This window comes from Erpetoichthys calabaricus, chromosome 1, assembly GCF_900747795.2.
Source record: "Erpetoichthys calabaricus chromosome 1, fErpCal1.3, whole genome shotgun sequence".
NCBI lineage: Eukaryota > Metazoa > Chordata > Cladistia > Polypteriformes > Polypteridae > Erpetoichthys > Erpetoichthys calabaricus.
In genome coordinates, this window is record NC_041394.2 from 30,017,465 (window position 1) to 30,161,643 (window position 144,179).

Below are 144,179 nucleotides of genomic sequence, written 5' to 3' on the forward strand. Positions count from 1 at the left end.
AGGAACTGACCACAAGCTTTGTGATTGTAAACTCATAAAAAGGTAAAAGAATTTCTCTCACAACTTTAAACAAACATGTTGTCTGCTTGTTTCTATGTAATTGCAGCTTATCTTGGTAGAAGCTCACCTGCTAACAGCTGTTCCCAGAGGGGAAAAGAAAAAAAAGACCCACAAATACCTGTAGGCAGAAGAGGGAATGAGAGGTATGGAAGCCCACAGCTGTCCAGGAGGATGGATGTCCCAGAATGGCTTGAGCTTGACACCAAATGCAAGTAAAAGGGGTACAATTTAAAGATGGCTTTCGTTTTGCTTTGTTACCCTTCCACTTGGGCTGTTTCTTTCCCTTGATTTCCATTTCTTGTTTTACTTTGCTTCTCTCTTTCTTGTAACAATTGCTCAGTATTGAAACCTGTGTTGCTTAAACCCAATGGTCTGTACTTTTTGACATTTCCTTGTTTGTCAGTTTTATGGCTAAGCGTTTCTTTTCCAACTCAGTTACCAGTCTAAATTGATTTATTTATTTTGAGGTGGTGGTGGTGGGTGTGTGTGTTTTGAGGGGGCGGAGGTCGCCACACTATATTAATCACCCTTAACACTGGGAGCAAGCTGCAGAGAAGCTGTAACTTGCAAAGACAGAAACGGCCCTTTCATTTCCTGGGCGGGCACTCGAAAAAGAGAAAGAGAAAAGCGCAAACCTGAGGCCTGGGAGAGGAAGAAAAAAAAAGTGCTATCTTATGCCGTTGTGTTGCAAGCTGAAACCGGCAGAGAGAGAGAGAGAGAGAGAGAGAGTAAGGAAGTTCAGCATGCAGCTCGTGTCTTACTGACACAAAACGGGGAACCTGGTGTCGAGCTCTGGGGCCGTCTTACCATCTTGGAGGCTTGTCTATCTTTTATTGTAGTGGAATCTGCTGAACATACAAGGAAAGTGTCTTCTCCTTTTTTTTAACAAGTAATTTTAAACTATCAGCAAAGAAAATTGAGAAGGTGGATGGAAACTGAACTGTTTAGCCTTGCAAGTAACACATATCTGGACTGAAGGCTCCAGTTTAACTCAGAAAAGGTTCATTTTGCTTTTGCTGTATTTTGAAATGATTTAAAGGAAGACAAGCTGAAAAAATAGGGTATGATGAGGTCTTAAAAGGTAAAAGTTATGTTTTTATCTGCATCAGAAGGAACAAAACCTACATGCTTTTTGATTGACTTTTGAGGAACTTTCAGTCATCTGATTAGTACTTTCTTTACATTAAAGAAAGGCACAAAAGTCAGACAATTGGCAGAAAGACGATTAAAAGGAAGAATCATCCTTTATGCCAGGACAACTGAGTGCAGACACCTGGCTCACCTTTTAGAATCATTCTTCAGAACCGCGTTTGCATGTTAGTGTTCCTACGTGGAGTGACTCTCTTGTGAAACCATGAAGTTGCTAGGATTGTTACAGCTGACGGCTCTCTTGTTGGACTCCTGGTCTTGGACACAAGGCATGTCTACCTGCAAGACCCTGGACATGGAGCTTGTCCGTAAAAAGCGCATAGAAGCTATTCGTGGCCAAATTCTGAGTAAGCTTAAAATGTCTCAGGAGCCGACCACTGAGAGCGATGGGGTCACTGTACCCCTGGAGGTGATGTCCCTCTACAACAGCACCCGTGATATGGTACAGGACATGTCAAATCAGGTTGTCGAAGGCCCCTACTGGGAGACTGCAGAGGAAGATTACTTCGCTAAGGAAGTGCACAAGTTCAAAATGATTAAAAGTAAGTGAACAAGGGGACTGATTGGAAAAGTAAATGGGCTGGCTGGGTTGTGAGCTAGGAATGTTAAATTCATTTTGATCGAGGTATGATACAATGGGGCTTCTGTCATCCTTACTCTGAATGTTAGGCAGCAAGCTGGCATCTTGGCCACCATGACAATTTCACAATGCCGTGTTCACTTTTGAAAGACTATGCAGTTATGCCATAGTTGGGGGATTTATCTTGGCTTGTATTTGGGTATGGCATCCCTGCAGTGACCTGCACGTTTTAAACGGTAGGTAATGAATTAGCTTTCGAGCGCTATCATCTTGGCTAATATTTCAGAATATCTACACAGCAGTGGCCTTAAATTAGTACGTGGTAAGCCTTGAGCTAGAAGTTGATGGGGATGGGGGGGATTAACTTCAGGCTAACATTTGCCTATGGCTATGCAACACTGGCCGACATTTAATAAATGTTAGTTAAATTGTGGGTGAAGGGTATCATCTCCTCCTAGTATCTCACAATAGCTACACTAGATGTTTTGGACAATCTCTTTGCTAACATACTAACACCACATGCAGTTTTGAAAAAGTAGCCCTGTGTGGAATACAATTTTAGATAGACTGCACATTGGTGTCTCTCACTTTTTTTGTTAGGCAAAAAGTCAGAAATTGGTGAATTTATCTTAACCTATGTGTACCACAGCTAGGCTCCTGTCATCTACACTTTTTAAAAGCTAACCAGTGAGCTAGCGGTTGTGGGACTACTCTCAGCTAACACTTCATTAAGGCTACAGTGACCTGCACATTTTAGATGGAAGGGGATAAACTAGGTGCTGGGAGTGTTGTCATCCCTAACAACAGGGTAAGGTTAGTCACGATCCCTACTTTTTAAATGGTAACCACTTGTCAGAAGGTAATTTATGGTTGTATCTGTGTGTGTGTGTGTGTGTGTGTGTGTGAAGAAATGGGGGTCTTGAGTTCCAGCAATTTCAAGCACACTTTCAGTTAGGAGAAAGTAGTTGATAATTGAATACATGTGACTCACAAATGTGAGTTTCGGGGCCATGTTTATTGTAAAATATGCAGCTGTTGCATTTAACAGTGTAGATCAGGTACTTTGAATTGGTCTTTGGACACTGTGCGCAATCAGTGTAGCCTACTCTAAAGAGATGATGGGGGCATCAGAGATACAGGAGCACAAATGGCCACTAGTGGGAACTCTAGCCTGGTGTCCCTGTTATAATAGTAGGGCATCCAAAGACCATGCTAGCAAAACTGAGACTTCTCTGAACCCCAAGAACAAGTTTAAAGCTGCTGAAAGCCCATAGACTGACCAAGCTTGGAGTCAGGAGATGAGTCGGGGAAAAGGCTTGACTGATGGGAAGAAGAAAAAGGCCAGTTTATAGACTGACAGAGAAAAAAAGAGAGAGAGAGTTGAGAGATGTGATCAGGGGTGTTTGTGGCACACTGTGGTGGGTAAGTTGAGCTAACTCATTTGGTAGACATAGTTATATACCCATAAATGTAAGAAGAGGGAAGCTGCAGGTTTTGTCATTTTATACTTTATATGCTACTTCATGTTCTCCTGAATGGTTAAGTTATTTAACTAACTGTGCAGACAGGCAGGCAGTATGGTGCAGATGTTTAGGTTTTAGATGTCAAACCCTGCGCTTGTGGGTTCAAATCCCAACACTTACACTGTGTGACCCTGAGCAAGTCCCTTCACTCACCTGTGATCCAATTGGAAAAAGAAAAGAAACATAACCAATTGTATCTCAAATGTTTCAAATCGGTTTGGATAAAGGCATTGATCAAATTTAAGAAATGTAAATATTGCTGGGTGTTGCCCCAGTGTTAATTCAAAATGTTACTACGTTAATTCTACATTCCCACAAATATTCTGGGGCCATGCCAATAATAGTGAGGGAAATCCACGACTAAAGAAAAAGTAGTCTGACTGGGAATTGATCTTGTGACAAATATTTGAAAGACAACTACATTTACCATTTCACCACCATTACAACTTTTGTGGCTTTGTTTCTCTGGCCTGTTTGATACTGTACTATTTCACGACCATTTTTCTAACCCCCCAACCACTCAAACTGCTCCTTGATCTTGCTTCAAGGCACTGTATAGCCTATATTCTAAATTGGACTATCACCTAATTACCCTTACAATTTTCATGAAAATCTATCACTTTTGCATAATGTTGGAACATACATGCAATCAGGTACATACTCAATTTTGACAAATTTACGTACTCTATATATTTATGCAGTATACAGTATGTATATACATTTTCTCTCTTTGTGTATCTTCACCTCATTGGTTCCTTCAGAAGCAAACAAGCATTCAATTGAAAGTGGCAGGACATAACGTGCCAGACTTCTGCCAAGCATTCTTTCCTCCGGATATATGTGCATGTGTATCCAAATGATATTCTTTCCGCTTTGAATTCTGTTTTCCCTAGAAATATTAGCAATTGTTTTGGATCACCATTAAGTAAGGCAGCATTTTATTCCCATGTGTTTCATTATTGTGCTCCTCCCTCCAGCTGAAGCCAAGGTTTTCATGCAGCATCAGTAGTTACGCCTGCAATGCTGAAATTCGCCAACCCCAATCCCCCCTAAACTCCCTGATTTATTTAATAACAGACTTTTTTTTTATAAAGCTACAACACAAGTCAATCAAGGTCTTTCCTTCAGTGTTTAAATCAAAGCATAAATGGAAAGGAAAGCAGTCAAGGCCACGGTCTAAAAAACTGGTGGTGGGAATAAAATTAATCTTTATGGTAAATATCAACAGTAACCATAATGAGAAAACTTCTGCTGGAGTCAAAAGTAAAAAGGGGAAATGCTACTGGGGAACATTAATTTATTTTTAGATGGTATTTAGGGGAAAGTCCGCCAGATCTCTGTTTTGCAGGGAACATTAAGAAATGCTTTCTTGAGAAAGGTATGATTGTCAGATACAAAAAAATTGTGGGTTTCCGCTAATTTCTATCCACACATTGTTTGGTCATATAAGCCATGACCATGTTAACAAGTTAATATTTACAACCAGAATATGATTTATCATTCTTAAAATATCATATATTTTATATACAGTATATATCTTGAAAATAAATAAACAAACTAAGGTTCCTGGTCAAAACTGAATTACGTTTCTTACAAAGTCAAATACTGAAACGTTCCCTCACATAAAATTATAAGTAACTGAAGGTCTTTGCTCAAAAATAACAAACTTCATTAAGAAAGACATCGCTATTTATTGCTAACATTATTCCTTCCGTTTTCTGAATCTGCTTTTCATAGTACAGGGCATTGGGGAATAAGAACCAAAGTAAGACCAATCCCAAGGAGGAATGTCGCTCCATTACAGGACCTGCTCATACTAGCCTTTTTGGTGCTGTCAGTTAAATAGACAGGCAGTACATCTGTCTTGGAAGTAGAGAAGAGAGGACTGAGTGCATATCCCTCGGACTGAAAGGTGGCAGTGCTAACCACTACACCATTTTTTAGTTGAGTTGAAGGGCTCAGGGTCACAGTAGTCTTGAGGGGTATGGGTGTGCCAGAGCAATAATAATGTGTGCCAGACACTCATTTTGAGAACCCACTTATTACATTATAGAGTTTCAGTGGCCAGAGTGTATTACATTAACATTGGATGAAAGATATGAACCAACCCTGGATGGAAAAACTGCCAATCATAGGGGGACACTGATGCACAAACTGTGAATGTCAGATCAGAATGTGGGATATGTATAGAAACTGCATGTGTAGAAACAAGTACTCTGGGAGAGTGAACAAACTCCACATAAACACCGAACAGATGGGATTTTAGCAAAGAACTGATTCTTGCGCTACCATGCCACCCATTTCCCTTCAAAGACCTCAGATTCAAAATTAGAGTTTACTTTGACCTCATTTTGGGGAAAAACTTTGTTAATTTATTGTACACTCTATTTATATTCAATGTTTTTGTAATTAAAAAGAATAAATAATGAATAGATAATTTACTTGCTCCTATACCAATTTAAAGCTGGGTTATGTGAAAAACATTTAATTTACTCTTATAATATGCCCCTTCATTTACAACACAAAAAATCACCACACAGTATGTATACAGAATATAAAATTGTCTGGACCAAAAATGGAAACTGTGTTATCTCTATACATCATATTTTATTACAATAATCATGAACCACACAAGTGCCAGTTAACTAGTTTTTTCTCTGGGTACACTGGTTTTCCACCAAGGTGCCCATTATGAAGCTAGTTCAAGTTCAGATTTATTGTCATGTTTACCTAGAACAGTGAAATTCTACATTCGTGTCTCACCAGTTTGCAACATGTCGCCACTCTCCAGTATCATGTTTGTGTGACCTCTGCTAAACTGACATCTTCTAGCAAAGGATGTGGATACCCAAGACACTGAACTGGATCAAACAGGTTCAGAAAATGGATGGGCAGAATGTTGCTTTAGAACCATTACTCAATGTAAAGTTTAATTTGAGTCAATGTTTATTGTAAAGTTACTTCTTTACTGATCACTGCCAGAACTGAGCAATCAAAAATCTTCTTATATAATACGCTACCATGGCTGTCCATTTGTCTGTCCAGGATTGTAAATCACCTGTAGCTCACAAACTGTTTCACCTATTGACCTGAAATTTGGTACACATATACTACACGATGTCTACTATCCACTTTCAGGGTGACGATTAACCTCCAAGGTTGACCTTCGCTGTCACTTCCCCTACCTCTTCATATATTAAATCATTTTTGAGGCAGATTGAAGAATTCTTGCCAGCTTAAGTGGAAAATTAAAGAAAACGTACCAAGTAACGCAACACAAAAACTGACTTAATCAGTTTTAACGTGAAAAGATGCCGATGGAAGAAGAGAAGAAGCGGGCCATTAGGATGGAGAAAAGAAGAGCTGCTTAGGAAGCAACAAGCACATCAACCTCTGAGCAAATGAATGCTAAAGTTACAGAGAAAGAGTATGAAAACTGTAAGTCAATTGTATTCACTGCACGTTATCTTGAAGTCTGCCTTTACTGGTGGTATATAAAGAAAGAGGAATGTTTTAAATTGATTTGAATTGGTAGTTTCAGAGCAAGGAAGGACCACCTCCCACCACCACTAGCACCAAATCCAGTTAAATCTACCAACAGTGTGCTGGTTTACAAGCACCAATTCACTGAACAGCATTCCTTTGGACTTTGTAGGGGCTGGAACTCCATAGAGTAGACAATCCTGCCAAGTAATAGAACTAAGTTACAGGCCCAAGGTGGTGAAAATGTGTCCTTCTGTGCTGGTTTCAAGCCCTGTTTAAAAGTAAGAAAATGTATATGGGGTGATGTGATGGCTACTGCCTCACAATTCCAGCATCCTAGGTTCAAATGATATACCCAGTTACTGTTTGTATAGAGTTTGAACGTTGTCCTCATGTCTGCCTAAGTTTTTTTCTTGCAGCTCTCCAGTTTCTTTTACACATCCCAAACACAAGTGTGTTTGGTTAATGAGCCACTTTGAAATCGTACAGTATGAATGATGGTCTCTATGTGTCCTGCAATGAAATAGCACCATATAGGGATGGATGGATGAAATAAATATACAAATATATAAAAAGAGTCAAAATTCCATCCATCCATCCATTTTCCAACCCGCTGAATCCGAATACAGGGTCACGGGGGTCTGCTGTAGCCAATCCCAGCCAACACAGGGCACAAGACAGGGAACCAATCCCGGGCAGGGTGCCAACCCACCACAGGACACACACAAACACACCAAGCACACACTAGGGCCAATTTAGAATCGCAAATCCACCTAACCTGCATGTCTTTGGACTGTAGGAGGAAACCCACGCAGACACGGGGAGAACATGTAAACTCCACGCAGGGAGGACCCGGGAAGCAAACCTAGGTCTCCTAACTGCGAGGCAGCAGCGCTACCACTGCGCCACCGTGCCGCCCAGAGTCAAAATTGAGTTAAAGTATTTAATGTGTTTTAATGTTTTAAATAATCTCACATATGTAAAAAGTCTGCAGGAATGTTTGGGTGAAGAGGAGAATAAAGAATTACAGGTGAGACTGTTATGTGTTGTCAGCAATGGACAAGAGTTGGCCCTTTTAACTTGAAAGGCACAATATGATAGTTGATAGCTGTTGAAGGCACAGACTATCATTGTTTGTAGGAGCAAGTCAACATAGCAAGCAGCACTCTGACATCCATTTGGGAATAAAAAGATTAAACTGATGTAATGACAGACAAGGAACATTGTTTTTATTCATAGTGCCTATCACATTTTATTGCTACACAACTCTGAATCACAGTGGATTTAATTTGGATTTTTTTTTAACACTGATCAACAGAAAAATAATCTTAAATGTCAAAGTGAAGTCTGCAAAGTGGTCTGAAGTAATTACAAATATGAAACAGAAAATAATAGATCACTTAAGTATTCACACCCTGAAAGTCAGTATTTAGTAAATGACACCCTTAAATCTGTGTGGTCAGGACAGCTGGACAATGCGATTTTTTTCCAATTGTTCTTTGCAAAAAATTACCCAGTTGCATGCCCAATCATAAATTCTTAATTAGATTGAGATCTGGACTCTGACTCTGTCACACCAAGAAATTCACAATGTTGTTTTTTAAGTCATTCCTGCATAGCTTTGGCTTTATGTTTGGGGGTCATTGTCTTGCTGGAAAACAAATCTTCTCCTAACGTGAAGGTTTCTTGCAAAGTACATCAGGTTTGTTTCCAGAATTTCCCTTATTTTGTTGCATCTCCACAGCATAACGCTACAATCACCATGTTTTTTGTTTTTGTCAGTTTGGCTTATGCCAAACTTGGCATTTAGTCTACAGTGATCCCTCGCTATATCGCGCTTCGCCTTTCGCAGCTTCACTCTATCGCGGATTTTATATGTAAGCGTATTTAAATATATATCGCGGATTTTTTGCTGGTTCGCGGATTTCTGCGGACAATGGGTCTTTTAATTTCTGGTACATGCTTCCTCAGTTTGTTTGCCCAGTTGATTTCATACAAGGGACGCTATTGGCAGATGGCTGAGAAGAAACCCAACTTACTTTTCTCTCTCTCTCGCGCTGACTTTCTCTGATCCTGACGTAGGGGGATTGAGCAGGGGGGCTGTTCGCACACCTAGACGATACGGACGCTCGTCTAAAAATGCTGAAAGATTATCTTCACGTTGCTACCTTCTGTGCAGCTGCTTCCTGAAGCGACATGCTGCACGGTGCTTCGCATACTTAAAAGCTCGAAGGGCACATATTGATTTTTGATTGTTTGTTTTTCTCTGTCTCTCTCTCTCTTTAGATAGATAGATAGATAGATAGATAGATAGATAGATAGATAGATAGATAGATAGATAGATAGATAGATAGATAGATAGATAGATAGATAGATAGATAGATAGATAGATAGATAGATAGATAGATACTTTATTAATCCCAATGGGAAATTCACATTCTTCAGCAGCAGCATACTGATACAATAAATAATATTAAATTAAAGAATGATAATAATACAGGTGAAAAAAACAGACAATAACTATGTATAATGTTAAATATTAACGTTTACCCCCCCTGGTGGAATTAAAGAGTCGCATAGTTTGGGGGAGGAACGATCTCCTCAATTTGTCTGTGGAGCAGGACAGTGACAGCAGTCTGTCCCTGAAGCTGCTCTTCTGTCTGGAGATGATACTATTAAGTGGATGCAGTGGATTCTCCATAATTGATAGGAGCCTTCTGAGCGCCCTTCGCTCTGCAACAGATGTTAAACTGTCCAGCTCCATGCCAACAATAGAGCCTGCCTTCCTCACCAGTTTGTCCAGGCGTGAGGCGTCTTTCCTCTTAATGCTGCCTCCCCAGCACACCACTGCGTAGAAGAGGGCGCTCGCCACAACTGTTTGATAGAACATCTGCAGCATCTTATTGCAGATGTTGAAGGAAGCCAGCCTTCTAAGGAAGTATAACCGGCTTTGTCCTTTCTTGCACAGCGCATCAGTATTGGCAGTATTGTCTGCTCCTGACGGAGGGGGTGTGAGCTGCCGCCTTCAACAGCTTTGTGCCGCAGTGCTTCGCATACTTAAAAGCCAAACAGCCCTATTGATTTGTTTGCTTTCCTCTGTCTTTCTGACATTCTGTGCTCCTGACACGCACTCCTTTGAAGAGGAAGATATGTTTGCATTCTTTTAATTGTGAGACGGAACTGTCATCTCTGTCTTGTCATGGAGCACAGTTTAAACTTTTGAAAAAGAGACAAATGTTTGTTTGCAGTGTTTGAATAACGTTCCTGTCTCTCTACAACCTCCTGTGTTTCTGCGCAAATCTGTGACCCAAGCATGACAATATAAAAATAACCATATAAACATATGGTTTCTACTTCGCGGATTTTCTTATTTTGCGGGTGGCTCTGGAACGCAACCCCCGCGATGGAGGAGGGATTACTGTAATTGTCAAAAGCTTAATAATGGTCTCATCTCACCATAGAACCATCTTCCAGCTTCTCCCAGGTGCCTCCTGGCAAACTTTAACCAATATATCCTTCTCAGTTTTCAGAGGTCTCTTTGTGACCTCCTTGACTAGTCTTCTTCTTGCATAATCACTATCACTATTTATCTGGACTATAGTGATATTCAGTGGCTTGGATGCTTTCTTGTCTCCATCCCCTGACTTGAACTTTTTAGTCACCATTACATAAGTGTTGCTAGGAGAATTTGTTTGTCTTCATTGTGTAGTGTAAGGCCATACTGACCCATGACAAGCGGGCCTTTACAGATTCAAGGATATTTAGACTTCAATCAATTGAACCATTCAGACAGGTCCTCTCCATTGGACTAATGATGTACTGTAACTTCTAAAACTGATCAGTTGCTTCAGTAATGATAAAAGGGTGAATACTTATGTGATCAATTGCTTTGTGTTTTATATTTAATTTTGTCACTTTACAGAAATTTGTTTTCACTTTGAAAAATAGTCTTTTTTGTTGACCAGTGTCAAAAATGATAAATCCACTTTAGTTCGATGTGGATAAAATGTTAAAACTTCCAAGAGGGTGATTTTTTTATATAGGCATTGTCTAAAATGATCATTCATGTACCATATAGTCATTGCAGCCAAAGTTTGCAAAATGTAATTGAATTACCAAACTGTTAGTGGTGCTGAAGTAAAATAAGAAGTGCTAAATCAAATCTGTAATGTAAAAGGAAATGCAAGCACTAAACAGTCACCCATGTTAGTGCAAACATTTCTAAAACTAAAATTAAGAGTAAAGTTCACAAAATGTATCAGTGTCAGTTTCGTTAAAGAGAAAATTTGTAAAGTCCATTCATTTTCAAACTCACTTATCCTGAGCAGGGTTGCGGAGAAGGTGTCGCCTATGCCAACAAGTATCGGGTACGAGGCAGGAACAACTCCTAGATAGGGTGCTAGTCCATTGCAGGGTGAACACACACACACCAACGCAAACTAGGGCCAATTTAACAATCCTTATTCTCCTTGCTCTCATGTCTTTGGACTGTTTGAGGAAACCTACATGGATACGGAGATGAGATGTAAACTCCACATAGAGAAAACCTGGGAACACTTGTTGCAAAGCAATAGCACTACCACTGTGCTGTCCAAAATTTGTAAAGTGAGAATTCAGAGCCTAAAGAGTGAAAGTGCTAACATTAAAATTCATGAGATGATAATTTTAGAATGAAAAGGTAAGCCATGTGGGAACAAGAAATGAATGAAATGAGGATTATACTACAACACATCAATTAAGAGAGAGTTCAAGTACTAAACAGTAAATGGTGTAAACGTGGAAATAAGGAGAGTAATCAGTTACTGTAAAATCAGTAAATTCACAAACTAAACAGTAAGTAGCATTAAAATGTAAACACATAAATGAGAAATAAAAACTGACAAATTTGTAAAGGTGAATATTTAGGCACCAAGTAATCAATGGTTTTACAACACAATTAAATAAATTTTAGAAATGAGCGAGTGGCCTGAAGGCCATGCTGCTGCCTCATTATTACTGTTATTAGTTATCTGACATTCTTTATTTAAGGTGACTGACAAATTTGAGATACATTTATTTTTTGTTTGTGGCACAGGCAAGTGAATTGACTTGCTCATGGTCACAAAGTGTCAGTAGTGGGATTTAAACCCAATGAATTAACCACTGTGCTACACTGACTGCTTTATGTATCCAGAATTCTGGGGCTGAATCACCCCCTGGTCATTCTCTATATGAAATCTGTAAGTTTTTTCCCCCAATGTCTTGGTGGCATTTTTCTTTAGGAGGACAGATTTTCTCAGACTGGCTGTTTCAAATTGGCCTTGTAATCGACTGACACTGCCATGACAGGCTCCGGCCCCACTGTCAGTCTGAACTGGATTAAGTGGGATTAAAAATGTTATCTCTGGTTAGCAGTTAATGCTGTTCAAATGAAACATCAGAAAATGAGGAATGGACGAATGGTTATAAAAAGTGAGACAATGTACTGTACCTAATAAACAGTATAGGTCACTAATGAAAAGTCAAAATTCTAAAATTTAATCCAGTGCACATTCACATTGATTTTAAAACAAGGATCAGTTACCGGATTTAAACTAAAAGCAGAAAAAAAAAAGATGAACAGCCTTTAGAAGCTCTTCATGGATGAAAAATGTGAAACAGAAAAGATAGTAACAGGAATTGTTTTTCAGATAATCTTCTCTTTATGCAATTTTCCTTTTGTTCTCTTTTTTTTTTTTTTATTCTTCCGTTCTTATTCAGAAGTCCCTTTTTCTGACAAAGTCACGGAAAACAATAATTCCAACAATAGGTCAGTTTTTCAAGAAGTTATAATACACAGGAAATCCCTAGTGTATGTGTGCGTGTATGTGGACTTTTTTTGGCCTGTTTGTTTAGCTTATCTGTAATAACCTGCCATTCCCTTCTCTTTGGAAAGCACAGTCCCCATTTACTCTTTTTCATGTCTTTTATATCTTTTTTTTTTATCCAGCATTTTTAATGTTAGACATACACTGAAGTTAAAACTGCCACTGCCCTCTGTCTATTAAAAACACACGCACACACACACAGAAGACCTTCTAATGTAGCCTAGCCTGCCATTTCGTTTCCTCCTTTCTGGCGCTATGTAGATTTTCAGAATACTTCCCCCTTGTGCTTTCATTTTCAAAATTAACACATTGGGATGCTTCTCAAATATGATGGCCTTCCTTTTTTCCTGTCTTTAAAGTTTTATTTTCCTCAAATATTAATGAGCCGTGAAGAAACTTCAAAATCCAGCCCGCAAGCACTTGCAGGCAATCTGAATATCTTTGTTTTTATTATTTATTTTCCTACTGACTCAAACACTCAGCTGTTTTCCTCGCTTAAAAATGAATTTGTAGCCCGCTATAACTTGCACAGTCTTATGCAAGAACTTGTTAAAAACACAAATGTTTCAGGTGAGACAGCGTAACAGATAAGGCGTTCAATTTCACCACACTGCCTGGGAACACCCTGTAGATCCTCCTGGATATGGAGCTGCCAAGTAAGCAAAGATCACCCCATAGACAAAGCCTCGGTTTGACTTGTTTTTCTAACTACTAGCCCTTCATCCTTCTGTGACAAATCACAGTGTAGAGTGGAGTTGTGAACAGATTTTCAATTTTAACCTCATCAGTCACAGTTGGCACTCCACAGTGTTATAGGACCGCATCAAGGCAAGTTAAGCCAATGTCACATTATGAGACATCTAGTCATGCGGTATGTCAGACTTGTTGACAGCAATTACCGTTCTCATTGCCAGACCATTTCAGTTTAAACAACTGAAAAGTGCTGTCAAATTTAGTGATTGTGTCACGTCTTTCTAGCACAGTGATGCTAATTAATTTTCTGACAGCCAATACAGTACTGCCTGACAGAGCCTGCAGCGTATGAATGGTTAACAGGTGAGTTCAGCCACAGTCTTGGCTTTTTCTTTTTTTTTTTGTTCCATTCTGTCATGGTATGACAAAGATCAAATGAGCTTCTCTTCTTTTTGTGAGGTCTAAAGCCCCTGTGTTCCTTATTCCTCGTCACTACATTATATATGTTGTATTTCTGGATGATTATTCATTGGTTGTCAGCTTTTATGTGCACAGCCCGTCCCTACAATCAAACCTGTTTTTGGATTTTGTCGGATCAAATCACAGACAACTACAATATATACTCGCAGATAAGTTCTCCTGCGGATAAGTCTGGACTTGATTTTACTGTATAATTTCTGGTATTTTATAATGTCGGTCGTATAAGTCGAATATGGAAAGCTCACGCTATTGCTCCAAGAGATTATGATATGCTAACGCCCACCTGACAGAGTAACCACGGAGCACCCTGCCTTTTTTTTCTATGTATTGTTCCTACGTCACCACATGGTAATACCTGAACTATTCCAAAGCAAATAGTTTGCACTGTTTTGTGTTTTTTGTATCTCACACCTTACACCATACACGTTTATCGTAAGAGCATCCCTTATCTACGATGGAGAGTTCAACAAGAAGAAAATATGAAGCTGGTTTTAATTAAACATCGTTGAAGTAGCGAAAGAAATTGGTAACTGCGCTGCTGCAACAAAATTTGATGCATCTGAGAAACTGGTGCGAGAATGGAGGATTAAGTGTTGCATTTTTGAACGGGTGTATAAGTCAGGGTCTGATTTTATGATCGATTTTTCGGGTTTCAAGAACAGGCTTATACGTGAGTATATATACAGTAGTTAGAGTTAGTCGTGGTGTATGTGACATTACACAACCGGCTTCAATGGGTCACGCCACATTCTGCCTCCAGCTCGCTACAATTATGTAAATGAAGGGAACAACTGAAAATCGCTGGAAAAGTTGCTTAATGTGACACAGCCTTTAGTATTTTTACGTGGATAGAAAATCAATAATGGTGACGTTACTATGTAAGGGAAAGACAACCAATGGATAGGTTTTCAAATCTCAAAAGATTCTGTTGTTCAAGTTCTTCATATTGATATAGTGCTAACCTAGATGATGCATTGCATCCTGGGTTATAATCTATTTTGCAACAGTGTGGTAGGACCCATAGGAATGGCCCAGTGGGGGAATGAGGTGATAATTTTGATCAGGGTCACCACAGATGCTAACATAGTAAGACATTGAATTATTGGGGCACAGATCTGGGTGCTTTTCATTAACATGTGAGTTTATTTATTTAAGTCACCCTTTTTGTCAAACAGATAATAAGTGTACAGTAATTTACAGTAGCTGGCACATTTACCTGTACAGTCAGTCACTGGTGGAAATTGAACAAATACCCTTGTGGTTTATAGTCCAGTCCTGTATCCTCTTGGGGCTACACTGTTTGCTCATTGTAAAATAATTTGAATATTTTGGTATTATATTCACTGGAAATCACTCCGGGTAATGCTCCCATTTTTTTCTCTAGTTATCCTCCCTGAGGCAGCCGAGGTGAGATGCAAGCTCAATAGGGGTCACTGGAAGGGTCAGTAAGAACTGTCAACTTTATACTATACAGTACAGGGGCCTCCTGTATAACGCCGTGTGTAGAACTAAAACTATAACATGGCGTAAGCACAAAAGCGGGAATGTGCGTACGCACAGAAAAATCCAGATGCAGGAATCTGTGCATTCACCAACTTCCACATTCTTCCGCTACATAAATCCCGATCAGCGTGAAAAGTAACGCACGTGCACGCGCCTTCTATCCCGCCCCAACTCCTCCCAGAATTACACCTCTTTGAATATGCAAATCAATATAAATAGCCTTCTGTGAAAAGACAATTGGAAAAGCACGGGGGAAAATATAAGAATTTCAGCAAATACCAAGTGGAGGCAAAGGAAAAACGTTCTATTTGTTAGTTTAAACGGTGGTATAATCAACAAAAGGAAGTTGACCGAGTGACAGAGTGTCGAAGAAACTCGAAAGCTCAAGTTCACAAAGTCGCACAGTGCCCGAAAATAAAAAAAGAAGTCACATATCAAAGTCGCCATGAAAAGGCGAGTCGTAGCCCACCATCTGAGTGTCATATGAAAGCTTATTAGGGTACAGACAAAAAAAATAGGCACACAATGGGGAAAAAAGCACAAAATGTCAACTTTAATCTCGAAATTTCCACTTTAATCACGTAGTTTATTTTGCCATTAAAGTAGAACATCATAAACTTCATCTTAAAATCGTTTAATTTACTAGTTTCTCAAATCCCATTGTAACTAAAGTAGCACGTTAAATGCTTTGTTCTGTATTTGATCTTCTATGTGCTCTGTGTGTGAATCACTACCTGCTTCTTAAATGGGCTTTCTCTTTCTCCGACAGGACACATAATCCATTACATTCGTGATATTACAGCTTTCTGAATAATTTAAACACTGAGATGTATACGTGATATCTTTTTCATGATGATAGGAATGAAAGCATGTTATTAAACATGGGAACACGGTGGCGCAGTGCTTGTTCATGTCTCACGCAAGAGGCTTGCTGCGCCATGCGTGACCTTCGATGAAATAATTAATTACAGAAGTACTGTCTCTTTCAAACGTACTAACCTCCAATTCCTGTCCTTACTTTTCTTTCTCCAAATACCCAATTGCCACACAATCAGCTCTGTAATAGACGTGAAGCCATTTGTAAGCTTAGAATGCCGATTCTTCAAAACTTTTAAGGAACATTGAAATATCTTCATAGTACATGTTTAATTATTCTATCCATCTATCCTTCCAGTGTCGCGTCAGCACCAGCAATAATACAACACAATGCAGGAGCTATCCGTGAACTAGCTAGCACTGCAGCACCGTGTCCTCACATGTTTAATTATTAACAATACAGATTATTTAAATGAAGTTAAAGTTTTATCTGTATAGTATAATCAACATATTTTGCTGCATTTCATCTTAAAAATGATATTGTCATCATATGTTAATACACGCTTTATAAAGTGGCGCAGGTTGTGCGATATTATAACTGTAGTGCAAGTTTACAGTGAGGGAATTGTACTTATAAGTACAAACAGTTCTACAAGGAGCACTTGATGGACTGATTGAGTGCGTTTATAGTTCTTGGGATGAAACTGTTTCTAAACCGCGAAGTCCGTACAGGAAAGTCTCTGAAACGTTTTGCCGTGGCTCAGGCAGCGTCTGCTTCATGCTGTATACCAATACTTTTCTTTCCAATCAGCTGCTGCTGTGATTCCCCACTCAGATACAGTGATATAAATACTCCGAGTGGTGCAGTGAGAGTAATATGGAAAAAGATGATCTGCTGTGGCAACCCTTAACGGGAGCAGCTGACAGAAGAAGAAGATGCATTGAGAGTAACAATGCTAAAGCAGTTATGGTATTTGGAATACTATGGCTATTCCCTGGACCATTATATTGCTGCAGGTTAACTACAATCAGATGCATTACACTAATAAACAATATGCAGTTAGTTTCAGTGTATTTATAAAGCCGCATCAGGAATGTGGATCTAAGAAAGAAAGGGTGACCACACAGGAACAGTAGCACTGCTTTGATGCTGGGTGCCGCCAGTCTGCAAAACCGAGCGGAGAAATTGCGTACGCCAGGGTATGAGGTACCGTGGAAATGTGCGTGGCTTTACGCCAAGTTTAGGTTTTATACATCGCAATTTGAGCGTGGAAACGTTCGTACGCAACATTTCTGTGCGTATGCACTGTTTATACATGAGGCCCCAAGTGTTGAGAGGTCAAATTAGTTGTATGTGGAGTGAGCCCACTGCAAAGGTCCAACTAGTAACTTATGCCAGAGGAGTTTTCCTTTGGCTCGACTGACTTAGAAGGTTGCTTTCCACACTCTGCCAGGTGCAGACACGAGTTTATGTTCTGGGATCCTAGTGGGGTCAACCTATTAAGGGAGCACTGCCTGAGCAAAGAGGATCTGGTTACACATCAACAAAATTTGGAAACACTTAGACTATGGTCGCAGTGGCCGGGGTACTGAATCAGACGATTAACTTCAGGGTTATTGTCATATGTAGTCAGAACACAGTGATACACAAAATGATTTGTGAATAATTGAATTTGCAGTGATACTGTTTGTTTCACTTCTCAAACAAGTTTGCAGCATGAATAAGGTTTCGCTTTCAGCAAACTTTATACCATTGACACAAGAAAAAAGGTATTTATATCCTGCTTTAGAAGTATTTAAATGCATTAATGCCATATGTGTATGCCTGTCATTTAGTATTTAAACAAAGACCTCTCATGGAAGAAAAAAAAAATACCGAACTTGTTTCCTGTCACATGTAGACATTTTCTTGAGCTACCAGACATGTTCTGGTAGTGTGATCCCCACTTTTCCATTTATGATGAAAATCTTGGTGTTTGCATTCATAAACATGCATCAGAGATGGAAAAGAAACTTGAAGCTCCATGGTACTTGTACTGAAACAATTCTGCAGGAATCAAGAAGAGGAAAGGGCCACTGCTAGGTAATGGTTGTGGAGGTAAGCCTACTGTGTAGTGAAATTTATCTGTGGAGAAACCACAGTAACAAGCACAGTGGTGCGTTTTAGTGTGTCTTCATGTGGAAAATATGCAGCATATCACATTTATAAAAAATGCACAGCAATCTTTTGTGGTGATGTAAACGAGAAGCATAAATAGAATTGAATGTACTCGTGTGTGACAGAATACATGCAATTCAGCTACAGAAAAGAACCCAGGTAAGCACAGCAGTGTGAATGAGGTTTTAGGTATCAGTATGTCTTATTGCTTAGTCACAAAAAAAAAAAAACCTTTAAAACCTCCAAAAAACACTTGTGATATTATTGTCAGTTTTGTGAAGCTGTATCAAAATCAAAACTCAATTTCGCTCCTCACTAACAGTACACTGTAATTCTTACTTGCATGTCTTCCACAGACTAGTACCAGAGGTAGAAGAAGAACAAAAGACAATGAATACAACATCATACATTAAGTTTCAACATTAGATGATAGGAATATGGAATACTCATGCATGGGTTATGACCTGTGGGTTTAAAAATCCCTAAATCTTGTGGTGTTAGTGCTAATGGACGTGTACAGAAGAGGGTGAAGAGTGCAGGATGACTGAGGTCTTCAATGATACTATTTGATTTTCTAGCACAAGTGTGTGTGTGTGTGTGTGTGTGTGTGTGTGTGTGTGTGTGTGTGTGTGTGTGTGTGTGTGTGTGTGTGTGTGTGTTTTATATATGTTCTGGTGTGTACCAGTGATATTCTGAGCAGAATTTACCTTCGTCTTTACTGCTTTGTGTTTCCTAAGATGAGTAAATGCATTAATAGGAAGTTATACAGCAAGTGAGGATTGATACCATCAGTGGAAGTATTGTTATTTATAGTCCATTGTCTTAATAACTAGGGGACTATCCACTCAGCACAGAGCACAACCTTTCCAATAGTTCATCCTTCAAAGGTGTCATGACTTGCTCTTGGAGACACAAAAGGGAATTACACCGGGCCAAACGAACACATTACTGATATACAGTGTAATGTCTTAGCCACTGGGTGGTCACACTGCTTACACATAGTTAATCTGTTTCCATTTTTAACAAAATTAAATAATTTAATTAGTTAAGTTTCTGTAGTACTTTTCTAGCTTACTCTAAGCACCTTACTTAGACCATAGGGAATCACTTCAACCACCGCCAATGTGCAGGAACCACCTGGATGATGCAACGGAAGCCTTTCTTGCACCGGTATGTTCACATTTGCTATTAGGTGGTGAAGGGGTGAGAGACAGTTAGAGACAGGTAATGATTAGGGAGCCAGAATGATCAGGCAGTGGTGGGCAATTTAGCCAGGGCATCTAGAAATACAATACTGTTTTCAAAACTGGCGCAGGGATCTTTTATGACCACAGAGAGTAAGGACCTAATTTTTACAACACCTCTAAAGGGTGGCACCATTTTCTCAGCATGGTGTACCCATCAGTGCACTGGGATCCACACACAGACCATGGGGTAAGCGCCCCCTGATGGCCTCAGCATCAACTCTGCCTGCAGCAATCTTAGCTTTTCCTAGACGGTCTTCCATCCAAGTGCTTGCTGGGCCCAAATATGCTTAGCTTCAGGTGGATTACGCATTCTGAAGTGATGTTGGTATGGTTGCTGGCTTGTCATCCATAGTAATACTGGAAGGGTCACTCAATAAGCCAGTGGTCTTTGAAATTATATACAGTCTTCTTCTTCTTCTTCTTCTTTAGGCTGCTCCTGTTAGGGGTTGCCACAGCGGATCATCTTCTTTCATATCTTTCTGTCCTCTGCATCTTGTTCTGTTATACCCATCACCTGCATGTCCTCTCTCATAACATCCATATACCTTCTCTTAAGCCTTCCTCTATTCCTCTTCCCTGGCAGCTCTATCCTTAGCATCCTTCTCCCAATATACCCAGTATCTCTCCTCTGCACATGTTCAAACCAACGCAATCTCGCCTCTCTGACTTTGTCTCCCAACTGTCCAACTTGAGCTGACACTCTAATGTACTCATTTCTAATCCTATCCATTCTTGTCACACCCAGTGCAAATCTTAGCATCTTTAACTCTGCTACCTCCAGCTCTGTCTCCTGCTTTCTGGTCAATGTCACTGTCTCCAACCCATATAACGTAGCTGGTCTCACTACCGTCCTGTAGACTTTCCCTTTCACTCTTGCTGATACCCGTCTGTCACAAATTACTCCTGACACTCTTCTCCATCCATTCCACCCTGCCTGCACTCTCTTTTTCACCTCTCTTCCCCAATCCCCATTACTCTGTACTGTTGATCCCAAGTATTTAAACTCATCCACCTTCGCCGACTCTACACCCTGCATCCTCACCATTCCACTGACCTCCCTCTCATTTACACACATGTATTCTGTCTTCTTCCTACTGACCTTCATTCTTCTCCTCTCTAGAGCATATCTCCACCTCTCCAGGGTCTCCTCAACCTGCTCCCTACTATCGCTACAGATCACAATATCATCAGCAAACATCATAGTCCATGGGGACTCCTGTCTAATCTCGTCTGTCAACCTGTCCATCACCATTGCAAATAAGAAAGGGATCAGAGCTAAGCCCTGATGTAATCCCACCTCCAGCTTGAATGCATCTGTCACTCCTACCGCAGACCTCACAACTGTCACAATTCCCTTGTACATATCATGTACAACTCTTATGTACTTCTCTGCCACTCCCGATTTCCTCATACAATACCACAGCTCCTCTCGAGGCACCCTGTCATATGCTTTCTCCAGGTCCACAAACACGCAATGCAACTCCTTCTGGCCTTCTCTAAACTTCTCTATCAACATCCTCAAAGCAAACATCGCATCTGTGTTGCTCTTTCTTGGCATGAAACCATGCTGCTGCTCACTAATCATCATCTCACTTCTTAACCTAGCTTCCATTACTCTTTCCCATAACTTCATGCTGTGGCTCATCAATTTTATTCCCCTGTAGTTACTACAGTCCTGCACATCCCCCTTATTCTTAAATATCGGCATCAGTACACTTCTTCTCCACTCCTCAGGCATCCTCTCACTTTCCAAGATTCCATTAAACAATCTGGTTAAAAACTCCACTGCCATCTCTCCTAAACACCTCCATGCTTCCATAGGTATGTCATCTGGACCAACGGCCTTTCCATTTTTCATCCTGTTCATAGCTGTCCTTACTTCCTCCTTGCTAATCCGTTGCACTTCCTGATTCACTATCTCCACATCATCCAACCTCTTCTCTCTCTCGTTCTCTTCATTCATCTGCCTCTCAAGTACTCTTTCCATCTGCTCAACACACTCTCCTCGCTTGTGAGTACGTTTCCATCTTTATCCTTTATCACCCTAGCCAGCTGCACATCTTTCCCAGTTCGGCCCCTCTGTCTAACCAATCGGTACAGGTCCTTTTCTCCCTCCTTAGCGTCCAACCTCTCATACAACTCATCATATGCCTTTTCTTTAGCCTTCACCACCTCTCTCTTCACCTTGTGCCTTATGTCCTTGTACTCTTGTCTGCTTTCTAGATCTCTCTGACTATTCCACTTCTTCTTTGCCATCCTCTTCCTCTGTATACTCTCCTGTCTTTCCTCATTCCACCACCAGGTTTCCTTTTCCTCCTTCCTCTTTCCAGATGTCACGCCAAGCACCCTTCTTGCTGTCACCCTTGCTACATCTGCTGTAGTTTCCCAGCTGTCTGGTAACTCTTCACTGCCACCCAGTGCCTGTCTCACCTTCTCCCTAAACTCAACCTTGCAGTCTTCCTTTTTCAACTTCCACCATTTGATCCTTGGCTCTGCCCTCACTCTCTTCCTCTTCTTGATCTCCAACGTCATCCTACAGACCACCATCCTATGCTGCTTAACTACACTTTCCCCTGCCACCACTTTGCAGTTTTCAATCTCCTTCAGATCAACTCTTCTGCATAGGATGTAATCTGCCTGTGTGCATCTTCCTCCACTCTTGTACGTAACCCTATGTTCCTCCCTCTTCTTAAAATACGTATTCACCACAGCCATGTCCATCCTTTTGGGAAAATCCACTATCCTCTGACCTTCTTCATTCCTCTCCTTGACACCATACCTACCCATCACCTCCTCGTCTCCACTGTTTCCTTCACCAACATGCCCATTGAAATCCGCTCCAATCAATACTTTCTGTCATCTTGAGTTCACTGTTCATCACTTCATCCAACTCACTCCAAAAATCTTCTTTCTCAACCATCGCACACCCAACTTGCGGTGCATATACACTAACAACATTCATCATCACACCTCCAATTTCCAGCTTCATAATCATTACTCTGCCTGACACTCTTTTCACCTTCAGAACACTCTTGACATACTGTTCCTTCAGAATAACTCCTGCCGCATTTCTCCTCCCATCCACACCATGATAGAACAATTTGAATCCACCTCCAATCCACCTAGCCTTACTCCCCTTCCATTTAGTCTCTTGCACGCAGAATATATCAACCTTCCTTCTCTCCATCATATCTGCTAACTCTCTCCCCTTACCAGCCATACTGCCAACATTCAAAGTTCCTACCCTCAGTTCCACTCTCTTTACTTTCCTCCTCTCCTCCTGCCCCCGGACACGTCTCCCTCCTGTTCTTCTCCTTCGGCCAACAGTAGCCCAATTTCCGCCAGCACCCTGTTGGCTAACAGTACTGGTGATGGTCGTTGTTAACCCAGGGCCCGACCAATATAGTATGGAAATTTGTATTGTTGTCCACATATTGATTTGGCAAAATTTTACACCGGATGCCCTTCCTGACGTAACCCTCCCCATTTATCAGGCTTGGGACCAACATGAAGAAACACACTGGTTTGTGTATCCCCTGTGGCTGGGTTAAATTATATACAGTGCCTTTTGAGAAAGTGCCATTGTAAGGCATTTTATAGATATGGTATATCACAACAGTTCCATTTTTTTTTCTTTTGTAAAACTAGCAAGTTAATTGACACCTGCAGGGTGACACCAGTTTTATATAGTGCCTTCCATAGTAAATTTCATCACCAAGCATTTTTTACAGAGAAGGTCAAACACGATTTACTACTTCCCAGCAATCAAGAGTGCTGGTGTGAAATTGGTCACTGTTAGACAATGAGCCAGTGGTTCACAGGCTAATGCTTTGACCATGGTGTGAGTGAGGGAGGGAGGGAGGCTGTTACACTGTATGCCTGTGATACACTTGCTTTTATATTTTGACATTTGGAAGAGTGGCAGGTAAAGTAAATGACATGGGGCAGACAGCGGAAAAGGTGACATAACTTCGGCTTGCAATGAGTCACTGATGACTCAATTATATGTACTAATTCTGTATTTGGTAATTATTGTAAGTTATAAGTACATTTTACCAGAGAATTATTCAGTAATTAGTACAATCTATGTATGTTTTTTACCTGAGCCTGTGTTCACGGGACTCTGTGCCTGCACTTGGTGAAGAGAACTATACGAAATAGATTGTATTGTATCGCACTGTGCAGATGATGATTGAATTATCATCTTTCTGGATTACAGTTGTGGGCAGTAGTGGAACATTTGAACAGTATAAAACTCAGACAATACCAAATAACAAAAATGGGTTTATGAAAAGAAAAAGAATAATATGTGGGGTGCAAAAAATTAAAAAAGGGCCCTGGCTAGACCCTTGACTGTTCCTTGGCTGGTACACAACACACAACACAATTACTTCACACCTTGCTTATCTGGAGAGCTGAGCCCTTTTCCTGTGGTACTTTTAATTCCAAGTTCATAGAGAGAAAGGCTTTTATTGCCAAATCCAGGTAAAGCTAAGGAACTACTTTTAGAGTTTCAGGCCATGTCATAAAGCCCAGGGTGTCACCAGTGGCACCAGGTGTTCCTGCACTTCACCTCAGCATAGAGTTGTACTGGAGAGATCTGGACTGTACCGTTGTGAGACTAAAGCGTACTGTCCTCTATCAGTATGGAGAACTTCAAAAACTACTATTGAATTCCTCCAGTTTACACCAGGGACTTGAAAGACCTAAGTTTATAATGGTAGTGCCCATTTCTGGTCACAGATTTTCTCAGTATTTACGTCCCTTTCACACAGTCATGAAAGGAACTACACTGCTTGCAAATTATTTCCATATTTTAACTTTGGAAAGCCACTGGGTAATTTGACTCACTCAGCATTACATAGTGAGGCAGGTGACATGACGTGTTCTTAGACCAGCAGTAAAGGGGTTGAACAGACATCCTAGTGGTGTATAGTCCAATGAATTATCTGTCAGAAAGTTACAAAGCTTGCACACAGTACATCTTTTTCCTTTCTCTGATAATTGTAGCAAAGACACTGCTGCTGAATGAGTGTGTGGTGAGACTGAATCAATAATGTTGTTGCTTGTCATCCAGTACCCAACCACATTTCTCACACATACCACAACAATTTCAATATTTCAGTACCAGATGAAAGAATCACTTAGTGAGTCACTTGTAGAGAGAGAATAAGGTGCCTTCTAATCACTAATGGACCACTGGACTATTGCACCCCAAATATGTAGCGGGGTGGTGTGGAAAACTTGGGTCAAGCCAAGCTTGCTCAGACTACAGCAGTTCATCTGTAGGTCATTTCTCTTTCTAGCATGTATTTCAATCCCACATTAAGTCTTTCATCTCTCTTCTTTTTCTTGCACTATGAGATGCTGTTCTTTTTATGTGTACTGTACTTTCTATTTTAAGTATTTATAGCCACAGCTATTCTTCTTCACATTCGGTGATCTGTCAACACGATCTTTAGAACATGTCCTGGCTAACATGGTGCCAAAAAAAAGAGCTCTAAGTATTACTTTAAAAGCTGGTAATAAAGGAAGCTGGCAGTAAGGACTCTCGGGGGCCACTTTTGCTTCTGTGAAGAGCTATATATTTCACAGCCGTTTTCTATATGATGAGGGGGTGGGATTGGATTATCCTAGAGAAAAGAGTGGACAAGGGCAGGAATACCAAGGCCAAAAAAATTGATAAAAGAAATGTGGAATACTCCTAATACATGTTTGTCATGTGTACTGCATGCATTGTGAGCTTCAGTCTAGACAGTATGTCATATTTCATAGCATTTTTAAATCAATCATATTATATTATATGTGAAGTCCAAAGTAAATAAGGCCCTTTGTTGATTAGGACAATTAGATCCCATAAACTGAAGTTTCATCAAGTAGGAACAAGTTAGACAAAATACACATCAAAGACTGATATATCATGTTTGTTTATTAAATATTTTAATAATGAGTCATATTCCAAAATAACAGAGATAAAAGAATATAGCTAAAAGCATTAGTAAAGTACAGAAAGTACATGTTGTTTAAAACATTTGCGATATATATTTAAAATCTGAGCCCAGATAGGCTTTTAATGCTGAAATATCTTTCATGGACACCAAATTTCAACTCAAAACTGCATAAATCGATGTGCTATTGTTAGTTGTTGGCTGTGTTGTGGAGAGTCTATTGCTAACTGTAGTTCATATTTCTAAAATATATTTGTTTTTAAAGAAGCATCTGATAAAGAATTAAAGGGCATGTTCTCTATTTTTCAAGTCAGTTATTTCTTTAAAATCATGATGAAGCCTATTTTTTACATTTTAAAAAATAACTAGAATGCTCTTCATTTTGTAATGGAGATAATGGGTTTTGGGGTCCCAGTGTTATAAAAAAAAAAAGGTTTCAAACTTAATAAAGACATACACTTTGCAGTGGCAAACATGCCTTCCTCATTTCTGAAGCATGCTTATGACCAGCAAAGTAAACTGGAAATGATACATTTCATCACAGATTCTTGGTACTATTTTTATCAAGATAATGATGCTGTTCTTGCTCACTTATCTTCTCAGAGTGGGTGCCATGGGTGGAGTTATGAGAACCCCCCCTTTTCTAAATTATATTCTGATAAATTATCCTACTTTTAGTTTTGTAATTCTGATTCTTCAGCTGGTGTGTTGTGCCATGACTTGTAACAAGAGACAGACACATGCTCAAATCATATAATTATTTTTTCTAAAACAGTACCAGCTTTTTGCCAAATACATTTTGTGTTATTTTCTTACATAGTCTATGGAGATTCACATGGAACAGCAGTGTCATGGTGAACAGTGCAAGTAAGAGATTCATTGCACTTTATACACATAACAATAAATCTGAACTAAACCAATTACACTGCATTGTATTTTTAGTAAAAGCGTTAGATTTGTGAAAGAACCAAGTCACCAGCAAGTTGCACTTTTTGTGATGTGTCTTACACATAATAAAAAAAACACTCAGAAAAGGGAAAAGAGCGTGCAATAGAGCAGACTGAAGTGCCACAAACCAACTGTTGAATTGTGTAAAGCATGATGTGAATGCTCTTGCAGAAAATATGGAAGTACAATAACTTAGGACAATGTTTTTGAGCGAGCATACTCACTGACACTCACTAATCCTAATCAGTCTATAAATGTATGGTGAGAATCCATGTAATATCTGGCACCATAAGGCTGAAATGATAGCTCTGCATTACCAACTCTGCCTATGCTAAAACATCTGTACAAAACTTACTAAACTTTAAACGGGTTAAAACCAGACGAACAGTATGTCTTTCACATCTGTTTAGATATTGCCACATGACTGCAATCTTTCTCTCACTAGTCCACAGAAGCACGTGTGCCTTATCATTTCAGCGGCAGCAGACAATATCTTTGCAAAATGACAAAATAAGCTTCCTTATAATAAAAGAATATAAGCAATCCTAAGTGTGGCTTTTTTCTGCAATTATTGTCTAGTCTACAGAACAGAGAAAGCAAATTACATGCGGATATTGACATTCAATAATGACCATAATGGTGCTTGACGGTGACTTTCTGAAGTGAATCCGCGCCCTTGTCTCTGAAAGGTTGTGGTGGAGGAAGGCAAGCAGCAAAGTGAAGTGCACAGCCACTCTCCTTTTAAAATGGCCAAATCTCACAAAAATGTTTTGCTTTTTTTCCTTTCTTAAAATGATATAGACAGCTGTTTTACAATATTTGTTCAATCTCAAGATTCGGATCAATGCTGAATATTTTTTTGCTTGAAAAATGAATATATTCTGTAAGTTTTAATGCTTATTTTCATTGTTGGGACCCCGACACCCATTATGTCTGTTATAAAATTCAGGACCAGTCTAGTTTTTTTTCAAATTTATAATACAGTAATCCCTCGCTATATCGTGCTTCGCCTTTCGCAGCTTCACTCCATCGCGGATTTTATATGTAAGCATATTTAAATATATATCGCGGATTTTCTGGTGGTTCACGGATTTCTGCGGACAATGGGTCTTTTAATTTCTGGTACATGCTTCCTCAGTTGGTTTGCCCAGTTGATTTCATACAAGGGACGCTATTGGCAGATGGCTGAGAAGCTACCCGGCTTACTTTTCTGTCTCTCTTGCGCTGACTTTCTCTGATCCTGACGTAGGGGGATTGAGCAGGGGGGCTGTTCGCACACCTAGACGATACGGACGCTCGTCTGAAAATGCTGAAAGATTATCTTCACGTTGGCTACCTTCTGTGCAGCTGCTTCGTGAAGTGACATGCTGCACAGTGCTTCGCATACTTAAAAGCACGAAGGGCACGTATTGATTTTTTTTTATCTGTCTCTGTCTCTCTCTCTCTCTCTGCTCCTGACGGAGGGGGTGTGAGCTGCCGCCTTCAACAGCTTTGTGCCGCGGTGCTTCGCATACTTAAAAGCAAACAGCCCTATTGATTTGTTTGCTTTCCTCTGTCTTTCTGACAGACTCTGCTCCTGACGCGCACTCCTTTGAAGAGGAAAATATGTTTGCATTCTTTTAATTGTGAGACGGAACTGTCATCTCTGTCTTGTCATGGAGCACAGTTTAAACTTTTGAAAAAGAGACAAATGTTTGTTTGCAGTGTTTGAATAACGTTCCTGTCTCTCTACAACCTCCTGTGTTTCTGCGCAAATCTGTGACCCAAGCATGACAATATAAAAATAACCATATAAACATATGGTTTCTACTTCGCGGATTTTCTTATTTCGCGGGTGGCTCTGGAACGCAACCCCCGCAATGGAGGAGGGATTCTCGCTATATCGCGCTTCGCCCTTCGCGGCTTCACTCCATCGCGGATTTTATATGTAAGCATATTTAAATATATATCGCGGATTTTTCGCTGCTTCGCGGGTTTTTGAGGACAATGGGTCTTTTAATTTCTGGTACATGCTTCCTCAGTTGGTTTGCCCAGTTGATTTCATACAAGGGACGCTATTGGCAGATGGCTGAGAAGCTACCCAACTTACTTTTCTTTCTCTCTCTCTTGCGCTGACTATCTGTGATCCTGACGTAGGGGATGTAAGCAGGGGGGCTGTTCGCACACCTAGACGATACGGACGCTCGTCTAAAAATGCTGAAAGATTATCTTCACTTTGCTACCTTCTGTGTGCAGCTTTTAAGTATGCTGCACGGTGCTTCGCATACTTAAAAGCTCAAAGGGCACGTATTGATTTTTTTATCTGTCTCCTCTCTCTCTGTCTCTTCCTGCTCCTGACGGAGGGGGTGTGAGCTGCAGCCTTCAACAGCTTTGTGCCGCGGTGCTTTGCATACTTAAAAGCAAACAGCCCTATTGATTTATTTGCTCCTTTGAAGAGGAAGATATGTTTGCATTCTTTTAATTGTGAGACTGAACTGTCATCTCTGTCTTGTCATGGAGCACAGTTTAAACTTTTGAAAAAGAGACAAATGTTTGTTTGCAGTGTTTGAATAACGTTCCTGTCTCTCTACAACCTCCTGTGTTTCTGCGCAAATCTGTGACCCAAGCATGACATTCTAAAAATAACCATATAAACATATGGTTTCTACTTCGCGGATTTTCTTATTTTGCGGGTGGCTCTGGAACGCAACCCCCGCGATGGAGGAGGGATTACTGTATACTCATTACTTTAGAATGCAATTTCACATAGCAGATTTATATATACTATGATTGTGAAGATATAACTGACTTGAAAAATACTTTACTTATCCTTTAAAATCTACAGAATGCTAAATCCACCTGTACGTAACCAGCAGACAATGACAGCATGTGCCCCGCCATACACAAACAACTCTTTTGGCTTCCAAGTAATTTATTTTGCTGTGAGGAGCTGCTGCTGAATGTGTAGAGGAGAAATTAAATAAATAAATTTCTCAAATATGTTCTGTATATTCTATTTGAGATATCCTAATGAAATTTCTCAGTAAATTAAATTTGAAGAGTAACTGCCAAATTTCAGCAAAAAGTGTTTACCGGAGACCAGAGTTGTTTCATACAGATAGATGGACAGACAAGACAATGGCAGTAAGTGCTTTCATATTTTTTGTGAACACACCTTAAGAATGATAATATTTTAAATGCAGTTAGGACAGCCATTGGAAAGCCTTTACATTTAGCATCAGTGGCAGTGCCCAGTCCGGGCATAGAGTTAAATAAAAGGTGTTTTTTTTTTTCAAATTTCTGCTAAGCTATTCCTATACCGTTCAACAGAATATGACCACGTTGTAAAATATGGGTCATCTGAGGGGCCCAAGTCTTCCCAATTAACCTCATGGAATCCCCTGAAATTAATTGAAATTGTGTGTGGGGGCTGGGGTCCTTGGGGGGGAGGGGGGAGGTAGTGTGTGGGAAGTAAAACGTGTTATTGTGTTAGAAATCACTTCCTGCCCATTACTGAGTTTGTGAGAAAATATTGCAGCAAAGTGCTTCTTCACAAGCAGGACTGCAAGGCAGCTGTCTGTAAGTGCTTCATGGCCTGAATGGAGATAAGCAGCTTGAGTGGCAAGGAAAGAGGGCATATCCTTTAAATTGAGAGAATTCAAGAAAGAGAGAGGAAACTTTAATAGGAAATGAACATTGTAGCTCATCATGAGAGCTAATGTTGATAAAAAGTATGTCAGCATTTATCGATACTATGGTACTGACAGTATTCAAGTTTGGAACAGTAACAGGCTAGCTGCATCTTGTTCCCAGTTAGTATTAGTTGCGCAGTTGTTTTCTGAAAACAGGCTCAGGTTTTGTTGTTTATTACTTTTGAATAAACAAGCCTATTATTGGGATGAACCTGTGACCATTCTACCAAGAAGACTTTAGTTCTTCATAGTCTTCAGGAGTGTGCAGGGGTGAAACCGGAGGTGGCCTTGATATTCATGGATCAGAATGGAGCTGCAGCTGTTTATTCACATACAGCACTGGAGTGCATATATGTCTCTTCTGTGTGATCCTGGTCTGAAGTTGTTGTGGATTTTGTTTGGGGATTACATAAGCATTCATGATGCAGTTTGGATGTTTAAGAGAGGCATATCTTAAGTGGTAGTATTCTACATAGGTAATTTATTGTATATATATATATATAAAACCAGAGTAAGAGTTCAGTGTTTAGCCAGCACTGGAGTTAGTGAGTACTAACAGGACCCTCCTGATTACCACGGGGTATTTCAGACTCAATGTGTCTGCTGGTTGAATTAATTTTCCTCTGCTCTTCTCAAGAAGGCAACATGTTTAAAGCATTAGATGGGTGATGGGCTTTTGAAATCCAACAGCACCCAGTAAAATCCAGGTGGGGCCTATACTCATCCAGCATGTGAATCTCATGGACCATGTGCTGTCTTTTGCGATGACAGTGACATAGCAACTGGACAGGCAAACAGACACATAGCTTTTATTAAGGTGGATAAGAAGACTAACAAGTGAAGACCATTCAGTCCATTAAGACTGCTTGGTTAAGCCTATGTCAAATTAGATGGATTTTCCAGTGATTTTCACTCAAAGCCTTCATTTACATAAGTGAGTCAGAGGCAGTTTGTGGAGTGCTCCCATGAAGCTGATCACCTCAGCTTTGTGACAACAAGGGAGCGCAAGGGAGCCCCAAACCACAGACACAGTATACCATCACACGTTATATGAATACCATAAACGAAATTTATTCCACAAAGCAACTTTGCAGACCTTTTTCTAGTAATGTTCCAGAATTATACAATAAATCAGTACAATAAAGCACCACTTTTTCCTCCTTCCATCCTCCAGTTGATTGTTGCCCACTGCCACACATGCATACAATTTTGCCAGACCCGGGAAACGCTTCTGGTGCCATTCTGTCTCCTCTAGGAAGCACATAGACAAAGTAGGGTGGTTCTCCCCTGACAGCACCCTCTACCGATCCCAAGGTACCTCTATGTTGTTGCTGTTCCAGATTTAATCTCCCTAGCATTCTTGCAGGTGTCCCAACTAGGTTCTTATACGAGGACCACTGCCACTTAGCACATGGGGGATGCAACTACTCCCAAGTTTCAGCTTCCATTGGTCCATCCATTATTTTATCCCAGCTAGGCACAAAATTATCTTTTCATGCAGTCGGCCAGTCCCTCGGTTGTTCCTCTTGGGCGCTCCCCTCCAGGTAATAACTCATGCTCCTTCCTGGTAGGGATGCCCATTCTTATCCCACATGTGACATGGCCAACGATTCACTCCAATAAAAGGTTTCATTTCCTCTTTAGTTGGAGGGATGGGGCTGTGTGCGGAGGAGTGCAGACAACCAATGAATTTTCATGTGGAAGTACAATGCATAGACAGCAGCAATGAGGAATAAGGATAATGCATATTTTAAACCTCGCAAACAAAAGAGAAGCTCATCTTTCTGATGTTTCATGATTTATAAATTAAAGCAGAATGGCAAAAAAATGGCCAAGACTGCGGTAAATGTGTCATACCTATTAACCCTTCGTACAACGCTGACTCTGTCAGGCAGCATGGCGGCTTTGGACTTCACAAACAGAAGTGAGGCTCATCTGTCTGATGTCCTGTGTTTTATGTAGTAGTAAAGAATGGAAAAAAAGAAATAAAGGGGCAGTGATTGCTGCTGAATTTGCTGCAGTTATTAATTCTTTGTGCTAAACTGGCTCTGTCAAGCGACACACAATTGACTATCCAAAACAGAGGCAAGCAAGACCATGCTGGACGTTTGACACTTGATCACTAAATGTGATAAGACCAGCAATTTTCCGGTCATTTAAATCAACATGGTTTCGATTATTAGATCAGCGACTGCTGTCAGATAATCTGACATAGCACATGACTAGAAGTCATGTAACATGACACCAGCTTTAGCTAATAGCTGGACTCTTCAAATAATTCATCCAGATACATTATAAAAATGTCATAGTTTTTCCTTCAGTTCCTTGACTTGGTATGTTGTTGCAAATTCCCATGATCCTTTGTATAAGGAAGTGATTCCTATGAGCCAGTCTTAATTGCACTTGCCCTTACTATCCACCTGGATCAACTGTACTCTGAAGACCTGAATTAGGTCCAAATGCTTTCTGTACTTAATACTCAAAAAGGTTTCATTCCCTTAGCATAACAGAGTAGGAAATGGATACTTTAGTCCAGGATGATCTTGGTTGCTCTCCTCTGTTCAACCCCCTAGTGCTCCTTTTTTTTTTTGTAGTGTGGTGGCCAGAACATCCTACATAATACCAGGAGCAGTCTCCCTAATGGATTATACTGAGCATAACATCCCTTGGTTTATATCCAACAATTTGTACAATACAATTTTTATAATGGCTTCTGCACGTAATTTAAATGTTGAGAATCAATTTAAATGTAAATGCACTTTTCAGTGGGATAATTCCTGTAGGTCAGTATATTTATAATTGATTATTTTTTTCATGCATGTAGCATCTCACGTAATTTATTGCATTTTTCAAAATGCTTGTTAATTGTCCATATCTTTTTAAATTGTTTTTCTGCTTTCTTTATATCTGTTACCTCTCCAGTGTTGGTGTCATCTGTAAATTTTAGAAATTCATTAACTATGCTTGAATCAATGTCATCAATATAAAATACAAACAATGGTTGTCCAAACACAAACCCTTCAGGTATTCCACTGATGAACTTGCCACAAGTGTTACACTTTTAGGGCTTTTAAGTTGTTGTATGAGCAGATAAACTCATGTCCCCTCATGTATGTGTGACTGTGACCACTAGCAGCATCACCCAACTCTTACTTGCACGGCCAAATGTTTTCCTATTTCTTTCATTTTTGGAATGTTACCTCAATTAGCCCCTGTCACCCATAGTAGGTTTTAGAAGAATCATCTTCCCCTTAGCTTTGCCTTTTACTAAAAATGGTCTGGAATGCAAGTTGCCCTTCTTTATATGGCTTTGTTGCCCACTGGTGGGCCACTCCCTGTTTCTGGCCATAATGTATAACATGAGCCTTGCCACTGCAACTAATCTCTTAATCAGTAATTCCTGTGTCTTGCTGAGCTGTTTGCTTGATTACACTTCTCGTCTTCCTGTTTTCTACATGTACGCTGACAATAACCCTCACGATATGAAGTTTAACAAGAATGCATGTGACAGAAGTGTTTTTACTCTGACGCCCGCTTCTTAATTTTGGGCTGATGCAAATGGAAATATGTTAGTGGCGAGCATGCCGACATTTACTCTGGGGTCCAATTACTGTTGATGGATCAGTATGTGTTTATCGGGGAGGGGCAAATAACCCCAGAGTACAAGGCATGAGGTATAAAGGAGAATTTTATTTTATAAGAATTGTACACATTGTGTCATTCATGTTCTAAACATAACTCCTTATATTCCACTGACCGCTGACTCTGTTCTCATGCAACTTTAATTGAATTGATCTTTGAATCAGACTCACCCTGTCATGCCAAAATGAATTCAATGTGTGGCAGACCTTATACCCCAGTGGGGCAATGTGCCAAGCTTTGAAATACTAGCTGTATACACCCTATTTGGGAAACCAGTTAAACGTTTCTGTGTCATAGCATAGCTGATCAATTATGATCTAAATTACATGCTTGAGTGCAATAATCAAATAATTAAAAAGAAATTCAACAGGTTTCAATAATAATTCAGCTGGCTCTTGTGGTCACCATACAAAGATGTCCATAAATGCACCCAGCATCCATAATCAAACCTACTTAGAGGAAATGCTCCACCCAAAAATGCTATATTTCTTTTTATGTATTACTTACCCCCCCTGTAGTCTGTAATGATGGTCGAGAACAAATTGTAATCTTGTGTTTTCAGGCCGAATGGAGAGAAAAGGTTCATGATATAGTAGAAGCTAAAACTGGCCAATGATGTACTGCAAACAATGTGAAAAATATCCTCGGAGGAAAAAATCTCATGTTACACATGTCCCATAATCTACATGTCGGGCATCTAATTGTATGCACAATATATGCAAAACACAATTGTTTTTTTTTTTGTTTTTTGTTTTTTTTTGCTAAAATGTTACTAATGAATAATCTTTTGCCATTGTACAGCATTGGTCACTATTAGCTTGTTTTATACTATCATGAGAACATGAAATTACAATTTTTTCTCAGCCTCTCACCCCCTACAATGTACATGGGTTAAGCAACATATAAAAAATATCATTTTTGGGTGAAATATTCCATTAATACAATTTTGACCTGTGGGAGGAGGACCTGTTCCAGCAGCATCGGGTACAAGGCTGAAACCAGTCTTGTTCAGGGCACAATTCTTTTGCAGGCATTGCAATGCATATTGCATATAAATTATGAAACATTCATTATATATAGCTCCTTTCTACTGTGCTTGCAATGTTAACATACAAGTCCAATAATTTAGTCCATTTTTTCCATCTGTTTAGCAGGCAGTCTAAATGGCTTGGGCAGGTGGACATTGAACCTGCAACCTCTATGGTCCATGCTTTAACTGGCAGAACCACACTTCCTTTCACCCACATGCAGACCATACAGTTAGATCTTGAACCCAGACGTCTGAGGCAACATGGCTGAATATGCCATAACCCCCAACCCCCCACCCAAAAGCTGACACCTTCTACTGGATGCTTCAACTAGATGACCTGGAATTTAGTTAGTTATTCTTCTTCTCTCTGGTCAAAGCATAGGGTCTTCAATGTAAGTTTCCATCTCTCCCTATCATGGGCTTATCTGCTTCACCTCTCCCCAACATAGACCAAGCCTGCGGGTGAACTCCACCTAGAAAGCTCCACTCACCATCAATGAACAGGCCGTTGAAGATGTTGAGTGGTTCACATACTGGGCCAGTTTATTTAGCAAACAGGAGGGACAGACAAAGCTGTGAACGTCTGGATCACAAAAGCACACCAGGCCTTTGTTGCCCTGAAACCAGTGTTGAGTCTTCATTCCAAGGTGAGGGTGTTTAACACAAATGTAAAGTCCATGTTGCTGTATAGGGTAAAGCACCTGACACATTCCAAGCACCTTGACCACAAGCTATGTTTTTATTAACACCTGCCAATGACAGATCCTGTTCATTAGGTGGATGGCAGAGAACCCAGCAGCGGCCCATCATCAATATCACCCAGACGAAGAAATGGACATCCATGTAGGGATCAGACAAGAATTCCACGCCATGCCTCAGAATGGAACTCCCAGGGAAAAAGGAAAAGAGGAAGAGTAGTCCTGACCTAGAAAAGAACCCTACTGTAAGAACTCAAGACCATTAATTGACCTGGAATTTACCTCCTACCATGACATAGCATATCTTCAAGGGCCAGGAGCCCAGGTTACATCGCTTTCTGGTAGCCCCTGTTGTACTTGCATCTCAACACATGCTAATCCCTTAAAGTGCCTGCAACAAAGTAATGATAACGGATTGCTAGCTTTTGTCGATAGACAACAAATGACACATAATTTAAGGAAACCCTATGACAACCTTAAGTGGCTACTGGCCCTTAGTGGCAATCTAGTCAAGTCAAATTCCAAAACCATTTTTTTTTTCCCAGACAGACGCAGTACATTTGGAGGTGCACACTGTGGTGACACTTCGTAAGTCAGATCAGATAATCTCTTCTATCCACAAGAGCAGCTTTCACATCCTGCTCCTTATAATTTTGTGACTTGTATTATGATAAATTGCTACTTTCTCAGGCTTCTTTAGTTAAAATGATGTATGGTATATTTTATTGCCTGTGCTACTTTATATAGCAATTTACATTAAAGTACACATGAAACACCTATAGCAATTTACATTAAAGTACACATAAAACACAGTTTTACTTGTTGGTGCATACTTGGGAACAGAGACAGTGAAGCGAACAAGACGGCACAGGCACAGAACTGTGCCAGATTGAGACATTTTGGCAAGACTACCAACCAGGCTGGGTTAGGTTTTGTGAACTAACATTTTTGTGTACAATTAGAATTGCAAACTGCTATTCACATACTGTAGGTAGTACATGGTGGATTCAGAAAGTATTTAGACCACTTCTTCACATTTTCTATGTTGCAGTGTTGTGATAAGTTCATTTTTTCCTCACAACACTCAATATACCAGAATGATTAAGCAAAAAACAAAATTTTAGACACTGTGCAAATTAAAAACAAGAAACTGAAATACCACATTGATACTGTATATGTGGAAAAAAAGGAAGGGGTCTGAATAGTTCCTGAATTCTATATGTAAAAAAATGAGAGACTCATCTTTATACAGGGTGCATGGCAGTGGGTAGTGCTGCTGCTTCGTGGATCCAGCATTCTGAACTCAAATCCAGTTCCCGATTGGTGTTTGTGTGACATTTTGCACCCTTTCCCTATGTCTGCTCTGGTTTTCCTCTCATATTAGGAAAGACTTGTCTGTAATTTTAAAATAAACTGACGTAAGGGTTGGTGTGTGCCTGAGTGGACTAGTGTCACGCCCTGCTGCCGGGATACCTCCAGCCTCACCACCCTGAATTGAATTAAGTAGGTTTGAGAATGACCGACAGCTTTATACAAAACATTTGTAAGAATAAAAGGGAAATTGCAATGAAAAGCTTTAGTCACAAACATTATAATAATGTAGAAATGTTCATTAAAAAATCTGTTCTACACAAATTTGTGCCTGTTGGCGTTCCAACCCTGCCACATCTCTGAGAAGTCTCTTTTCTAGGTGATGACTGGAACTCCACACGATACTCCAAGTGATCTTTCGCTAATATGTTGTAAAGTTTCGCTGACATCATTTGAGCCTTTTTACTTGCATCCCAAAATGATTTACATACTTTTATGTATGTGTTTATTCACACCGACTTGCCTTACTAAGGTGCTAGTCCAGTTTTGAACATTTTCAATGTCGTTCTGAATTGTTATCATAATTTCCTTAACACTTCTATGCTTAAAGTTTTTGTATACTGTGAAAAGTTTCCAAGTCTCCTCACTATAACTCCCTTGTTGTTGATATCTTCCCTGCCGGGACCCCTTTTTTTGAAAACTACCCCCATTCCAGAAGTGAAGGGGCAAGTTGATTTTCACCTTGAAATAGAAAGGTGTTTGAAATGTGACCTTACCCTGCTATTTTGGAGGCATTTTTGATAACTACCTTTGCATTGCCAGGTTCAGACAATGTGCAGAGCTCCTGGTGTCACAGATGCAACAGGATAAGAGTTGGCATTATTAGAATGACATTTCACATTTCATATTTTGTGACTTTCCTTTCATGGTTTTCTCTGCTTTGTTTCACCCAATTAGGGTTCTGAATCATGGGGAATATGTATTTTAATACAGCTTCTCACTTATTATTTATTGTGGTTAAAATAATTTTGCATTGTTTTTGGTTTATCACGGGTGGTGTTAATTAATGAAGAGGATAAAAGGTGAGTGCTGATGTCCTGTCCCTATCCGAGATTGTGAATAAATCTTTATGTCTTAAGCATAGTGAATTTCTTGTTATTGATCTTCTTTGACGTTTTGATTTTTAGTTCACACTTAACATTTGAGAGCAAATCTTTTGAATTTCAGTTTCAATGTTTAACTTGACCTTTGACTTTGTCTATTGACCCGATCCTTGTCCTTGCTCACTGGTATATTTTCTCATGGTAGCAGTATAGGCAAATGGAAGTTTCATTTTCAGTTAGTCTTTGGGTTAAAAATCTCTGCTTTGAAATTTTGACTATGATTTAGATTTGTGTCCTGGTTTGTTACCACATAAGACTCAAGGTTTGATTTTCACCCATATTTTTGACTGCACTTTTTCTCCTGGTCCCGTCACATAATGAAAAATTAAAAGTTTTTCATCTGTGACTGTGTACACGACAAATTGCGAGAAAGTGTGGTGGCTGGGGCCGAGCCCTACATTAATCCTTAGTCAGTTAAACAGGCTTTATTTTATACAATGAGCATGTTACCAATCAAATTATGTTAGAAATTAAATGGCTTCATTGTACAAAACAGAAGTATAGTAAGACAGCAGGAGAAAGCATCAAGGAGGAAAGATGAGAAGATGAGGGAGAATGAGGTGTGAAAGACTTACAAGTGGTGGGTGTGCAGATGAGCAAGATGGAAATGTGATAGGCCCTGATGCATATTTCCTTCCGTTTTGTTCCTTCTGTAAAGTAAAGCACCTTCTGATGACACTTACAGCAAAAACAGCTATGCAATAAAGACTGATTGCTTTATACCGAGTGTATTAGAGAAGGCAGTAAACCTGTTAGCACAGATCATCTAAGAGATGAGAGGGACTCAGATGAGTGTCATAGATTGAACAAATGGATACCAATTTCGGAATGGAATAGAAGAGGTATGTGTCTTCAGTTTCTTATGAGAAAAGGGGCTTTACAGAGAAAAATACAATGAAGTGTTGACACAGCTTGTCAATGGTCATTCACTTAACATCAAGATTTTAAGGCCACTGTGCTTCACCTCTGCTACATTCAATCAGTAGAGAGTAACAGATAGAAGTATCACAAAGCAGAGTTGTTGTGATTTCTAGGCTTAAGTATGCAAGAAGGTTTACAAGAATGATGGATAATGCCTAAAAAATATCCAAAATGGAGCCAAACAATAAGATACAAACAGGGGAAACTAGGCTGCATCACCATAAGCTTTAATAAACTTCAAGGAATATTCCAAACGAAGGAGAGCAAACAGTAAAAACCACTAGTTCAGAAATTTTCCAACAAAGGAAATATATTTTGTAGGAGAATAACAAAAAAATAAATAAAAAGCAAAAGGTTGTGCCAAAAAGACAACCCAAAACAAACAAATTCAGATCGAGAACCAAGAATTAAATCCTATAGAGCTAAAAATATGGAAAAAAAATACTTACAAAACAATATCACCAAACCATTTTCAGTGCCATTTGAAAATATTCACCTTTTTCCAAGAATATATTGGCAAAGAGCAGTACTCCAGCTGACATGGTGGCCCTGCCTCGAAAGGTTTCACTGACAAAACACTAAACTGTATATAAACATAATACTAAATAATTAGCCACAACAATATTCAAAACACAAAGATAAAAAACATAACAACATACAAAATATTATTTAACAAAACATAAAAATAACAATTCAAATAAGAATTGACATGAGCCAAGGACAAAACCCTGGCTAGACGATAAAAAGAATAAGTTGTGTCCCAAGGCATTAAAAAAGATCTGAAGAAAACAAATGGGACATCATCATGGCAGAGTAGCTAGTTAAATACTTTACTGTGAGTAAGATATCCTGAAATGAAATGCCTGGTTTGCCATCAAACATCTTGCCCCCTACTGTGGCAAAGGGTATAGGCTGCCCTCTCCAAAATGTAACTTTTGGGAATGTTGTATTCCTTAAACATTTGTAAATCTTGGAATTCATTAAACTAACTTTTATACAGACTAGGCCATCCTTCAACACAAACTGGAGATGAGAATCATGCCCATACATCCATTTTCTAACCTGCCTGTACAGTTCAAGGTAATGAGGAGCCAGTGCCAATGCTGACAGTGCTGGGCATGAAATGGAAAGAAATTCCACAAATGTAAAGTGGCCTATCCATTACAAAAAGAGAAATTGGGCAGGGAGTCCCTCAAACATGAAAACAAAATGAACAAAAAAATACGACTACACCCAGCCAGCTAGGCGCCTCCCTGCTACCTGAGCAATGAAAACTGAGCCGAATTGGCAAGGAGATGTTTACCACAGCAAATTCATCAAAGCTGCATTAGAGGGGATTAAAACAAAAACCCATTTCAAGCTTTGTTATTTGGTGAAAAGGTGAAATGCTCACTCAGTCACACAGTCTGTTTCAATTGGATACTGAATGAGCACCATAACCACTAGGAGACAACACCTCATGCGTAAAAAAAAAACATGCAGAGATTTATGTTGATAGGTACTTCACAGGAGGTTTATAGCTCCAGGAATATATGAATAATAAAAAATTATGCATTTTACCATTAAATATCAAAAGGTTATAACTAGCAGTCCCTGCCATACTACATTGCTCTTTACTATAATTCTTTGTAATTGCCAGAAAGTTAAGGACTCTTAGGAGGAAATATAACAATGCTTTCATTCCATTGGCTTTCTGAGCCCATTATTTCAGTCTGACGTCAAGAGGAGCTGAAGCCTTTCCCTGCATAAGCAAACATAAGGAGGGAAAAATCAACACTGGATAGGGCGCCAGTCCACAGCCAAGCCTGCTCATGCACACACAAATACACAGGTATAATTTTAGTTGGACTGCATGCCAATGGAAGACATGAGTTAGAGATGCACTAAGAGAACAGGTAATGTCAGTCAAGGAATTGACCTGGAAGTCTAAGTCTTCTGCCAGCAAATTTGCTTCACCACTTTGACATTTGAGATTTGCAAGATCACCCGACTTCAGCCGATGCAAATACGTAGTTGGGAATCAAACAAAGTCCAAGATGTAGTAACCCCATGTATGTCACCACAAGTCCTACCTACTGGCTTCAAGCCTATCCTGCTAGGAACCAACCCTTGTTAGAACATTTCTCATCAAACCCTTGTTGGTGGTCTCACAACCACAGGAACGGCTGGTAAATGCCACTCATTTAGAAATCGGATCATTGTTACTTGAAAACTTGCTCAATAAAAGGGCCTTGTGCTGTGGTTTATGCTAAATTTGAACGACATATTATTATTATTATTGCACAATGGTAAAGTGGTTCATATTGCTACCTCACATCTCCAAAGACCAGGATTTAAATACTGACCTGGTCATTGTCTGTGTGGAGGTCTTCTCATGTCTGTGTGGGGTTTTCTTCGGGCATTCCACATTCCAAAAAGGTGCCACTTAGTTCAAATGTTGATGTGATGGACTGGCACTGTATCCCAACTTGATTCCAGAGAAATTCCACAGAAGAGCAGCTAGGCTGATTCTGGAACTAAGAGGGATGAGTTAGGAGAAGAGATTGAAGTCGCACCTTTTCAGTTTGAGATTAAGAGGGAACATAAATGAAGTGTTTAAAATTATGAAAGGAATACAGTTGATTCCAATTGTTACTTAAAAAATGATTCTGCAACAAGAACACGGAGACATGGTTGGAAACTTGTTAAATGTTGATTTTTGCACGCATTTTAGATGGCTTTTCTTCACACAAAGAACTGTAGATGCATGGAAAAAATTACTAAGTACTGTGGTGCAGATTTGGGCTTTCTGGACTTTCATATCTCAGTAATTTTGGACAATCTAGGTGACTAGGATGGACAAGCATCTTGGGCTGAATGGCCTGTTCTTGTTACCATTTGCCAGTGATGTAAGGATAGTCTCCAGCCCCCTCCCATCTTGTAAATAGGAAAAATTAGTATGAACATGGAGAATTATTAATGTCAGGTATGTTTACTTTGAACATAACACGTATAAAAATGTAATTAGTAAAATATATGAAAAGGAGCAGATGTCTGGCCTGAATTTTCATTTTATGAAGTGTTTTTTGTAATAAGCAACATCCCAAAGCACTTTTATAATTTTAGATTTTTTACAGTTGGAGCACAGGAAGTTTAGGTGATTTATCAGAGTCATGCAGTTGGTCAGGGGGCTTTCTGACTTGTAGTCCTTGACTGCTAGACCACCCTGCCTGCGGCATGTTCTTTTATTTGTTACTTAGCAAATAAGAATAATAGGAAAAAAAACATACGGTAGTAAAAAAAAAATGCTGATGACAACAGGCTATAGTCCTGTAAATAAGGAAGGAAGGAGAGAGAGCAGCACTCAGCTTTTTCCATGCGTGAAGCATTCCATTGAGTTGTCCACATCATTTGGGAGTGTTAAGATAGCCGAGAAACACAGGAAGGAGTGCAGTGAGGTAACAATGAGCTGGAACTGTTTTAGGGTTTGTTCTGCACACAATTTTACCTGTAAATTGTGATAATATTATTAAGATATACTTTGTAGGTAAAGTGTGTTGATGAGTCTGGATCATGGATTTAAATTAAATTGAAGGTTCATAAGTGAAAACTGTACCAACTGGGAATATGTGAGATTTCAGGAGATGTATATTATTTTAAAGTTGGCTTACACCTAACATGCTATTCCAAAGCCCATAAGTTCTAAGGGTTACATTTGGTTCTCTTTAGGTTATAAAAAGTGAGAAAACAAGTACGCACGAAAACGGTTGTGTTTCCAGGTAGTAAATCTCTATGTAATTTCAGTTTAAGAAACAGTGACAAAAATAAGCTGCCAATAGTGGTCATGTTCATCCTCTTAATGGCTATTCTCCTCCACTCTAAGGGAAAATCGAAACTGTGCCAGTAATTGTGCAACACCCTATTCTTTCCCCATCTAGTAATTAAATCAGTCCCCATAAGAGACCCCTGCTTGTGACATTGTTTATGACGGTACTACTCTCATATGTGGTTGGTCTCATTGAAGCCAGGGCTCTGCATAGAAAGAATGTAATGGAGTCTGAGAATCATATAAGAGTGAACTTTGGGGTCTTCACCTCAATGCTCCAACATTTTATGTAGGGGGCCCTGAGCCAGTGCCAGTGACAGGGGCTAGATTTTCTGTATTGACCGCATGTTCTAGTTTTATTGGTAACTGGAGATAAGTTAATGGAATTACAAATTACAATTCAGTTCATGTTTACCTCACTTCTGTTACAGGGTGAAGACTGAGAGCACTTGCTCAGATTTACATATATAATATAATAAGACTAAACCACAGAACCTCATAGCTTTTACAAAAACAGATGCACATAAAAATGTTAAAGCAGCAGTAAAACAGAAATCTGTCTCAATGGCTAAATGTAATGAAAATTATGCTCATATCAATTACAGTTAACATAAGAAATCAGATATAGCCTGCTGGTATGGGAAGCTAGGAAACCAAAAAAAACACTTAGCAGCAGTAATGGGAGAAATTAACATCTGAGGTCAACAGTTGTTAATAACGGAGAGGTACTCAGACCTAGGCTAACAGCCTCCAGGCACTTGCAAAAGTCCACAACTTTATAAACTGAAGTAGAAGGAGACAGTTTACCGTTTCATTGGTAAGACCTGAACCCATACTTCACATCACTCCAATGTTTCATTCTTGTGGATAAGAGCATTCACTCAAACTGGCAGTGGTCTCAAGTGCCTGAGGAGAATACTGAGAAGAAAAATTGTATAAAGAAGGGTTAATAATGGATCATACTGATTGTCAAGCTTTTATTTTGAAGCAATTGGCTAACAAATCGAGTTTCAGTCCGAACAGCTAAGCAGTAGCTCTACTCAAGCTGTACTAAATTAACAGAGTGAATCTTCACCCTGGACTGAAATGCTGAGGTAGCTGCGGTATCCATTATGCGGCAGACTGATCTTTCTACAGTTCTGGGGCCGTATAACTAAACACTTAGCCTCCCGGTGTAGTTTTATTAATCCTTAGAGTTTTTACCATGCAAGCATCTTGGCAACTGTACTGTATGCATCTGAAAGTTTTCATTAATAATTTCAGAGAAAGCAGGACCCACACCATTTAAAGTTTTCTATGCTAGTGTTATGTTACAGCCAGCGGATGTTGTCTGGCATATGTTTATTTCACTTTAATTTTTGATGTTTTTGAATTATTATTATTTTTTTTTTTTGGTTTTATGGAATTTTTGTTAATAGTATTTTATGCAAATACTAGTAATACTCGGATCTCTGGTCTTCAAAGAAGTGCCTCAATGAAACACAGCTGCCCCCAGGTCACTCCACCAGTTGCTGCAATCCATTGTTTCTCAGGCTTGTTTCCAGACAGACATACTGTTTGCTTGCATGGCCGTTCTTTTGACCACACCATCACGGAAGCTCAAGAACAACCCAGAGGAAGCCCACACCTTCATCTTCTTGCTGCCATATGTGATAAAACAATCAGTCAGTCTGTGCAATGTGCTTCACGATCAGCAGAGCTCCCCAGGGTTCTTTTATTTTCTGCAATACTGCATTCCATCGTCTCTGTTTTGGGCCCATTGATCTGTTGATTACTTGTCACGCCTCTCTAGAAACAGAACAACCCAGGACACTCTGCTGAAGTTTTTGCATTGTCCTTCACTTTTAAGAGAGTTTCCATGGTTCTTTTTCTGTTTAGAATGTCATGTGCATGTGCAGCTGTTGTTTTCCTGTCATCCACAATGTGTTGCCACTTGCTGTTAGAAAGACCCAAAGCCCAATTTCATGGCCAAAGTAAACCTCATAACTAATTAATGAATCATGTTACTGTACCATGGCATAAGTTCTCGGTTGAGATCAAGATCGAGCTTCAGGGCCCAGTGGTTCACAAGTGTTTGAGTGACAAATAATCCTTAGCATTTCATATATACATTGTATAATTGTTATGTATTGTGTATATGTGATTCAAGGCCATATTCCTTGTATTTAGTAGGTGGAACTGCAAGAAGCAGGGTTATCATGATGCCAGTTGGTGGGACCACCATCAACCTTTATGTTGTGGTTGAGGAGAGCTCCAGCAAAGCGTCATTGTGTATTGTGCAGTGCATTTCTTCTCTAAGTGCTACTCTTAGATTTAATATTTTATTGTGGATTTTTAGTTTGTCTTTGATTCCTGATTCTGGGATTCTTGTTCTCCTTGGCTCACCCTTTTTTAAGGCAAACCTTGTTGCCTCATTTTTTTCTATATCTTGTTTTTCTTTTGTTTATTTAATACATTCTTTGAAATTAAAGCACATGTAGTAAAATGTTTCACTGTTTTCCTCTTCCTTAAAGAGCACTTTGTATGTACTTTTGAGCATTTTCATCTTTTTAAAGGTGGTGCCCCATTTTTGCGCCTAAGCAAGCCTGAAAGCCTGCCTGTTGAGTGTGGGATCTGGCTGCCTGGGTGTTTCTGTGTCTGAGCAATGAAGTTCTGGTTAGATTTTTGCTTATTTTGAGGCCTCTTCGCCATTTTTTATTGGAGCACCATTACATTTAGAAGAAAGTTTCTGAAATCCACTGTGAATTTAACTTTTAAGATTTTTAATTAAAATTTAAGATTTTTGAACAAGGGACACTTCTTTACCCAAGAAGTCATTGCAGTCTGGATGAAACAACTGAGTCAACTTGCTGAAGTGACATACTCCTCCTTCTTTAAAAACACTGCTTGAGATAGTGAAATAACCTAGCTACCGTATATACTCGCAGATAAGTTCTCCTACGGATAAGTCGGGACTTGATTTTACCGTATAATTTCTGGTAATTTATAATGTCGGCTGTATAAGTCGAATGCGGAAAACTCGTGCTATTGGTCCAAGAGATTATGATATGCTAATGCCCACCTGAGAGAGTAACCACGGAGCACACTGTCTTTTTGTTTTCTGTGTATTGTGCCTACATGACCACACGGTAATACCTAAACTATTCCAAAGTGACATTTGCACTGATTTGTGTTTTTTGTATCTTTCACCCTCATACACCTTTATTTTAAGAGCATCTCTTATCTATGATGGAGCGTTTGATCAGAAGAAAATATAAAGCTGGTTTTAAATTAAACGTCGTTAAAGTAGTGAAAGAAATTGGTAACTGCGCTGCTGCAACAAAATTCGATGCGTCTGAGAAACTGATGCAGGATTGGAGGAGGCAAGAAGATGTAAAAAAAAAAATGATGTGTTGCATTTTTGAACAGGAGTACAAGTCAGGGTCTGATTTTATGATCGATTTTTTGGGTTTCAAAACCCAACTTATACGTGAGTATATATGGTACTAAATGACCACATGAGCTGTGCCAATTAAATTGTTACCTTGAGAATTGGAATGACGTGTGAGGAATTTGACTCTTCTGTCTATCTTCTGTTTGAACAAAACACTTAGAATTTATGGAAATGCTTTAGACCCGTGCTTCCCAAAATCGGTCCCGGGGACCCCCTGTGGCTGCAGGTTTTTGTTCCAGCCAGCTTCTGTTTTCAATTAGACTCCTGGGCTAATTAAATGAACTGTTATTTCTCAAGTTCTGTATTTTAGGAACAATATAGAAATTCAAAAACTAAGTTTGATAAAATATATATATATATTAAAATGTCCCAATCATTTATATGGGAATGATGTATTTTTTTTAAAAAATATTTTCTTTATTGTTATTCTACTTTTTCAGGTGTTCTAATTATTTAATTAATCCATTATTTACTACTTGCAGCCTTTGATTATTCAGTGCTGTTTTCCTGGGTGTGTGCACTGCTCGTTTTTAATTATCATTAATAAGATACAATAAAGGGAGAAAACTGCACAGAGAAAGGGCAAAATATAATGAAATCAACAAAAGAGAGTTAAACATTTGCATCTCTAGCAAAAACAGAAATATTTCTAAATGTCTTATACTGTAAATGTAATATTCATGCTGTTGTGCTTTCCTGAAAGTAGAATAAGAGAAAAAAATACCAGCTAATTAAATGAGATCAGTGTTATCAGGTGTTGTCACTGATTAGGAATCTGGTTGAAGCAAAAACCTGCAGCTACAGTGGGTCCCCAGGACCCCTGCTGTAGAATATGAGATACCATAAGGTTGGAAAAATAAACATGCCATCCAAGCAGCAGTGGAAAGGTTTTGGTGCCTCCAAATTCATCAGTTCATTGCAGAAAACTATGACATGACTAGCATGGTGCTAGGAAATAATGCAAAAATATTTTCATCACCCAGCTTTACTCGCTTCCAAGGCCTGTATTGAAATGCTCACCTTCTGTGTGGAGTTTGTATGCTCCCCAGTTCTCTGTGGGTTTTCCTAATCCAATACACAGGATCATGGGGAGCTGGTATCTATCCCAGCAGGAGCACCAGGAGAAAAATTCAAGTGCAAGTTTATTGTCATGTGTACATGCAGCACATAGTGCACATACTACAATGAAATTCTTACTTGCATGTCTCCGCAGAACAGTTTGCACTAATGCAATACCAATCAAAAGACATATGCATAAATAAAATTGAATAGTTTTCAGCGTATACTTATTTATATGTGGGTGGGGCAAAAATTCCTGGAATTGCTAAAAAAAAAAAAAAAAAAAAAAAAAAAATTTATTATAAAACTTACAGCAATTCCCTTTTAGTCACCATCAAAACACTCTCCTTGAGGTGCAATACACTTGTCCCAGCGCGTCTTCTATTCCTGGAAACATTTCCTGTACTCCTCTTTTGTTACCAAGCCTAGTGCCTCCTGTGTTTTTTGCTGAATTTCTTCCATGGTAGCAAACCTTGTTCCGTTCAATCTCAGTTTGAACTTAACAAACAAAAAGAAGTCACAGGGAGTGAAAGCTGGTCAATACAAAAAGTGTGAAGCAACAACCCCATTGTTTTTGGTCAAAAAGTCTTTGACAATGCAGTGTGTGCAGGTGTGCTGTAATGGTGCAAAATCCAGTTTTGCATGTGCCACTGTTCCAGTCTGTTTCTTTCTGGTACTTTCCTGGGAATGCCTCAGCATTTCAATGTAATGTTACTGATTAATAGTCTGTCAATGGGGAACAACCTCTTCCAACAAGTCTGTCACTGTCAAAAAACACGATCGTCATTGTCCCTTGAAAATCTGCCATGGTGGCTTGGGTAAAACAAATTGCCAAAGTGACCTGCTTGATTGGAAAATAAATACCAGAAATGCACACTTGATCAAGTCATCATAAAAATTTCTAAAATATTTAAATGTGCTCCTTAACTGTAATGCTGAGCTCCATAATGAAAGATTATAACTTCATTGACTGACAACAATTCCTGAAAAGGCTTAATAGACAATAGAAAAGGCTTATCAAATTTATTTCTGATTTTTTTTTTTTTTAATTTTAATCACTGGAGTGGTCCATTTTATTTTTTATGGTTTGGATAGTTTTTCTTCAGCAGCCTTCTTGATAACTTCTATAAATCTTTCCCACTCACCCAAATGTTTGGGGATATAATTAATGTCTATTTTAGCTATAAAGACACTTTTTTTCTCAGATCTACTGCACTTTGTTCAAACAGGCAGGGTTAAATTGTCTGCAGATTTGACAGGACATGTGCAATGAACATGGTTGTGGTTCATGGATTAAAGCAGGGGTTCCCAACCTGGGGTGCCCACATTCCCAGGGGGTGTGAGATAGCATTTCAGGGGGTGCGACAAAGAGGAAGGCTATATTTTGTGATTCGCCAAAATTGAGTGAGGTGATTTGTCTGACTTCATGGTGCATTTGGTGTCTGGCAGTGTGTTGTCACTTGTAGATCATTTATTAGTTACTGCTCCTGTTCTATGATATGAAAGGAATCGAGCATTGTGCACACAATTGTCACCAGTGAATGAGCCGTAAAATGCGTGTTCTCACAGGTTCCATTCTGCGGGTGGAGCGTTTGTAAAGGCGAATAACTTTTATAGAGAATGAAATTTGGACCTTACAACTTTTATTTGAAGCATTTCTTCAAATTAAAGAAGTGTTAGGGTCATTTCCAGTAAATGTAACCAAAACTCTATTCCTTAAAAATATGTCCCTGCAAGCCGATTTTATTTGGAGTCAACAATCCAAGAGTGCCAACTTTGATTTGGATAGTTGACCTGGTAATAACTTATGTGTGCCACAGATACACTAGAAATGATCAGAGTGTATCTAGCGGTGGCTAAAACGTATCAATCTGTATAAAATTTAAAGTCAAATTTCAACTGTACTATTAAATACTGAAAATAAAGGCAGAATTAATCTCATCAAGAACAGAGACAATAGTGTCTTGAATATTGGTGTGTGTAAAGCTGCACCCTTTAGGAAAGGGTATTTTATCAGCAAAGGATGGAAACACCTCACAGTCAAACCCACTACAACAACCCAAAACAAGTGAATGAAAGTGATTCATCAAATGAATGGACAGCAGGATTTCCAGGGTTCAAGTACAAGAAATCTATCTTAGTGCAGATGGGGATGTGAGACTATAGTTCCTAACCAGGCTTAGTCCTGCTTTGTGCCTGATGCTCTCTTTCACCACATAATAGAAAATAGCTGGCTTCTAGAAAATTTGGGGGGAATGGAGATTGATCGAGAAGACTAATTTGAACAGCTGGATTGAGAGGAGACATAATTGACATTTTTAAATTTATGAAAGGAAAATATTCCAGTGGATCCAGGTGTTTACTTTAAAATAAGTTCAAGAAGGACACTGAGACACAAGTGGTAGCTAGTTAAGGGTAAATTTTTCATAAACATTAAAAAGAATTATGAATTTAGGCAGTTAAACTTTAAGATGTGTTAACAAGTTGAGGGGACAGATGGGAGAAGATTTTAAATGCTGCAAGACATGTCCTTTAGGGAGTTGCTGAAAAAGTGGAGGAGATATACATATGTAAAAGAATTTGCGCTGGTCTTTTGAACAGAAGACATTTCTAGACATTACAACTTCCTGTTGTAAGAAGTGTGCCCTTGTGTTTCGATTGACAAGGGGTTATTGTGCATCCAAGTAAGTGCTGACCTCATAGGTTTGTAGAGTCTGACCTGAGAAGTGATTCAGTTGCTTGGATGAAAGCAATTCCAAAAGGAGGTTTAACATCATTTGATCCTGAGGTGACTTGGGAAAAGAACAAAGGCCAGAATCTTATACACTGTATGTGAGCGTGAAAAATGGAGATGAAGGTGATGAAAGAAAAGACTTTTGATGGGTGTAATTTCATAGGCTGCCCCAAGGTTTCAATTACTGACCCTGACAAGAAAAGGTGGGGGGATATTGTGAGTGATATGTGGAAGTAAGGGCCATAGGATATGTTTTACCCAGGTCACAATCTCAGTGGCATAGAGCCTGCATTTTTAAAATTAAGAATAGCAGAATTCTTCAACCTGTTTGACATGAGTAGACACTACTTTTATTTATACCCAAGTGTAGGCTGAGAGGAAAGAAGTGAAGACTGATAAAAGATGAATGAAGGAGTTGGATCAAGCAGTGTGGTCTAGTAGTTAATGAAATGGCCTATAAACCACAAGGTTGCTCATTCAATACATGACCCTATGCGAGTCATTTAACCTGAGAGCCTGCCATTTATAATGCCCCCAGAGATGGCATATGACATAGTAATGTGGCATATAAAATATTTTTTGTTTGTGTATCTGCTCAGCCACCACCCTTTTTTTTCAGAATGCAGATTTTAAAAGTGGGATCCTAATTCCAACTGCAATCCTGCAGAGTTGTCACAGACAGTTTTAAACATGCCTATCATCATAACCACAGATTACACACTTAATAGCTGAGCTGGAAACACAAGGCATTTTTTTTCCATGGAGATCATTTACCAAGCAGGCAACACTAAGAATTTTTAAGCTTCTTTCACTGGTTCAATAAGATAGCTACCATTCCTTCCTACATATAATTTACCTCCAACATGAGTTTAAAACTCAAAAAACTAATGAGTGTACCAAGAGCAGACACACGGGAAAAAGTTACCAGAGGCAAGGCTTGTTAAATTTGGTTTTATTCCCACATACAATATTAGCTCACAAAAGCGTATATGTTAGCCGAACAACATGGCTTTAATTATAACTTTGCCTGTAAATATGCAATTTTATTCTTGTTGAAACAAGTGCCGCAGTGCTAGAAGCCAATAAATGGAAGAGAAACGTAGGTGGAAATTATGAGGTGTGCAGCTTAGAAAAAAAATTAAATGAAGATCTATCTTTCAGAGAGTAATGGCTGTCTGGTTCTTCCATTTCAGGTGACTACAGAAAACAATAACAATCTGAATTGAGTAGCCCTTGAGTCCAGTGTCACTTTTAAAAGTTGATTTTAAGGTTACAAAACTTTCCATCATTTTGTGTGAATTTCCTTCTACTTTTAAAATAATTGAATTGTTTTCTCATGCTTGCAATGTTTCTTTGTGTTTTTTTCCACACCCCAAAGGTATGCTGTAATGACAGCTCAGACATAGTGAGAGGGTCAAGAGCAAGGAAGATGATTAATTTATTAGCCAAAACAACAGCTAAGAATCGAAGTCATCTTTCCAAATAGAGTCAAAACCAAGAAATCAAACTAATATAAGACATTTAATAATAATAAAATAATAATAATTCATTACATTTATGTAGCGCTTTTCTCAGTACTCAAAACAAATGAAGGGATTGTGTTCAAAAAATGCTTTAATTGCCTCACATTTTTATGCAATCATTTTGTTCACCCCACTGAATTAAAGCTGAAAGTCTGCACTTCAACTGCATCTGAGTTGTTTCATTTAAAATTCATTGTGGTAATGTACAGAACCAAAATTAGAAAAAAGTTGTCTCTGTCCAAATATTTATGGACCTAACTGTAAGTGATGTTATGCGGGTTGTTACCAAAAATGAGAAAACAACTAATAGTGGTGTCTGTGGGGAATAATAAATTATGATTGAAAGTATTTTACAACACACTTGCCGTGCGCCTTCAATTGGTAAGCCTATCTAAAACATGCACAACAAAAAGTAATATGACCTTGCAGGAGAAAGAATTCCAAAACAATAAAAGGTGTCATTTTGCTTGGCTTTTCTCTAAAAAAAAAGAATGAAATTATTAATTAGCTTAATGATTTTTGAGGCCAAGTAATGGCTACAAAAATGAAAGCATGTCGGATAAAAGAGTGACCATAAATTGACTGTGTAAATATTGACTATATTGGACTTCGGCCTCGTCCAGAATCATTTCCTGCATTGAGCACAAATCCGCCAGGTTAGACTGCAGTCTTTTGAATGAATTTAAAATGACCAAATATTCAATTGCCTATTTGTTCTTTTACATCTTTATTCTATTTGGTGGTACTTACATCAGCCAGACAGATACACATAATCAATAGACGGCTGGGTGATCAATCTTAGATTTCTTCTCCCACTGCCTAGTCCATCCCCATACCACTTTCATATGATATTCCAAATTAACTGATATGTAATAATACCAAATCTGAAGGTGCCAATAATTTGCAGAGCATCTCCTATTTCAACAGTAAAGGTAGAAACCAGGTCCCAGAAGTTCAAATCTCAGATAAGTGCATGTCTGGAACTCCTCCAAGAGACAAGCCCATGGTAACGTCATGTAGCCCTGAGCAGTGCATGTGTTATAAAAAGAAATCTCATAATTTCTCCTTAATTTTCTCCACCTTGAAATTATACTTTGCCAGTTCCAAAAATGTAGTGTTCCTTTGTGGTATAACTGCTGCCGGCATTTGGCATGATTGTGGTGGCTCATGATCTTCTGTGTTCTGGCAGATGCCATATGCCAGTGAAAAGACTTAGAGATGTGTTGGGAATGAGTGGTGGTTGAATCAGGGTTACGTTTAGATTCATGAAGACCCCACAATAAGGAAAAACATTGCCCCCCTATGGATCCTTTCAGTGCTGTCATGGATAGAGAAGAATTGGCTTGCAACAAGACTAAGGCCCACAGTCTTTGAAGTCAGCCTTTTTACCAAAAAGTGCTGGTACCATTACCAAAAGATAGAGTTTATTGTAGTGAGTTGCCTTGTATGAGGGGCTCACATTGTTTAATAGACCAAGGTCAATTAAGGGCAGCTTGGAGCCTGATTGAGTGAAATGATGACTACAGCTTTATCAAGATTATGGATACAGGAAGGCAGAGGGGATGACTGAGAAATATGAAAGTATTGTGAAGGATCTGGATCCAGATTTAATTGAGGGGCTCTGGTACCTATGCCATTCTCTATTACTTTGCTACTTAGAAAGAGGTGCACAATTAATGAAGAGAGGATGGCTTGAGTGTTGTATCAGCCATTCCTTTTGGATCCTCACCAATAGCACACATATGAGGTAGAAGCATATGCTTCCAACACAATAGGAGTTAAATCAGTACATCTAGAGTAGCCAAGATGACAATAACTGTCATTACTGATCTAGGCAAATCATTTTTCACTTAAATTGAATGAATTATGTTTTTGCTTCCAGTGAAATTCATGCCATTCACTTAGGAAAAAAGTTGTTCAGGTCCAGACAGGAAGTATTTACATCCAATAATTCCTCATTTGTCTGCCTGTCATTTAATGTTAAAATAAAGATCTCTAGTGAAAGAAGATAATGGGTTGTGTGCATATCCTCAACTAGGATAAGGTAGTTTCAATGTAACTGTCAGTGGCAACTTTCCATGTGCTTAGTGTGCACAATGGTGCGTTGTAGCATTGCTTCATGTGGAAATTATAGAGCAAATCACATTTTTTAAAAACTGTACTGCACTCCTTCCTGGCGATTTTAATGAGAGGCAGGAATAGAATTGATTTTGCCAATGTGGTAAACATGAAAGTAGGAATTATACTTTAGAAAGCCATATTCCTTGTTTTACACCCGAATCAATTTTAAATTAAAAAGTAAACACTATAGTAAGTTTATATTTTGCAATAGTGAAATTGCCTTTACAATGAATTTTAGTGTCATATTTGTGAAACCTGCCTGTGTAATTCATCACTACTTCTCACTTAAAGATCTAAAATGGTGTATTATTTTTTCATTTTCTTTTTCCTTATAATTATTAATTGCAGTGTAAACTACCTTTTGCAGTACATTGTCCATGTGGCTTTTTCCTCCTTCTGAAGTTTTCAAGACTCCCATTCATGTCATCGGCGATTTTCAATTCTTTGATTTGAGTTGAAACTGTTGTGTTCAAGCATTATTTGTGATTACTATGATAAACAAAAAATGAAAAATAATAAATAATTATGCTTATTACTGTTTAATTTTTACACATCATTTCTAGGGGCATTCTGGTACTAGATGTCAACCAAGAATTTGCCAAATTCCTATGCACTGGTGCACCACTTTGCTTAGAACAAGAGGTTCTTGGAGTGCAAGTTTCTGTAGTTCCTTTGCCAGTTGGCTTTTGTGAAATCAGATATTCTGCTGAAGCCAGTTATCATGGATGTTCCTTTCATCCTTTATTGACAGAACCTAATAACAACAGTTTTTATTTTCTGTATTCTACATCTTACTTTATTTTGTAGTTTCTTTTGATGTTTTTCCGGTAGTCCTTGAGTTACGTTAATGTCTCTCATGATCATCACCTTGATGAGATGTTGTTTTTTTTATTGTTATTATTCTTGCAAAAATCACTATCAAGGCTAGTGTGTGACTTGTATGAATTTTTATAAGCCACATTGTTATCCAGTCACCGGTGTTACCCATTTTCAAACATCTTGCAGCCCTTTTTCAAATATCAGGATAGCTGGCTATCTTGTTATTCACTGGAATCTTTGGCTGGTGTCGCCATTTCACATCCATATGTAAGGTGCATGATGGTTCAAAGAGAGCATTGGGACCAATGGAATAGAACAACTCAAAATAAAAATGATGGTCAGTTCTTCAAAGAATCCAACAGACCACTAATTTAGTATGGCAAAGACATGGACTCATTTAGACTTTACACTTGTTTGTCAACATACTACTTCAAGATGCTGATGGCTTCATCCTTTGTTGTGGTAATATATAATAGTTTTCTATTTGCTTTGGGTCCTGAGATTCATAGCCATACTAGAGTTTTATTTGAATTGATTGAGACATTGCCCACCCATTGTTTTTGCTTTGACATGTTTAGTCTTCCTGTCATCAGTACTCTTTTTCAGCTCATGACCGACACTCCTGGCTACAACATTCTTGTTATATATGATAGTAATGAGAGCACTTCATTTTCTTAGCTTTATGTTACTATGCCATGGCTGTCAACATATCTTTGCTTAACTGGGTGTTGTCTGCATCTAGACTCAAGATCTGTTTTTCACTGAGTGTTGTCTAGTGATTTAGACACTATACCTTTGAACTCCATGGCCTGCTATTGACCTATTGTGTAACTCTGAGTAAGAACGTTAATTTGCCTTTGCTCCAATTATAATAAATACTGTACATATAATCAGCTTTACATTTTTAATAACTTTTAACCATGTTTCTGTATTGTAAAGCTCCTGTTTGTTACTTTAAAAGGGTATTATGTGAAAAATAAACATTCTCAGCCACCTAAACTCGTATACTATGCAATTGGGGAACGTTTCTTTAGATGATGATGTCTATGGCAAATGAATCACTTCCTTTTTAGATTAAGGATCCTTATTTGTTTAGAGATGCATGGCTTCTAACCATATATAGTTACATGTATACAGGTATTTGAAACAAAAAATTTCATGCATTATATAAAACATTATGTTTTCATTTTCCAGCCCCTGAGCTGAGTTCCAGCCTTGTGCCCATTACTGCTGGGTTAGGCATCAGCCCTCTGCAACAATTTAACTGGATAACTGAAATGTAAATTATCCATTATTAGCTGTTATGGACAATGAAAATAATGTTGTCGTGTGGGCTAAGAGTAAAACATACTCCATACTACCAAGTTTTCATTTAAATATGCAGACATTAATCTCCATTTTTGCCTTTTATACACAATATCGTGGTGTTTGCAATCCAAGAAAATTAAGACTTTTGAAAATGTTCTCCAGTGCTGTATACTTCTGAAAAATACAATATCAGCATTGCAATGTGAACAAACTCAGAATCCCTTCCCTGATTGGATTCTACTCATTACAATGTCTCATTCCCACACTAATAACCCTTCATGGAAGAAAAACATATTCCAGTATCATGGTCATAGAAGAGCTGCTTTCCATGGCTCTTGCTGTGTTGTTTACCTGTATATATCCAAATTGTGTTTTGTACAGTTTGATTGCTGCATACTGTCATAAGAATGAGTCATAGTCATCATAAAGGTTTGGGGCAGCCACCCGTATATTGTTTCCTGGCTGTAAAAAGTTGATTTGAAATAAGCACGATGTGCATAGAACCGAGTCCAAAACAGAACTGATCATTGGCGCCGGAACTGATGCCATCAGTGGTGCTGGAATCAAGCAGGATTTACCGGGAATGGTCTGCAAGAGACTGAGAGAGACAGTTAGCACACTCCGCCACCCCCTGGTCTGGCATAGAATTACTATTATTTGGGCCCTTTAGCTGTTTCCCATGCGCACATGTGTGACAATACATACACAAAAGGTAAATAACTGACCGGTCCCTATAGTTTTGTAATAAATCCTGTGGCCAGTGGTGTTATCATCCCTTCAAGGATTTTTTGCTGAAACTCGAATGCCCAGTTTAGGCTAACATCTACATTGCATGCATTTTTTTATTGTTTTAAAGTGGACAGAGATACTTTTGTAAACAATGTAAAAACACTAGTATGGGTGGAGATTGTTTAGTTTAAAAACAGTGTTTTTAAATGAAAACGTAGTAGTCTGGACATAATCTTATTGTCTGAGTTGGTGTGTACTTTCTTGGTTTCCAGCTTAGGTTTTGACACCAAAACACAAGGAAGTTGGTAGGTCAGAAAGGAAAGTATCATGGCATGGGATCCCCAGCAAACCCCTCCAAGCCTTCTACAGCTTTATCTGTCATGAACACAGATCACTGGTTTTCTGCTCTGAGTCCTTGTTCTTCAGAAAAGGTGAAGGCTTACTGCCCCGGTCAGTATGGGTCAGTCTCCAGTGTACTTTCCTTAATTCTTGCCTTAGCTGTCCTGTAGCAGAATGATTCTTTCTCATAAATGAGGGCCTCTCACCCAAAGCCAAATATCTGACAGCAGAAAAATGAGTATTTAAATCGACTCTGACTGACAGCCTTTCTGGATGAGAGCCACATCCTGTGTCGAAGCCCATGTTTGAAAATGTTATTTTTTAAGAGCTTTTTATGCTGTATGCAGGAGGAGAAAGATTTCATCAAATTCCATTTTCAGGTGTTGCTAACAATCCAAGCCTTGTTCAAGTCTAGGTAGTTATTATTTAGAACAAAAGTTGCTGTTGTGGTCTGATGATGTATGCAAAATTTGTTAATTATCAAAAGTTGGCAAGGATAGTGTATGACATAAGGAGGGTTTGTTTTACCATGAAAGACAGCAAAGGAGGAACAACTTGGAATTCATCCTAAGTTCCCCCAGTTTAAGCATTTATATTTTTCCTAGGGAATTTACCTTTTTTTAACTCGGACATGTACAAGCTGTGTTTATTTTCATTTATGATCAACTTGGGGGATTGAAGTACATGGGGGAACAGAGCAGCTGAGCCTTCAGTGCTGCTGCCTCATAGGTCCAGTAGTAGAGGCACTGATCTGTGGTGTTTGTGTGTGCTTCCTTTGTCTGTGTTGGTTTGTTTGTCCCCACAACTTGAAGACACACAGGTTATGTTCATATCTGATTGGTATAGACTCAGCCGAGCCTACAATTTACTTCAGTAGTTTTGGACAATGAATTAATGTGAAAAACCAAAGGTTTGTTTTCCTCTCCATCATGGGTAGTAATGAGCAAAATAATTTGCACAAAACTGAAATCACAACAAAACTCAGTGTTTCACTTCACAAAACAACTCACATTTGTTTTTCCACCATTGGGAGTTCTCTGTGAAATGAAGTGAAACTCAGTGAGCCCCTTTGAAGAAAAACAAATTAAATAAATGGCCTTTGATTCCAGCCAAATGCATGCCAGAAATAAAAAGGCATTTAGTTGCTGTCTTTCTGGAAGCATTTTTATGCATTAATTCTGCATATGTCGCTATGTCTTGTAGTATTTACATTGAAGTCTCTAGCAGGGAAAAAAAATCACCAGATGTGCATATCCTCATCTAGGATAAGGCAGCTAGGGTTAGCAGTAGTGGCTTACTTTGTACTGTGTTTTCCTGTATAAAAACACAATAATGTGCATGATTGTGCATTTTAGATTTTCTTCTTGTGGGAAAAAATGTAGCACGTCACATTTTCAAAAAATGTATTGCACTCCTCTGCAATGAACAAGATACATAAATAGAATCCATGTTGCCAGTGTGGTACAGACTAATATGGATATGTGGAGAATACATTGCGGTTGTTATTCTTGTCATATGTGCTCTGCATTGGCAACATGAGTTTACTTCTACTCTGTGCTTGATAATATCAGGACAGGTGCCAGCCCTGTGACCCTGTGGGTACAGAAAACAGATGTATGGATGGTCTTGTACTTGGAATGATACACTAGAATGGGAAATGTCTAACCACCAGTAATGGTGCACTGCATGAATATACTTGACTTGAGCATTCATAGTTTTCATCCTCTTTCTCTGTAGATTTAGCATTCGTTTGCTCAGAAGTTGATGTGCCTGCTGCTTCCTGAGCAGCTCTTCTTTTCTCCACCCTAGCGGCCCATTTTTTCTCTTCTTCCGTCAGCATCTTTTTGCATTAAAATTGATTAAGTCAGTGTTTGCAGTTACTTAGTACGTTTTCTGTAATTTTTCACTTAAGCTGGCAGTTAAGTCTTCAGTCTGCCTCAAGAATGATTTAAAATATGAAGAGGTAGGGTAGGTGAAGTGACGGCGAAGGTGGTAGGGATGAGAATGGCGCCTGTACGCATTCGCCCCACAGCCACTCTGATGGCCGCTGCCAAGAGCTGATTCTACAATAAAATAAAAATAAAAAGAGCAATAACCGTGGAGGTCAATCATCTCCCCGAAAGCGGATAGTAGGCATCACATTGTATATGTTTACCTAATTTCAGGTCAATAGGTCAAACGGTTTGCGAGCTACAGGTGATTTAAAATCTATCTATCTATCTATCTATCTATCTATCTATCTATCTATCTATCTATCTATCTATCTATCTATCTATCTATCTATCTATCTATCTATCTATCTATCTATCTATCTATCTATCTATCTATCTATCTATCTGGTGTATCCCATTTATAACGGAGTACCATCGCCTCTCTAAAACTCACTTTTTGACTTTAAAGATGAGATAGCATGTTTGTTGAATTTTATTCAAATTTGTTGATTTCTTTTGAGTGAATGTGTAGTCCAGCCAAGCTTTCTTATACTTTACATAACTTCTGCAGACAGTTTAGTGATCAGCCTCTGTTAGTTATCAAAACCAATAATATTGGATTTCAGTAATTCATATATTAAATGAGTGGCCATTAACCACATCACTGAGTATTTTAAGGTGTTACTTGGTTTTGTACTTTCATGCCCCTGTTTTTTATTTCTGTTTGTTTTTTATGCATTTTGAGCCTGTATACTATATAATAATAAATAGTGTCACAAAATCAAAAGAAAGCCACAGAAAGGTTTGGGGCAGCCAACTGTATATTATTCTGTGGCTGCAATATGGTTTAAAGGTTTGTGCTGATGTGTACAGATTAGAGTCCAGAACAGAACTGAGGAGATGGAGGAAACATGGCAGCTTTAAAGGCCAGTATAGGAAGTGACATCAAAGCGGTAGGAATCGGAAGGGTCTTCATCCTTAGGCTTGCACCCGGAACTGATGTTGAAGGGGCTGGAACCAGGAATGATGTCATCAGGGCCAGGTGGAATTTCCCATGAACGGTCTACAGAAAGCAAGAAAAAGAGTCAGTGCACTCTGCTATCTCCCGGTCTGGCTCGTAACTACTTTCATTCAAGCCCTTTAGCTGCCTCCCATGTGAACGTGTGTGACAATAGACTTAAGGTGATTTGTTTTGAACAGAGGTTGCAGGCTGACTCATTACTCAGTTATTAGTGCTGCCACCTTACAGCTCCTAGGTTCAAAAGACTTCCTTAGTCTACTTTATGTCTTTCTTCCAAATCTCCTCTACTCTTAGTCCTAGCTTGAGGCTTAGAAGAAATGCTCTGTTTTAGGCTCACCTGACCAGGATGTGGCCAAGGTATACCCCTGCACATCTATGCCTTCTTTGGCGATGCACACCTCACTTCACCAGTGGGTGTTGCAGTCTTCTTGAAACACTCTTGTCTTTCTTTGAACCCCTGATTGCATAGCACTACCCCAATAACAGCCCAGCCCTGTGGGGATCCTGATGCCATCCTATCACCTGATTGTATTCTCTGGAACAAATCCACAGGTACTGGTGAAATATGAAGCACAGCAACTGTGATTAATTCCACGTGATCAGATTTCATGTGGCCAAAAAAAGATTGCTATTGTGCTGCATAACAAAGGCAGACTTTAAAGAGTCTCTTTGTTTTAATAATAACTGTGTCTGGCAAACACGGTTATTTACAGATTGTCTCTGCTTCGCATCCACAGTCCTGGCGTCTTGATGTCCAAAAATCTCTCTTTGCCTTATTATGGGCTGCACCAGGCAAATAAATCAGAGAGCTTTTAGTTGGCTCCACAATGCGATTCTTACATTCTCCAATATGTGGGTATCAGCATATAATTATGAAGATCTTTTGAGGTTCATAGAATGCCCTGGAAGCATCTGCTGGGCAGCAGGAAAGCATCCAAATACAAATACCGGTACAAAACTCAGATAGCGTACAGGAGTGTTGGTTTGTGCCCACTACTTCCATCAAGAATTGTTTTTTGCTTTGTAGCTGTAGCTTCCATATTAAGTAAGTCCACAGAGAAAAATTACATTTTTGAAAAATGGATGGGCTTAGCTGACATTACTAGTTTTTGTATATTATATTTGTGCTCAGTGTGGCTAGGAAAGGCTTCAGTCCTTCACAACTCTGTACCGGAATACAAGTGAATACTTTTTTTCTCCTTTCTTTTTATGTAAAATAGAAGGATGGTGTCAAAACATTTAGCATTGCTGAACACAATTTGACCATTTCTGGCATGATATTTGTCTGTGGCATGTATCTATTATAAACTATAGCCGTATTTTCCAACATTTTCAAAATTTTTCAGCTACTGAAAAGGTTCTGGCATTGAAAAAACATTCCAAAGTCTCAGTACCTTCATAGTAAAAGTTTTAGTGTAATTCAAAGCAAAATAGTTCAGACAAAAATGAAAAGAAAAGATGATAATACACACACAAAAAAAATAAAATAACTTCTTCCTTATGATGTTTCTGTTTATCTTTCAGATCTTAGTTATACTTCTTTAAGATTCTTTATAGTATGGCATGCTTCATTGTACATTAATATGTGTGTATATGTATATATTTAAGTTTATGTTCACATTCACGTTTACATGTACATGTCTCTGTACTTTTTCATTTTCAAACACATTCTAGTCTTTCTGTGATTTTTACATCAGAAGTAAAGCAGAATATTAAGAATGTTCCATTAACATACTAGGTTATCTTTATATATAATACGCTACTCTAATAAGCTGTTCATTTGTCTGTCCAGAATTTTAGATCACCTGTAGCTCGCAAACCGTTTGACCTATTGACCTGAAATCTGGTACACATATACTACATGACGTCTACTATCCGCTTTCGGGGTGATGATTGACCTCCAAGGTTGACCTTCGCCGTCACTTCTCTTACCTCTTCATATCTTAAATCATTTTTGAGGCAGATTGAAGACTTGTTACCAGCTTAAGTGGAAAATTAAAGAAAACGTACCAAGTAATTGCTACACAAGCACTGACTTAATCAGTTTTAATGTGAAAAGATGCCGACAAAGAAGAGAAGAAGCAGGCCACTAGGGTGGAGAAAAGAAGAGCTGCTCAGGAAGCAGCAAGCGCATCAACCTCTGAGCAAATGAATGCTAAACGTACAGAGAAAGAGGATGAAAACTAGGAATGCTGAAGTCAATTGTATTCACTGCACGTTATTGTGCAGTACCCCGTTACCGGTACGTGTAGGGGATAAAACAGACTTACATGAATTTAAATTAATATTAGCATACTGAGATTGATTCTTAAATAAACTGATCACAGTCCTTTTAGCTGTTTATCAAAAATATATTGCCTTTTCTTGTACTTTACATATTTTAATACTTATTGCTTACATAATATTATGTATCACTGATAAATAGTTTCAGTTGATTTTAATACAAAAAACAATAGCCAAAAAAGTTAACTAGTCAAATTGGGCATTTTGGTTAAAATCTTAAAGTTCTTCACCCCTACTGGTTTTGAGCAACACCATTGCTACAAGTAATCCTCCATCTAGTGGCAGTACAGGTAAGTACCTGGGGTGGTAAATTATTGGGGGGCATGAACTCCCCTGCCTCCCACACAGAGTGCTTGTGTCCAAACTCCACACTTGTTCACTGTCATAACTGGCCATCTTCTTCACCATTCTTCACTCCACCTCTTAGTACCGTTGCTATCTGCTAAATACAACCCTGCTTCCAAAAAGATTGTAATTCTGTGTAAAATGTAAATAAAAACAGAATGCAATGATTTGCAAATCTCATAAACCCATATTTTATTCACAGTTGAACGTAGCAACACATCAAATGTTGAAAGTGAGACATTTTACTGTTATGTGAAAAATATTAGCTCATTTTGAATTTGATGGCAGTAACACATCTCAATAACATTGGGACAGAGGAAAAAAAAGGCTAGAAAAGCAAGTGGTACTAAAAAGAAACAGCTGGAGGAACATTTTACAACTAATGAGGTTAGCTGGCAACAGGTCAGTAACATGATTGGGTATAAAAGAGTATCTTAGAGAGGCAGGGTCTCTCAGAAGTAAAGATGGGCAGAGGTTCACCAATCTGAATAAAGCTGTGGAACAATTTCAAAATAATGTTATTCATTGTAAAATTTCAAAGACTGACTATCTCATCATGTACAGTCCATAATATCATCAAAAGATTCCAAGAATCTGGAGAAATCTCTGTTTGCAAGTGACAGGGCAGAAAATCAGTATTGGGTACCCATGATCTTCAGGCCCTCAGGCGGCACTGCATGATTTTGTCATGGAAATCACTGCATGGGCTCAGGAACACTTCCAGAAATCATTGTCTGTGAACACAGTTTGTCATGCCATCCACAAATGCAGGTTAAAGGTTTATCATGCAAAGAAGAAGCAATATGTGAACATGATCCAGAAACACTACCGTCTTCTCTGAGCCAAAGCTCATTTAAAATGGACTGAGGCAAAGTGGAAAACGGTTCTGCGGTCAGATGAATCCAAATTTTAAAATATTTTTGGAAAACATGGATGCCACATCCTCCAGAGTAAAGAGGAGAGGAACCATCCGGCTTGTAACCAGCACTCTGTTCAAAAGCCTGCATCTCTGGTGGTATGGATGTGCATTAGTGCCTGTGGAATTGGCAGCATCAGCATCTGGAAATGTACCATCAATGCTGAAAGTTTTAGAGCAACATCTGCTCCCATCCAGACGATGTATTTTACAGGGAAGGCCTTGCATATTTCAGTAAGACAATGCTAAACTACATACTGCATCTATTACAACAGCATGGCTTTATAGTAGAAGAGCCCAGGTGCTGAACTTGCCTTCCTGATGTCCAGACCTTTCAATAATTGTAAAAACATTTGGCACATCATAAAACAAAAAATATGACAAAGAAAATCCAGGACTGTTGAACAGCTAGAATCCTATGTCAGACAAGAATGGGACAATATTCTTCTCCCAATGGTCCAGCAACTGGTCTCCTCAGTTCCCAGACGTTTACAGACTGTTGTTAAAAGAAGAAGGGATGCTACACAGTTGTAAACATGGCCCTGTCCCAACTTTTTTAAGACATGTTGCTGCTATCAAATTCAAAATGGCAATATTCTTTTATTAAAAAGGTGCATTATCTCACTTTCAACATTTCATATGTTTTTTCACTGTGAATAAAATATGGGTTTATGAAATTTACAAATCATTGCTTTCTGTCTTTAATTACATTTTGCACAGCGTCACAACTTTTTTGGATTTGGGGTTATACAACAGAACCCAAGAAGGGGGACAGGTGGCCATCAAGGAGTCCTTTTTCAAACTCACACTCTAAAAGTATACGTCAGTATAAAGGCATCTAAGAAAATGCATGGGTGTGCCCCGTGTTCTTTAAATGCACACAAGCATATATGGAGCAGAACTGTAGAAAATAATTTATAGAGCAAAACCCATTAATTTACAATGAATCAATAAATTAAATAAAATAAAGACCATATATACTTGCGGATAAGTTTTCCCGTGGATAAGTCGGGACTTGATTTTATCGTATAATTTCTGGTATTTTATAATGTCGATAGCATAAGTTGAATGCAGAAACCCACGCTATTGGTCCAAGAGATTATGACATGTTAACGCCCACCTGAGAGAGTAACCACAGAGCATACTGCCATTTTTTTCTTTGTGGGTGCGCTTTATCAGTGCGTGCTCCTAACCTCCCTCTCTCTCTCTCTCTGTTGTGCCTATGTAACCACACGGCAATAACTGAACTATTCCTAAGCTACGTTTGCACTGTTTTGTGTGTCTCACACCCTCATACACCTTTATCGTTAGAGCATCCCTTATCTATGATGGAACGTTTGATCAGAAGAAAATATGAAGCTGGTTTTAAATTAAATGTTGTTGAAGTAGTGAAAGAAATCGGTAAATGCACTGCTGTAACAAAATTCGATGAGTCTGAGAAACTTATGCGAGATTGGAGGAGGCAAGAAGATGTAAAGAAAAAAAAAAGTAAGTGTCATATTTTTGAACGTCATATAAATCGGGGTCTGATTTTATGATCGATTTTTCGGGTTTCAAGACCCGACTTATAAGTGAGTATATACGGTAATAAAAACATAATTTGTAGCACAATGAGATGATTTAGTCTTTGGCTGGACATGACCTTTGATGGACGGGGCATACGGATAGACAAACACTGAAGTATGAGGCCTATGTGGTTTATCCATTATAAATGCTGAAAGAAGTTTATTAAACTAAGAATGATATCCTAATCGATCATGAAAATGCACTGAATGGAAAGGAGAGGAGCCAATGATTTTCTCCACAGTGTGTACAATCCACTAGAGGGTCTTGCGATCTCACACATTACAATTTCTGTACCACAGTTGGACAGGATACTCTTTATGGTTGCTCTGTAGGAGGTTGTAAGGATAGAAGGGCAAAGTCTATCCCTCCTTAATTGCCACAGAATGTAGAGATGTTGTTGCAACTTCTTGGCTACAGAGGTGAGGTACAGAGTGCAGTAAATTTCTTACTGAAATGTTAATCAACAATGCAGCACATCGATACTCATCAGTGCCACAGTTATTAAGTATATAGGTCAGGTCACATTACATGATATTTCTACTGATTTTCAGTTGTATACTTCATTAACATAATGTTAGCAAGTCGGGGGCAGTTGTGGCACACTCTCATGACTGTTGGTCATGTAATCTAGTGTCACCAGCAATTCAGTCCATCTGTCTAAGACTCACCCTAACGAAATCAAACAAGTTTTGTCTTAAGTTATTGGGTGGGCATGTGTGTGTGTGTGAGAGAGAGAGAGAGAAAGAGGTGATAATCTATGAGCACTTAGCATTTAATACAGTCACGAGGAATAAGAAGTGGGTTTTTGGATCTCACAAACAGAAGAAAGACTCATCTGTCTGATATTTTGTGTTTTATGAACCACGATAGAATGTTCAGTAGGAGTTCTTTGACTTTTTTTTATTTTATACTATTCTCCTTAGCTGTTATAAAGTAACAGGGGTAGCAGCTTATGCCTCTATGTCAAATGCCGAAAATAAACAATTAAAAGAAGTTGCAATACCCAGTGAGAGGACCAGCTAAATATGCATGTAAGGTGTGTGTGTTATCTTCAATTAAAATCCTTAAACTTTATAAATTTGGTGCGTTCAAGTGGTGAGTTCAAGTCTTTTATTTTTTATTTCACTTTTTATTTTTTCAGAGGAACCCAAAAGCAATTTTCAGAGACAAATTGTCTTCAACGTGACTGAAATGAAAACCGTCATTAGCAACGTGAACCTCCTGTATCGAGCCGAGCTGAGGGTCCTGGTGAAAACCACCATCGCACCAGGGGATGAACAGCAGGTGGAGCTCTACATGGTATGTCTAAGAGATTCTAGCATATTAATGGGATCAGTTCCCTGTCACTGGACACGTTCAGCCAAACGCAGTTCTACAACTAGTCATTCACTGGGTCAAGCTGAACACGTGTCAGATTTCTCATTTAGCTACATCATAATGTCCATTCAGGAAGCCTATCTTGAATCAGCCTGTCTACATACTGTATCTGTTTGATTGCAGTGTATTGTTACCATGGCCTGTGGGAGAGAACCACATTTGGCCAACACCTGTGTGCTTAACCACAATATCTCATTCGCATAACCTGAGGGGAGACGGAAAGTCCAAATTTCTTTGATGAGACATTGTACCTTCAGGACACATCTCATCTCATTGCCATAGCATGCTGTGTCTCAGTCATTATTTGAAAACATTGTTTCCAAGATTTGCATAATTTCTGTGGCTTGTTGTCACGAACGCAGGAAGCACGTTTAATAGAACATTGGCCTTAAATTTCCAGGAATATATAAGTTCCACTCCATGCTCACTCCTTGTCTTTGTGGAGTTGGCATACTCTCACCTAGTCCATGAAAGCTCTTACCCATTTCTAAAATATGTGTAGGCAGGGTTAACTGGCATCTCTAAACTGGTCTGGTAGGTAAGAAATGAGTGCCAAGCAGGGGTTAGCTAGAATCCTGAGGTCAAATCTCAGCCAGGGCACAGTCTGTGTTTAGGTTTCATGGTCTTTGCATGTCTGTATGAAATTTCACTGGGTACTCTGGTTTCCTCCCATCTACCAAAGATGTTCAGGTTAGACTGACCTGGTGTAAATGAGTTAAGTATTTCTTGTGATGATCTAAAACCCTGTCCAAGGTTGTTTTATGCTTTGTGTTCAGTGCTGCTCCTCCTTTGTAAGATGGACATGTGGTTCATTAAGCGTGCTTTGTGATAGTCAGATATCCCATTATGCCTTGTGGGGATACATCTGGAACAGGCTGAAAGTCTTCAGATGCATCCTGGCAGCTTAGGCATGATATGCTCATTTACATTTTCTCCTCATGTTTATGCATTGGACATTCAATTTTGGTTTATTGGTGACTATAAATTGGCCCCGTTTGGGAGTGTGTGAGAGTGGACCCTGTGATAGACTAGTGTCTCATCCTGGGTTGTTTCCTGTCTGATGCTTCTGTGATAGGCTCTGTCCCTTTGTAACTCTAGAGTAGATTAAGGGGTTTAATAAAATGTTTTATTTACTATATATAGCACCTTTCTCATTCTTAAAATGCTTCACAAATATCATTGGACAACAAAGTGTTGCTTCCTGAACACTATTGGGCGTATCTTATGACTTTTTCCCATGTTGATAATAAAACAAATATCTTTAAATATTCTTTCCGCTTACTGTTTTATTGTAGTCTCGTATTTTTGTCATTTCCTCTCATACCTATACATTTACAGTGCAGCAAGTACAACTGGAACATCTGTGGTGATCTAAAAGTTGTGGTGCTTCTACTAGAAATGCAGCCGGATAGACCAAAAACTACAAATTGGACAGTTGTGCTAAAGAGTCTCATTAAAATAACTGGCTGCAGAAAACTGTGACACATAAACCACTTGTCAACCCAACAAGTTATATTTGCTTCCTCTTCATATAAAACTTAGACTGAAGACAAATTTCATGAACATGATGAATAAGGAAGGTGAATAATTTCAATTTTTGAGGCAGATATTTTCACAAATAAATAATACTAAGATTAAACAAGGCATTTTTCTTGGACCATAAATCAGACACGTCATAAATTTCAAGCAGTTTGAAGGTCTGCTAGTGGGACTGGAGGAAATTACATAGGAGACATTTAAGGGTGATGTTGGGATTTTTCCTGGCAACTACAGAGCACCAAACTACATCCATGTGGTTTACAACAAGCCTCAAACATACAAAACCATGAAGTGCAACCTGTCGCTAAAGAGTCCTTTTTTGCATTCACACTTGGACTTCTTCCCTGCTAATCTTTGTGCTGTCAGTGACGATCCTAGGAATTGTTTCAGTAGGACATTGCAATGATGGAAAAAGGAGTATCAGGGCAAGTGGAATCTATAAATGTTGGCCAGCTTTTGTTGGGCACTGAAGTGAGAAGCATCAGATGCTGAGTACAAAAGAAAATCAGCAGCAAAGCATTTTTTAGCTCAGTTGAACTAATGCGATGAGTCAGCATCATTAAACAATTAAGCACGCCAAATTCAATAAAAGTTAATTTCATGTTTCTCCAAACTCCTACGTAATACGCCAATCTGAAATTATACTTGGGTTCAGCTTGAAGCTTTCTGTCATAATTACCAAAACATGTTCAGGAAGCAAAACCTTTGAAAACAGTTCTTTTCCAGAGTGTTTAAAGGGTACTGTAGGAAGAGACAAATCTCAATAAATAACACTGGATTAAACTAGAATCATAGTATTAAAACTCAAATAAAAGATAAATACCACACATGAAACACAAAATTCTGGGCTAGCACAACAAATTAATAAACAGAAGTAAAACAGAATGTACTACAAGACAGCAAACAAATGGCATAGTTTGTGATACAGAATACCATCATGAGGACCTGAACAGAGATAAAGCTGCTGTTTCTTCTTCTTTCGGCTGCTCCTGTTAGGGGTTGCCACAGTGGATCGTCTTCTTCCATATCATCCTGTCTTCTGCATCTTGCTCTGTTACACCCATCACCTGCATGTCCTCTGTCACCACATCCATAAACCTTCTCTTAGGCTTTCCTCTTTTCCTCTAGCCTGGCAGCTCTATCCTTAACATCCTTTTCCCAATATACTCATCGTCTCTCCTCTGCACATGTCCAAACCAATGCAATCTCTCCTCTCTGACTTTGTCTCCCAACCATCCAACTTGAGCTGACCCTCTAATGTATTCATTTCTAATCCTATCCATCCTCGTCACACCCAATGCAAACCTTAACATCTTTAACTCTGCCACTTCCAGCTCTGTTTCCTGCTTTCTGGTCAGTGCCACCGTCTCCAACCCATATAACATAATTGGTCTCACTAACGTCCTGTAGACCTTCCCTTTCACTCTTGCTGATACCCGTCCCTCACAAATCACTCCTGACACTCTTCTCCACCCATTCCACCCTGCCTGCTCTCTCTTTTTCACCTCTCTTTCACAATCCCCAAGTATTTAATCTCATCCACCTTCACCAACTCTACTCCCTGCATCCTCACCATTCCTCTGACGTCTCTCTCATTCACATACATGTATTCTGTCTTGTTCTTACTGACCTTCATTCCTCTCCTCTCAAGAGCAAACTTCCAACTCTCCACAGTCTCCTCGACCTGCTCCCTACTGTCACTACAGATCACAATGTCATCAGCAAACATCATAATCCATGGGGACTCCTGTCTAATCTCATCTGTCAACCTGTCCATCACCATTGCAAATAAGATAGAGCTCAGAGCCGATTCCTGATGTAATCCCACCTCCACTTTGAATGCATCTGTCACTCCTACCGCAGACCTCACCACGGTCACACTTCCCTCGTACATATCCTGTACAACTCTTACATACTTCTCTGCCTCTCCTGACTTCCTCATACACTACCATAAGCAGAGATAAGCCTCAACTATTAATAATGATAGAAATGTCAGTATCAACTACATGCCCTCCTAATGAGATGTGTTTTAAGTTGCCTTTTTAAAGAATGAGTTGAGTCACCAGATCTAAATACTTTAGGGAGGCCATTCCAAAATCTGGGTACAACAGACCTGAAGGCTCTGTCACTGATAGAGCGCAAGTGAGTTTGGGGCACAAGATCAACAGATCAGCCATCAGTGGAATGGAGTGGGCAGACTGGAGTGTAGCCATGCAGGACTCTATTGATTTATGTATGTATAACCTACAGTAAATAATGTCCTCAAACCTGCTTAATCAATTCATTCATTCATTCATTCCTTACATTTATGTAGCACTTTTCTCAGTACTCAAAGCGCTATCCACACAGGGAGGAACCGGGAAGTGAACCCACAATCTTCCACAGTCTCCTTACTGCAAAGCAGCAGCACTACCATTGTGCCACCTGTGAGGATCAAATTGAGGGTCACTTGGGGTTGAAACTATCCCAACAACAATGGGTTCAAAAACATCATTATTATTAACTTCATCCAACCATTTTCCTAACCCATTTATCCAGGGCAGAGTCGTAGGGCAGCTGGATCCTATTCTAGCAAACAAACAGGGTGCCAGTCAATGGCAGGGTGAGCAACACACCAAGGCTATGGCCACTTTAACAATGTCATCTTACCTAAAGTGCATGTCTTTGGACTATGGGAGAAATGCAGAGCACCTGGAGGTAACCCACAGTGGATCTTCGGCAAATTGTTAATTATTGTTATTTATTTAGCAAACAACTTTACTCAAAACAATGTAGATATGTGTATGTGTATTTTGATGACATTGTATTATATACAGTATAGAGCTGCTGAACTTTGGTAATTTTGGGTCTTTTAAGTCCCTGAGTACTGGGACCTATTCTAAACAACAACTGAAATGATTCCACAGACAAAATATCTTCATTTTGAAATGGTTCAGAAACGTTTTGAAGTGATTTGTAACGATTAGAAATGTAACAAGATTTATAAGCTTTGAACAGAACTTCACTTAAAACAAGAACTTTTCTAATTTTTGCTATTTTCTTTTTTGTGTGAACTGTTTTACTTTTAAAAACGAAGATATTTTGTCTGTGGAATCATGTTGTTGAATCCCATTTTGTTATTCTAGAGCTACTGAACTTTTTTTTTTGGGAAAACACAGCTACATTGTTGTTTAGAATAGGTCCCAGTACTCAGGAACTTAAAAGACCCATTTTCAACATAGAAATGGGATAGGCATACAGTTTTCTCACCAACCCCCCAGCCTGCACTATGCGCTAGCCACTTCGCGTCTCTGCCACTTGCGTTGTGAAGAGGGGGGCTGAACGCACCCCAAGGAGATGCGGTCACTCCTCCAAAATCCCCTTGTAAACACAATGGAAAACAAATACAGGTTTGTTTTTTTTTTTAACCTCCTCTTTGCTCGATCAGCTGCTGGCTTCCTGCTATTGCCATGCTGCGTGATCTGCATCTCACACGGCACTTTGAACATTTAAAAACCTGTAGAGCAGCTGTCCTACTCTTTGTCTTTTATTTCCGGCCCCAGGCGTGGTTAACTCTTTTGGCACAAAATATCATTTTGGGGGGCTTGGGTTCCAATTATTATATCAATATAATCTGCACATTTTTTGGTATATGGAAGAAAAATGGTTAATAAATCACATACTATTTAATAAGTAATCACAGTGTTATTTTCCTTTCTGAAACTCATGGAAGAGACAAGTTGAAAAATATTTACTTCATTTGTGTGAATTTATTATCTTGGGTGCATAACTAATTATTACTGTGTCATGACCAGCCCTTAATGTCTTATGTGCATGATGATAGTGTGGCTGGGAAGCAAACACAATTATAATTATACAATTACTGTAGCATTCAATTTGGCACACACAACTTATTATCGTTTAGCCTTGGTTATTATCTTGTGAGCATAAAATAACCATATCTGGAAAAATGTACATAAGCCAGCCTGTTTTTCCCCCAACAGTATTTCTTTTTTCCTGTGTTCCTTCTGGGGCTTTGTAATTTGATAGCTCCTGGCTGGGGATGATTTACATTATGTACATAAGGTTATGATCGTGAAAGTGAGAGTATAACTTGTATTCATGGCAAAGTAGATAATGATAATAAGATGCAGACTATGAGCATACATGTTTCAGCCTGCTGTTTTACTGGGGTTAATAATTACTTAAGCAAAGTCATAAGAATTTTATAAATTATAGGAGACCATTCTGTCCATCAAGCCAGTTTGTTTAGCTAATACCTAAGCTGCCCCCAACATCTCATCTGGATCCTTCTTAAAGTTAGTTAAGGTTTCTGCTTCAGCTACATGCCTTGATAGTTTATTCCAGAGTCCCATAACTCTTTGCATAAAGAAGTGCTTCCTGGCTTCAGTCTTAACTGCACTTCCCCTTAATTTTCACTGATGTCCTCAACTACGGGATTCACCCATAAATCAACTGAATGTCGCTGGATCAGCCTCACACTGATAAATTCAATATTCTTTTGTTATATCCTGTTGTGTCCACTACATGGTTCATGACCAAAATTTAAACTTTGTGCTGTTGTGATTACTTATTATTGAATTTGTGGTACTATTTATCAACTCATTCCCCTGGTCTTGTGCACATCACACATCGCAATATATCACTTCTAAGAGCATTTTGAAATGGTTTTGCCTTCCCATCAGAAGACAGGACAAAAGTGAAATGGACAGATTAAAGATAGCATAGGGAATTTAGAGGAGGATATGATTGTGTCTTCTTTGTTTCTGAAGAAATTAAGGAGTGAAGCAGTGGCAAAGTACAAGTATCTCCTTTCATCTCAGTTATACGATGATTCCTGTGTTTTGAATCATGACACACTGTCACTGAGTTGTTTTTTTTTTTTTACTAAAAATGTGATTATAACAAATCTGATATATTGCCCAATTTTATTCTTATATACTGTATTTATACAGCATATGTATACCAGACCAGCCATGCTGGATACATTCATTTATGTTGTTTTCCAATTCACACACACGCTGTTTAAAGACATCAAGTTTTCTTTGTTCTGATTTGTATTAGAGTAAAACCTTGATTATCCGTCACCCAATTAGCCGTCACTGTCTTTTAAAAAAAAAAAAAAAAGCAGACGCCAGCACCTTATTACTGTACTACTACTACTACCACCATCATGTGGTACGCTGCGAGCTGTGCAGATTGGAACAATTCTCCCTTCTGCTAGCGCATAGTGTTCTTCCCCAGTACCACGTGTCAGGCCACATTTTGAAATCACAGTGTCAGTTACGTACCTTCAGTTTTAATAGTGTTTCGTAGCTTTTCACTTTTATTATAATTAATCTGCTATACATTGTTATGGCTGATAAACGTAAGCAGGTGGTGTTGGAATTGTCACAAAAACTGAAATTATTAAACTTTTACAAAACAGCAAAAGTGTTTCAATTTACAGAGTAGGAAGAACAACAGTGTACAATATAAAGTGTGAAACTGACAAAATTGAAAAACGTGTTGAAAATGGAAAGCACTGATGGTAATGTGAATGTATTGATGTTAACGTTCTCCTGTATTGTAATTTTCTTTTTAAATTCTGTTATATTGTGTTTTGTTAATATATTGTGATGTGCCGGTAGCTTATGATGTGCTGTTGGGGAGCAGAAAGGGTGGAATGAATGCTGTAAGTGATGGGACTGGTGAAGGGCTCCTGTTCTGTAAGGGGTGTACACGTCTGTTAGGAGAAAAGTGACAGGAGAAGTTAGGAGAAAAAGGAAGGTGCGGCAGAAAGAAGTTTTAGGTAGGGAGCCTGGAGACTAAGCAGGAGTGTTTGCAATATAGAGAAAAAAAGGAGCATGAGTGGCAGGAGATGAACTGATTGGTAGGGAAAGCTTTCTTTGATTGTTTGGGAGGTGTGCTAATGGAGTATATGTCGGGCCACATATACATATACAGAACGGAGACTCCATTTAAAACATATAAAACTCCACTGCCTCTGAGTTGTGTTTCCTTATTATGCTGACCGTTACAATATTATACGAATTACTTAATATTGTTGATACAATATTATATTTAATTTTGTAAATGAATATGACTATTTGCTAATCTACAGTATATCATTTTTAAACTTTCTGTTATCCGCCTTTTCTCTTATCTGTCACGGCCTTGGTCCCGACCCCTGATGGATAATCAAGGTTTTACTGTATATTATTCTAGTTAGAGTTAAGACATCCTTGATATCCTTTCTTCTGATCCTCCTTTATATTCATCTATAGTTGGTTTTCATGTTGTAGTTACTAGAAGGGACAGACCTCTAACATTTCTTCTGACTTGAACAGGTTAGGCTGGCTCCTTTTAGGCACATGACTTTCATTTCTTCCTCCTTCATCAGATCCTCACTCCACAAGACAGCATTTTGTTGGCATCGATTACACTAAACGTTCATCCATTTTTGATGTTGCCTAATTCCCTCAAATGTTTTGTAATTTCTTGATTTAGTAAGTCAATTTTTATGTTCATGTTACAGAGCCTCGGAGCGAACAAGAGCAAATATCTGGAGACACGTTTTGTGAGCTCTAAAGACTCGGACAAGTGGATGTACTTCAATGTGACAGAGTCCATCCAAACATGGCTGAGGAGTAATGGTAGGAACTGATTAGATACATTCTTGTTGCTTTACACAGACAAAAAAAATATTAACAGAAAAACAAAATCTTGCCAACTGAGTTGTTCCAAAGGCCACATTTTTACTGCATATTAAAAAGGGAATTTATTGTGTTTTTTTTTTAATTTCCCCAGAATCAACACAGACACTTGATTTCAAGTTGCACTGTAATTGTGGGGGAGAGCAGGGCACCATACAGTTCCAGTTTTCCGGTGAGAAACAATACTATTTTCTCTTTTTGTCTCAGCTTCTTTATGCTACCAGAACCCTGAATTGAATTAAATGTGTCTAATAATGTGTTCACCTTGGATAAGCATTGCATATAATTCTTGTTTATTTGTACAGTAGGCAAGAGCTGACTATCAAAACATTATTTAAGAAACATACTGCTGTTTTACTCTTCGATTTCATTGCTATTTGTTAGTATGTCAGGCCCTTTTTACATTTGTCGATTTTTATACTATGGAAGTGTGCCATACAGAAGTGTCATGCTATATACAGTCGTGGCCAAAAGTTTTAAGAATAACACAAGTGTTGGTTTTCACAAAGTTTGCTGCTTCAGCATTTTTAGATCTTTTTGTCAGATGTTACTATGGTATACTGAAGTAAAGCTATAATTACAAGCAATTCATAAGTTTCAAAGGCTTTTATTGACAATTACATTAAGTTTATGCAGAGAGTCAATATTTGCAGTGTTGGCCCTTCTTTCTTTTTCAAGACCTCTGCAATTCGCCCTGGCATGCTGTCAATCAACTTCTGGGCCAAATTCTGACTGATGGCAGCCCATTCTTGCGTAATCAATACTTGGAGTTTGACAGAATTTGTTTTTCTACCCTACTCTTGAGGATTGACCACAAATTCCCAATGGGATTAAGGTCTGGGGAGTCCTGGGGAGTTTCCAGTCCATTGACCCAAACTTTCTATGTTTTGTTCCCCGAGCCACTTAGTTATCACTTTTGCCTTATGGCCCAGTTCTCCATCATGCTGGAAAAGGCATTGTGTGTCACCAAACTGTTCATGGATGGTTGGGAGACTTTTGGGAGATGTTTTGGTCCCATTCTTTATTCCTGGCTGTGTTCTTAGGTAAAATTGTGAGTGAGCCCACTCCCTTGGCTGAGAAGCAACCCCACACATGGATGGTCTCAGGATGCTTTACTGTTGGCATGACACAGGACTGATGGTAGCGCCGCTCACCTTTTCTTCTCCAAGCAATGTTTTTTCTGGATGCCCCAAACAATCGGGAAGGGGATTTATCAGAGAAAATGACTTTACCTCAGCAGTCCAATCCCTGTCTGTACCTTTTACAGAATATCAGTCTGTCCCTGATGTTTTTCTTGGTTTCTTTGCTGCCCTTCTTGACACCAGGCCATCCTCCAAAAGTCTTCGCCTCATTGTCCGTGCAGATGTACTCATACCTGGATGCTGCCATTCAAGAGCAAGCTCTTATCCTTAAGAATATCTTGACCTCGATTGAAAGTTTATGGCTAACCAGGTGGATGCTGGTGAGCAGAAAAGTTTATTGTAATTAAAGCACGGTCACCACAAGCCCATATATTGTTCATCAACCCAGGACATGGGTCATACGTGTTTAGAATTCATAATCAAGTGTAAGTTCTTACATTTGTAAACAAAGGGCAGAGAGTTTATCTAGCCTTATTGCATTTTATTTTAAGAGCATAGGTCGGTGTGTATTTCTAGAGTTTAATAATTTTCTAAATCCCAGGTTTAAAATGGAAATATACACTGTCAGGGTGAACCCTAGACACACTGGAAGCTACTGTGGAAAACAAGATGGTGGAAAAATTGTATGCCATCATGAGAAATCCCCTTCCTCCCCTCCAGAAGGCACTGTCTTGGAGAACTTTTTGGCACAGGCTCATTCCACCATGGTGTGCTAAGAAGCACCTCTTGGGGTTTTTTTCTGCCCACTGCTATTAAGCAATTCATTACTTCCTTCCAATATACTTGTCAAGATTATTTTGAAATATCTGCACAATATACATTTACCGTATATACTCGTGTATAAGTTCTCCCGTGAATAAGACGGGGCTTGATTTTGACATATAATTTCCGGTATTTTATAATGTAAGTTGTATAAGTCGAATGCGGAAAACTCACGCTATTGATCCAAGAGATTATGATATGCTAACTCCCACCTGAGAGAGTAACCACAGAGCACACTGCCTTTTTTTTTTCTATGTATTGGTCCAACGTGACCACACGGTAATATTCAAACTATTCCGAAGCGACGTTTGCACCGATTTGTGTTTTTTGTATCTCACACCCTCATACCCCTTTATCGTAAGAGAATCCCTTATCTACGATGGAGTGTTCGATCAGAAGAAAATATGAAGCTGGTTTTAAATTAAAAGTCGTTGACATGGCGAAAGATATCGGTAACTGCGCTGCTGCAACAAAATTCGATGTGTCTGAGAAACTGGTGCGAGATTGGAGGAGGCAAGAAGATGTCGTCTTCTTCTTTCGGCTGCTTCCGTTAGGGTTTGCCACAGCGGATCATCTTCTTCCATATCTTTCTGTCCTCTGCATCTTGCTCTGTTATACCCATCACCTGCATGTCCTCTCTCACCACATCCATAAACCTTCGCTTAGGCCTTCCTCTTTTCCTCTTCCCTGGGAGCTCTATCCTTAGTATCCTTCTCCCAATATACTCCAACCCATATAACATAGCTGGTCTCACTACTGTCCTGTAGACCTTCCCTTTCACTCTTGTTGATACCCGTCTGTCACAAATTACTCCTGACACTCTTCTCCACCCATTACACCCTGCCTGCACTCTCTTTTTCACTTCTCTTCCACAATCCCCATTACTCTGTACTGTTGATCCCAAGTTTTTAATCTCATCCACCTTCGCCAATTCTACTCCCTGTATCCTCACCATTCCACTGACCTCCCTCTCATTCACACACATGTTTAATGTCTTGTTCCTACTGACCTTCATTCCTCTCCTCTCTAGAGCATATCTCCACCTCTCCAGGGTCTCCTCAACCTGTTCCCTACTATCGCTACAGATCACAATGTCATCAGTAAACATCATAGTCCATGGGGACTCCTGTCTAATCTCATCTCTCAACCTGTCCATCACCATTGCAAATAAGAAAGGGCTCAGAGCCGATCCTTGATGTAATCCCACCTCCAACTTGAATGCATCCATCACTCCTGCCGCAGACCTCACCACTGTCACACTTCCCTCGTACATATCCTGTACAACTCTTACGTGCTTCTCTGCCACTCCCGACATCCTCATACAATACCACAGCTCCTCTCGAGGCACCCAGATGTAAAAAATAAAATAAAATTAAGTGTCGCATTTTTGAACGGGCGTAAAAGTTGGGTCTGATTTTATGTTTCAAGACCTGACTTATATGAGTATATATGGTATTTATTTTTATTGATTGATTGTTTCACGTATATTTGTTTTTTTATGTTTCTGCTGCTGTATGCATCTGAATTTCCACATGAGATTAATAAAGTTTATCTAATCTAATCGATTCTAATGTATCAAAATTAATTGATCTGAATTAATGTGGGTATGCATCCCTTGGAGATGGGCAAAGATCTGAGCACCTGTGAACCTATAGTGACCAAAGTGGGTGAAGAACATAGATTAATAAACTATATTTCTAAATGTGCACATTACCCTGCATTTGTAAATAGAAATGTGTTATATAAGACATGATTTAAATATGCACTTCAGATTGCCCAGAAAAGGCTCTAGCCTTCAGTGCCTTGGATTGGAATAAACACATTCGTAAAATGAAACAAATAAAATATTATGAACGTTTATTGTCTTTAACAAAAGGGTTGCCACAGAGCACATCACATTATAAAATGTGCAGACTTTATCCTGTACACAACTTTATAGTTGGGTGATGTTATGACAACCTGACTATTAGCCAGCTATTTGAAGTTTATGGGCTGAATGGACTCATCTGGAATGAAGAATATCATATGTTTTTAATAAATAAATACTTTTATTTCACATGCAGGCCTAGACTCAAGTCGGGGAGACTTAGAGAAGATGTCAGAGACGAACCCCATGTCTCCTCATATCATCGCCATGACAATCCCAGAGGAACGCTTCAGCACCATGCACAGCTCTCGCAGGAAACGAGCACTCGACACCAATTACTGCTTCAGGTAATGAAATGTTCAGAACCTGACAACGTTCCCCACAGTACTTCACTATCTTGGTCCAATTCCAGTGTGTACAGCAAGTCTAATAATTTGCCTTCCTCGTAAAGATTTTGTGCTTTTATGGACAGAACACTGTATGCTCAGGGTTGGGGTCAAGGTCAGTAGTTTCATTCCAGAAATGAAGATAAGGAAGCTGTTTGTTCAGGAGAATGCAAAAAGAAACTCTGCCTTTTTCTTTAATATGACATTTATTTTGGATTTGGTTTAACTACAGAATAAGCAAACTTTGCTGCTTTAATTATGTCAAGAGATTTAATCAGAGCAGATAAGAACATTGCTGTAAATTCTTCCCAAGTGGCAGGAAATGGAGAAAACATGTAATAGCAGAATTTAGCTTGATAAATATGTAGCCATAAGTACAACTGCACATTTTAACTATTCTGCAGTTAAACTAATAGCGTTGTGTCAAGGAACACAGTGCATTTACCTAAACACTGTCAGTATAAGCTTGCTGTCCATGTAGCTGTGACTTTTTTAATTTAAATATTAAATATCGAGTGAATACAATCAGCTGTCCTCACCCTCTTTGCTCTACTGCTTATTTCAAATACCAAAGATAATGCAAGTGGTCCTTTCAAATAAATAAATAAACAAATCTCAATGACATCACAACTTCACAGTCATTAAGCTTACAGTTGATTGGCTAGCTGCTTAGTGCTGAACTAATCAATCAGTAATTGTCATCTCAGGCACATCAGTAATCAAGTTCCACATTGAGTGGAAAAACACGCATTAACAGAAACCTACACACACCTACAAATAAAGCACCTAGAAATGAGGTTCACTTTGGAAAGGTGACATATAAAGTATGCCAGTTCAGTGCCTGCCCATGCTACTGTAGCTGTATAATCATAAAGGTGAGAGATGTGAAGAGTTTTATACAACTGAGTTAAGTTCAACATTACTGTGCTTCCTTATTGGACACTCCCAGAACTCCCAAACTAAATGCTTGGTGACACTCAACACAGAGCTGTAGACACACCTAAATTAGCAGTTTGCACCTTTTGTCCTTAAAACAGGAAGGAATGAATTAGACTTTGTTGAACATTTTCTGTACATATTGTTTTGATATTTTTCTTTGTCACTGATTAGTGTGTTTAGAAAGTTTATGTGTACTTTATACAAATAAATTCAAACATTGTTAGAAGAAAGCTGTAGGTGACACCAGCAATGTTGGTTTATGCATGACATATTCATCTTAAACGAAAAAGCAGCATTACAAAGACTGTATGGTCAGTTCTGTCTATCCATCCATCATTTTTCACATCCACTTAATCTCATTAAGAGCACAAAGGCTACAGCTTAACCTGGGAGAAATGGGTACAAGACAGGAGCCAGCTCTTGTTAAGGTGCCAGAATCACACTCACAAGGTGCCCCTTTGAGACCATCAATTAAGCTTACCAGCACATCATTGGGATGTGGAATTAAAACCCATAAAAACATGGTGAGAAATGTGTAGAATCCATGCAGATCATCACCAGTCTAGGATTTGGACCCAGTACTCTAGATCTGTGAGGAGGAAGCACCCCTCTTTTACTTTTTACAAATTGGTATTTTTCACTCTTTTTCATACTAAAAGGTTTTGTTGTTGATTTACCTTATAATTCTTGCAGTTTTGTACAGCCATTATTATATACTAGCTGTGTAAGCCCGTGCTGTAAAAAGCCCAGGGTCCTAGAAACTATTGAAATCATCAGAAAAAAATTGAAATGTAGAGATGTCAGGTAATTGAAAGGAACTACTCTGGACGTCTCTCTCCTAGGAGAATTTGTTTTGCCGACGTACTTGCATCGCTTGTGTATTAGAGGTGGGAGGAAAAGTAAAGGGATACCGTTTTGCCAATGTTAGCGGCTAAGCGACTTTGTCTCTCTTCTGAGGTTTCATTTGGTTGGCGTGCTGGCCTCGCTTGTGTTATTAGCGGCTAAGCGAGTTTTCTGTTTCCTCGGAGGCTTAGACCTTACCCCGACTCCACCTCTCACTTCCGGGCTGGACAGACACACACACACACTTCCAAGCATAGACATTTATATATAAGATTTGGCAGATGTCCTTACCCAAAGCTATTTTCAAGTTTATCAGACAGCACACTTGTTTCCAAGGCTTTTTACTGTTGGTCACAAGCGTGTTAAGTGACTCACTCAGGGTCACACAGTGTGATAGTCTTGGACTTTAAAGTCTGTTACCTCTCTACTCCATCTGACTGTTAGCTTATATTTACCCCTTACATTATTATTGATTCCTTTATCCAAGGTGCCCTAAAAGGTAAGTGTTCATAACAACTGTTCACACATATTTTTTGCAATTGGATCTCAAAGCAGGTTAAGTGACTCTCACAATTATGGTGGGACTTGAAATGAAGGCCTTATGGTATAAAGTCTAGTTCCTTGACCTCTTCATCATACTGTGTTCTTTTTTTCTTTAAAAGCAGGGGAAAAGTGAAGTTTATAGCAGTACATGTAACACATATAGTAGGTACAGTATCTACTGAATGAACATACAGTACATCCCTCCTTTTTCTCAATTTCACTTATTCCATTAATAAACCCAAAGGCACCAAAGCGCAAGGAAGAACCAACCCAGGGTAGGATGCTAGTCCACCATAATGAACTCTTTCACTTATACAATTTATTGTAAAGTAAATTTGCACTTCATTGTAATTTGAATGGAAACTGGTGAATAGCTACTTAGACCCAAACAGAAGGTTTTTCTCTTTTCTCAGCCTTGTCTTCTTTGCTAACGTGACTTCAATTACATTTTAACTCAATTGTTAATGGTTACTTAACTTGATATGTGTGGCTGTCTTTGTAGATGCTGTGAGGTTATGTTTTCTGTTGCTGTATTGTATTCTCTCTGCACCCAAAGCCTGTCTGAAATTAAGAACACTATAAAGAATAAACTGAAATGAAAGGTGGCCCAATATCAAAGTGACTAGTACTGCTGTCTCACACCTCCAAGAGTCTGGGTTCAAGTCCCGGTCTGCACATTCTCTCATTCTCTAAGTGCACTGCAAAAAATGAAATCAAAGCAAGTGAAAAGTATTTATATCATGACATTAAATCTCATTTTCCTTATTGTAAGAATTATTGACTTATCCAAAAATTTGTTTTATGATTATTTAGCTTACTTTAAGAAGTCTTGTGATGTAAATTCTGCTTACCCATTTGGCAGATTTTTTGCTAAATGAAAGAAAAACAACTCCCATCTTTTGTCTAGTATTTGCACATGAATTTTTTGCAGTGTACTTTTGTTTCCACTTTCTCGTTCCAAAGTTGTTCTTGTGTCAGGTAACTTGTGTAGGTATAAACATGCCCTTTGGAGGACATGGCTTTGTAGATAATACTGTTAATGCTTGAAACAGAAATTAATCAAACTGAAAGACCAAGCTCCATATAGGCAGTGTAGGCACACATCCAGGTCCTTAGAACTATGAGGCATGGCAGCAGTACTAACCACTTTACCACCTGTGGATATAAAAACACAAAGAATGGCTACAAAATGAGCACACCTTGTGGGCTCAGATAGCTCATTATTCTAAATATATTAATAAATGAAGCCTCTGCTTTCTGTTTTTATTTCTATGATGGGGTTCCCACCACCTACAGCTTAAACTAAAGCCAAGAATCACATTCCGATATATTAATTGATGTCTGTAGACTTGATGAAAGATTTGAAATCTTAAACACTCACTGCTTCCTTACCATTTCTCACCAGGACATCTCCACCTTTTATCTAAAAGCTGTCTTACAGGTGTCCTCTCTAGTACCCTGTCCTCACTATGTGGCTGCTAAGGCAGCTAAATAATAAATATACGTCTCCATCACTGTCATCTGATGCCCCTGTGATCATAAAAAGCATCAGTCGTCTCCTAAATGGCATATTAAGGTCACTTTTACCATTGAGCAGCTAATCCTATATCACTTTGATGAGCAGTCACTTTAGGTGAAGACCTGTAAATTGTGCTCATGTAAAGACTATTTCAGTACATTTGTTTACAGACGATTTGTACATGCATGCTAGTCCAAACTCAACTCTTTTGTCATGTATGCAATGTACAAAGAAATTCTGACTCGCATGTCTTCCACAGAGTAGAGACAGTAGAACAGTAATAACAACTGGCAATAAATACTATACTAGTTATTAAGTTCAATGTATGAAAACAGGCATATAAGAGCAAAATCAGGAGTGCTCATGCAGTGGATTCCCATCTAAGACATTTTAATGAAACTGGACAGCAAATGATTGACGGACAGGCGGACTTTAGTGTGACAAAAGTCAGTAACTGCTTCTTTGGTTGCCAATGTTAAGCTATAGATAATTTTTTCGAAACCTAGAAACAAAGTTCTTATCCTCTGTCTCATCCCCATTGTCAATCATCACATTAGTGAAGAATCATCATAAAATTTCTGAAAGTGATATGACCAAGTGACATTTTCATATTTTAAGCTTTACCGGACCAAGAGAAAATAAGCAGTACTTTTCCTTGTGTTTCTCCAGTGTACACCTACTGTACCCCTGGTGGAGTGGCACCCCAACCAGGGTTAGTTAATGCCTAATCCAAATAGACCCTAGGGCCTTGGGACTCAGTATCGGACTGAATTTATAGAAAGGATAGGGAGTTGAGTGTTGCTGATCATATAATGGGGACAGTGAAGCCATAAAGCTTTTTGGATCAGACAATGCAGCCTGGCAAACTCATCACTTGTTGGTCATTTTTATTCCCAACTCTGATTCAGTGTGTGTCATTAACCAAAACTGAACCAGAACTCACATCTAGAACTATGAAAATAATTATACTACTGATACATATACAGTAAGTAGACTTGGCAGACAGTGTGTTCCTTAAGTGGCTGAGGTGGTGGCCTGTAAACCACAGGCCTGTTATTTCAGTTCCCACCACTGACTCTCTATGTGAGTCATTTCACCTGCCATTGTTAGCTTGTCAGCTGTGGAAGCCATCGTATATATATATATATATATATATATATATATATATATATCATATCTGTAAATGTTTTATGAAGATGTTCATTTTGAAATATGCTATATATAATTACAAGGTCACAGATTGAAATCCCAACCATTAATGACTAATACAGTCATTTCACCTGCCATGACTCTTATCTTGAGATACAGAAACACTGTGGTATTTATCTACCTGCTTATTGACTATAAGTCAGGTTTGCAAAGATGGTGTCTATCCCAACAGAATTAGTGTAAGGCAGGAATCAAATCTGAAGGGAGTGCAACACTGTTACAGGGCACCCTCATGTGCACACACATCCACTAACACAGGACCAATTTATAATTCAGTTTACTTTACACGTTTAACAGAAAATGGTTAATGGCCCGTTTCCCGTCTCGATTCATGATATGACCCTGAGCAAGTCACCTCACTTGCTGTGTCTCAGTTGTAGAAATATATGAAACCTTTGCTATTTAAAAATCAGTTTGTATGAAACATGTTATCAAAATATGGTTCAAGCTAATGTGTTTCACACTACTGCAGTTCTCATTTCTAACACTACTGATTAGACATTGCTGCAAAACTGCCTTTTTCAGTCACATATAGAGAAATCCAGACAGGAAGGCTCAGTTCCTGTAGTTGACTACAAATTATTTATGTCATATGTGGAAAGGAAAAAGGAAACTGATGAGCCCTGATAGACTACACATGCCATTCATTCCTTCCATAACTCTTCAATGTGGTCAAGGCTTATCTCTGCATTTTTGTTGCATTGCTAATAATAAAGAAGTAAAGAAGTACTTGCTTGGCACCACCCATTAGTTGATAATAAAACCTCATATTTGTGTGCAGTCTAAAATGCTCTATCGGCTGGTACAGGAAAAACATCAGTTTGAGATGGTAAAACCGCCCTCTAATCCTCAGAGATTGCTATTCAGGTCTGATGGTACATCAGTGTTGGTTAATATCTGCTTCAGCTTCTATTCAAGAAATGTGTGTGTGTCCATCCAGTCCTTCTTAATAATCGCATATCCACTTACATTATAAAGATCCAGCACCTGAAACCTGCCAGTAATGTGTGCCAGTCATCTTGATGAGGGAAGGAATCCTACATGAACACAGAGAAATTATGCAAAGTCCACCAGAGCACACATGCCAGGGTTTAAACCAAGACAGAGGAGATAGTAGGCAGCAAAAGAACGACTGTGCCAAAATGACACTACTGTGCAAATATAACTGGTTTTACAAGTCATAAGAACTGAAGAACTGGTGCTTAACATCCCTAGACATACCAGACTTATATTTTTGTGTTGTTTTATATATACAGTATGTGTCTATATATATATATATATATATATATATATATATATATATATATATATATATATATATATATATATATATATATTTATATATTTATATATATATATATAGTGAGAGAGAGAGAGAGGCACTGTATCAAAAGTGCTATGCACAATATTAGATAGACATTAAAGAGATAATGTTACATGGATAAGATAGATAGATAGATAGATAGATAGATAGATAGATAGATAGATAGATAGATAGATAGATAGATAGATAGATAGATAGATAGATAGATAGATAGATAGATAGATAGATAGATAGATAGATACTAAATGTGCTACTTTACATACAGAGATACTAAGTGCACTTTATTAGATATCAAAGGTTCTATGGTACTGTAGATAAGTATGAATAATAATGAATATTAAAAGTGCATGGTTACTGTAGACAGATAGATGTGAAAGGTGCTATAGATAGGTAGACGATATTAGATGGGTAGATACTGTATTTAGTTCATACTGTAAGTACTTAGTAATCCCATAGTGGAATTTCAACAGGTAAATTAGAAGGTTTAGTGATATCAGTACCCCAGCATCCCTCATCAAATCCCAAAATTGTCAGCTTAGTTTAACTGACAACTCTAAACTGGCCCAGTTTAGATGGCTTCAAGACTGGTTCTTACCTTGTACTTTATGATGCCAAGCATTCAGAAGTATTGTAGTAATTATTAGGGTGGCATAGTCGTCAGAGCTGTAGCCTAATCCATATACTGTAGAATCCTCACTTCTTAACTGGCTTTTTTTCTCTGGTTACTTTAGGTTCCTCCAAAATTAAATTCAATTTATTCTCCAAAAGCTCACTCTTACTTATGCCCTTACTGCACTGTAAAGTGTTAAGAAAACATTAAATTAAATTAAAGAAAAAAATACATCAAGCAAAAGCACAAAACACAGACATAATATTGAACATAAAAATGCCATACAGTACACACATACAAATCTGTATAGACAGCATGGCATTTTTTAAAATACTAACAAGTTTAATTTTTGGACATCTTGCTTCCCAGTTTTACTCTGAGGTGCATCATGGACAAGCCACTGATTACAATTCCAGCCGATGTGCAAGTTTAATTGATGGGTAACTCTAAATTGACCCTAAGTGTGTGTGTGTGTGTTTGTGTGGGATGTCCATTATTGTTTCCTGACTTATTCCTGATCGTCCCAGGACAGACTGCCAACCCCCTGTGACCCTCAACTAGAACTAGCAGGCTTGTAAAATAAATGAATGTATGAATGATATTACAGCAACATGATGACAGTTACTTGTGCTGCTGCTTTTCCTTGGGGGTGGGGGGGGGTTACCCACAAGACTTCTGTTTATATCCACTTCTTAAAGATGAACACTTTAGTTTTCCATGTAATCAAACATCAAATTTAGGTATTTCGATTCAGGATCACAGGAGACTGCAGCTTATCCCAGTAGCACTGTGTACAAGCCATAATAGGACACTAATGCATGTGAATCTAAAGTGTTCAGTATCAAAATTTAAGTAATATTGTTACTATTGTTTTTTTGGCAATTGAAGAATAATAATGAAATAAGTGGTTGACTCCTATAAGTGAATGCATGTGAATGAGGGTGTTCCCTATAATGGACTGGTCTTCCTGTTCAGGAATTCAATGCTCCTAGTAAGAGAAACATGGATTCCTCTCTCTGCAAAATAAAAAAGTGTGTTATTAGATTAACGTCATATTTTTGTATACTTAAAGGTAATGAAGGAAAAAAGATTTCAGGTCTGATTTTTTGGCCCAATGGAGGAAGTGTTCACAGAAGGCAGTTGTAATAATATTGACACCCAGGCTGGCAGTGGTGCTTATACATTGCTAAACTGTAAGCCATCAAGCCAAACAGTAAAAACAGGAGGAAATGTTTAGTCTAAAAACATAAAAGAAATCCTACTCCAATTTCTCTTAGTCATAAAGTTAAACTATCAACTACTGTATCCTTTACTACACTATGTCAGTGTTTTTCCTTCTACAAATAATCAAATAACCAGAACCCTATAATTATGGTGACATGGAGCATGAGAAACAACACATCACAGACAGGACAGTTTCATACCTCGTAAATCTAGGGATAGGCCCAACACAGCTTGACTCTGAATTTGATTGTGCTGGTTTGAGAAAGTTGTTATACATAATAATGGTAATGCAATGATTAACACTGCTGCCTCACACCACCCAGCTGACATGCTGCCTTTTTGAAGTTTGCATGTTCCACCCGTGTATGTGTAGGTTCTCCTTCCACCTCCCTAAGACATGCTTGTTACATTAATTGATAACTCTGAACAAAACAGGTACAGATAATAAATTAAGATAGATAGATGAACGAACGAATGAAGGAATAAACAAACAAATGTCATATGTCCCCAGGTGGAAATATACTGTAGATGTTGCTTTCTATTTACTCTAGCCCAACTGGAGTTTTTCTTTTGGTTTTTTTTCTGTCCCCCTGGCCATCTGACCTTGCCTTTTGTATTATGTTACTTATTCTTTAATAGTATTGCCTAATCTTAACTGTTTGTCTTTTTCCATGTCTTGTAAAGCACTTTCAGCTACCTTGTTTGTATGAAAATATGCTATATAAATAAATGTTGGGGTTGTTGAGAACATTGCCTGGTGTTTTTCTGTATTGTTGCAAGTGATTTTATGTTTAATTGTAATTATTTAATATTTGTATATGAAGCTATATATCTATGAAATGAAATGAATATCTGGTGTGATCAACATCATGCTAGATCTCATTTTGTTGTTTTGTTCTTGGTATAGCACTGAGGAGAAGAATTGCTGTGTGCGACCATTGTACATTGATTTCCGCAAAGACCTGGGCTGGAAGTGGATCCACGAGCCCAAAGGCTATTATGCCAATTATTGCATGGGACCATGTGCCTACATCTGGAATACAGATAGCAAGTACACCCAGGTAGGGAGCACATTTAAGGCCATGTGTGAAGGGGTCTGTTATCTATAGAAATAAAATCATAAGCTGTTTGTTTATTTACCAATGCTCAAAAATGGCTTTTGCATGTGCACTTCTGTTGGTCCAACCTTAAATAATAATAATAATAATTCTTTGCATTTATTTTGCGGTTTTCTCGCTACTCAAAGTGCTCAGCAATTGCTGGTTAAGAGTCCCTGTTGGCATTTACGGGATTCGAACCGGCAACCATCAGATTGCCAGTGCAGATCCCTAGCCTCAGAGCCACCACTCCTATAGGCTATATGATATAATGGACGGTGAGGGCACCCAAAATCGAGTGCCAACACAGCGACTACAATTCCCATCTGGCAGTGTACCGGGGTTGATGAGAGGACACCTTCAGTGTGCATAAAGTTTTGTAGTGTCAAATAACACAATCAAATTAAAGACCACAGCTACAGCATTTTCTAATTTGGATAAGGATTTAACAGGATTAGAGCTTTTGTCTAAAACCGTTACTTTTTATCTCATTGTAGGTTGTGTTTAGCCATGTTGAATTTATCAAAGGCAGTTTTTCCTCATTTATTTATACCCATGCAAAACTGAGAACTTTGGCTAGTGTGCAATAAAACCTACAGTACTGTGAATATCCATTCACATCTTGAACCAGAGTTTTAGCAAACCTCTCCTGGCAGTGCCTGGTGTAATGCAGTGTCCAACCTTGAATGAGAGTCCATCCCTGGTCACTTTCAGTCACATTGGGTACATGTGAGAGATGCCAGTTTACATGTCCTGCATGTCCTTGGACCCAAAGATAGACAAAAGTGGAAGTTAAACCTTGGTATTTTTATGACACAGCAAGGGTAACCACTGCACCTTCCAGAAATAAAATGACAGAATCAAGTCAAAGTCAAGGGCCGTTTAAATGGATAATGGAGGTGATTCCCCTGAGCTCTGTTAAGGTTTCAACTCTTGTGCCACTGCTCTGAAGGGTAGCTCGTTTCACTTTGAAGATGTGAGTAGCATCCTTGACTGAGCCTTCTCAGGTTCCTCCAACTCATCTAAAATTTCTGGCTCCACCATTGGCATTGGTTGGGCTTTGCATCCTCTTCATTTAGGAGGAAGCTGTTATTTAGTACCCTGTTCTAGAAGGAAGTGAACTTTCCTTGTGTTTGAATCGATTTGGTTGTCCTCAGAGTAACATTACCCTGCTTAATTGATGGTCTTGGAATTTCCCAGGCACACTTGTGTAGAGCCATTTCATTCCCAAGTTACCCACAAATTTTACCTCTGAATTCCCCCCCACAGTATCCTAGGGGGTTTCCAGTAGAAGCTTTATTTGCAAGAGGGAGTCATTATTATCTTGGGACTTTCCACCAGCTATGTGGGATAAAACTAATTCCATGGCGTATAGTGTCACTTGCCTGATTGTTACTCTCATTATCTGGGGGCCTTCCTTAGTCTTAATAAGTCAGTCTTTATTATATATAACACCTTTAACTGTATACATATTCATAAGGTCCATAAAGTGCATCATCAAATGAATAAACTGAGCAACAAAAAACATCTATCCACCCATTTCCTAAATCACTTATTCATTTTATAGTGCTGTGGAGTCTATGCCTATCCTGGCCTGAGCACAAGGTGGGAACAAGGGCACACTCACACATGGTGCCAGTTAATCTCTCACACATGCCCAGAAGAAAACTCAACCAGACATGGGGTAAAAATGCACTGAATGTGAAAAGGCTGAGGTTTGAACATCTCATAATATAACAATAACATTTTCAAACCCAATTAATTCAATACTGGATCACACGAGGGTGGTAACTATCCTGGGAGGCACTGGGCACAGGCAGGAAGCATATTCTTAGCAGGAACCTATTCACACAGAGAGCCAATGTAGAAGTGACAGTTAAACTAACCTGTATGGAAAGAACACCTATATGGGTACAGGGACAACATTTTAACTTCTCAAGGGAACAGGACTTAAAACCAGGACATGGGATCCATAAAGCATTTTAGGCAAAACAAAAACTGGAGAGAACAGAGTGGATATTTCACATTTTAATAATCAGAAAGGATAATCTTAGTGCCAGTCTACAATGGCAGCAGAAGTGGGCAAATTCCCCTTTTCTGAACCCTTCTTTTTTTAATCGTAATTGGGTTTTTTTTTTGTTCCATATAAAATAATATATACAGAAGAATAATTATGAACAGTCTGTAAGTGGTATAAAAATGAAAACATTATTTATTACTATAAAATGATCTCATCATAGAAAAATATTCTCTCACTCTGTACTAAAAAAATAAGATTTTCACTCCGTTCAGTTGTTATTTCTACTCACTTGTTATGTGCATTTACTTCATATTATTTTATTTTCAGGAATTATAATAACATCTTTAAATTTTGTTTGAATTTTTTGTTGCCTTTTTCTGTAATTTTTAGCTGATTACCTTACAAATATCCCTTAATAGATCAGAACTGCTACTGTCCCTGTCTGTCCTGCATTGTTCTTTATTAGTTTACATGTTTGACTTGCTCCTGCACATTTATTTAGCTAGGAGTTTAAACGTATACAATACAATACAATTTATTTTTGTATAGCACAAAATCACACAAGGAGTGTTTCATTGTGCTTTAACAGGCCCTGCCATTTGATAGCCCCCCAGCCTTGACTCCCTAAGAAGACAAGGGAAAAACTCCCAAAAAAAAACCTTAGTAGGGAAACAAAACTGAAAGAAACCTCGGGAAAGGCAGTTCAAAGAGAGACCCCTTTCCAGGTAGGTTGGGCATGCAGTGGGTGTCAAAAAAGGCGGTAAATACAACACAATACACAGAACAGAGCACAAGTAATCCTCAATACAATATAATAGTGCAATAGAAATATTACAAGTACCGAGCAGAATTGAGCACTAGATGACATCACATAATACAATTTGGATTTGTTCAGAGTCCTGGAGACCTCAATCATCAAGCTGCCTCCCCCTATTGGCCTTTCCACAGCTGAGTCAGTGCTGGGCCAGCCAATCCGTTGAAAGGACCCCTCTACCCACTGATTCCTGCGATCCTCCATCAGAGATGACTTTACCTTTGGCAGGCAAAACAACCTGGCAGGTGGGCAGTGGCACCAAGTGCCACATTTGAGTTCTCTCGAGTTCATAAATGCATTATTAATTATCATGATTCAGTTCACATTAAAGAGCGAAAGGGTAGGAGGCCTGGAGGCTGGAGCCTTCACTGGCTTTCCCGATGATAGGCCTCACCCAAGACCATCTAAGACCAAAATCTACTGGCAGGCCTGTCCAGGCCTCAGAAATGGAAAACAGCCCTTTAAAGTTCATATTACTTTAAATGTTCCAAAATATACCAAAATGCCCCTTAAGGGAAATAAAACCCATTGGCTCGAGAAACAAGTCCACAAAGAATCATTATAAGAAAGGAATTTATTAGAAAGATCAAAAGATGTCCAAAAAATAGCAAAAATAAGGCAGAAATTTAACTTGGCAGCTTTCGAGCTGCTCATAACATAACACAACATCACATACTATTAACAAGTTAAAAGATATACATTATAAACACAATGTGATTATTGATCAACACTGATGAAATATGGTATCATTTTAGTTTTTATTGTTATTGATTTTGTTGAGAGGTGTGCTGGGTTTGAAAAAGTTCAAGAAGGACCGGCCATAAAGACAACAGCATGGTTCTCAATGAGCACTCATGGCCACCTTTATTTCTGCACCTGCCTGGTTTGCAGAGGCTTATCTTGCCACCCATTAAAGAGTGCCACCACTATTTATCACCACCATTTAAAAATAACCCTCTGTGGTTTTTTTTTAACTCATTATTTCCTTTTTGGGCTTTCTTTCAGATACTTTCTCTCTACAATCATCACAACCCTGGAGCATCTGCTCAGCCATGCTGCGTTCCCCAGGTCCTAGAGCCTCTCCCAATACTTTACTTTGTGGGTCGAAACCATAAAGTGGAGCAGCTCTCCAACATGGTGGTGAAGTCCTGCAAGTGTAGCTGAGGCCTTGGTGGCTGCCTGAAGACTTCAGAACTCATCCTCTTCCTTTCCCCATCCCAGACCTTTATTGATGCAGCCCATTATCCTGGACTTGCTGAGTGAGCAGTGACAAGACAGACGAGGCTTACTGACCCTATTTATAGAAGGAAGTGATCTAGGTATCGGCCTAGACTCCACTGCTTGCTCTAGCAGCCTGCTGGAGAGAAACTGACCGGGTTGCAAACTAAACGTTTTATAATAAAATTGTTTTCTTTTGAGAATCAGTATGGTGGCACAAGGAGATGGAAAGGAGTATTCAACAGGCACTTCCTTTATACCCGAGGAGTTAAGTGAATGAGGGCTCAGCTTGGAGTTTGGAAACAACAGCCAATAAAAATGAACCAAACTGATGAGACCTTTTTAGCCCTGAGCTACTAAGGATGTATCCTGCTGCATGTGTGGGCAGGGACCACCTTGCAGAGACTTTGCTTACCCTGAAATGACTTACTGCAGCTTCACGTTTTTAGGTCTTCTGCGAATTGCTGTGCAGAGAGTTCACATCTTGTTACATTGAGGACTGCATCGCTGCAGCCTAACCTACAAAACAAAAAGACTCCATTACTGATGTCTCATGCCATTGTTACATCTATGGACTGCATTGCTGGAATTTTGCACCTGTCTCTTATCTCCAAAGTTCCAGGGTTTGTTTACATCTACAAATATTGTCACTGAGAGCTAATGTCACTGTTACATCTGCAGCATTACAGCCTAGGTTACCAAATACAAATCTGCATTGCACTGGACTTAAAGCTGCCTTTCATCTCATTGCTTCATCACAAAGGCCTGGCACCATGCATCACTGAGGGCGCACATCCAAAGGCAAATTGTTTTTTATGAGGCCTAATATCAGATTTACGTATGTTGACTACGCCATTACGGCATGAAGCCCTGATAGGAGAAATTACATGAATACTAAGCTTGTTGAGTTGAATGGTTCTGTTCCTGTCAACATTGTTTTAGCACTTTGGTATTACTGCAGTTCCGCATGGCATTGGCCTAATCCACGCCTTTCGTTATTGAGTCAATCTGTATATTACATTTACATTTATTTGTTCAGCTGACGCATTTATCCAAAGTGACTTACATAAGAGGTCAACATAATCGAATAAATCTCAAACTGGGTGGTAATTTGCAACACATGTGACAGGAGAAGGGTACAAAAGTGAACACCAAAAGTAAAGAATTCAGAACAACATACAAGTAAGTTACACTTCCTAGGCTATAAAAACACAGCCATTATCAGGTAGACAGAAATTCACTAAGCAAGTCTTTAAATGCTTGTTAAAGACATTGAGCTAGAACTTCAGAACTTTGAATGGAGGTCGGCTGCTCATTTCATCATCTAGGAGCTACATGTGAAGAGTCTGGATTGAGATTTGATACAAGGCAGAGGTGGCATCGCCAGATGTCAGTCATCAGCAGACATGAATGGGCTAGAAGGACCATAGGACCTCACAAATGTCTCCATATATATATGCAAGAACTAAGAGTTTGAACTTAATAGATGCTGTTGTAGAAAGCCAATGTAGGGAGTGGCATGCGCCGGCCTTAGGAAGTTGGACATTGTGAATCATTTGTAGTGGCTTTGTGGCAAAAAGCCTAAAGCCTGTATTACAGTTCTGGGTTGTGTCCCAGAGGTCCAGGTTCTGTTTGTTTATGTGAAAGACACCTAATGTTGACATTACATTCCTCACGTAGCCAAGATTAGATTCACTCTTGGCTCACACCATGGCTCATCCTCCACCTGGGAATGCACTTTGACCTCTTGTAATTATAGACCAATAAAGGGGATACATATGCTACCAAGGGTTAAGGTTCAATGCCAGGCTGAGAAGAAGTGATCCCATCTTGTTTGCAAAAGCTGAAGGCGTTGCAAGCTGTAAACCAAATCTTCATCAGCGTATTCCAGAGTGCATTGCTGAGGCCTAATATTTAAGTGCTGGATGACTGCTGCCTAAAGCCAAGTGGCACATTACATGATTCTTAGTCAGAGGGAACATCAAACTTGTCAAATGCAACTGCTGATCTCAGGAATCTCTGAGGATTACATGATGAGTACTTTCAGAGAGTGTCAAATTAGACGACTCTGTGAAGACTTTCCAGCACAGTTTCACAATTTTAAAATATTGTGATATTATGCCTTTTCTCTGACAGCCAATAACATGTTGCCTGTACTGGTGCTTTACAGGTATAGGGGGTTTAATGAATACCGCTGCCCTTTTTTTTTCCATTCTGTTGTCTCTCTTCGGTTTTCAAGATCCAAAACACCAGTGTTTCTTATTTCTTGCAGCTGAATTCTGTTTATTGTACTTTCAGCTGAGCACTCATTTGTTCTCAATTCTTGTGCATAAAGTCAATCCTGCAGACGTAATGCACTGAGTCACTGGGTACGTGACTGGGGAATGCTGCAACTGCCCCCAACTTGCTAAGGTTATGTAAATTAAGTTTGCAACTGAAGAGTGCTAGAAAACTTAAGCAATGGCACGGGGCCCTAGCTTTAAAATTATAGATAAATAGACATAGGTAAAACTTGGCAAATTTGGCTTTTTACAAAAGCTCAATAAATAAGAACATAAATAAATCCATCCATCCATCTTTTCTACCTTCCTAACCCGCTTATCCAGGGCAGGGTTGCTGGGCAGCTTGAGCCTATCATGGCAATCATAGGACACAAGGCAGGAATACACACACAAACGGGCCATTTTAACAATACACAAATATTATAACAAACCAATAAACATAACAATTCCTAAAAAGAAAAAGAAAACACTTGACTGAAGATTAAACGAGGTTGTACTTTTGAGACCAAACATTAGGCTTCAGTTTCTGTGCTGAGATTTAACGCCTGCGTTTCTCTTCATAAACCCGATCTAAAGCTATCTTCACATGGTATGATTGTTTCCGCAGTTACTGTTTCTCAAGTCACAAATTTTTCTGTTCATATGCATTTGTAGTCAAAATTTTGTGCTACGTTATCATTGATTTCCTCATTAATTTACAAAAAATGAAATTAAAGATTAGTTGAAATTATTCCTTGAAAATAAAAACTAAAGAAAACACATTTCGCAGATATTGCATATAATTGCAAGCTGAACTGATTATTATTTTTTTATTTTATATAATACTAGCTGTGTAAGTCCGTGCTGTAAAAAGCCTGGGGTCCTAGAAAATATTGAAATTGTCAAAAAAAAAAACTGAAATGTAGAGATGTCACGTGATTGATAGGAACTACTCTGGGCATCTCTGTCCTAGGAGGATTCGTTTTTGCCAACTTGCTCACATCGCTTGTGCATTAGCGACAGGAGGAAAAGTTAAAGGGATACCGTTGTTAGCGGCTAAGAGACTTTGTCTTTCTTCTCAGGTTTCGTTTTGCTGACGTGCTGGCCTCGTTTGTGTTATTAGAAGCTAAGCGAGTTTTCTGTTTCCTTTCCTCGACTCCACCTCTCACTTCTGGGCCAGACAGACACACACACTTCCACGAGTTGATGTTTGGGTTTTTGTTTCTTCGAATGTGGAGCCCTTACCTCGACTCCACCTCTCACTTCCAGGCCGGACAGACACACACACTTAAATGCGTAGACGTTTATATATAAGAAGTCAAATTTTCAGAATGTCTCTCCATATCACTTTGTAGTTCAATTCATCAGACGTAAGAAGTGATTCAGCACTGAATGGGCAGCCAATCTGTAGCAGAGGAGACTCCTATGTGAACTGGCAACTTACAATGCTTTGTACCAGAAAAAACAAAAAAAAACCACAGCAGGCACAATTTTGGTTCATCCAAGTGAAGTGAAACTAATCAAACATGGTATTAAAAGTCCCTAAAGGACTCTGTAGCTAGTCTGAAGGAAAGAAGTAAAAAGTGAAATTATTATTGTAGACTGGAGTGCTTGCCTGTACCAGCTAGTTCCTAAAGACCCATAATGATGAAACATGACACAAGCAAGCACAGAGACATACACTCCCAATTTCAAAAAATAAAAAAATTCTGAAAAGTTTACCAGAAAAAGAAACAAACCACGGAAAACAAAGAGGTAAAAAAAATGTAAATTGACAGATTCTGTGCCACTAAACAGAACAGAAAGCTTGACAACGCCTTTATGTTTCAGTGTCCTTTCAATAGGAAAAATGGCCCCAGTGATGTGAGATGTGAATGTTCTTGCCTATGGCTCTTGTAACATACCTGAATGCGCTGATGTCATGATGGGGCAGGCATCTCGAAACACTGAAGACAACAAGAAGATTGTCAGTCACAAAGCAACAAGGTAATATTAGCAAAGGACTTCAAAAAAGTGTGAAAACAATACCCATAAATAAAATACAAATAATCAATGAATCATTAGAATGCAAAGAAACCAGAAAACAAATAGAAACTTCAGCAACAATGGAGCTTGGAGGAACCCTTTTCTTATTAAAGAGGTCTGATTCAACCTCGTCACCAGACTGTCACCACCTTTCCTCAATCCAGACTGCAAATCTTTGTTACAGTTGATGACTCTTTTGGTGAGGCCTCAGATATTTATTATCTACATTTTTCACGGCACTGATTTATATGCCTTCTAATATGTTTGTATAGTTTCTGGGGTGGCGAGAATGTAAATTGTAATAATTTTAGTCATTTTTGTGTTTCTGTTCAATAAAATACACCCTTTTTAATAACTGACTTAGTTTATTTCTTGTTCTACTCCAACTGATTTTAAATTGTATTATGAAGATAGTGAAAATTTAAAAACATGAAGTACTTAAAAGGCATTCACTTTCATTCCTTTCTACTGATGGTCAAGGAATGCCACCCAGTTGCCACTTTGAAACAACCACATAGTGACTATGCTAATCCACCTCATACAGTATGCCTGCCGTCACAAAGCTGAAGATTCATTGGCTGAGAGCAGCCTCACACATGATGCATTGAGGCACTGCTACCTGCATGTTGCCTATGGTGTGGTCAGCATGGCATTGAAGCACAGGGTCAGGGAAAAACATAAGGTGCCAGAGTGACCATCCCCTGGCACATGTAATGACATGATTGTTGTTACAGTGAATAGTACAGGCCATATGATAAACTGCAGGATCAGCCAGTTAACTTACCATCAAGTCAGCCGTCCCATACAGCAGAATTGTGAGCAAGTTGTGTACCAAAGCTGCTTTGCCTCGAAGTACTGTAAATGAATCATGAGTTGACCCAGGCCACAGAACCACGATGTTCATCAGTCTCCTCTTAGCATTGCAGATGGTTTTAATGAAATGTCACTGCTCACGGTTAACAAAAGCAGCTTCACTCTCATTAAGAGTCTTCACTGTTACAAGTGTTGTCAATTGCCCCGATTATGTTTGGAAAACCAAATGGCACTTGGGAGCCTAAATCAGCTCATAAGCCAGTCATCATCATGGGCTGCCATCAAGATCCTGCCAGTCCCTAACACAGGGGTCTCCAAACTTTTGTCCCCTGAGAGCTACTTTTACAAAATGAAAATGGCCGCGAGCTACTCATCTTTTCTAACGTTTATTCTCATAGCTTATTTCAACCCAAACAAACTGAATACGCTTGTTTTGATTGAACATTTACAAAATGCTGGTGTCCACAACTCACATTTTGCATTAAAACATCACAAAAAATATTTAGTTCACCTGCATTTTGTATGTCTCTATGCATTTTCTAGTGTATCTCACACTATTGAATTAAAACTTGAATGCTGTCAAAACAAAACAATGCAATTCCAAAACCACAGATATTCCTTATTTATTTGTCATTTTGCTCCATGTCACTGTGTCACTTTATTCACAGGTCCAGTCGTATGTGTGAGGTGTTGTTTAGTTAGTCAGATGACTCAACAAGAGAGGCAGGTGTGTGGTGGAGTGGAGCCACTGAGGTTCACTCTGATGGAGTCATTTCAATGTTCGTCTGTCAGTCGTGTTCTGAACTTTGATTTTATGACATTCATGTCAGACTCACAGAGGTATGGAGACCCAAACAAAGCAGACATTTTCAGAGCTGCTTGGTGAAGATTCTTATAGAAATGCTGAGAATGCTGTTGAGACTTTAACTGCACATTATTTTGAAGGTTTACTGATATATAATATATAAAATCCAATGTCTGTCTGTCTGTATATCTATCCGCTTTTCACGAGAGAACTACTTTATAATGGATTTACATCGGGTTTTTAAATATAATTTGCTTGAACATTATGGTTGATTTTGCGACTTCTCTCATTGTGCTATGTATCATAGTTCAATTGCAGTATCGATTTATTTGCTTGTATCCAAGAAATACGCCACGGGCCGAGAGGAGGGGCCTTCCTCACTCACTCACCAACTTAGCTAGCGAACGAGAGAACAATTGAATTCAACTTTGTTTGATATTTAAAATAAAGCGTTACTTAGGTCTTGATGAGTTTGAATCCGGATATTCTCTTAAGTGTATGCCACATTGAAAAGATAGATTGCCATTCAGATTGTGGATCGTGATTTTGTGTTAAAAGGATCGTGATATGATTTTTTGGAAAGATCGCCCACCCCTAATTTGACTAATCAAGTTTTCAAATTTATGTAGGTTTCGTTAACCCCTTGGCAAGCTACTTGGTACTGGAGCTACTGGTAGCTTGCGAGCAACGTGTTGGAGACCCCTGCTCTAAAAGCTCATTCTTTTTTCTTTCAAGAAGCCCCAAACTTACCAGACAGTTTCAAACCACTGTAAAGGACAGCCGGGTCCCATGCCCGGCAGGGACGCCCCTGCTGCATCTGTTCCAGGGGAGCAGCCATGGACACTTCAATACCTCCCCCAGGGTGCTTGGTGGCAGCCTCCCTGGCGGACGATGATACCCCAACCTGGCGCATGGCTCCATGGGAGATAGAGTCCTCCACAGCCTGGTTGGGGGCTCGGATGGCTGCTAGGGGGAGCTGCATGGAGTTTGCAGCCTGGCTGGTCGAATCTTCAGCCCCACCCGGAAATGCAATTAGGACCAGGTGGTCAAGCACCTGGAACGCTTCCGGGTGGGGTATAAAAAGGGCCAGCCACCACCACTCAAGAGAGCCAGAGTTGGGAGGAGGAGGACTAAGCCTGAGGAGGAGTGGTGGTAAAGGAAGAGAAGAATGTTGTGGTTAGTTTGAGAGGAAGGCGTGCGCCACGGCTAAAGAAAAATAAAAGATTGTTCTACTTAAGTACGTGCCTCTGCGTCAGTCTGTGCCGGGTCAGGCGCTATATAGCGTCTTTATTACACCACCTAGGTTATGAATAGGCTGTAGGTCCTGAGATTCAGAGCTTTCTGTATGCAGAGAGTCAATCACTTCTGTGTTTTGGCTGCGCTTTGGTTTCTAATCCTGAGATGTGACAAAAGTCAGCTGATATAAACTGATGGGAAAAAAAATCTTTTGTGCAAATACACAGCATTGGCCCTCTTGAAAGGAAACTAAAATAGAATCTGTACATCATATTCATCACTTTTGAGGCTTAATGTGTTTGTCACGTCAATGCACATTATATTAACTTCTCAGTCGTATGAATTATTATAGACGTGAGTTGTCATTTAGCTGGTTTGGCTGCATCTCTTTACTTAATCAAGGGTGTCATCGTTTCCCAGTTTCTCCGAAATGTTGCGTCCAGATGGGTCAGAGTTGCCATGAATATACAAACCTGATCCCATCAAATGTTATTTTATTAAAGGTGATGTTTGCATGGAAAGTTCCATGCGCACATTTCACGTCTCTTTTTGTACGCATACAAGTTTAATAAATGAGCCCGTCTGGTGGTTTCTATGTCTCAGTTAGCCTTTCTGTGTGTGAGGCATAATTCCGATGAGCACTGGTTAGGAGCTTCAAAAATGTGCCTATAGGCGTACGCGGATGTGTCTTTATGATCATGGATTGTGGCTGGGGTGTGACTTTAAGACACTTTTTCCCAAACCTCGGTCAATCCGTTTCCAAACCTGCTTATAGAGTTTTTGGAGCTGGTGCCTATCCATGAGAGCAATGGGCACAAGACAGGAGCCAAGCCTTGATGGGGCATCAGTCTATTGCAGGGCGTGTTGCCATACGATCCCACACTCACTCATGCCTTGCTAATTTAGAGCTGGCATTTACGTTAGCACTTTTGTTTGTTTGTTTTTTATACATTTTCTCATTTTCCCTTCCATCCTTGTTTGTTCTCCATTTGTGTTTATTGTAATGTTTGTGGTTTTTCCCAACTAGCATTCAATTGGAGTCTTCAGGTGTGACTTGAAGGGCCCTGTTTAATCCGCCTGATTGCCACAGGTCACCAACGTGGAATCTGCTTGTTTAGCTCTGTTCTTCAGTCCCCTTTTGTACCCCCCTGTATTTTTGCAAGTTTCATTGGTCATTTGGTCATTTTGATGTTTTGTTTGTGAGCTACCTGTTTTTTAGTTTATTTAGAACTAGCCGTCCCCTGCGGTTTTGCACCCATAGTAGTGAAACAAGACAAATTTTAAAAATCAATAAACAAATTGGTCTGCGGTGGGTTGGCACCCTGCCCGGGATTGGTTCCTGCCTTGTGCCCTGTGTTGGCTGGGATTGGCTCCAGCAGACCCCTGTGACCCTGTAGTTAGGAATATAGCGGGTTGGAAAATGGATGGATGGATAAACAAATAGGTATCGCTAGCTAAGCGGAGGCAAGGTACACTCAAACACGCAGAAGTACACCAACTTGAACGGAGGCTGGTGTGTGAGTAAGGAGAGCCCTGCCCAGCTCCCTACTCCTGACGTCACGCTTCCCTCTCCCCTCAGCATGCAGCTTTTGTCTCGAATTAGCACAAATACAGTATATCGCTCCTGCAAGTGAACTATGATTCTTAGCGCGACGAGAGAAGTTGAACCAGAATGTTCAATCAAACTCTAGAAAAAAACTGATCTAAATCCGTTAAGTAGTTCTCTTGTTCACTAGTTAAGCGGAAGTAACAGTGCAGGATTTACGTATAAGCTACACAAGCTATAGCTTAGGGCCCCCACCTTCTTGGGGGCCCCCAAAACAAATTGTCCGAGTGAGCAATTGTCATATATACTTAAATATACTACAGCATTATTTGTCCCAATCAGGCCCGGCCTTAGGCATAAGCGAAGTAGGCGACCGCCTAGGGCCCCGGCGTCCGGGGGGCCCCGGATCGACTCCTTGGTCTAATTTTCACGCATTTCACAGAGCTTCCAGGGGGGCTCCGCCCCCCCTCAGGGGGCCCCTGGACCCCCCTTTCGCCTAGGGCCCCATAATACCTAAGACCGGGCCTGGGAAGTAAGGTATACGCCCCAAGGCTGGCATGTGAGTGAGGAGGGCACCGCCCCCCTTCCCTCGGCTTGCTGCGTCTCTCTCAGATTCGGGCAAATAAATTAGCAACGCAAGCGAACTATGATTTGAGGACAGAGGTCGCAAAATCAACTGGAATGTTGAAACAAATTATAGAAAAAAATGGATCTAAATCCGTTAAGTAGTTCTCTCGTGAAAAGCAGACAGACATATAGACAGAGAGACGTTGGACTTTATACAGAGAGAGATTTACTATTAATTTTGTTATTTTGTATTCTTTGTTAATTAAATCTTTTGTTATAAAAATTGTATCTCCTAAGAAATTTCTCAATTCTGTTGGATTTGTTCTTTACTTAATATAATAAAATTAATTTAAGTATTTAAAAGTTTGAATTATGTAAGGTACTGTATGTTTGGGTGGATTTGACCTTCGCCGTCGGGCCTGAACCACAACAAATACACACACTCATCTTTGGGAGGCAGCACTGTGTTGTAGTAGCAGCACTGCTGCCTCACAGTAAGGAGACCAAGATTTGTATTCCGGTTTCAAACTTTGTGGAGTTTGCATGTCTTCCTCGTGTCTGTGTGGGTTTCCTCCGGGCGCTCTGGTCTCCTCCCACAGTCCAAAGACATGCAGGTTAGGTGGATTAGCAACAGTAAATTGGCCCTTTTGAGTTCATCCTGTGACTGACTGGTGCCCCATTCAGGGTTTGGTCCTGCCTTGTGCCTTATGCTAGCTGGGATAGGCTTCAGCAAACCCCGCAACCCTGTTTAGGACTACGCAGGTTAGAAAAATGACTGACTGATATTTTTGGGACATAGATGGAAAACTGAAGACATTGTGCAAATTCCAGACATACAGTGTCTTGAGATATGGAATTATTCCAGAGAGGAAATTCAGGGACTTAAAAATGTTTTAGAGTTTATGTAATCCTGCCAAAATATTTTTATATTTTGATGAAAATCAAAAAATTTGTATTTCATTGGGATCTAACTAAACAAGATGAATAATAAACCACCCATCATTGGGTATTTAAAAATGTTGGAAAATACTGAAAAATTATATTGTGCATTTATTTCTAGTAGGACTGGCTACTGCAATGTGGTGTCCACTGGATGTTCAAATCGTTCTTTATACAGCTTCCAGTTAATTTAAAATGCTGCTTCAAGAATCATTACAAGAACTAGAAAGTACAACCACATAACTCCGGGCCTCAAGTCCTTGCACTGGCTCACAATTAAGTTTAGAGCTGATTTCAAAATCCTCCATTTTGAAAGGTCCTGCTTATATATGTGAACTTATCATGACTTACAGACCAGAGCGCACATTAAGATTGCAAGAAGCTGGTCTGCTTATCATTCCAAGCATTAATAAAATAACAGTGGGAAGTCAAGCTTTTAGTTTCAGGGTCCCGAAGCTGTGGAGTGATCTGCTTGCTAATATAAGAACACCACAACCGTTGTTCATCTTCATATTTGGTGTTGTTCTCATGTTGTTTTATTGTAAGTTTTGTTTTCCTTTTATACTAATTTGTTTATTGTTATTTCAGCAATGAAGGTGGAAAGTTCATCCCAGGGCGGCACGGTGGTGCAGTGGGTAGTGCTGCTGTCTCGCAGTTAGGAGACCCGGGTTTGCTTCCCGGGTCCTCCCTGCGTAGAGTTTGCATGTTCTCCCCGTGTCTGCGTGGGTTTCCTCCAGGTGCTCCGGTTTCCTCCCACGGTCCAAACACATGCAGGTTAGGTGCATTGGTGATCCTGAATTGTCCTTGGTGTGTGGGTGTGTGTGTGTGCCCTGCAGTGGGCTGGCGCCCTGCCTGGGGTTTGTTTCCTGCCTTGCACCCTATGGTGGCTGAGATTGGCTCCAGCAGACCCCCGTGACCCTGTAGCTAGGATATAGCAGGTTGGATAATGGATGGATGGAAGTTCATGTTATCATACCAAGTTTTATGCCAGCTTCACATGCACACTTCAGAGCACATGGACTCCACGACCTAACAAATTGTGTCACACGGTATTGCCTTGACCCCAAGTGAGTGCCGTTGCTGTGAATATGCAGTCAGTGAATGAGGCAAATGAGAGTTTGGAGCCACGTGAATGGAACTGTAAAAGATCAGGGTGGCAGCAAGAAAAAATGCTGCCACTCCTCCAGTAGGGGTCAGTATAATGTGTATCCAGTTCCTCCTATGGTACAAGTTTCTTATAATGAACTAATTAACTGAGTTATTACTGTATCTGCATTCAACCCTCGCCATCATCGACACCTTCTTTGCATACCTGACTTAATGAGAGAACATCTGAGAATTGCATTCTGTCATCCGACTTCATATCTATGTTGTCAGTGTGAGAATGTAAACCAGAGGGGAATGGGGTCCTTAGTGATTACTTGATGGTGAAACCTTCCAATCCTTTAGATGACTTGGCTGCTCTGATCAGGATGTCATCAACTGATTTTTACTTGGGCTTCTGCTCCACAAGTGGCACCAAGTGTGATTTTTCAACTGAGCTCAGTGGAGCTGACCAAACAGGAGCATAGGTAAGGCTCACAGAAAATGCTAGAGAAATTAGGGCTTCTGTATAAGCTGTCTGGGAAAAATCTTTACCTCTGATTTACCCCAGCATATGTTCATTAAAAGGTACTTCAGATTCCAGTGTGGTCGACCGAGGGAATGACAGGCTCAAATAAGGATACATTTTGAGATGCCAACCTGGCCATCCCCATTTAGTTAGCAATGTCAACAAAAACAATGGCATAAAAATGGAAGCAAAAACTGTGGCCACCAAAATAGCGTGGCTGGAATGATAATGGCTGTTTCATCTGCTGTCGAATGATTGAGGAAACTTGCACATTGAGATGTGTTTATATTGTCTTTTACAAACACAGCCGAATTATTGGAAATTAAAGTGCAGTTCTAAGAATATCAGTTTGCATGTTCTCCCCGTGTCTGCATGGGCTTCCTCCCGGTGCTCCAGTTTCCTCCCACAGTCCAAAGACATGCAGGTTGGGTGCATTGGCAATCCTAAATTGTCCCTAGTGTGTGTGTGTGTCTTGTGGTGGGCTGGCACCCTGCCTGGGATTTGTTCCTGCCTTGTGCCCTGTGTTGGCTGGGATTGGCTCCAGCAGACCCCCGTGACCCTGTGTTAGGATATAGCGGGTTGGACAATGACTGACTGACTGACTGATATTAGCTTATGTCGTTTTAAAGATTTAGCTAAAAAAATTGAAAAAAGGAAACATGGAAAAGGAAATATGACAATGTTTTTATGTATTCTAATAAGCAATGTTATTTATTTATTTATAAAGCACTTTAAAAACAACATCAAGGCTGACCAAAGTGCTGTACAATAAAAACCCAACATATCGGACACACAGTAACCAAAGGGTAAAAGAAACAGAAACACATAAGAGCTGAAGAGATTCATAATAAAAAGTACACAGGCAGTCAACATATCATACTGGGTTAAAGGCCAGGGAGTAAAAGTGCGTTTTTAAATAAGATTTAAAGACAGCAAGTGAAGGAGCCTGTCTAACATGCAACGGCAAATTGTTCCAGAGTTTTAAAGCTACAACTGAAAAAGCCGATCACCTCGGAGTTTGCATCATGCCTTAGGAACACGTAAAAGCATGTGGTCTGCTGACCTGAGACAGCGAGATGGTACATAAGGGTGCAGCAGTTCCGACAAAATAAAATGGGGTACAACCATTAAAGGATTTAAAAACAAATGCAAGAATCTTAAAATGGATTCAAAAATGAACTGGAAGCCAGTGAAGGGAATCCAAAATCGGGGTAACAAATCTGGAATGTTGAACTGACATTTAATAAAACGTTTAATGGGACCATCATACGTATTCCTATTCAATTCCCGACTGAAAATGAGTCCTAAAAAGAAGTCGGGAGCACCAGAAAAAAAATATATATACAGTGGACCCTTGACTTACAAACTCAATTCGTTCGTGAGGGCTGGTTGTAACTCAATTTGGTTGTAAGTCAAGACTATTTTTCCCATAAGAAATAATGGAAATACCCATAATGCGTTCCGAACCTCCCACAGCAACACTTACTTAACCTTTTCATAATAAAAAAGGGTTGTATAATGTCCAGAATTTACCAAAACACCAATAATTTTTCTAATATACTAACTAAAAAGTTATAAAAAGTGCCTAGCCCACCAGAAACAACACTTTCATACTGTACTCACCATTTAATTTGACATCTTTGGGCTGCAGGAAGGTGGTTATTGTTTGGAAGGAGCCTCCTTATACAAATCTTTTCTTTGTAAAATTGTCGAGATGGTGGATTTCGACATGCTGTACATATTAGCGAGATCGGTCACACGAACACCACTCTCATATTTCCACACAATTTCCTTCTTCGTTTCGATTGTGATCGCTTTCTTTACCTTCGTTACCTTCTCTTCCTTACTTTACAATTATCGAAAAAAATTATATAAATCACTACCCTGACCGAAATTATGTCCACAAACACATGTACCTGGGCTCTGACTGACGCTTACGAATGCTCTCGGCTGTTTGTTCACAATCGCACAAGCGGATACACGTAACCGCATTCAGGTCGTAACGCAAGATGTTGGTCGTAAATCAAAACAAAAATTTTGGTCGTAAATCAAGTTGTTCGTATGTCAGGCCGGTCGTATATCAAGGGTCGACTGTATACCGAAAGACAATGCGAGTAGTCAAATACTTTAAAACAATGGATTTCAACCAGAAGTAAAAATTTAAGTGAAGAAAGCAATGAAAATGATGTAAATATTCCTAATGTGAGAGAAGCGAAAACACAAAAGATGGAGAACAATTTGTTTTATCCATTTTGATTGAAGAACGGCACTGGTTTTCCCTTTCAGCACCAGGCGTTGTTTTGCCACGCTATGGCTCTGCACCTTTGCTCTGGTTCCTTGAAAAAGAAATGACGTCCACTTTCAGGAGGTCGTGTTTTTGTGGTCCAGGGACCAGAAGGGGCTGAGTCAGTTGCCCTCATTGGGTGATTTCTCTGCACTGTGGAGACAGAAAAGGACAGACAATTAGTGGCAGCTCACCCCACATACCTGGGGAGAACTCTGACATGCATGTGTGACACCAGCAATGTATTAGCATAAAAAATGGATTTAACAAAACACTTCTGGTGTACACCATACAAGGTATCACATTTGCACTACAATAATAGATGTGCTAACAATCCTTTGTTCAGGCAAAGCCTTCCTAGTCATTGAATGCACAAAAGCCTTTTCAGCATACAGCTGACAACATGCTAAACTGGAATAACAAGTCCTTATTTGCCGAGTTCCGTTTGAAGTGGGAAGTTGGAATTTCTGAGTTCCTAGTCAGAATTTTCCACTGGTATGCCCCCACAAGTCGGATTTCCAACCCAGAAACTTGAGGGCTGGTCTGTCAAGTCTGAGTTTGTCTGACTTCAGATCATGACGTCAATCTAAAATGGTGATGTTTGACCACAAACTTTAGCGGTATTAGAGAGTTTATTAGCACTTCTGTCTATTTGTGTCTCATTAAATCAGTTGTCCACACAGTACTGCCCAATGTCTATCGGTGGACATGCTGCTGCAGTGTTTGGATATGCAAAATAGTGCGTAATGCATTGTTATCAATGGAACAAGCACAGCAAAGGTTTTCCTGGATGTGCCCAAATTAGTTTTCCAAATGTTTTACTAGAATGTGGTCAGCTTGAGTGTGACGTCATTCCCGGCTCTGACTTTTGAGAGAAATGGAAGGCAGCCTGAGATCATCCTATCTTACGTTACGTGAGAGATTCATGATGTTTTTACTTCAAGGTCAGAGACCTGAATTCCAACAGACTTTCATCTTCCATTAAAGCAGTTAGGCCAAAGTTCAGAATGCTAAAGTATTACAGAAAAGGTTTTCCGCTACACTGTCCTTGTCTCATTTGAGCAATTAATGTGCCAACTTGGACAAGAACCAGTAACTTCTATCTGGCGCTGCATTCTTCAGCAGTAACAACCAGGACTCTTCAAAAGGACCCTCAGTTCAGGCATCAAACTATTTTTATGACCCTCTTGAAGAATGGCCTCACCTTTTAACCTACTTGACAACTATTAAACAGAGCTTTCCCACCTGGAACCCTGACCCCTTTTTGAATCTCTTTTCTGTTTTTCCTTTGTGTTTCATCCAAACCTTCCTACTTAGCTTATTTACATGCACTTCAATAACCCAATAATTCACAGAAACCTGATTTCTAAAATGCCATGTAGACCTTTATGCTGGTTAGAGAAACTGGGTCCTTCACCCCTGGGAAATCTGATCAACAGAAGCAGAAGAACCCGATTATGTGGTCATGTAAACCCTTAACCGGGTTACTCTTCAGGATTATGCCCGTTGCACTCTGCCAGTCTGCTCATGCATTTCCTTTGCAGACGCTTTCAGCCTCCACGTGCAGAGGTGTATAGAAAATACACTTCCAGAGGCAGATGTTCGGGCGATCGTCTGACTGAAATAATCTGTCTCAACATTTCAGAAATTTCTAAATTTATGTCTGATGAGCTGAACAACTCAGAAACACAACTTCGAGAGCAGTAGGGTAACACGTTAAAAGTAATATGTGTCACGTAGTTCAATGACTTTTAAAAGTAAAGGGTAACCTAACACATACTGTATCGTAATGAAGTAAGAATACCTGCGCTATTATTATTCCAGTAGCATTGGGTGTATAGTAAGAAGCACACATACTGGTATGCTGGTCCTTCACAGAGCTCAGTCGCACAGCCAAGCAGATAAGAGCTTGTTGCATGCAATCTGGTAACAGAAACCTAGAAATAATGCGTCAGTTTGACTAAACATATTTATAAAATGCAAGATAATGATCACAGGCTTTATGCTTATTTTTGGATTCACAGTGACTGTTGATGACGTTCAGCTCTTTTTTTGTGGCAGTTTAATGAGAGTTTTGCCAATTTGAGAACTCCAGAAGATTACCTGCACATGGGCCTGACACAGAGAGACACCAAGACGCAAGTGCAATAAGCACACACGTTTTTATTTTATTTTCTTCTGGCAGCACCACACACAGTGCACAAACCATCCACAAGTGCTCAGTCCTTTCTTTCTCTTTCTTTCTTTGCTTTTCTTCTTCATTTTCTTCTCCTCCACTCTCCTCATGAGCTTCATCCTCCTCCTCCTGACTTTGGCTCACTGAGTAGTGTCTGCTGGCCCCTTATATAAGTGCTCCAGGTGCTCAGTTCTATGCTCCAGGGCTTAGCGTCTGCTGCAGCAACTCCATGGCGGTACCCACGGACCCCAACAGGGCTGTGTCAAACTCCAACTCCCATGGAGCCCTGCGGGAATCTGAAGCACTGCTGTTATCCAGAGCGGCTGCCACTTTGCATTCTGGGGGAGGTAATGTTCTGGCCACATCTCCTCCTCTGCTCCTTCCGGTGTGGAGGCGTCCCAGCCGGGCAAGGGCCTCAGCTGTCCAAGACAGTGGATTATTAAGAAGCCAGGTTTGTGCCTCCCCTCAGTGATTCACCTTAACACAATTACGTGTGTGCATGTAAACTCACTGACTGTCCAGCATTTTTGATCGATTCTGCTGCTCTCCATTGCAGATGAGTTGGAATTTCTAATTGTAGTGCAGTAGTTTCACTGGTTAACTCTTATTTTTGAAGAAAAGTAAATACTGTTTGCAAGAATATTTCTTTATTGCACAAATCTACATAACTAATGCAGAGCTGCTGTGCTGCACAATACATACATTGATAGAGTGACACAGCAGACAGGATACCCAAATCGATCTCATGGAGCCTTCTTTGATTAACTCCTCATCTCATGCTGCATCCCATTTGAACTGGAACTTTCTGAGTTAGATAGATATGAAAGGCACTATATAGTAGACAGACAGACAGACAGACAGACAGACAGACAGACAGACAGACAGACAGACAGACAGACAGATAGATAGATAGATAGATAGATAGATAGATAGATAGATAGATAGATAGATAGATAGATAGATAGATAGAAAAGGCACTACATTAGATAGATAGATAGATAGATAGATAGATAGATAGATAGATAGATAGATAGATAGATAGATAGATAGATAGATAGATAGATAGATAGATAGATAGATAGATAGATAGATAGATAGATAGATAGATAGATAGATAGAGTTGGACTCCACCAGGGCTGCCCTTTTTCACCGATTCTGTTCATAACTTTTATGGACAGAATTTCTAGGCGCAGCCAGGGTGTTGAGGGGGTCCGGCTTGGTGGACTCAGGATTGGGTCACTGCTTTTTGCAGATGATGTTGTCCTGTTTGCTTCATCAGGCCGTGATCTTCAGCTCTCTCTGGATCGGTTCGCAGCTGAGTGAGAAGCGGCTGGGATGGGAATCAGCACCTCCAAATCCGAGACCATGGTTTTGGGACGCAAAAGGGTGGAGTGCCCTCTCAGGGTTGGGAGCGAGATCCTGCCCCAAGTGGAGGAGTTCAAGTATCTCGGGATCATGTCCACAAGTGAGAGAAGAATGGAGCGTGAGGTCGACAGGCGGATCGGTGCGGCGTCCACAGTGATGAGGGCTCTGCATCGGTCTGTCGTGGTGAAAAAGGAGCTGAGCCAAAAGGCAAAGCTCTCAATTTACCAGTCGATCTATGTTCCTACCCTCACCTATGGCCATGAGTTATGGGTAGTGACCGAAAGAATGAGATCGCGAATACAAGCGGCTGAAATGAGTTTCCTCTGTAGGGTGTCTGGGATTTCCCTTAAAGATAGGGTGAGAAGCTCGGTCATCAGGGAGGGGCTCAGAGTAGAGCCGCTGCTCCTCCGCATCGAGAGGAGTCAGATGAGGTGGCTCGGACATCTGATCAGGATGCCTCCTGGACGCCTCCCTGGTGAGGTGTTCCGGGCACGTCTAACCTGGAGGAGGCCCCTGGGAAGACCCAGGACACGCTGGAGGGACTACGTCTCTCAGCTGGCCTGGGAACGCCTTGGGATTCCCCCGGAAGAGCTAGAAGAAGTGGCCGGGGAGAGGGACGTCTGGGCATCTCTGCTCAAACTGCTGCCCCTGCGACCCGACCTCGGATAAGCGGAACAGGATGGCTGGAGGTTTACACAGAAATAGAGAAAAGTTATTACACATGCAGGATAAAAGACAAAAAAGGGAAAAAACGTTTCTTCTACAAACTTAGTATTTTCTCATTAAACTTCTTTTACTTTCTTTACTTAAAGGTTGCCTTATTTCTCTATAGCAAACTTATGTATGCTTTATTTAAAACATTCAGTACTTTAGATATGTACGGCACATTCAGTACGGTCAATATGACACGTTATCGGATACGGTTTGAAGCTGTTTGCCCTTCACGCCTTACCAACTGCAACAAAGATCACAAACTGGGACTAATCTGTAGTCAGCGGGACGAGAAATAATCAGAATATGCCATTCCAGTTTAACTTGTGGGAGATACAGGAGAATCTCCCATAGACTACGCATCAATACTGTATATAGGCAAACATTTTAACGTAACTAAGAAAATACTTCTATCAATTTAACATAAACTTCCTAACTAACAAATGGCTCTTAACGTCTATTTGTGTCTCATTAGTATTAGTATGTCTGTCGTCGATCTGTGGACATGCTGCTACAGAGTTTGGATCACAAGAAGGGATCCTACTCCATTGAGCCCTTGAACAAGACCCTTAACCTGAACATTGCTCCAGGGGCTGCTGTACAATGGCTGTCCCTGCACAATTTGTCCTCATGGCAATTAACAAAATATATCAAATCAAAAAACAAAATCAAATGTCTTGTTATCATTTGCTATTTATTACAAAAAAACAAGCACAGAGTTGGTTTTCCAACCTCTGAACATTGCAATCTCACTCCAGCCTCACCAAATTAACATCATTCTGGATCAAAATCTTTGAATGGCAATCAGATAGCCTTGGTGTCTCCATCTTTCATATGCACTAACAGCTGTATGTGGTGGACTCCCGAATGGACTTAACGTGAAGAAGGACAAACTGATTGTAATGGCCGACACCCAGGGCGGACTGGCCATTAGGGCAATGCCTGGTGGGCCATGGACTCTGGTCTGGTCATCGGCCAGCCGTTTCATGAAATAAATTTTATGTACTGGTTACTGTTTGACATTAAAATTAATTTACTAAATTACTAAACATTATATGTCCGGTACTGCGATTTATATAGTCCTATATAATATACCGTATTACGTCATCAAGTTGTTTTAGCTGTCAATACACAACGTTGCAGCAAAAAATTTGGGCGAAACTGCCTTTTGTCAATTTCTGTTTCGATACCTCTACATTTCGGTTAGCATATACGTTATTGAAATTTATTTTATCTCATATCTAGTATTTAAATTCTTCGATACTAATAATTAGTTTAGATTATGTATTATGCATTTTATTGTTCTGTGGTCGTCGGCGTGAGCGATAATTAGTGGTTTTCAGCTGCGATTATTATTATGATGAAATAAAGTTATAAAGAACATAAATTTTATTTCTAAGCATGTCTTCAAATTTTAAGTTGTGTGTAAACCACAGTGTACAGATTCAGTTTGGCAACAGTTTAGATAGAGTTCATATCATAGGCTCATAGCAAGTAGTGAGCCGCGTACTCGTCACAAATTTTAAGAAAATTACAATGAATAATGGGCTGAGTGGGTCGACCTCGCACCACCTCACTCGTTGAAGGATGCCCATTTTGAGACCCAGTCCGCTCCTGCCGACACCTCACTACTACTTCTGCTAGCACATACACTTGTCTTGCTCAACTGGAAGAATCCCAGCCCATCTGTTGTAAGTCAGTGGCTAACTGATTTTATGAACTATTTGAAATTGGAAACAAAAATCAACTTCTTCCTTAGAGGATCTGTTCAAAACTTTTTTATCATATGGCAAGATTTCATTAATCAAATCTTAGAATAAGCATTTACTGTAAATCAGGGAAAAGGACATTCTCCCTTCTTTGCTGTTTTTACAGATTTGTTCTTGCTGTTGCTCTCCTTTCTTTCTCTCAGGCGAGGTTTGAAATCTGGTTTGTCAAGTTTGACTCCATTGTATTTAACGTTATCTTCTTCATTGTTTAACTTAGACTTGATTTTATGGAATATTATTTTCTTCAAATTAAAAAAAAAGGTTTTCCTGGTGGCATCCGTATTGGTTTTCTGAATATTTTACTGGAACGCAGTCAAACTGGATCTGGTGTCATTCCCAGCTCCGACATCCACCCTCCGAGGTAAATGGAAAACAACCTCTCGGCCGTCACAGGGCATTGAACCCTGACCCTCGTGTTCATAGGCCCACCACAGAGTGGCCTCACTCACTGCAAGGCACAGCCATAAGGCCTATGTGAACAAATCGTGTGGAAGCTGCTCTGCTAGGATGTCAATTAAATAGTCAAGAGCCATGAAGTAAAGGAGCGAGAGCGACCAAGTCAATCCTGTAAAAAGAAAAAGTTCCAAAAACAAATGGAGGAATGAAAAGGGAAATACGGTTACTTTCTACGTACAGCAAACACCAGTTGAGAAAGTCTGAGAAGACTGGTGGTGCTCGAAGTTTTTGTATTTTAAATATTGTTAGCTTCCCAACACAAATCCCAACGCACAGCGTGGAGTGGTGGCTCTGAGGCTAAGGATCTGCGCTGGTATCCAGAAGGTTGCTGGTTCGAATCCCTGTCACTGCCAAAAGAGATCCTACTCTACTGGGCCCTTGAGCAAGACCCTTAACCTGTAAGTGCTCCAGGGGTGCTGTACAATGGCTGACCTTGTGCTCTGACCCCAAGGGGTATGTGAAAACTAATAAAAGAAATTGTATAAGGTGAAATAAAGAATCAAATCCATCATCTAGATAACCCATGTTAGGTACATTTATTAGGAACATTAACTTCCTGCCTACTCCAAAATTTGAGAGTTTCTGTAGGCCTTAGCTGAATTAACGTCTATCCTTAAATTTTAAGCTCTTCATTTGACAAATGGCCTCATTAACAAAGTCTATGCTGATATATTAAAGCAGGGGTGTCCTGGTTGGCCGCAGTGGCTACAGGTTTTCATTCTAACCCTTTTCCTAATCAGTGACCAGTTTTCACTGCTAATTAACTCCTTTTCCCTTCATTTTAGCAGCCCTGTTTATAAGGATTCAATCCTCAGAATTGATTTGCTTCTTCATTAAATGACAGCCAAACAGAAATGAGACGAGCCCACCGATGACCAGCTAAACTGGAATGCCAGTTTCACTCACAACCAGTTTCTTAATGAGAAGCCAATTCTTGCTGTTAATTAAAGGTCTTATTGAATATCCTAACATGTTGCTGCTCTCATATCTGCCACAGCAGACTGTTGATTTTCTGTTTTTTCTAAGACCACCGTCAAGACGTTTTGGTGACCTGAGCAGACCAACATGACCGAGACAATTCACCTTCCTTTATTTTCAAGCTAGCTGGTGATGTGGCAGCTTGTTTTGTGTGTCATTATTGTTTGGCTGCTCATTAAGGAAGAAGAAACAACTAAGGGGCCTGAGTCACGTCAATTAAAACAAAGACAAAACAAATTAATCAGCAGCAAAAATTAAGAAGATGTTTAGAATGCAAACCTGCAGGCCCACCATGACTGGACTTGGACACCCCTGCATTAAAGTGTTTTTATATTCATCTGTCGCACAAAGAGATAGACTTTAATAAACATAAGGCAGCCTCACGACTTCTGGAATGCACATGTCGCCTTATGGATTGACCAGCTCTGCCTGCACTATGCCAGTCCAATGGTGAAGCATGGTTGAGGAAACATCATTCTGTGGGGTTGTTTTTTCAGTGTCAAGGACTGGGAGTCTAAACAGGGATGAGGGAAAGCTGAACAGAACAAAATGCAGAGATACTCTTAATGAAAACTTACTTACTCCAGGGTGCTCTGGACCTCAGATGGGGCCTATGGTTCACCATCCAACAGGACAGTCACCCTAAGAACAAAGAAAAGACCACACAGGAGTGGCTTAGGGACACCTGTTGTTAAGTGGCCCTCAACCCAATTAAATATCTCTGGAGAGGCCTGAAAATATTCATCATTTGATGTTCTCCACCCAACCCGACAATTACGGAGGATCGGCAGAGAAGAAAGGCAGAAAATTCTCAATTTCTGATATGCGAAGCTTGTTCATGTCAGCTCCAAGAAGACTCCAGGCTGTAATCGCTGGCAAAAGAGCTGAGTAAATGTCAATGTGATATCTTAGCTTTTCATTTTTAATACATTTGCAAAAATGTTTAAAATCCTGTTTTCACTCATTCCAGGGTCTCAAGTGCTGCTTGATGTAGCGAAAAAAAGATTTTAGTATGAGACTGCAACAAAAAATGTATACTGTAAAAAGTGAAGGGGGGTCTGAATGCTTTCTGAATCCACTGTAAGTCTTTTAACTTCTAACTTCTAAGGCATCCCAATAATTTTGTCTATGCCATTTTCATTTGTTTTATTGCTTAAAGTCATATGTTAAGTCCTACATCAAAAGCAAACTGTCTGCTCCGTGGAATGTGGAATGAAGAATGGTGACTGCCCATTACAGTGCGTTTGTCAGTTTCAACTTATTTCATGGAAGATTGTTGCTGTTTTTAAAATGGTGGTAGACTAGCAGTACCTTTGGCTGCGTCTGTGTGCACATGTCCCAATATTTTAATAAAAAGTCAGCTCAACTCTGGAATTCTCTTCCCTCTCAGATCCGTCAACTAGACTCAATAACACATTTTAAAACTGCCCTCAAATCTTATCTCTTCAAACTGGCACACCAATTAAGAATTTAACACTGTTACTGCCTGATATCTTTAATGTTTGCTACACCTTCTGTACCTTATTGCTATTTGATTTTATCATCCTCTTTGTTTTTAAATCTTATTACTGTTGTTTAATTTCATTGTAAGGTAACCTTGAGTGTTTAGTAAGGTGCCTATTAAATAAAATGTTTTATCATGATTATTATTATAAAGACTTGTACATCACTCCATTCCTTTACATCTCTTGTCTTCTGCTCTCTTTGATTTGTAATGCCACAATGGCACTAATGAACTCCATGCATTCAAAGTGCTGTCACTCATGAGCGCCAGAGGGTCACCTAAAGTAGGTAGTACCACCCCAAGGCGAGAGGGGGCGCTGTCACTAAAAGTCTTGTCTCATTTTTCCCCTCACAGCCTTGAGAAACCACCACTTGAAGGCAACGAAGCTGAGGAAACCCTGGCCTCCCCCAGTCCACCCGGTATAAAAGCAGAACTCTTCCAGAAGGTGGCGTCTCATTTCAGGCCTGACCTTGCTAATGTGCAGATTAAGACCAGAGCTTCACAGCTTGCTGCCAAGTAATACCCAAACAGAAATTGAACCTTACAAACGGTGCATTCAGGCGCATCCTTTTCATTGGTTTTCTTGATTTTTTTGTTTGAATTAAATGGGGTTTTGCCCGGTTGGCACCCCAAGTGTTTGGCCCTGCTGCAGTGCATAATCCAAATGTACAGTGTGTTTGAGTTAAGGTAGAGCAATTAGTACAAGGTAGGCACCAACCCTGGACAGGACAAGTGGCACAGAAACGTTCTGTAACCAGACGAGGCCCTGTGTGACTTCTTGTTTACCTGGAATGCTTACCAGCACAAACGGTTTGGCCAAGGATAAGAAAATGAACACACAGTGTTTGCTTAGCAGCCATCCTGTCTCCTCACGAAACCCATAATCAGCACTTACTTGGCAGAGGCTTCATGAAGTTAGTGTCATGCGAGATTTTTAATTGGCCTCTCAATTATCTAAAAAATTATATATAGACACATGTAAGCATGCAGCATGTGGATGAATGTGAATACGAGGTCATGCCTCTGCTATGACCTCCTATTCATCAGTTATTATTTCTTTGTAGATGTTTCCATTTTTGTATGTTTCTTTAAGACATCAAATATTAGTCTTGTGGTAGTGTGATCTTTGGTGGTGTATAAGAAGAAATGTGTGCAAAGTTAGAATGGGCCCAAGTTCAGAGTTTACAGTCAGACGCCGGTGGGAGAGACTGTTGACAACGAAATGGAGAACAAGAAAACTCCACAGAGAAGAACACCACAGCCCAGCTAGGGTCCTGGAGCCACGGGCACTGAGGTAGAAGTCATTTATAGCTTTACTCAGTCTTTTTTAGAAATACTGTAGTTCCCCACAACTTGCCTCTGTGTAATGAGGTGGTGCGGTGTAAGGCACCAGTAAGAAATAGCTGGTGAGCTGCACAAAGACATGCTCCAGGAGGAGGCACACATGGGTGGTCAGGTTGTCCGTGTGCCTGGACGGGAAGGTGCTGATGTCCCGGTGTTGTGCCAGCACTGTGAATGAAAGCATACCTAGTTAAGTTGCCAGCACGGTGAGGAAAAGAACCAACAGAGAGAGTGAAGGGTCCAGATTGAATTCAAGAGAGTCTGGGAAGGTCCTGAGGTGTAAATCCATTTGGTTGTTTGCATATAAATGTGTGTGAGTCCGAATCACCTGCTAGTGAACTTAATTCTTGGTTGAAGCACACAGCGTGGCCAAACTGGTGACATGTCCACCTGTTGATGGTGGTGGTGGAGTGTAGGCCAGGATCGGATTCAGCAATCCAGGGAACTTGTAAAATGGTGCTGCAGTCATTTGGTTGTCATTTTCATCGTTTGTCTTCTTGTCTTATCATCTTCTTGCCTTCAGATTTTTCAGTGTGGCTCTTTCTAGGAATCTTCTGACTGCTCCATATTGTAGAGGAAGGTGGGTGTAGTGCTTGATATGGAGTCCTCCAAATTACCTTATGAAACAGAAACAGGAATACGAGACTGGCATGGTGGGTTAATAGTTGGCTTTTCATTTGAGTCCTTCAGTTTACCTTTGAAGTGAATTCATTGAGCAAGTCGTCTGTTTTTGTTTATAGTTTTGATCTTTGGCCACAGTTAGCTTAAAGAAAAGATCATTACAGACAATCAGGGATGAATTGTATGAAAGCTTCGTAGTGCTAAGTACTCATTATTTCATATTTAAGATCATTCGTTAATTAGTGAGTGTTATCTGAAACCATCCACATCTAAAGTAGTACTTAATCTTCTTTGTAAATTAATGAGTGAACCGACCCAATTCTTATTTTTAATGTTGTTCTTTAATTGGACTTTTGCCTGCAATTCTGGCTCTGAAAGACAGAGGTCGCTGTAAGAAGATCACAAAAAACACACAGAAAACCAAGGATGACAGTAACAATATTATTATTAGTATTATTATTATTATTATTACTGATGCTGTAGTATAAATATAAAATGATAATGTTTAGAAAATGGATGGATGGATGGATGGATGGATAATCTTCATTATACGTTAGTGCAAAAGCGACTCTTTGTAGCTTGAACAACTGTACACAATTTGAATACAATTTAAGTTAACTAATGAAACTCGCTATGTAAAGGGGTAAACTCAGAGATGTGCAGGTGGGTGATTCTCTGGTGTCCGGGATAATGGAGTATCGGTCAGGTAAACTGTAGTTTGTGAGACTCAAGGACTGTGTCTCTGATATGAATGTGAGTAGCACTGGAGCAAGCACAAGGAACAGGCCTGTTTCCTTTTCGTTTCACCTCATCAGACTATAAATATAACACCAGGTCATGTTACTGGCAGAAATTCTCAAATAATTCTGCAATTATGGGGTGTATTGATAAGGGGGTTGAGACTGAGTGAAGGAGTCAGGTGGATAACTTTGATTCTTGGTGCAAACTTAACTTAACATCAGCAAAACCAAGGAATAGGTTACTGACTTTTACCGCACCAAAGAGTCTGGTCAGTATTCAGGGATGAAGAGGTGGTCCACTTCTACAAGTACTTGGGGGTCCACCTTTATGACAAGTTGGACTGGTCTCAGAACACAGAGGAAGTGACATCCTTCACATCTTCTATAACTCTGTGACGGTCAGTGTGATTTTCTACATTGTGGTGTGCTTGGATTGTAACATCACTTCAAGAAAGGCCCACCACATTAAAATGCTAATTTGAAGGGTAGGATTAGTTAAAAGACACACTCTGGACAACCCTGGAGGTCTTAGCGAACAATGACAATGTGTGCCATTATGAACAATGATAGCAAAACAGAAGAATACATAGGCATCAGAAACACTGTGGACCCCTATGCTCCTGGGGCCCCCAGCCAGTGCCCATTGTGCCCATACGTTAAGAGGGCCTGCACATGACCTCAGCAAGGCTGCTGTGTCCAAATCTGTGCATGCAGTGACAAGATTACTACTGCGCCATGCACACAACAAAACCTGACATTATAGCACAAATCCCACTACTGACACCATGTGACCTCAAGCAAGTCACTTCGCTTGCTTGTGCTCCAATTGGAAAAGCAAAAGAAAAGCAACCAATTGTATATCAAATGTCATACATGTCAGGGGAAAAAGGCATCAGAAAAAATAAGTAAATAATAATAATAATAATAATAATAATACAATGCCTTGCATGACACTTAAATTATTTTTCACAACTTCTTCTTCTTCTTTTGGCTGCTCCCGTTAGGGGTTGCCACAGTGGATCATCTTCTTCCATATCTTCCTGTCCTCTGAATCTTGTTCTGTTACACCAATCACCTGCATGTCCTCTCTCACCACATCCATAAAACGTCACTTACTGTAGGCCTTCCTCTTTTCCTCTTACCTGGCAGCTCTATCCTTAGCACCCTTCTCCCAATATACCCAGCATCTCTCCTCTGACATTGTAGGTGCAGTTGATAGAACGTTCCTCCCTATTCATAATCCCCTGCCCCTTGAATCCCAACCATAACTTTCAAAAAAGGATCTCGGTCCTAAATGACGAGGTGATATGAAATCAACCATCAGGGACTTTTTACAGACCTTGTGGCCCAGCGGCCTGGGCGTACACATGATGATTATATCTGTGGTCCAAATCTGGAGTGTGTCAGATGGCAGAGGATGGTGTATTTGTTGATGGCTGCTTACTGGGAGGCAGTGGATGTCCTCTTCACTTTAGTGTTGAACCCCCAAACCCTGGCTAAGGGGAGCTGTAACACCGCACGCCGACACACACGCACTGTTTCAGAGCGCATTATGGGAATTGTGGAAGATGTGATTCCTTCAAGTGCTACAACACTTCTGAATTTTTTGCCACCTCCTGCACCAGTTGTTTTAACTTTTCTGTTGTGAAATATTGTTTTTTTTTCCAATCACTGCTCACCATTGTTCTTTTTTTGCAAAAATACTATATCACATGTTGAGCTCTTTTACAGATTTTCAACTAATATTTTACAATTGTATCTATTAGTCAAACTCACAAGGCAATGAGAAGCCAAGACAGATGTGAGCCTCGGCAGACCGTGAGACGGTAATTGTGCGAAATGTCCAGAGGTAATTCTAAAGACTTCAGCCGCTGAAAAATCAAAATGCAGACAAGCTCGGTGACAGTCACTATTGAAATGACTTCCAGCAGGACCACCATGTTCAGCTCTTTCCTCAGAAGCAGACTTCCTTAGCTGAGTATCCTGTCAAGGGCATTCCGGGGGACCCCTGCAGCTGCCAGATTTGGTTGCAGCTAATATCACGATTAGTGTGTAATTCTTACTTTTAATTGATTTAATTGTTTTGTTGCCTGGCCAATAAATTTTTCTACGAAATTAATAAATATTTTATTGTTTGCCAAAGCTTTAACTGCTTACAGAAGATATCACTTTTTCTATTTTCTTTTCAATTTACCCTTTTCTTCAGCATTTATCCCCTTAATTGTATCCAAATGCTGATACTTTGCAATGAGCAGTGCAGGCAACATTAAATGCTGTAATACGGTGATCACTCCCTGCCATCTTCACTTGTCTGCTCCTCACCTAAGAGCACATCACTGAATGAGGCCCTTGAGAAGTCACTGTTGTCAGCACGTGAATGCAACTGAGGGAGCAAAATCCAAAATAATTGAGGAATTTAAAAAGAAAAGGAAACATAAGAATTTCAAGTTTGGCCAAAATAGTTCAAAGTTTTGAAGAATAAGAGAATAAAAAAAGAGAGCTCATTAAAAAACGAGATCAATGAAAAGTAAGACTGGGAAATTCGTTGGGATGAAAACCTGGAGCCATGGGGTCCTCCAGGACTGAGCTTGGACACCACTGGTTTAGCCCACCACTGCAAGAAAAGCTGATTGTTTTTAATGTGTCTCTCATTAGACGGTCGGCACATACTTATGACAAAGTAGAAGTCCTGGAGGTGGCGGGCAGCCTGTCAGGCTAAGGCCAGGTTTATACTTCACGTGACGTGATGCATGCTTCAAGCGTTTTACTGTTTATACTTGCGCGCATACTTTACGTAAATCTGAGAGTCAAAGGGAAGGACAACTTGTAATTGACCACCTTAAATACCTTTATATCTCATGATTGGACACACCTGTCTATGAAGTTCAAGGCTTAACAAACTAATCCAACCAATTTGGTGTTGCAAGTAATCAGCATTGAGCAGTGACATGCATTCAAATCAGCAAAATTACAAGGGGACCCACATTTTTACACATACAGTTTATCACATTTGATTTAATTTCATACAACTAAATACTGCTTCACTAAAAATCTTTGTTCGGAAAACACCCCAGTGCTCAGATGTTCGTAGGAAAGTAAATTATTATGCAGGCTGAGAGGGGTTCTCAAACCTTTTCATATGACTGTATATATATATATATATATCCATCCATCCATTTTCCAACCCGCTGAATCCGAACACAGGGTCACGGGGGTCTGCTGGAGCCAATCCCAGCCAACACAGGGCACAAGGCAGGAAACAATCCTGGGCAGGGTGCCAACCCACCGCAGGACACACACAAACACCAAGCACACACTAGGGCCAATTTAGAATCGCCAATCCACCTAACCTGCATATCTTTGGACTGTGGGAGGAAACCGGAGCGCCTGGAGGAAACCCATGCAGACACGAGGAGAACATGCAAACTCCACGCAGGGAGGACCCGGGATATATATATATATATATATATATATATATATATATATATATATATATATATATATATATATATACATATATGTAAATATATATTGCCTTGCGGTGGGCTGGCACTCTGCCCGGGGTTTGTTTCCTCTCTTGAGCCCTGTGTTGGCTGGGATTGGCTCCAGCAGACCCCCGTGACCCTGTAGTTAGGATATAGAGGGTTGGATAATGGATGGATGGAGATATATATGCTGTATATCTTGTGAAAAGAACTTGAGACAACACGCTCATAAAGGTTTGGGGTGTGAGCCCCGTATACTGTTAGGTCCAGAATAATCTTTCCTGGCTTATGCATTCACTGAAATAATGAATCATACAGCGAACAAGTTGCAATGCATGAGTGACATTTATATAATGAGACTGACAGGAAATTGAATACATAGGGAATGCTGGGAAGAAGGTCGAGCGGATATGACTTGGAATTGTGAGGCCAGAAGTGCAGTCGTCAGGTAAGGTCGGAAGTGGTGGGTTTAACAGGTAAATGGAATCGTCTGCCAGTCTTCTCACGGTACGTTTTATTCTTCCCCTTTTCGGTTGAAAGAGAGAGAGAGATGTTAGTGCCTTATACAAAACCCACTTTGTTTTTGCTATCCCGCATCGTTGAGCACTTTAGCTGTATATATACTGTATATATATACATGCCCTTCAGTGGGCTGGCACCCTGCCCGGGGTTTGTTTTCTGCCTTGCACCCTTTGTTGGCTGGAATTGGCTCCAGCAGACTCCCAAGACCCTGTAGTTAGGGTATAGCGGGTTTGATAATGGATGGATGGATATATACATATATATATATATATATATATATATATATATAACTGCTCAAAAATTAAAGCAACACTTTGAAAACACATCAGAGTTCAATGGGAAAAAAATCCTGCTGGCTATCTCTACTGATATGGACTGGTAATGTGTTTGGAATGAAAGGATGCCACATCGTTTGATGGAAAATAAAATTATCAACCTACAGAGGGCTGAATTCAAAGACACCCCGAAAATCAAAGTGGAAAAATGATGTGGCAGGCAGACAAGTCCATTTTGCCGAAACTCCAAATTGTACTCAATAGTTTGTAGATAGATAGATAGATAGATAGATAGATAGATAGATAGATAGATAGATAGATAGATAGATAGATAGATAGATAGATAGATAGATAGATAGATAGATAGATAGATAGATAGATAGATAGATAGATAGATAGATAGATAGATAGATAGATAGATACTTTATTAATCCCAATGGGAAATTCACATTTTTCAGCAGCAGCATACTGATACAATAAATAATATTAAATTAAAGAATGATAATAATGCAAGTGAAAAAAAGACAATGACTTTGTATAATGTTAAATGTTAATGTTTACCCCCCCGGATGGAATTGAAGAGTCGCATAGTTTGGGGGAGGAACGATCTCCTCAATCTGCCAGTGGAGCAGGACAGTGACAGCAGTCTGTCGCTGAAGCTGCTCTTCTGTCTGGAGATGATACTATTTAGTGGATGCAGTGGATTCAGTGGATTCTTCATAATTGCTAGGAGCCTGTTGAGTGCCCTTCGCTCTGCCACAGATGTCAAACTGTCCAGCTCCATGCCAACAATAGAGCCTACCTTACTCACCAGTTTGTCCAGGCGTGAGGCATCTTTCCTCTTAATGCTGCCTCCCCAGCACACCACCGCATAGAAGAGGGCGCTTGCCACAGCTGTCTGATAGAACATCTGCAGCATCTTATTGCATATGCTGAAGGACGCCAGCCTTCTAAGGAAGTATAACCGGCTCTGTCCTTTCTTGCACAGCGCATCAGTATTGGCAGTCCAGTCTAATTTATCATCCAGCTGCACTCCCAGATATTTATAGGTCTGCACCATCTGCACACAGTCACCTTTGATGATCACGGGGTCCATGAGGGGTCTGGGCCTCCTAAAATCCACCACCAGCTCCTTGGTTTTCCTGGTGTTCAGTTGTAGGTGGTTTGAGTTGCACCATTTAACAAAGTCATTGATTGATTGTATGGCCCCCATGTGCGTGTATTCATGCCTGACAATGTCAGGGGGGGCATGCTTCTAATGAGACGACAGATGGTGTCCTGGAGTATCTCCTCCCAGATATGGACCAGGGCATCACTGAACTCCTGGACAGTCTGAGGTGCAACCTGGCAGCGTCAGATGGACCAAAACATAATGTTGCAGAGATGTTCTATTGGTATCAGTTCCTTTATCCTCCAGGAACTGCCTGCATACTCTCACCTCATGAGGCTGGACAATGTTGTGCATCAGGAGGAACCCAGGACATACTGCACCAGCACAGGGTCTGACAATGGGGTCCAAGGATTTCATCCCAATACTTAATGTAAGTCAAGGTGCCATTGTCTAGCCTGTAGAGGTATGTCCGTCACTCCATGGATATGCTAGAGGTCCTGTTGGGCCCTCAGGCCACCTTCATCAAGTCTGTTTCTGACTGTTTCTGACTGTTTGGTCAAAGACATGCACACCAGTGGCCTGCCTGCTGGAGGTCATTTTGTAGGGCTCTGGCAGTGCTCATCTTGTTCCTCCTTCCCCAAAGGAGCAGATAGCGGTGGGTCCTGCTGATAGGATAAGGCCCTTCTACAGTCCTGTCTAGCTCTCCTAGAGTTACTGCGTGTCTCCTGGAATCTCCTCCATGCCCCTGAGACTGTGCTGGGAGACACAGCAAACCTTCTGGCAATGGCACGTATTGATGTGCCATCCTGGAGAATTTGGACTATCTGTGCAACCTCTCTATCTATCTATCTATCTATCTATCTATCTATCTATCTATCTATCTATCTATCTATCTATCTATCTATCTATCTATCTATCTATCTATCTATCTATCTATCTATCTATCTATCTATCTATCTATCTATCTATCTATCTATCTCAGTAGTGACACTGACCGTAGCCAAATGCAAAACTAGTGAAAAAAACAGATGAGGAGGGAAAATGTCAGTGGCCTCCCTCCACCTATTAAACCATTCCTGTTTTGGGGGTCATCCCATTGTTGCCCCTCTAGTGCACCTGTTGATAATTTCATTAACACCAAAGCAGCTGAAACTGATTAACAACCCCCTCTGCTACTTCACTGACCAGATCAATAGCCCAGAAGTTTCATTGACTTGATGCTATACCTGGATTCAAAAGGGTTCCTTTAACTTTTTTCAGAAAGTGAGCATATTTACAGTAACTATGACCCTTGCACATACAACGTTTCAGAAAAAAACTAGGATGAATATGATGTACTGACTGTTTTTATTTCCCTTTTAAGAGGGCCAATGCAGAGTATTTCAAATGAAGAACTCTTTTGGTAATTGGTCAGTTTATATTGGCTACCTGATGTCACATCTCAGGGAACTGGCCGACAGATCAGGAATATCTCCACCAAGCTTCACTTCATCATGCCTGCTCTGTTGGATGCCATTAACCGACTGGCAAGGCACTACATCCAGTTCTCCTATGGTGTGGGTGTACATGCATAAAACATAACATATTTCTGCCAACATAGAAAGACAACTTGCAGCAATGTCCAAGTCTCCTAATGTAATCAGATCACTTTACTGCACTCATATTGCAATAAGGGCTCCTAGCGAGAAGTTACCTATAAGCAGTGACATTCCATTAACCCACAAGTCATTTGTGATGTCAAGATCCATCCATCCATCCATCCATTTTCCAACCCGCTGAATCCGAACACAGGGTCACGGGGGTCTGCTGGAGCCAATCCCAGCCAACACAGGGCACAAGGCAGGGAACCAATCCTGGGCAGGGTGCCAACCCACTACAGGACACACACAAACACACCCACACACCAAGCACACACTAGGGCCAATTTAGAAACGCCAATCCACCTAACATGCATGTCTTTGGACTGTGGGAGGAAACCCACACAGACACGGGGAGAACATGCAAACTCCACGCAGGGAGGACCCGGGAAGCGAACCCAGGTCCCCAGGTCTCCCAACTGCGAGGCAGCAGCGCTACCCACTGCGCCACCGTGCCGCCTGATGTCAAGATGAGTGTTTCAAATGTCTCCATGGCCTTGATCAACCCCTGAGGTGAAGTAGCTTTGGCAGACCTCAGTTTTTTGTATATTCTATGCTTTTTGTTATATCAGTAATCGTGTCATTATTACTAACAGGAACAGTTTCATCACACCAGTCTTAGCTTCTCTTCACTGGCTCCCTGTTCGCTGCAGGACTGAGTTTAAAATGTTATTATTTGTTTTTAAGTCTGTGAATGGTTTAGCCGCCTCTTGTCTTACTGACCTCTTATACCCTTGCTCTTCACGATCGCTTAGGTCCTCTGACCAGAAGTTTTTGGTTGTTCCAAGTTCTAGACTTAAGCTTAGAAGGGGGCCATGTCTTTGCAATGGCTGCTCCTAAGCATCTTTATAATTGAGGCCCCAGGACTTCACTAAGTCTGCTCTACAGACATAGGCCTCACCCCAGGCAGCTTGGATCTCAACACACAGTGTGAAGAGTGATACAAAGTTGGTTCAAACACAGGAAGTAGAGGGTAATGATGAATTAGGTGACGTTAAATGTGGTGTCCCTCAGGGGTCAGTGCCTGGGCTTCTGCTTTTTTTAATATACATATATGTTGCAGACAAGAATACAATCAATAAGATGGTTAAATCTGAAGATGACACCAAACTAGGCGGAAAGGCAGATAATGTAGAATTGTAATTAAAACTATTACAGTGAAACTTGGACAGTGTACAGGCTTGGGTAAATTTGTGGTAGATGAAATTGAAAGTAAGTAAATGTAAAGAGTTACATGTATGAAATAAAAACATTAGATTTGAAAACACAATGGGAGGTCTGTAACTTGAAAGTGTCCCTTATGAGGAGGACCTGTGAGTCGCAGTGGACTGGTGACTATCTGCTTTCAGACAGTGTGCAGATGTGAGCAGGAAGACTAATAAGATTTTAGGTTAAAGTTGTATAAGGCACTAGTGAGGCCTCATCTTGAGATCTGTGTGCAGGTTTTTGGTCCCCATCTTACAAAACAAGACACAGCAGTGCTGAATATAGACCAGAGGTGAGCAGAACTGTGATTCCAGGACTGATAAGGTGTGAGCTATGAGAAGAGATTGAAGGAGATGAACCTCCTCAGTTTAAACAAATGGTGATTAAGAGGTGACATATTGTATTTCACGTATGTGTGCCAGAGGATCACCTTCCAAGTTTGCCTAAATTAAACAGTACCACCCTGGAACGAGAGAGGGCGCTATTGCTAATGGTGTTGTCTCCTTTTTCAATCACAGCCTTGAGGAACTGACCCTTGAGGGCAACAAAGCCAAGGAAGCTCCGCCTCCTCCAGTCCATAAAAGCAGAATGGTCCCAGAAGGTGGTCTCACTTCGGTACTGACTTTGCTAATGTGCAGATCTAGACCAGAGATTGCTGCTAAGCAATTCTCAGTGGGAAATTGTCCCTCACAAACAGCGCAGTTAAGTGCATCCTTTTCATCTATTTCTTGACATTTTGCTCAAATTAAACAGGGTTTTGCCCAGGTTGGCACCGAAAGCATTTGGCTTTTGCCCTGCCTCTTCATTTACCCCACTACACATGACTGAAGTACTTTCAATTATGAAAAAAAGTACTACAGTGGATCCCAGATGTAACTTTAAATCAACTTTGCAACAAGAACACGGGGACACAGTTGGAAACTTTTTAAGGGCAGATTTCACACACGTGTTGGAAGATGTTTTCACGCAAAGAACCATAAACACTTGGAAACACATGAAAAAAATTATTACCAACTAGTGCGGTGGAGAGCAGGACTTTAGGGACATCAGGTCTCGACTTGATGCTATTTTAGACACTCTAGATGGATAGGATGGGCAAGCTTGCAGGGCTGAGTGGTCTGCTCTCGCCGCAAATGTAACTTTCCAATAAGAGGAGAGAATAAGCACAGTTTTGTCAGAAGTTATAGGAAGTCTCCAAAGATCTTGTGAAAGAGGTGACTCCATCAGAGTGTGAAGGTGTACAAAGGTGCAGGATTATCCTCCAGTTAGACACAAAGTACGAATTGTCCCCCTGCGTTGCTCCTCCCTTTACTCATCCCTCTGTGCATATGTGCACAAGCATAAAAGACTTTTATGGCACCCAAGGGGGCTTTCTGCCACATGTGTTAGATAAACGCATCAAATGAGTAACTGAAGAACTCTTTGAAATCTTTTAATGAAATTAATGGAACAAGGAATAGAAATCGGCCAGTAATGTCAGAACAGTAATAAAACTATAAACTCTAACACGTGTGCGTGTGTCAGCAGAGGTTAGCTCGACATCTGTGGGGATTTAATAAAAAAATTTCCTCACCATATTTTTGAGCTGTAAAAATGAAAAAAAAAGAGAATCATGGTTTGAGTAACTGAAAAAGGATGAAATCGGGACACCCTGGTGCAGTTTTGCTCATTCACACATTCATTCCCTGGGTGAGAAAACCTATATTTTTTTAAATGTGCTGTGTTAAGTATGCCTCTATAAAATCTAAGAAATGTACACTGCTGAAAAATTCTGAAAGCACCAGGTAGGCAGAATAATGAGGAGAAAGGAAAGATAGCTTTTAAAGGTTTATGGTGTTCTTATTTGTGGGATTCTTATTTGCATTTATTAATCGAAATGTACCACATCAACATTCTAAGCCGCCATGATCAACGAAGATAGCAACAGTAAGAAAGAACACAGACAACGGTGAAGAGTTGGGGCCCTGTAGACAAATCCCATGTAATGTAAAGAACGCACGAGTTATAAATGCGTTTAACGAAAAGAAAAACGTTGTTGCAGACACGAGTCTCCAAACGGACTCCTCAAGATGTTGGAGTTCCTGTTGATAAGGAAGAGGTGAGTCCATGCTGGCGGACACCAGAAGTGACATCAAGGGTGTTAAAGTCATCAATCTTCTGGTCTGGAGAAGGAAGAAGAGATATGGTATAGGACAACAGCACCCTCTTGAGTTCTGGCAGGAAAGCTGCCCCCATTGTGCATATGTGTGACACAGCCTTACCTCGGAACTTCTGTCTTCTTTACTTCAAAAATCTCAAAACACATTTGTCATTACCAACACAAGGTAAACCTAATAAAACATCAAAATGTCTATTTAAAATGCAGCTCCTCTTAGCTGAGTTAGCATGCTTACCTTTTAAGCAGCATCACTCACAATATTCTCATAAATAAGCACATCCTCTTTATGTAGAAAACATCATTTTTATGTAGAAATGCAAAAATAAGTAGAAATTCCATGTATAAAAACGTTCAATGCAGCAACAAGGTGATGGCAGGGAGCCTGGAAATACCATCTACAAGCATACAGTATATTGTAGTTACATGAAGTGAGTGGCCAGGAAGTGGACCACCAAGTACCCAACAAGAGCTTACAGGCACCATCGTGTACAGTCTACCAATGTCCACAGTCCTTTAATTACAAATTAAATTAACTAAATCACATGCCCTCTATGTAAGGGGCCAGACACAATTAAAGTTCAGACATTTTCTGTTAGCTTTGGTGCATGAAGATATGAAGTTCCTCTTTAATACCTCAGATTGCTGTCAGTGATATCAGAGATATTTATTGCTCCATAGGAATCATTTGCATGAGCCGGTGATTGGAAGGCTGTGGCACATGGGTAAGTCCATCATTACTCTTATCAAACATCTGGGGATTGAGTGTAGGGACTCTGGGGCAATGTCACCCTGATAAGCAAAGAGGATAAGATGACAGTGTTTGATGGAGATGACCTCATGTTTGTCCTCAAAGTGACCAGAGTTCCAGAGTAGACCAGAAAATAAATCCAAGCAGAAACAGGAGCAAGATGTCATGCCATTACAACACTCAGTCATGCCAATCGGGCAATTTAAAATTTCCAGTTGATGTAATATATATGTCTTTTTAAGGGGTGTGACAGAAAATTCAGAGTAACATAAGAAAACCTCACATGGACATGGGGAGAACACATATATCAGGGTAAATCGATAATTATCCACACTTTCGTAATAATTTTCCTTGGGTTGGCCGTACAGCTTTCTCTGTGCACATGTGGAAACACGATAACATGGTGTGTCTGGGGTCACAGAGGGAAAGTTTGAACTTTGATCAGTCAGTTTCACTTGTTGTTTTGCAGGAATAAACATGGCCACTCCATTCTCCATTTTCATCAAAGAAGAGCAGCAAGCAGTGATCCGCTTTTTATGGGCTGAAGGTGCACCAGGGGATGAAATCCATAGAAGGCCATAGGAGGAATATGGACAGGTGTTATATTGACCTCAGCTGAGGTAATGGAAGCATTTATATTCCTTTAACAGCTTGTTCCATGTGGCTCCAAGCATTTGTCTACTTCGTTCACTGACTTCATTCTCACACCATCAGCACTCACCTGGGGTCAAAGCAATACCATCATGTATGTCGCCATATTGGACTGACATCATGATCTGATATCAGACAAACTCAGACTCAAAAGACCGGCCCAGAGTTTCCAAGTTGGAAATGTGATGTAAGGCGGTGTTCTAGTGGAAAATTCCGATTAGGAACTTGGAAATTCTGATTTCCCACTTCAAATGAAATGTAGCATTAGAACTGATTCATTGATTACTGTGTAGAACTGAATCAGCAACTCTTGTGGTAGATTGACCTCCCTCGGGTGTTGCACAAAGTACATCTGCTGCTGTGCCGTTATTATTATGGAGTCTATGTTGGTGTTCCATGTCAAGTCCTGGGTGATTACATAGTCCAAAAGGTTTCCACAAATGACAAGTATGAAGTGGGGAGGTAGTTTGTGCTTCCCCTAGTGAAGTCCACTGTCATCTCTACAGTTCTGAGCATATTCAGCTCCAGAATGTTCTCAGCACACCAAAGGGCCAGCAGCTCAACCACCATTCTGTATGCAGACTTTTCCCCATTTCTGATCAGTCCAATAATGGTTGTGTCATTCACATATTTGAAGAGTTTGGCCAAAGAGTCCTTAAAGGTCCTTAGAATTGCAGTCATTAGCCATTAGAGAGAGAAGAGCAGTGGAGAGAACACACACTCCTGGGGGCCACCAGTGACGATTGCAGAGCGGAGTATTCCCAGTTTTGGACTTTACAGCACATGTACCCTGACATATTTATTAGAAATTATTTTATCTGCTCTGCACATGTGCTTTTTGTTTTGTTTTTTTTGTGATGGGGCGCACTACTGACAGGCACTATATACAGTGTGGACGTTAGGGGTCCAACAGACAGACATGAGGACACAAGGTAAAAAGCAATGAGAAGTATTTTTAATGCCTTTTCTTCTCCAAAACAGTGCCCTAAGCACCCCAGCCACATGCACAGGCAAGTAAAAAAGAACAATACACACAATTCTTTTTTTGTCTTTCTCCTCCACACCTTCCAGAAAGCTCTGTCCTACACCTCCTGACTCTCGCTGGAGTGCTGGATTCACAGCAGTCCTTTATATAGTCCTTGAACCAGAAGTGCTTCTGTCCTTCCATCCACGTGACTGGCCAGCACTTCCAGGTCAGAAGGAGAACTTGCATTTTCTTCAGTCTGGGAGTACTTTAGGGCTTCCGTCCCCGTGACTTTGGAATACTTCCAGGCTATGCAAAAAGTAGAAACTCCCAGGTCCCCCTGCAGCGTCTCCTGACGGTACCCAGCAGGGCTGTGAAGCCGAACTCCAGATCCCATGGTGCCCTTTGGGAATCCAGGGCATCGCTATGCTGTAGGGAAGTCGCCATCTAGCGTCTTGGGGGAGGCAGTGTCCCAAAATAGCTGCCTTCCCCCATCCTTCCATTCTTTGGGCATCCTGGCCGGGTTGAGCCAGCCGGCCATCCATCAAAATGGTTTGGTAAAGTTCTCTCAAAGATCTTATTGTCTAATCAAGTAATCTGAATGCAGATGCTTGTAGTGTGGCTTAATGATTAAGAGTGCTGCGCTGCACAGCCTAAAGACATCCATTCAGTCCAAAGCTCTCGGTGATCGTGAGTGGTGAAGGCACAAAATACAGAAACGTGCAACAAGTGACAACAAGTGACAACAACTGAACTGTTGTAAGTAGCTTCTCAGCAAAAGCAGCTTAATATGCCGAGCAACAATTTGAAGAAATTAATACTCACAAGAAACTGTAAGATATGAAAAGGCAAACCTAACAGCTCTGCCATAGTGTTGCCCATTCACGTTTTGCTCTTTGGTTATGTTTGTTATTACAATTTTTTTTTTTCATCTTCCCTTAGTTCAGAGTGGCGCAGACAAAGCCTGATTTAGCCGTGCCCTCAAACAGCTAGACAATCGGCCAGGGCTGATCATTATCTCGGCTCGTTTCATCTCCCTCCAGCTGTCGAGGGCGTGCAGGCATTCTCACCAGCACCTCCCGACTCCTTGATCTCCTTCTAGGACGCTCACACCTGCAAAACACAATACGCCCTGTGATTCTGCAGCAGACACCTGTTTCAGGAAACGAAGGCGAAGCGCTGCAGACGTGGCGGGCACAGGGGGCACCTGAGCCACCTGCCGCTCCGCCTCCTGCTGGCACTCCTGGCCCACTGTGACAGCAACTTGCCACCTGGACAGCTTTCTCCAGATATTTTTTTTCTTCATTTAAGATTTTTAAAGGAGACTCCATATCAACTTTTGAGAAATATGTTGCTTATTCACTTAGAAATCATGTAATTTTACAGCAGTCATCCATAAAGCAAAATGTGGCCGCTCTCCCACTTGAGAAGATCTTTGGACTTGAGGGGGAAGAGCTGCCCCTTCAGCCTCTCTGGGTAATGCATCAGCAGCACTGTCTGCCATGATGGCCATCGTCACAACACCCAGCACAAACAGCATCGGAGAAACGGATCTGGAAACCTCAGGATGGTGAAGTAACATGGACATCTGGCATATGGCCACCATTTGTTGTGCTTTCCATATTTCTCTGCAGATCTGCTTCTGATAATCTGTGGGTCTCATGTGGGGTCGGTGGACCTGAACTATGGTGGCTCCGAAGGGCAAAACATAAGAAACAGAATAAAAATGAAATAATGAAATTTATTAAAAAATGACGACATGAAATTTCCAATAAGAAGAGAGTGTGTGAAAGTAAAAAGTGACAGAGTGAAATTAACAATAAAATGTCATAACATGAAATTAATTAAAAGTGAAAGTGTGAAATTAACAATAACTGACAGCATTAAATAAAAAAAGAGTGCGAAATAAATAATTAAAAGTTACAACATTAAATCATCATTACAAAACGACAGCATGAAATCAACAAAAACTGAAAACAGAATTGAACTCCACAATAGAAATAACATTTTGAAAATGGAAATGTCCAAACCGGAAATGAAATTTTAAAAATGAAATCACTGCGAGCGTACTGAAAGGAGAAATCTGTGTAACACACTAATCGCCAACGGATTACATTTAAGGGTGAAATACAGAAAATGCCGTATATTTTATGCCATATATAATATACTGTACTCCTCCAGTGTGGAGATTGCAAGGGTCTCTTTACAAACATTTATCTCCTTCTGAGCACTCAACGTGTTAAGTGTGGGAAAGTCTACTTCAGCGAAGGGTCTTGATGGTTGGTTGGCAAAACTGCCCAGATTTCATATGAAATGACTTGCATATACATTGCTCTTATTATATATATCCATTCAGAAATACAGTTTTTTTTACTTCATACTAATTTAAAAAACAAAAAGTTTAACATCGTCACAAACATTTATAGTAACAATGTAAAAGTTCAACATATTGATGAGATGCAATTAGCCAGCACTTGAAGTTTAACTAAATAACTGCGGCTACTCCTAACGTCAGAGATCGGGGGTGTGGTGCGGTGGTGCATCGAGCTCAGACATAACATCGCACAGGGCACTGAAGTGCAGCTTAAGAAACTGAGCTCCTCCTCAGTCACTCTCAGTGGAGATCTGATCAGACCTTCTTCTGATGCGAGGAATCTCGGTGTCATTTATGATTAATCCCTTTGTGACCACATAAACCACATTAAGAAACTTTCCTACTTTCACCTCGATAAAATATCTTGTGTTTGCTCATTCTTCTCCTTTTCTAATGCTGAGAAACGTATCCATGCTTTTGTCACATCCCTCATCGATTATTTTAACTCGCTGCTGGCAGGTGACGCTTCTAAACTTATATCACAGCTCCAGTTGATTCAAAACTCTACATTGAGAGTCCTGACACAGACTGGCAACAGCATGAACATCACAGTCACCCTGCTTCACCTCCATTGGCTCCCTGTGTCTTACAGGATCAAATATATAATTCTATTATTAACCTACAAAGCTTTAAATGGCCTCACACCAGGCTACATCAGTGAACTTCTCCATCACTAGGCTCCTACTTGCTTGCTAAGGTACTCTGATTCTGGCCGTCTTGTTGTGTCCCACACTAACCTGACAGCAGGGCCTTTACCTGTATAAGCACCCAGACTTCGGAAGGACCTCCATAAATGAATTTGATCAGCTGACTCCATTCATTCTTTTAAAAAAACAACTGAAAACCCATCTGTTCAGGAAGGCGTTTGACTGAACCTGACATTCTGCACTCGTTCTTTCAGTTGACATCTCTGTCCAGATGATCGGGTGTAACAGTAGAGGCTTTTTGTCCACCTCTTGAACCCTCAGGTACCACTCTGAACACAAGGTAAAAGTATAACTACTATTTATTTTATAAATATACTGTGCACAAAGCACTCTCCACACCACACTCATAAACCACTATTCTCTCTCTCTATACCAAACCAATCATCCTCGCCCAGACACTTTGCCACCCTACCTCCCAGCTCAGCTCAGTGTACTGGGCTTCCCATAGTCCTTTTATAGCCCCTGACCCGGAAGTGGTTCCTGGCACAACCCACAAGTCCGTTTCCTTCTGGGTCAGGGCAAACAGTCTTCTTCATCCCGGGAGCACATCGTTTCCTCCGGTCACGTGACTGTGACGCACTCTCGGGTTATAGGGCACGCAAGAGCCTACTAGCCCCCCTACAGCGACTCCCGGTGGTCCCCAAGGTATCCAGCAGGGCTGTGTATACAAACTACAAAGTCCATGAGGCCCTGCTGGAACTCGGGGCACCATCATGCTGTCCGGAGGGCTCCTCCTAGTGGCCTGGGGGTGGCAACCGGAGTCTGTAGCCGGTCGTCCATCACAAGGGATAAATCTGTGTGTGTGTGTGTTATATCACAAATTATGTTATCTGTTTCCGACATTTTATTTAATATTGAATTTAGTATTATACTCTGATTTATTTTTCTTTTATTCAATTTACTGCTTTGTATATCCTGTATTTATCTATTTATTGTTCTATACAGAAAATATTTGTATCCAATGTTACATATACCTGCTGTTCAAATAAGTGCCTTGAGCATGTGAAAGGTGCTATATAAATATCATGTATTATTATTATTATTATTGTTATTATTATTATTATTATAATTGGCCATATACATAAAACTAAATAAAAACCAGATCAGGGGCTTAGGCTTCTGAAGACCCCGACCCCCAGGCTGCCACTGGGGTGTAACAAGTGAGCAGTGACACTGTTTAGGTGCTTGGCTCGTGGTGACACAGTGGCCACTTTTACACATATCTTAAAAAGTGAACAATACAAATAAACAACCTTCACTCATAGAGAACCTTCCAACACCATTCTAAGGCATGTCACAGGTTAATTATTGATTATAGAATAATTGATTATTTTTTAAAACACTGTTTTTGCTTTGTTTACAGGCACCTAAAAAGTGACATAGATAGATAGATAGATAGATAGATAGATAGATAGATAGATAGATAGATAGATAGATAGATAGATAGATAGATAGATAGATAGATAGATAGATAGATAGATAGATAGATAGATAGATAGATAGATATCAAAGCATAGGCCTTTGCCCTTCCAAACCAATATGTGGAGTGTGCAGCCTACTCCATGGCACCAGGCCATCCGTGTCCAATACCTCCAACATGACGTCGTCAGCTCACACGCAGTGCCTTTTTGATCTTCTCTTTCTCTACCACAGTTCTCTTGATCCTCACTGAAATCTGCACAGCCACCGTTGGCACCGACTGGACCTCATGCTGATGAGGATTATTCTCTGCCTTATGAAGTAACTGGACCCGTGACACAGCTGGCTTGACACTCTGAACACCTGTGCATCCTGGCAGGGTGGGGGACTGTAAAAGATTAGAAGGGCCTCGGTAATGAAGACTGAAATGGAAACTTGTCGGCCTTCCAGATCCGCAAATAAACAAACAGCTCCAGAGGCTCACACGGAGGCTTACTCAGTGCCTCACGGTGTTTCCGGACATTTATCTGCACACGCCATTGCAAGCCAATGCCTCCTGTTATCCTGTCTGTGAGCTGGCATCTCAAACTAACCATCCACTCTAAATGTCAGCTTTAAAAAGGCTTACAAAGGGGACAGTAGGGGACACAGTTGGACCCAAACACTCCAGTTCACCTGAAAAGGCAGCCCTGAAGTCCTCAAAGCAGGCCATCACAAATAAAGAGCTAACAGCCTAAGAGATGAACCCACATTTTTGAAATCTTTCCTCTCTTTTTTGATTTTTCCAAACTTTAAGGCTAGTTTTACAAAATCAGACTTGTTAATTAAAGATCATTATTGCAGAAAAGTTGCCTTTCTTCTGTTGTTTTCAAGTTATGTTACATAAGTTTATTTAATAAAAATTTGGCTGATGCCTTTATCCAAAGTGACTTAAAACATTTGAGATACAATTAGTTACATTTCTTTAAATTTTTTTTTCAAATTGCAGTGCAGCCAGGTGAAGTGACATGCTGAGGGTCACACAGCGTCAGTAGCAGGATTTGAACCCATAACTTCAGCGTTTGTAGTCCAAAGCCTTAACCACTATGCAGACTTTGCTGCTGCTCATATGTGTGAACGTTTCTCTAAGTGCAGCAATCAGTCATAACTGGAGATGGCATTGAATTTGCTACTGTATCAATCAAATGTACCATTCATTTTGTGATTTTAGTCAATTGTTATACTAATACACTAATACACCTGTGTCCATACACCACTGAAACATCCTCAGAAAATCACATCACTGCCCCACACTGTCACCATGTTTGTGCATCCAGGCCTGAGAAACCAAATAAATGACTGACACTAAGGGTCAGTGCCAATAACATGGCTCCCAGACACAGAAACTCTAGAAACCACCTATGGCAGAGAGAAATGCATAAGCAACCTATGCAATACGATATTCTGAAACTGTGCTCATGAATCCCCTCCAGAAATGCACTCAAGGTAACAATGGCACCACCCGCCATTACAGCTTGTGTGTACCCAAGTGACACACTCCTGGGCATCAGTCTAAATGACTTAGGTGGCACTATTTTTGAACTGGCTATCTATCTATCTATCTATCTATCTATCTATCTATCTATCTATCTATCTATCTATCTATCTATCTATCTATCTATCTATCTATCTATCTATCTATCTATCTATCTATCTATCTATCTATTCATCCTTATTTTCTATAGTTCCTTTCACATCTATCAGTCTTTCCCTGTGTCACTTATACAGTGCCTTTCATATTCAATTATCTAATTGCCTTTCCCATGGGCTGCCATCATGCCTATGTTCCCATTCCAAAAACATCTATCAAGCATCTGTGAGCACTGCCTATGGCACATGTGGTTCCCGCTCTCATGCCCCCTCACCAGATACATGCTTTAGGCCAATGCCCATTTTGACAATATGTTACCAATATTGTGTGTTTCTGCCACAGAGGCTACAGCATGAGTCTTTGATTCTTTGGGACAATATTATGCCCACATGTTGCTTTCACAGCAGACATGAGTCAAAGTAGATGCCTGATGGCTGTCATGGACCAGTAAAGTACTGGTGCACCGTAACTTAGACATCACCAGTGCCACTGGTCAGAATTGTTTTTTATTATTATTTGCGTTTTATTTTGATCAGCTGAACAATACAAATGATGTGCAATAATCACTGGCATTGGCACAGAATTTGAATGTGAGGCTGTGATGCTAACTCTTTGACCACTGCGCCATCTCTCACGGTTATTGCAGTTTAGATTTTCTCTGATTTAGACCTAGGTGATTTGACCACCAGGTGGCAGTCTCTTGGCCTGCACTGGTTTTGCACCTGCAGTTGGTGTAAAGCCACGTGTGTGAAATTGAATGAACTAATTTTTTATTGGCCTATATTTGCATCTGCTGATATTAATTATACATCAAGGAAAGTAGGGGTCACCGAGGGGCTGGGCAACAGAATCTACTTACAATATATACTTCAAAGGATTTGAGCCCTTTTAGCTGGAATGCCTGAAGTGCACAGTAGTGATAAAAGTGAATTGTGGGTAATGTGAACAGATGGCCATGAAATGGACTGACTGAGTCAGAGCACGTTGAGTTCTGAAGCTTGGCTGTTATGATGAGCGACTGTAGCACCACATAAGCAACTCTATTGACTCCACGTGTGGTCCTGAGTGAGTCATGGAAGAAATGTGGCCATCTTTGAAGTGTGAAATTCCAGGAGTCTTATGGACACCATGTGGACACGTATTTGAAGTGTGGTAGACTACTAGCCTTTATTGGGTAACTTAAAACTACAGCAGTTACATGAAGGCCTCAGCTTCCCTGAGTCACAAATACAGTTCAGAGACATGGACTTGTTCACAGCGCGGGGTCCAAAGACTGTCAGCAGAATGCCACAATGTAATGCCCACCATGAACCTGCTGCCTAATTCCTTGATTACATTTTAGGTTGATGTGGTCATCATAATTTGGATTTAAGCAGCCATACCACCTGAACTTCATAACAGGTAATGCACCTGAAGCTAAAAATGTTTAGGTTTGGCTAATATTTGGATGGGAGACCATCTAGAAAAATCTTGCATTGCTGCTGGAAGATGTGTTGGTGATGCCGGCAGGGGGTGCTCATCGTGAGGTCTGAATGTGGATCCCAATGCCCCCAGTGCAGTGACGGAGAGACAGTGTTATAAAAATGGTGCTGTCCTTCAGATGAGCGTAAAACTGTGGTCCTGTCTCTCTGTGGCCATAAAAAATCATTCAAAAAGAACAGGGAATACCCCAATGTCCTTGTTAAATTGCCCACCATGACCTTATCCAGCCTGTCCCCCTAAACATCCCCTGACTCTGAATGGATATCTATGTCTTACACCCTGCTGTAAAATTGACACCGTCCTTCAGATGAGAATGTAAAATCGAGTTCCTGACTCTCTGTGGTCATCAAAGATCCCTGGGCATCATTCATAGGGTATATCCTGATGTCCAGGCTAAATTGTCCACCACGGCCTAGTCATTCTGACTCCCTAATCACTCCCCTGAACTAAATTAGCTATGTATCTCTCACCCCAAGGCTGGTGGCGGGTGGGGGTTGCGGAACGGGTTGGGGATGGTGCTGTCAAAAATAGGGCCTGTTAAAGAACACTGGGGCATTCCTTGTGTGATGTTGGGCTTTACAAGAAATAATTTGTTGTTGGCGGTGCTGATAGTAGCTGTAGTGGTCCACACTGTCTATGTAAAGCCTTTTGAGTAGCCTGAACAACACTATATACATGTCATTAATTATTATTATTATTTGTGCATGTGGTTAGTCAATTCTCACCCGTTACACTGCTCTGGTTAAGAATTCCAGAGCTGTATTCCTGAGGCAGAAAGAGATTTGGAGGCCTTTCATCCATCTTCTTGAGGAGGGATGTTCAGGGTCAGTGCCAGGAGCTTTCAGATCATTCATGTTTCCACTTTCATTTTTTCGTTCATATATTTTCCCTAAACATTCAATAATTTACAACAGCAGTGGACTTAACATGAAAAAGGACCCTGAACAAGACATGAGTTTGTCCAAGCGGGGGGCACCAACATTGTTAACCTGACCTGCATGTCTTTAGGTGGTGGGAGAAACCTGGACTACTTGGAAAGACATACAGTAAGACAAGGACATGGAGAGAATATACAAAGTCTACACTTTTCACACAGATGGTGACCAGGCCTAGAATCAAATCTAGGACTCTATCAGGTAGCAGGACTAATCACTGCGCCTCCATGCAGCCATCAGAAACAAGACTAGAAATCACACATCAACTTACATGATGAACTCCTCATCCATGTGCAGCAGTGAATGTGTTATGTTCTAATACAGAGGCTTTTTACCTAAAATGCCTGCTGGGATTCACGTCTCATGTTAGACTAACTCTTAATTTTACCAAGCAGGGATTTAAATGAGGAGTGGAGAGTTTAAAATCATGAAAGGAATGATTACATACAATGGATCCCTACTGTTACTTTAAATTGAGTCCAGCAAGAACGTGGGGCCACCGATGGAAACTTCTTAAGGGCAAACACCACCCAAATGTTAGGAGATTTTTCTTCACACAAAGAGCCACAGACACTTGGAATAAATGACCAAGTAGTTTGGTGGAGCAAAGGAATTTAGGGACCTTCAAATCTCCACTAGATGTTATTTTGGACAGTTGATATGAATAGGAAAGACAAACTTGTTGGGCCTGTTCTCATCACAATTGTTTTATCGGTTGTCATCCTACCTGTCAAAAGACTCAAAAAGGGGGGCAGGCCTCAAAATACAAAAGCCAGACCAACTGTTACCACAAGTCTTATAGTGCTACAGAAAAAAAATGAAGAAGGATCAGGAGAAGAATCATTGTCATAAGTCACACAAAGTCGTTTAAGCAAAAATCAAAGTCAATCTATCATAAAGCCTAAAAGTAGTTCTCAAAAAATCAAAGCATATAAGGTCTTAACCAGAAAATTGATTAAAAAATACTCTAGTAACATAGAAGCTTTCTATCTATAAATTCAGATACCAAGAAGTGTTTGGAGCTGACTGCTTTACACTTTGCCCCTAATAACATACAAAACAAAATGGTATTGAGTAAAATACATATAATGTTTTTAAATACTTTTTTCTTTTAAAACACTGTTATGGCAATGAAATTCAGCAACCTTCAAAACACTTAAATGAACCAAAAAGAAAAAATGACAAACAACACTACATAAGGTTTATAACAACGGGAAATCTTTTGAACCAATAGAGTAGGCCTTACCATTGGCAGCCTGGCCCCAACTCAAAAATGCAAACTTACAGCCTGACCAGGCATAAAAAAAATGGGGCAAAGATTTTTAAGTCACAAATCTCAAAAATTGGGAGAGAAAAAAACATAAAAAATGCTGACCTAACAAGGATCAATTAATAATTAAGAATTATTGAAAGAATTTCAAAGGACAGAACAAAAAGAAACCAAATAGATTTGCCCAAACAACAAAATCTGAAGCAAATAAATCCACCAGTGGAAATTAATGGGAAGTGCATTGAGGGCTGAAGTCTGAAGGCACTTCATTATGTAAAGAGTTTAGGGAGTCTGAAACAAACCACTGAGTCAGGTAGTCCAAGCAGAAAGGAAGGACCTGAATGAGATACTGGGACAGCTTAGCCATTAGCTAAACAAGCGAGCAACAAATGGACTGATGGGTCGCCTCTTGTTTGTCCTTATCTTCTTATGTTTCCATATATCTACAATGTAAGCTCTGGTGCCTAACCTTGTCACCTGTGTATCATCAGTGCTGTCTCCAGAACATTCTGTGTATCTCCCAGGAGGATCACCATGACCTGCATCAAAACCATGAATCTGTTGGATGGGCAACTACAATGTAGTCTCTGACTCTCATCATCTTTCACAAGTCCGCCACTTCCACCTGAGGAAAGACCAGAGAACATTGGGCGACCGGAGGATATGGTTTGAAATACCATATATACTCACATATAAGTCGGGTCTTGAAACCCGAAAAATCGATCATAAAATCAGACCCCAACTTATACACCTGTTCAAAAATGCAACACTTACATTTTTTTTACATCTTCTTGCCTCCTCCAATCTTGCAGTTTCTCAGAAACATCGACTTTTGTTGCAGCAGCGCAGTTACCGATTTCTTTCACTACTTCAACGACCTTTAATTTAAAACCAGCTTCATATTTTCTTCTGATCAACCGTTCCATCGTAGATAAGGGATGCTCTTATGATAAAGGTGTATGAGAGTGTGAGATACAAAAAACACAAATCAGTGCAAATGTTGCTTAGAATAGTTTGGCTATTACCGTGTGGTCACGTAGGCACAATAGAGAGACAGACAGAGGTTAGGAGCACACGTTGATACAGCGCATTGCCGCACCCACATAGAAATAAAAGGCAGTGTGCTCCGTGGTTACTCTCTCAGGTGGGCGTTAGCATATCATAATCTCTTGGACCAATAGCGTGTTTTCCGCATTCAACTGATACATTCAACATTATAAAATACCTGAAATTATACAGTAAAATCAAGTCCCATCTTATCCGCGAGTATCTATATATATAATTCACTAAGCCGGGAGACAAGTAGCCACCCATGGAAAGCACGCCAGAAGGGGCGTGGATTCACTAAACCGCCGACAAGTAAGACGCCAATGGCGCATGCAGGAAGGAGCCACGGCCACCAACTCTTAGACCATTTGATACGACGAAAAAATCACAGAGCCACGCCCACCAACTCGGACGCGACGCCTCGGAAAACATGCCGTCATTTCTGTTTGTCTGTGCCACGTTGACTTTTCATTAGTCAACCTCAATGGAACTTTGGTTCACACAGGCAGCGCAAGAGACAGCCGTGCAATCCTTTAAAACTGAAGTTAAAACACAATGAAGGAAGCAGTCTTTAAAAACCAATAAGCCCTGTGCCTCTTTTTCATTAGCGTCTCACCTGCTTCACCGCCCTGCAACAGTCGAGACGCTCTCTCTGCAGCTGACCTTCTCTGTGCCTGACTCCACTACTGTCAGTCACCTGATTAAAAATGGCCTTTTGAAGGGGAGCTATGGACCCGCTATACCACAGGAACACATTGCCTTCGAGCCTGCTCTCGCTCACTCTAACGTACTGGCTTTCTCACTCTCTCCTCACTCGCTCACACACTGCACAGGGGAGAAATGCCCGAAGCACCAGTCTACCCGGAAACCATTTCAGCCACACTTCCACGCCCCTCGCTACACTGTGAGTGCGATGATTATTTATTTAAAAATGGGCTTTTGAAGGGGAGCTGTGGACCCGCTATACCACAGGATCACCTGTGACATTGCCTTCACATTGTTTTCCTTTTATTTATAATCCTGTTGAGCAGATCAGACACCCAGGCAAACAACACTGAATAATCAATAGCTGCAACTACTTTGCCCACCCCCACTCCTCACCTGAGTCGGTTTCGTCTCTGTTCAGCAGTGTTTGCCAAACTCGGTCCTGGTGAACCCCTGTGGCTGCAGGGTTTTGTTCCAACCAGATTCCTAATCATTAATGCCGGTGAAACTCATCAGGGATAAGTCGGTTTTTCAAACGTAGCCATGTAGCAGATTAGTCTAGCAAGATGTAATAATCCGAGATGAATGCGCGCCTCCGCGCTGAGTGGAAACACAATGTACATTGCTGCAACAAAATGATGAAAGAACGGGCGCATTTTTTTCACATAAGCTGAGTGGGTGGGTGTTAGTTAGTTAATTAGCAACTCGAAGGATTTCAAGATATAATATACACAAGAGGTAACACTGCAAAAGCGGCCCAAACCAGAAAAGACGGCTGGCAAATTAAACGCGTGTGCATTGTACTTACTGAAAGCAGCGTTACGGATTTTCCAAATGTTCATTTTTTTCCCTCTGCTTAAAAAACATTGAAAAAAGCGGCGCGGATTGGTTTGCAGCGTGTAAAACAGTTTGTTTGTCGCGGATAATTTGCTATCCACACAGGGAGGAACCGCGAAGCGAACCCACAATCTTCCACTGTCTCCTTACTGCAAAGCAGCCGTACTACTACAGCGCCACGAGGCAGTTAAAGAATGCACCGGGCCACATGGTCATTTTTTCCCCTGTGCTTAAAAGACATTAAAAAACTGTTTCTCAACTGTGACTCCGGAACAACTCAGTACGCGATAAGCGGCCAGAACCGCAAACAACAATGAAAACTCTACGTGACTCACAGGTAGTGATGGGCCGCTCGATACTAAGGTTTCGACACTGTGTCGAGCTTTCGAAGCACTGCAGATTTTAATACTTGATCGAATAATGACATCTGTGATTTGAGGATTTCATATTTTCTTTCTCAAATTTGCCCTATATCATGGCAAAGTACAGGGATAAACCTTTATTTTCTGTCTACTCCGTTTTAATTAAGACAGACCAAAGAAAACATTTAAGGCTATTAAATGTGATCTCAAGAAAAGATCAGGGTTAATTATAAAACTAATAACAGGAGCGATTATAATGATACAGTGCAAAAGTAAATACTAATTGAAAGAGCTGGGAATGCATGAGGTGAGGCGTCTTATTTTGTTTAACTCTTGCTATCGTATAGTGCATTCTGCCTGTCGGCGTTAGTTATATTTATATTTTTTAGACATCACACACTACAAGCTGCTGACGAACCCTTCTCTTCGTTGTCAGTCTGTAGCTACGAAAAAATAAAAGCAATAAGAGTTTTAACAGACGTCATTGAAGTGTATCATAAGTTTCTGTAATGTTAATGAAAATGGCCAGGAGGTGTCACGAGAGAGGTGAGTGTCAAATGCTTCGAAGCTTCGATACGATTTCCGACACAATTGCTTCAAACGTGTTGATGCTTCGCGAGGCTTCACCCCGCCCATCACTACTCACAGGTTACTGAATGAGAAATCAGCAGACTAGCATGACGGATGGGGCGTAATGGGCGTCCTTCCCCTCTCCTCCGGATTTTTCAAATGTTAATTTTTTCCCTGTGCTTAAAAATCATTAAAAAAGCGGCCTGATTATGCGGCGTATGGTACGCCGCGGGTTGGCTAGTATACTATAATCCTTATGGCCTACCTTGCAGAAGACTAGCTCAAAAGATCCAGACCATGGAAAATTAGCTAACCCTTGGTGTGAAATTGGGATCCTGGAGGGTTGCAGTGGCTGCAGGTTTTCATCTTAGCTGCTTTCTTATTTACAGTAGTTACCAATTATTG

The 144,179-nt window shown here is 40.0% G+C and overlaps 1 protein-coding gene across 1 annotated transcript; it reads left to right on the top strand.

The window, feature by feature from the left end:
- Positions 1-622: 622 nt before the first annotated feature.
- LOC114648198 (transforming growth factor beta-1 proprotein-like) lies at positions 623-96,571 on the top strand. Its single transcript, XM_028797090.2, has 7 exons — positions 623-1,751; positions 65,944-66,101; positions 74,236-74,353; positions 74,508-74,585; positions 78,381-78,531; positions 87,689-87,842; positions 91,718-96,571. The coding sequence occupies exons 1-7, from the start codon at positions 1,415-1,417 to the stop codon at positions 91,874-91,876; spliced, it is 1,155 nt and encodes a 384-aa protein (XP_028652923.1). The 5' UTR covers positions 623-1,414; the 3' UTR covers positions 91,877-96,571.
- Positions 96,572-144,179: the final 47,608 nt, after the last annotated feature.

Excerpts from the sequence above, each read along its gene's own strand:
- LOC114648198 (XM_028797090.2), top strand. The coding sequence starts at position 1,415 with ATGAAGTTGCTAGGATTGTTACAGCTGACGGCTCTCTTGTTGGACTCC. Across the intron at positions 74,586-78,380 it reads CATACAGTTCCAGTTTTCCG|GCCTAGACTCAAGTCGGGGA; the intron begins GTGAGAAACAAT and ends TTTCACATGCAG. Across the intron at positions 78,532-87,688 it reads GACACCAATTACTGCTTCAG|CACTGAGGAGAAGAATTGCT; the intron begins GTAATGAAATGT and ends TTCTTGGTATAG.